Here is a 144179-nt window from a genome sequence, read left to right on the forward strand (position 1 = left end):
TAACTCGATTCATTACAGAATCTCTTTTATGTACCTGACCGCAAGAAGAACCTAGTGTCCATTTCGGCAATGGAAGTCAAAGGTTACATGGTGGCACTCATCGATGGAAAGGTACGTGTTTGAAAATAGAATTTTCACAGATGTTTTTGAGTTCAGGGTTGTATCAAGTTGCAGGAAGTCCATTGGGGACCATGTCCATTGACACATAGCACCGGAGGTCTGTAAGTCAGATGGTGACAAGGATGCCTGAATTCAAAAAGAGCATGAAAGTACATGTCTGAGATGTACCGAAGGAAAATCTTACAAGGGGACCATTCCCCTCATGTAGCAGGTCCACAGGTTTGGAACAACCCGAGGGGTTTGAGATTCATGATCAGGAATATCACATATGCAGGTGGAAGAAAGCCCTCTATGACTTGAAGCAAAATTCCCCGGGCGTAGCATGAGAGGATTGATAGATGTCAGATGAAGCTGAGATTCACTAAGAGTGAAGCTGATCCAAACCATTGTTTGAAGGTTGTGGATGTAGACCTCTCATATTAGCACCTTCTGAGGACGACCTGTTTCAAACAGGTGCAGACCCTCTCACTTGCAGAAGTAAGAGGGAGTTGGATTCCGGATGTGGAATGGTAAATTGCAAGCCCGTGACTACCTCGAGGATCTTAACTTTCAAAAATTATATGGTGATGATGCCGGACCAGATTTGGGAAATGCCTCTGAGTTTCATAAACTCATTTGCATTGATATTCTTGGTGAACTTCCGTCCGGACATATGTTTTGTTGTTAGCATGGTGAGCTCATATTTGGTTGAGCCTCACTGGATTGGTGCCAAGAATATTCTGAGATATCTTTGGGGCACAATCTCTCATGGATTGAAATACACTGCCAGAAATATGAAGCTGCATGATTATTTGAATGCTGACTGGGCAGGCAGTGTGGAGGATCACTAGAGCACTTCTCAACGCTAGTTCTCTTTGGGTTCTACTTCGATATCATGGATGAGCAGGAAGCAGAAGTCGGTTGCTATAAGCACCGCCGAGACCGAATACATAACTACGAGCATGATCTCATATGAAGCTGCCTAGTTGTGGAAGCTCTTCAGTGAGTTGTTTGTACACCTGATGAATACCATTGTGATTCTCTGTGACAACTAGAGGGGGGATTCGATTATTGAGGAATCTCGTATTCGATGATTGCTCCAGCAGATAGACATCAGATACTGCCTTATCTGGGATATGGTAAGTCGATAAGCAAGGAGGCTCCATCGCATTGAGACTGATGTACAGGTCGTAGACATTTTGTCAAAACCTCAGGGAAGGTCAAATCTGTGACTTTCCCGAACGACTTGGAGTCATTGAGAGACCTTCTTATAAAGGTCCTACATGTTGCATGCATTGAGCTCTGGGAGCTCTAGGGAGCTTGGGGTACTTACTGGAGCAACACACGACCATAGGGCGACTCACCCTCCCCTAGTGGTGCGCTATGTACAAGATGATAGGTTCAACCTTCCCCTGTGATATCCTGTGGCGACTGTGGAACAGAATGATTAGTTCTCCTGTGGGCCAAGATGATTAGTTCTCCCGTGGCAACTGTGAAACAGGATGGTTAGTTATCCTGTGGGCCGGGATGATTAGTTCTCCAGTGGCAACTGTGAAACAGAATGATTAGTTCTCCTGTGGGCCGAGATGATTAGTTCTCCCATGGAAATTGTGAAACAGGATGATTAGTTCTCCTGTGGGCCGAGATGATTAGTTCTCCCGTGGCGATTGTGGGGCAGGATGATTCGTTCTCCTGTGGACAGGATGATTAGTTCTCCTGTCGAGGCATCCTACCCATGTAGTCTGGGACTCATGGAAAGTACCTCTCATCTGATCAATGAGCAAGGAAATGGGGTTAGGGACCATAGTAGTACTATCGATGGACGCATCATTGTATCTATCGTACTCCCTATGCTATGATGACCTCCATTGATCTGGGATCAATGAAACTGATTTGGGATCAGTATGAGTGGTTTGAGACACTCTCTTGTGATATTGATCTTGGATCAATAAAACTGACTTCGGGCCAGTAAGAGTGATGTGATACACTCTCTTCAGACGAAATTGACTTCAGGTCAGTAAAGAATGGTATGAGACATTCTCGATCAATTCTTCTTCTTCATGGTTCAGCAGAGCAAAGTAGTGCAGGGCACTGATGGCAGAGATAGTACAGTCAGACATATGGATCAGCGGATGGAGTTCTCCCTAGTTGAGAGGGTGTGTTAAAATTGGCAACTAGGGACAAACTCCATGTGGGTCATCTTATTAATGGAAGTTGATATTTTTCTTGGATCCCTCTCATCGAGAGGTGTAGGATTGATCTAAAGATCATCCGATTCTGATAAGTATTCATGGAGATATGAATTTATTTGTGTTATGGGACAATTCGTCAAGGTCGGCCAGCAACCAAATAAACCCCACTTGTGCTCAATGTTTTAGTATAAATAGAGGTGGCCTTCAAGTCATTTCAACACACTTGGGATCTCTTCCTCTCTACTTGTCTTTGGGTTTTAGTAGAAAGAGAGATCCTAAGCAATAACGTTGCCCTGATCTTAAGGGCAGAAGCCGGAACAGCCAGAACTACGGGAACTACCGGAACTGTCGGAACTGTTGGGAACTGCGGGAACAGCCGGAACTGCCGGGAATAGCCGAAACTGCTGGAACTACCGGGAATAGCTGAAACTGCCAGGAATAGCCAAAATTGTCGGAACTACCGAGAATAGCCGGAATTGCCAAAACCGCCGAAACTGTCGGGAAAAGCCGGAACTGTCGGAACTACCGAAACTGCCGCGAATAGCCGGAATTGCTAGAACTGTCGGAACTGTCGGGAACTGCCAGAACTGGCGGGAATAGCCGAAATTGTTGGAACTGTTGGAACTGTCGGGAATAGTCAGAACTGCCGGGAACAGCCAGAACAACCAGGAAAGCTGACACAGAGGGCAAAAGCCGGAACTGCCGGGAACTGCTGGGAAAAGTCGAAACTGCCAGAACGGCCGGGAATAGCCAGAATTTCCGAAACTGTCGGGAACAACCGAAATTGCCGAAATTGCCGGAACAGCCAGAGCATCTGTCTCCAAAGAAGAGAACCATGCAAGGGACAACTAACTAACATTGGGACAGTTGTATGGTACTTAGCAACAAATACACCAAGCATGCAATGTTACAGCGAGCATGCAAGGGACAGCTAGCATGCAACAGCAAGCATGCAAAGGACAACAAGCATGCTAGGGACAACAAGCATGCTAGGGACAACAAGCATGCTAGGGACAACAAGCAAGCTAGATGCAGCCAGCACATAGGTCAGTATGGCAACATGGTGCAGCAACGGTGCATAATGCAGTACAGTGATGGGTACAGTCATGATTAATGAAGCATGACGAGATGCAGCGTGGTGCAGCACGATGAGGTACAGCATGATGACGAAATGCAGCACAACGATAGGTGAAGGAGTCACCTTGGAGAATTAGTTGAAGCAGCATGTCTTCAACTAATCTCATGTATCATCTTCTTAGATATGATCTATGCTCTTATCTAGATAAGTCAAAGTGTTGACTTCTGTTGTAAACGTACTATCTCTCTCTCTGTTGAACTATTGAAGAACATATAAGAAGAATTGATCAAGGGTTTCCCCACATTGGGGTTCGTCGCTAGCTAGCACCACATCTTGTGTCCTCTTGTCTTGGCTTGTCTTCTGAAATTTATGTTTATGTTCTATCTGCAGTTTACTTTAATGCTGATGTGATTGCTAATCTGGAAAAGATATTGAGCTAACTGTGAAAATTGAAATAAATTGCTCTAAGCATAGAACATACCTAAAATTAACAATATTAAAGGTGGAGGAGTGGAGTTGCAAGGGTACATATATTTTGATTGGGAAAGGAGTGTAGTGGACATAAAATCCATGTCTGGATGTATTTTTAGCTTGGGATTAGCCATGATCTCATGGTACAACAAAAAGAAGTAGTCCATGGCACTTATTTCAATCTAAGTCACATGATTCAGATTTGAGTTTGGGTTCAATAATGATTAGGTTCGGTTCGAGTTTGAATTTTCTAATGAGGTTCAGATGAGGTTCGCCATTAGGTTCGTCTATATAAATTTTCTATATATACATATATTAACTTTAAAATGAAATATAGGATGAAATAGTAAGATATCAACATCAATATACATAAAAAAATGTTATCACGAACATGGAAATTGCAAGGATAGATTACAAGCTTGAGTTGTGACATAAGGTTATGATTTTTGATCTATGGACTTGGTTAATGACTATGAGGTAACCTCAAAATTTTTAAGGTTCACCAAAATTCGAACCTTTAGGTTGAAGTTTGACAAACCTTGTGACATAGGTTTCAATAGAGGCAGAGTACATGGCAACGAATATGGCAAGTTCTGGGGCAATGTGGCTTCGTAAGATGCTTGCAGGACTATTTGATCTGCAAATGGGGCCAATAGTGATTCGCTATGATAAGCATAGTTGCATTAAACTCTTTGATAATATCGTGTTTCCTTATCAGTCCAAGCACATTGAGATCAAATATAACTTCATCAGAGACATGGTCCAAAGAGGTGTTGTGATATTATAGTACATTTCTACTGAGGAGAAAGTTGAATATATTTCCACTAAGCCTTTAGTAAAAGGAAAGCGTCTAAAGTATTGATATATGTTGGGGGTGATGGAGAATCCCTTTCTTTCTAGGAGGGAGTGTTGATGGTTGTGATAGCTTCGAACGGTCTTCTACATAGGATTGGTATCTTAGCATGTGCAAGATGATTTATTGCCTCTTTAATAAGTGATTTATGTCTTCATTCCTAAGTATAACATAGGAAAAGTACAATATTTAAAGTCAACTAACTAAGTCATTTTCTAAAGACAAATAATTTAATTATTTAAGTGAGTTAGCAATAATCTCAACATTGTTCTCCAAAATCTACTAGAAGGGAGATTAGGGTTAGGGATTTGGGCTTTATGAATATTATAAAAGAAACCTAGTGAAGAGGTGAAGACTAGTGAGCAAACACAAGAAGGGAGAGCGATTTTCACTAGTGCAAGTTGCTCAAGGTACTAAAGCGTAGAGGAAGAGAAGTATAGGGAAATTTGAGGGTGAATCCAAGAGGTCGAGTTGTGAAGATTGCAAGTTCGATTTGCTAAAGTGAGGCGCAGTTTCTAGGGAGACCGAATAGCTAGAATTAAGTTGTTGGGACGAGTTGTTGAAGTGAGGCACAACTGTTGGGGAGGCTGAATAGCTAAGGCCAAGTTGTTGGGCATACAGGCCGATTTTTTAGATGAGCATTAACGCCAATTTCTGTCAGGTTGAATTACTTCTAAGGTCGATGTTGTCGCACAGATTGTCTGGGCAGCGCGACAATGCTCGGACCGGGGGCTGTCACCCTGATCCCCGATCTCTCTGTTTAAGCCGTCTCCCGAGGCTAAGGGGGGTAGACCCTATGGGATGAAGGAAGACCAACTGTGGACCAGTTGGGTTGGGAGACACAGCAAGGCGATACCAGTACTTGATTGATTTTAGGAATTAATGTACCAGTGCCTTATGGAGTTAATGATTAAATGATTATTTATTAAATGTTGCAGAAATATAAACCATATAAAACAATCATTTATCATCAAATAACCCAAGCGATGCAAGATATTCAATAAATTCACAATGTTTTAACGATGATCCAGCAATTAAACTTCAAGAAAAATTAAATGCTTAAAATGATCGTAAAATTTAAATGTTTAACCAGTTACCACTTTCACATAGCTAACTTCAAATAAACATTTAAGTGCATTTAACTATAGAAAAGTGGAACATCGATACCACAAAAGACGCCGAAAAATGAATTTTCAAGCTTTTTCAATTTTTTTTTAAATATATATATATATATATATATATATATATATATATAAAACAAAATTAAACTAAACTAAACTAAATTAAAATTAAATCCTAAAATCAAATAAATCTAACAAATTAAAACAAAATATGAACCCATTAAAATCTAAAACTTTTTATGATTTTTTATTTTTTTTATTTTTTATGATTTTAAAATTTTTAATTTAAAATGAAACAAAACTTAAAATCTAAATAAAATCTAATTTAAAACAAATGAAATTTGATTTTTATATTTTATATATTTTTTATTTTTTTATATTTTTTTTTATATAAAGTTCCAAACTTTAAAACTAAAAACAAAACAAAAAGAATCTAAAACTAAACGATCTTTAACAAAATTTCTGAAGTTCTAAACTACAACGAAAATAAAATCGATTCTAATAGGGAGAAATTATTTCTAAAGTAAAAATAAAATAAAATAAAACTTAATTAAAAAATCGAAAATTAAAAAAAATGCATCTAAAACCCTAACTCCTAACCATACTACATAAATAAAGAAAATAAAACAACGAATTTTTTTATTTTATTTTTTTAATACACAACATAAAAATTAAAATTAAAATCTAAACAAAGCTATCTAAACTAAAAACTAAAACCACCTAGCTAAACTCATACGACTTACCAAAACTCGATTTTTTTGTTTTTTTACTGCTTGATATGTTCGTAGGTGCGACGGGAGAAAGAGGAGGCTGCGAAAATGGACAGTGATTTGCAGCGAATGAGGGTGCCGGAGCTGAGGGAAGAACGCAAGTGAGGAAGGATAGCAGAAATACGTTGAAGCTGACAGCGTGAGGAGAGGAGAGAAATGGCAGAGAAAATGTCTGCGTGAGGGCTTGGCAAGGCAGCGGAAACGACTGAAAGTTGCTACTGCGTGGGAAGGGTTTGGCTTATGGCTTGAAATAGCAGCGTGGAGCTTGAAGATTTTTGACAATTTCGCTTGCAGGGAGACAGTACGTGCAAATCGATGGAGATTTTCGATGAAGACGCAGGGATGATGTGCATAAAGGATAATAAACGCAAGTCGAAATTTGAAGCTTGCTACGTGGAGAGAACAGCTGAAGCAGCAATGGAGAACTGAGAAGAATCAATGAAATGAAGATTGCGTAGGAGCCAAGGGAGCTGCGTGGGGATTCTTTGCGTGGGAAGAAAGACTGTGAATGAGGACTTCGGAGATACGACAACGGCGAATAGCTGAGAAGAAAAAAGCAGAGGGACAAAAAGCTGCCAGTGGGAGAAAACTGCTTGGAGGTGAAGCAGCAATCCCACAACCTGTTCTTTTTTTTAATTTCGAAAATTTTCTATGAAATGAAAACCCCGGACAGCAGTGAAAAATGAAAACGCAGGTAACAGACTCGTAGTCCAGAAACTTGATTGAAATTTTAAACCCTTCCTACTTCAGATTGCCTGATGGAAACCCCTGAAATTTTTTCAAAATTTGTACATGCAACCTACAATGGCAAAAAACAGAACACCCAAAAATAATATGTGCAAGAAACAAAACTGAAAACCCTAAATCAGCTAAACAATTACAGTATTTACAGATTAACGACTCTAAGCAGCCAGATTTATCAATAATCCACAGAAATATTTTTAGAATTTTAAATTTAACGTGAGATGCTTCGGAAAACCCTTCATGCATTCATAAAAAAAAATTCAAATGATAAGCCTGGGATTACAACTGGTTGGGCTCTTTCAGAAAATGCAATTCGGGAGTTGGCTGGTTCAGCCGAAAACTTCCCCTAACGCCCGGTAAACTCAAAACTAAGATTCCTTGCACAGCTTAAATCAGCCATTAACATAGAGGGAGAAAACAATAGTGAAAGCCAGATCAAATGGAGATACCTGCCATTATATTTCAAAATCTAAACTATCATTCAAACCCCAGAGATCAGACAAGATACATGTGCCTAGATCAATCTTCATTAAACTATCATCAATGGCTGAAAATAAATTATGCAGAAAAATAAAATAATCTTACAGCGTTTCTAGGAGAGTAACACCAGCAAGATTTCAACCCCAAAGTCTTTCTTTATTGCACAAGAAAAAAGTTTACAAGAGAGCTTTCTTCAGCACAAGACTCACAAATCCAATCTGATCTCAAATGACCTCTAACACCCTATTTAAAGGAAAAATTCCCAACGGCTAGTTCGAGCGATCCATGTCAAACTAATCTCGACCGTCGATGAGGATCAAAATCCCTTTTAATCTCATCCATCGAAATTTTAAATGCATTTTAATCTAAGTCACCTAACACAGGGATTTGGGACACGTAGGATTCGAGATTCGTGGTGTTGGATTCGGACACGCTGACCCCCCGGAACAGGACACGTTAGGATTCGTTATATATTATTTTATTAAAATATATATATATATATATATATTTTAAAAAAAATATATATATATATATATATTAAAAATTAGATAATTCCTATTAGTTCCATCAAAAGAATGACAGATTTCATCATGAATAATCATTACGTTTATGGATCGTTTCTGTAACTTATATTTGTGATTTGTTGGCCTTAATACACTGATGTTGCTGATCTGTTCCATGAAAAGATTTTGAAAAATTTAGTGAAATAACTTTTGAATTGGCTGCCAGTTCCAAACATTCTTAATTTCTTTATGTATATTTGATGGTTGGGACCTGGGTTCCCCATTATCACTCATTGTCGCAGAATACTCCCACATTTGGCAAAACTGGTTACTTCATATATTTTCTGTTGGCTGTGCTTTAATTTGGTTTATTACTTATTACTATTAGTATTCACTGTTCAGAGTCCAAGCATTGGTTATGAAGAGGCAAGCCAAAAGTTAAAACTTATTGCCTAATTTAAATTCAAGGCTCTTATTATCATACAAATCCATAGCTTCAACTTTGCTCTTCCCTTTTTTTTTCAATTTCTTTTCCTCATGAATGATTTCAGATTTGTCTTTTGAATACACATAATTAAATAGATTCCACTGTCCAAATATAAAGTTATTTGAATTTCATTACAAATCGACCCCATTCATAACAACCGCAGGGTCCATACTATTATAAATTGGTATCTATTCAGGTTCAGAACAGTCTGGCATGTTTCATGCAGGTCAACTTTCAAAAGCATGGCACCGGATTAACCTTTCACTTTCAAAATTCAGGCATAGCCGCATAGGTTAGTTATCTGAAGTCTGGTATCAAACATAATGAGCGTACTTCTTGGCAATGTGTACTTTGAATGGATATGAACACCGGGTTTTAAACTTTTACCAAGTCAAGTAATTGTTCAGTGATTGATACAAACACTAAACAATGAGATCAGAAATGCTGCAAATGCACTTACCTGGTGGACCGGTGGTCGATTCTCCTTGCTGAACGCTATACTCCCTGTTGCAACAGCACAAATCACTTGCCAACAGCACAAATCACTTGCCAAATGAAAATATTAATGAGCAAACACGCCCTTTTCATACCCGCGCTGAGCTTAGCGAGTCCTGGAAACAGGACACTATTCCCAAAATCGCGACACGCTTTTGAAAATCGTGACACGACCTCGGATTCGACATGTCATATGATTTGGACACGAATCTGGACCGGATCGTGTCTGATTCGCTGGATTCGGGATTCGTAAGGGGTTTAGGACGAATCTGGTTACTTAGATTTTAATATATTAAAAAATTAAAACTTTGCATTTATTTTCTCAAAACTTTGACTTATTATTTTATTATTTTATTTTATTTTTCAATTTTTATTTATTTTTTAATTTATTTATTTATTTATTTATTTATTTTTATTTTTTTATTTTTTTAATTATTTTTTAATTTTTTATTGTTTTTTAATTAATTTATTTATTTTTTATTTTTGGATCCTCGAACTTAGCCTTTGGAAAAATCACCTAGGACTTAGGCCCTATGAGGGGATAAAACACTTTCTAACCCTCAAGACACTTTACATCATAACTTTTACAATTTTACATCTCAAGGGGGAAAACCCATTTGACATAGACTCTCATAGACCACCCAATTCCGCGACACAACTATAATCTAGTAGATCATTCACATAGACTCGACCAAGTACACTAAGATTCCCCTAAGATTCTAATGACAAAATCCATTCCGGCTTTGGGGTTAGGCTGAAGGAAAACTCTGCCGATCATGGATCGGTGAGACAAAAAACCTTCCGGAACGTAGATTATCACTAGAAAATTAGGTTTGCCTAGGCAATTTACATACACGACTCAAATCTGCTAAGATTATTGACAATTTACACATGCAGATTGGGTTTACGGCATAACATGATCAGGTCGATGATGATTGTTGAATGGCACGGACATATCGATTAAGCGTTGTCCCTTTTGCGAAAAAGGGAGTGTACTGCTATGGGTAGTTGACACGTAGTGGTCAACATCTGGCTCTACTTGGGGACACGTTGCTGCATTGTAGGAATGTGAGAATCTAGAATCTGCATCCACGCAACACACAACATAAGTAGCGTCCATCCAAAAATCATCATATAATATTAAGCACAGGAAAGATATAAGCTCTTCATTTATTAACTATCTAGTAACACGAAAAGTAAATCTAATCCTAAAACAGAAATGAAAATGCTGAAAAAACAAGGAGTAGGGTTAGAAATACAATACAAAGGATGCCCCATGGCATCAGATGTGTTCAATATAGTGAATATTGAGCATTTGCCTGCTTTCAGGCAAATTTGTCGGCTGCTTGTCGGATGTGCCATGTCCAATTCTGCATATGGTAGGACTTTTTCCTATCCGAAAATCAAGCTGCTTGCGGTCATCTGATGCATCAAATCTTCTTCTTGTTTTCTTTCTCTTGCGCCTTTTCTTTGTGGCAAGCTGTATCACTGTTGACGTGGGACTTTCTGCTTCAAAGCTCTCAGATGAAGTATGTAAGATATGCGTGACATGTCTTTCTTCATTCTGCATCTGCCCTGTCAAGGATGATGGATCAATCTCACAAGTGCCATGAGTTATAACTTGACCTTCTATGACTGGTGGATTAACCGTGTGAGCATCAACCTGATTATTAATTTCCCTTTTATCCAGGTCATTTTCAATGGAACAAAGGACCTCATAACAAGATGGAGCTTGCTGTAACAGATAAGGAGGCTCCTGATCTATTGACGTTCCCTGGTTTCTTTCATCTTCCGACTGCTGTTGAAATTTCTGAAACTGTATTTTAATGGCATCCATCTGACTAGAGTGCTCAACCTTTATAGCACTGATTTCCCTGGCATGGTCTTCTTCCATGGTCAGTAACTTATTCTGAAGACATATCTGATTAGCTTCCATATCTTTTATTACTTTATCGTCCTTTTCCTTTATAGTCATCAAGCAATGTTGCATAGAGTTTATCTCTTTCTTATGATTTGCTTGCATGGTCGTCACATTTTCCTCTACGCCTGATAACTTGCTTTGCATAAAACTAATCTCTGTGTCTTGATTAGTTTTCATGGCCTCAATTTCCTTAGCATGTTGATTTTGCATGTCAATCATGTAATCAGAGTGTTTAATTTTCATGAGCTCCATCTCCTTATTACGTTTTTCCAGGTAGGTGCATAAAGTTTTCACATCATTGGCGTAATTAGTTTGATTGATCTCCATATTTTTTACCAACCGCATTAGTTCTTGTATAATTTGCTTCTAATCTTCCTTTTCATTGTCAACATTGTTTTTACAATTTGTCCCTGCTTTTCCAGTATCATGGATTTGATCTGCAATGGTACAAGTGGATGGCACATTCTGATATCAAGAATTGTCTTGAAATCTTTCATCGACAGCTGGACCTTTTATAAGATTACTTTCATTCCGTTGCACAATTTTAGGGGCATAAGGCGAGCTATCTGGATCACCATATCTATATTTAAAAGCATCGACAATGTCTTGTAAAGAAGTGAAAGAATCTTCAGGACAATTATTAAACCAATTCAAAGCATCACCCTCTAAAGAACAAACAAATAGACGCATTTTGACATCTTCATGATTATATTGAGGAAGTCTACAATATATGATCATTACACAAGTAAACTTGTTTAAATGCTTTCTAACAGCGACTGAATCACCATCTGAGAACAAAAGTAATTTAGAAATGGCCTCTTCCGGAAAATCATGGAGATCATCAGTAAAATGACATGGTTTAAACGAATAATCCATGATGAATAACGAGGGACCAAATGGATGATAGAACGAGATCTCTGCTCAAGAAAATCAATAGATGAAAGAAGTGGAGTCGCCACTAGAACAATGAATCTAATTCTAGGATCCAAAAGGCAACAAACAAGGTTATATGAGAGAGGCTTATTGTCTGGGAAAAAATAAATGAAAAGAAATGGAGTCGCCACCCAAACAAGAAACGAACTGAAGAGTAGTTGCTGATATGACGAAAGATAAGGCAACGAAAAGATCCAACTGATGCCAAAAAAAAATGTTGAATCTGCCAGCTTAAATGAGAGATGAGAAAAATGAAAGAATGATGAGAAATGAGAAGATTAATGTCGAATAAACCAAAGACAGAAAAAACTTTATCCCCGGCAACGGCGCCAAAAAATGTTGGCGTTGCCAAACCAGATGAAAAGATAAGAAATGAGAAGGATGATTGTCGTTGAAACGCCGAGAATAAAATGTCCCCAGCAACAGTGCCAAAAAATGTTGTCGCACAGATTGTCTGGGCAGCGCGACAACGCTCAGACCGGGGGCTGTCACCCTCATCCCCGATCTCTCCGTTTAAGCCGTCTCCCGAGGCTAAGGGGGGTAGACCCTATGGGATGAAGGAATACCAACTGTGGACCAATTGGGTTGGGAGACACAGCAAAGCGATACCAGTACTTGATTGATTATAGGAATTAATGTACCAGTGCCTTATGGAGTTAATGATTAAATGATTATTTATTAAATGTTGCAGAAATATAAACCATATAAAACAATTATTTATCATCAAATAACCCAAGCGATGCAAGATATTCAATAAATTCACAATGCTTTAACGATGATCCAACAATTAAACTTCAAGAAAAATTAAATGCTTAAAATGATCATAAAATTTAAATGTTTGACCAGTTACCACTTTCACATAGCTAACTTCAAATAAACGTTTAAGTGCATTTAACTATAGAAAAGTGGAACATCGATACCATGAAAGACGCCGAAAAATGAATTTTCAAGCTTTTTCAAAAAAAAAATTAAATATATATATATATATATAGACAAAATTAAACTAATCTAAACTAAATTAAAATTAAATCCTAAAATCAGATAAATCTAACAAATTAAAACAAAATATGAACCCAATAAAATCTAAAACTTTTTATGATTTTTTTATTTTATTTTATTTTTTATGATTTTAAAATTTTTAATTTAAAATGAAACAAAACTTAAAATCTAAATAAAACCTAATTTCAAACAAATGAAAATCGATTTTTTATATTTATATATATATATATATATATATATATATATATATTTTGATATAAAGTTCCAAACTTTAAAACTAAAAACAAAACAAAAGAATCTAAAACTAAACGGATCTTTAACAAAATTTCTGAAGTTCTAAACTACAACGAAAATAAAATCGATTCTAATAGGGAGAAATTATTTTTTAAGTAGCAAAAAAAAAAACCTTAATTAAAAAATCGAAAATTAAAAAAAAATGCATCTAAAACCCTAACTCCTAACTATACTACATAAATAAAGAAAATAAAACAACGAATTTTTATTTTTATTTTTTGTTAAACACACAACATAAAGATTTAAATTAAAATCTAAACAAAACTATCTAAACTAAAAACTAAAACCACCTACGCTAAACTCATACGACTTACCAAAACTCAATTTTTTTGTTTTTTTACTGCTTGATATGTTTGCAAGTGCAATGGGAGAAAGAGGAGGCCACAAAAATGGATAGCGATTTGCAGCGGTTGAGGGTGCCGGAGCTGAGGGAAGAACACAGGTGAGGAAGGATAGCAGAAATACGTTGAAGCTGACAGCGTGAGGAGAGGAGAGAAATGACAGAGAAAATGTCTGCGTGAGGGCTTGGCAAGGCAGCGGAAACGACTGAAAGTTGCTGCTGCGTGGGAAGGGTTTGGCTTATGGCTTGAAATAGCAACGTGAAGCTTGAAATTTTTTTACAATTTCGCTTGCAGGGAGACAGTACGTGCAGATCGATGGAGATTTTCGATGAAGACGCAGGGATGATGTGCATAAAGGATGATAAACGCAGGTCGAAATTTGAAGTTTGCTGTGTGGAGAGAACCGCTGAAGCAGCAATGGAGAACTGAGTAGAATCGATGAAATGAAGACTGCGTAGGAGCCAAGGGAGCTGTGTGGGGACTCTTTGCGTGGAATGAGGACTTCAACGGCAGCAAAGAAAGACTGCAGATGAGGACTTCAGAGATACAACAGCGACGGATAGCTAAGAAGAAGAAAGCAGAGGGACAAAATGCTGCCAGTGGAAGAAAATTGCTTGGAGGTGAAGCAGCAATCCCACAACCTATTTTTTTTTTTTAAATTTCGAAAATTTTCTATGAAATGAAAACCCCAGGCAGCAGTGAAAAATGAAAACGCAGGTAGCAGACCCGTAGTCCAGAAACTTGATTGAAATTTTAAACCCTTCATGCTTCAGATTGCCTAATGGAAAGTTGGAAAACCCTGAAAAATTTTCAAAATTTGTACATGCAACCTGCAATGGCAAAAAACAGAACACCCAAAAATAATATGTGCAAGAAACAAAATTGAAAACCTTAAATCAGCTAAATAATTACAGTATTTACAGATTAACGACTCTAAGCAGCCAGATTTATCAATAATCCACAGAAATATTTTCAGAATTTTAAATTTAATGTGAGATGCTTCGGAAAACCCTTCATGCATTCATAAAAAAATTTCAAATGATAAGCCCAGGATTAAAACTCGCTGGGCTCTTTCAGAAAACGCAATCTGGGAGATGGTTGGTTCAGCCGAGAACTTCCCCTAACGCCCAGTAAACTCAAAACTAAGATTTCCTGCACAGCTTAAAATCAACCATTAACATAGAGAGAGAAAACAATAGTGAAAGCCAGATCAAATGGAGATACTTGCCATTATATTTCAGAATCTAAACTATTATTCAAACCCCAAAGATCAGACAAGATACCTGTGCCTAGATCAATCTTCATTAAGCTATCATCAATGGCTGAAAATAAAGTTATGCAGAAAAATAAAGCAATCTTACAGCATTTCCAGGAGAGTGACACCAGCGAGATTTCAACCCAAGTCTTTCTTTATTGCACAAGAAAAAGTTTACAAGAGAACTTTCTTCAGCACAAGACTCACAAATCCAATCTGATTTCAAATGACCCGTAACACCTTATTTAAAGGAAAAATTCCCAACGGCTAGTTCGAGTGATCCATGTCAAACTAATCTCGACCGTCGATGAGGATCAAAATCCCTTTTAATCTCATCCGTCGAAATTTTAAATGCATTTTAATATATTAAAAAATTAAAACTTTGCATTTATTTTCTCAAAACTTTGACTTATTATTTTATTTTTCAATTTTTATTTATTTTTTAATTTATTTATTTTTTTATTTTTATTTTTTATTTTTTTAATATTTTTTTATTTTTTTATTTTTTATTGTTTTTTTATTTATTTTTTATTTTTCATTTTTGGATTCTCGAACTTAACCTTTGGAAAAATCACCTAGGACTTAGGACCTATGAGGGGATAAAACACTTTCTAACCCTCAAGACACTTTACATCATGACTTTTACAATTTTACATCTCAAGGGGGAAAACCCATTTGACATAGACCCTCATAGACCACCCAGTTCTGCGACACAACTATAATCTAGCAGACCATTTACATAGACTCGACCAAGTATACTAGGATTCCCCTAAGATTTTAATGACAAAATCCATTCCGACTTTGGGGTTAAACTGAAGGAAAACTCTGCCGATCACAGATCGGCGAGACAAAAAACCTTCCGAAACGTAGATTATCACTAGAAAATTAGGTTTGCCTAGGCAATTTACATACATGACTCAAATCTGCTAAGATTATTTACAATTTACACATGCAAACTAGGTTTACAGCATAACATGATCAGGTCGATGATGACTGTTGAATGGCACGGACATGTCGACTAAGCGTTGTCCCTTTTGCGAAAAAGGGAGTGTACTGCTATGGGTAGTTGACACGTAGTGGTCAACAGTCGATTTTCAAGAAGTCGAATTCCTTGGGCCAATTTCATCTAGTATGCCGTCAAGTTACAAGTACCAGTTATTGTATTTTTCTTGTAATACTTTATGGGTCAAAAAACAAGATTTTCCAGATGAATAAATGACATAGAATTATTGTAGGTAAATTATTTATTTGTTGCAGCGTGTGAATGATCTCTCTGAATTTTTATTTTCACTACATATATTTCTATGTGTTAAAATACTAGTGATTTTATTTTTCGGTATTTCAAAATTTATTTGGCTAAATAAATAAAACGTTGGGAATCAATAATTATCGTGAGAAAATAAATCAGGTTGGCATTACGACATTTAACATGGTAGTATTTTGTTGCTGCAAGGTAGAATGGTAGTCCAAATGGGGCTTGAAGCAAAGGTAATGGTCTTAAATCTTTTTTATTGTTGCATAAAGTTAGCATACATAGTTTATACTATTATTATAATGGCCAGCCTTCATGCCAACTTTGGGTAAGGACACTGGATAAGCATATGATGAAACCCAAAATTCTATTGTCGAATGTTATGAAAGCAGCTCACAAAAAGATAGAAAAAAGATAGAACAACGACTTAGAAATTAGCCTCTATGTGGGGGCAACCTCCTTTACATTACACAAATGAACAATTTTTGGATGATACAAATGACAAAACCTCCTTTTTATAAATAGAAGTCTAAGGGTTCATAATATAACCAAATCCGACCTAACAATAATAATATAAGGGCACAAAAATAACAATAGTTGGCTTCTATGGGACACAATAATAACAATATGGGGACAATAAGAGCACAACAATAACAAGGGATACAATGACAATAGTAATGGGGGAATCACTAGTATTATAGGGACCTAACATGCCCCTCTCCTTCAAAAAAGTGTTGTCCTCAACGCTTGAGTAGTTATGGATGCTTTTGTATAAAATTCTCATCCTCCCATGTGGAATCTTCAATGGGTAAGTTCTTCCACTTGATGAGATACTCTGAAATTGATCGATTTCGTAGCTGTCGAATTCTTGTTTCTTTGACTGCTTCAGGTTCCAATATGATTTTTCCTTCCTCATCATGTTCTGGTAATATTGTTTGAACTGGGAGCTTGTCACCTATAACCTTCTTTAAGCATGACACATGGAAAACTGAGTGCACTCGAGAAGCTACAGGAAGCTCCAATTTGTATGCCATAGTACCTATCTTTTGCAACACCTTGTATAAACCATAATAATTTGGTGATAATTTATTATCCTTCTTAGCTTGCTTGAGGGACATTTTTTTATATGGTTGTAGCCGTAAGAATACTCAATCACCTACAACAAAACTTCTTTCGTTGCGATGTTGATCTGCCTGCTATTTTATTCTATTCTGCGCCAAGGTGAGGTTATCCTTTAAGAGTTGGAGAACTTGTTGTTGATGCTCGATGTGATCTTCCACTGCTTGAACCTTAGAATTTTCTCTTAAATATGATGTGATGGATGGTGGATGATATCCATAAAGTGCCATAAATGGGGTCATTTTTGTTGCAGTGTGGAAGGAAGTGTTATACCACCATTCAGCCAGAGGCAACCATTTGACCCATTGTGTCTGTTTATCAGATACAAAGCAACGAAGATATCCTTCCAAACATTTGTTTACTATCTCAGTTTGCCCATTAGATTGAGGATGATAAGATGAGCTATGAGCTAACTGAGTACCAAGATAATAAAATAATTTTATCCAAAAATTTCCAGTGAAAATGGGATCTTTGTCGCTTACAATATTCTTTGGATTTCCATGTAGCTTTTAAATTGTTTCCATAAATGCAGTAGAAACTGTACTCGCTTTAAATGGATGAGATAATGCACAAAAGTGTGCATACTTGGTAAGTCTGTCAACTACCACCATGATAACACTCTTTCCTTCGGATTTGGGTAAACCTGTGATAAAATCCATTGAAACCTCCTCCCAAGGTTGGCTTGGAATGGATAAAGGTTGTAATAGACCTGGGGTCTTAATTGTTTCAACTTTATTTTGTTGGCAAACCAAACATTCCGCCACAAACTTTTGAATATCCGATTTAAGGCCATCCCAAAAAAATTCCTTCTTAACCCTGTGGTAAGCTTTTAGAAATCCTGAGTGCCCTCCTAAGCGAGAGGTGTGCAATTCTCTAAGAATCTTTTGTTTGAGTTGGGAATTCTTACATAAGTATAACCGATCTTTGTACCATAACAAATCATTTTTCCAACTAAATGTATCAGATGTATTGGGATCTTGTTGTATCTTTTGAATGAGTGCCCACACTTCTTCGTCGTTCTTCCATTCATCCCTTGCTTCGTTTATCCAAGCTAGTTGGATAATAGAAATGACGCAAAGAAATGCTTCCACATCATCATCCTTTCTTGAGAGTGCATCTGCCACAACATTTTGCTTCCCTTTTTTGTAGATGATTTCAAAGTCATAACCCAACATCTTTGTGACCCATTTTTGTTGCTCTTCTGAAGATAATCTTTGTTCTAAAAGGTATTTAAGACTATCATGATCTGTTTTTACCTTGAAGTGTCTTCCCATTAGGTAGGGTCGCCATTTCTTAAGTGCATGTAGTATTGCCAACATTTCCTTCTCATAAATAACTTTGTGTAAATACTTTCCTTTGATTGGACGACTTTCAAAAGCAATGGGTCGTTCTTCTTGCATTAAAACAGCACCAATTCCAATTCTTGAGGCATCACATTCCACAATAAAGGTTTTTGTGAAGTCTGATGTAGCTAAGACCGGTGCTTGGCACATTGCCTCTTTAAGATGTTCAAAGGCCTTCATTGCTCATGGAGTCCATGAAAATGCATCTTTCTTCAATAATGTTGTTAAAGGTGCTGCTATTCTCCCATAATTCTTAAAAAACTTGCGATAATACCCTGTCAACCCGAGAAATCCTCGTAGATGCTTTATGGATGTGGGGATTTTCCATTCCTTAATGGTTTTAATTTTGCTAGGGTCTACCTTAACACCTTCATGAGATACAATAGGACCCAGATATTCTACCTCTTGTACTCCAAAGAAACATTTGGAGCTTTTTGCATATAATTGTTTCTCCTCCAATAGTTTGACCACCCTGTCAACATGTTGAACATGATCCTTCCAAGCCTTGTTGTAGATTACTATATCATCAAAAAATACTAACACAAATTTTCTAAGGGTTTGAAAATGGAATTCATCAAACCTTGAAATGTAAAAGGTGCATTGGTAAGGCCAAAAGGAGTGACCAAAAATTCATAATGACCCTCATGAGTTCTAAATGTTGTTTTTGGAATGTCTTCAGTCTTCATTCTGATTTGATGATACCCTGAACGAAGATCCAACTTGAAGTAAATTGATCCATGCAATTCATCCAATAATTCATCAATGACAGGAATGGGAGATTTATCTTTAATAGTGAGTTTGTTGAGCTCCCCATAATCTGGACACATGCGCCATGATCCATCCTTCTTGTGAACCAATACTACTGGAGCAGAGAAAGAACTTTGACTAGGTTGAATTATACCAGCCTCTAGCATTATTGCAACCATACGTTCAATTTCACTCTTTTGGGCATAGGGATATATGTAAGGCCTGATGTTTGGAGGAACACTTCCCGAATCAAATGAATAGCATGATCATGATCACGAATAGGTGGGAGGCCTTTGGGAGTCTCAAATAACTTGGAATGATTGTCCAAGACTTTTTGGAGATCTGGAGAAATAGATGATTTCGATGTGGGAACCTCCAGTGAACATAATTGTGCAATTATGCCTCGTTGTTCTTTCTTTAGAAGCTTTATCATTCCGTTACAGCTGATTATCTATCCCAGTTTCCCTGCGATACCCCTTAATTCAATTTCCTTTCCTTCTGAAGAAAATTTCATGAAAAGTTCTTGAAAATTAAAAGCTATTGTACCCAAGGATTGTAGCCATTAGGACTCCTAGTACAACATCAGCACCACCCATTGGAATGGAAAGCATTGGGCTATTCAATACATATTCTCTCATGGATAGCTTGATATTATGGCACTTTCCTAAGCAATTTATGGTTCCTCAACTTGCAACCATCACTTGACACTCTGGTGCTGGATATAGGAAGCAATTCAATTCCTTGGCTATCTTACAATGAATAAAATTATGGGTACTGCCCGAATCAATCAACATTATTACCTTTTTCTTCTTGATATGTCCTTCTATCTTGATAATTTGAGGAGTGGTAATTCCAGCGAATGCATTACAAGATATGGTCGGATTCATTTCTTCTTTCTCTAGGGTTTGTTCCTGGTGTATCTCCTCTTCTTTTGACATTTCTTGTTCATTTTCTTCCTCCTCTTCACAATCTATGTAAAATAATTTCTTCACATTATGGAGATCAAAAAATTACTCCATTTATAGTATCCATGTTGCGGGATCCTTGCCATCAAACTTCCTCATATCGATCTTTGGAACATGGTGGTTCTTCGATCCAACGTTAAAGTCTATGAAATCATGATTAATATTTATTTTGTTCTCATCATGAGTTTCCTTTACTACTCTTTCGCCATTAGTAAGCATTTCTTGTAGAAATTTTGTCAAATCTGTCTTCAAATCTTCCATCTTAGCTTCCACGCCTTTCTTTAAATCATCCATCTTAGCTTCCACGCCATCCATCTTAGCTTCCACGTCATTCATATTAGCTTCTACGCCTTTCTTTAAACCATCCATCTTAGCTTCCACGCCATACATCTTAGCTTCTACGTCTTTCTTTAAACCATCCATCTTAGCTTCTATTACTTTTTGTGCGAGTGAAATTTGTTGCACTTGGTCTCGTAATTTTGATATATCATGTTGCATTTCTTCCTCTTCTTCATGAGTCATGCTAGAGCTTTCAGGTTGCTTACTAGGTGTTTCCATTTTCTTTCTTCGGGGCATCAATTACTGATAATAATGCTTCACTATGCCCTTTGAATTCCTTCAAACTAATTTTTCAAACCAAACTTATGCAAAATTTAAAAAACTACACACATTTTTTCACTTTGTAGGAGCTCGATATTGAAACGACTGTAACTCTGTAATTTTGGATCTCCAAGGTCTGAAATTGCAACCTGCAGTATCCCTCTGTGCCCTCTTTCCAATGCCACCAGTCTAATCGAAATTGGATTCTCCAAGAAAGAGTTATGCCCCACCTCCCAAGATGACCTGCTTATATACTTTTTCAGTAGAGAGAACTTGTACGAAGTGCCACGTGTTACTGTTTCGACCTTCGGACCTAAAAACAATACACAGAAAAGTACAGTCCGTCCTCTTTCTGTAGCTTCTTACGAAATTTCAATCTGATGCTCAGAGAGAAAGTTATGACGATTTTCCCCAGGTCACATGTTTGGGATGTAATTCGGGAGCCTACAAAAACCCTAAATGTCTTGGACTGTATCCCTGAAATATAGCGAAACAAGATCTAAAATTGGGGCCCGAGATTCACCACAAATTCGGCTCAAATGGGTTTTAATTTCAGAGTCTGAACCTTCGTAAAAAACAAATTATAGCGAAAATTCCATGATGACCTGTTTGAGATGGAATTCTGGAGCTTGCAAAAACCCTAATTGCCTCAGATCATATCTCCGAAAATATAGCGAGATAAAATTTGAAATTCGGGCTCGAGGTTCAGAACGCTTTCCGCTCAAATGGGTTTTTTTTGTAGCTTCTAAAACTTCGCAGAAAAAAGTTATATCGAACATTCCATGATGGCCTATTTGGAGCAGCGAAACCCTAGAATCCAAAGCTCTGATACCAAATGTTATGAAACCAGCGCACGAAAAGATAGAAAAGATAGATCAACAACTTAGAAATCAGCCTCTTCGAGGAGGCAACCTCCTTTACATTACACAAATGAACAATTCTTGGATGATACAAATGATGAAACCTCCTTTCTATATATAGGAGTCTAAGGGTTCACAATATAACCAAAGTCGACCTAATAATAATAATATAAGGGCAAAAAACTAACAATAGTGGGCTTCTATGGGGCACAATAATAACAATATGGGGACAAGAAGGGCACAACAAAACAAGAAAGGATACAATAACAATAGTAATGGGGGAATCACTAGTAATATAGGGACCTAACATCGAATTGCCACAGGTGGTGCATCCATATATGGTAGCCTTGTGAAACAGTTTCCTTTTAATTCAAAAATGGCTTTTGCAAGTCAAGGTTTGTTCAAAGGAGGAAAATGATGTGGATAATGCAATCAGGTGTGTTGAAATTGGAGTGTCATTATTGGAGATAGATTTTTAAGAGAATCTTCCTTGAATAGGAACACGAATCAACTCATAAGTTATGTCTTTGTAGTTAGTAAAATGCACCGGAAATCCTCTATGTTGGAAAACGGGAGTCACCATTGTGTTTCACTGACTGTTAAAATTGGCAACTAGGGCCAAACTCCATGTGGGTCATCTTATTAATGGCAATTGATATTTTTCTTGGATCCCTCTCATCGAGAGGTGCAGGATTAATCTAAAGATCATTCGATTTCGATAAGTATTCATGGACATATGAATTTATTAGTGTTATGGGACAATTCGTCAAGGTCAGCCAGCAACCAAATAAACCCCACTTGTGCTCAACATTTTAGTATAAGTAGGAGAGGTCTTCAAGTCATTTAAGACTCATCTCTTGTGATCTCACTCACCACTTGTTTGGGTTTTTGGTGGAAGGGGAGGTCTAGAGGAGATGCTTTCTACGCAGCCCTTAAGGAGAAGTCTTGAACGTGCCCTAGCCGCAGTCAAGAAGGGCGGTGAAGTGTAAGCCCTCAACACAGCCAAGGAAAGGCTCTCTAGTCTAAGGGAGCTTCAATGCAAATCTAAGGAATCCTAGAGGGAGCCCTAGCCGCAGTAAAAGAGGCCTTCACACAGCTGAAGGTAAAGCCCTCATATGCTGTCCCAAATGCCCTAGCCGCAGGTCATGAAGGGACCCTAATTTGCTGTCTCAAGAGACCCTCAAACGCAGCAAGAAGAGAACCTTGATCTGGTGTCTATGGAGCTCCTAATCCGCAATCCTTAAAGGTTCTAATATGCTGTCATAATGGAGACTCTAGGAGAAGAGTCCTATATGCTGGAAGTGCAGTGAGGAGATCTGGCTGCAGGCAAAAGGGAGATGAATTATGTTGTCATAATGAAGCCCTCAAACAGTTAGGAAGAAATCTAAATGTAGGGCTAAAGGGAGATGCCCTAACTGTTGTTTCAAAGCACAGTCATAAGCCCTAAACGTTGTCAAGAAGAGGTGACCTTAATACGCAGTGAAGGGTGACAAAGAAGCCCTTGTTCGCTGTAATAAGGTGTCTTAAATACGCTATCATTAAAGGCCTCAATCCGCAATTGAGGATGACTATTCTAGGAAGCCCTTACTTGTTGTTTCACAGCTAGAGGATGATCCGCAACTTTAGGAGGATGGTCATAGGCAATACTAACAATTGGTTGTTGTCCAGAAAGAAGCCTTACACAGTCACCTAGCTGCTATTGCTGAAGGTGACAGCAGGGCCATGTTTGGGTATGATATGCTGGGCAAAAGTATCCAATGAGGAGGAACTATGAGGCTGTTGCTTGAAGGCTGATTGGATCACTGTATGAAGGGACAAGGTTACAGTCAACTGCTGGGCTAGGCCGCAGGCCATAGCCAGCAGTTGGAGGCCTCCTTAAGTGCTGCGTTCAGACCCTATAAGGCAGGGTATCGTTGGAGTAAATATGTGCAGGCAAGCTGCAATCAATAGATGGACAGTGGGGTTGAGTTAGAATGTTGTAGCTCACAGTGTTTGTGCTCTATTTAGTGTCCAGGTCTGCTATGAAATGCTTCAATCCTTTCAGTTTACACAAGTTGCCAGATGGGCAGACTTGACATGATCAGTGAAGAAGCAAAGGAGGAAGAGCGTTATAGAAGGAAAGCTTTAGTATTCTGAGCATTTGGTTGAGCTGCTCTAGGCCTATCATCTGTTGCATTGTGTTATCTTCATGGTGAAGATCTTTGATGTCTGATCTCTTATCTTGTCAAGTCAAAGTGTTGACTTCTGATGTATATGTACTATCTCTCTCTGCTGAACTATTGGAGAACATATAAGAAGAATTGATCAAGGGTTTCCCCACATTGGGGGTCCCTGGCTAGTGCCACATCTTTTGTCCTCTTGTCTTGGCTTGTCTTCTGCAATTTATGTTTATGTTCTATCTGCAGTTTACTTTAATGATGATGTGATTGCTAATCTCGAAAAGATATTGAGCTAACTGTGAAAATTGAAATAAATTGATCTAAGCATAGAACATACCTAAAATTAAAATGGTATCAGAGGTGAGGTGAAGACAAAGCCCAAGCAAGAGTGAAAGAGAAATCACCGAAGGCAGTTGGGAAAGGACAAAAGGATCAATGGATTCCTCATCCCTCTTCTAATTCACCAAGGGTGAAGTCGAAGCAGAGAATATTATCAGAATGGCGCAGCGGAAGTTTCTAATGGCCTACCTGAAGATCACTTCTATGGGAAGTCCGGATCTAAGGGAGGAAGAAAAGGCAGATGCCTTGGTTGAAATAAGTTCGGCCATTATGCGAAGGAGTGTGTAATATTCCTAATTAGCCATGGCTAATTGAAATATTCAATTTTGCTCAATTTTGCCTTCTATAGTTATTTATAAATAAAAAGGTGAGGAAAGGGGGACATAACTCACTTTATGAATAAAGTCGCTCCCTAGTAGCACAACGTTGTAACTTAAAAGGGGAGCCAAGGGGGCCCAAGGACCATGTAGATAAGGGGCCCACGTAGACACTTGGAGGGACTGCGCAGATGGAGAAGGAACACGTGGCAAAAGAGAGGCTACGTTGGAGGAGGTGGGCCTTAGGGTTTTGAGAGAGGCCAACGCTATAAAGGAGAGAGGAGCCTCCTCATTTTGATCATTCGATTATGTTGCATTTGAGCTAGTCACTTCGACTTAGAGCACGCTCGCTGTTTAACCTGTCTGCAGCACTGTTTAGTGCATTGAGTGTCTCCGTTCGGAGATCTCGCCCTTAGCCCTGGGGGACTTCGAGTGCCTGCTCGGGCAAGGTAGTTTCATCAGTATTTTGCAGGAGGAGCGATTTCTGGAGTTGAGGAGGAGCTGAGTATTTTGATGATTGCGCAGTCTTGAGAGGGGAGGACGCAGTTCTTTTGGTAGGAGCTCCGGATTGGGTTTTTGTGGAGGATTTGAGCTGGGAGATTGAGCAAGGGATCAGCCCTTGCATATTGGAGGATTTTGGCAGAGTTTCGGGTAGAGTTTTGGAGGATTCTCTTCAAGTGCAGCGCAGAACCTTGAGGGATAGCATAGATCCTCAAGGGGGTGATTTTCGGGGGTCAGCAATTTTAGAAAAGCTTTCTGGGCTTTTCTAGGTTTATTGAGCAGAGGCTGATTCCAGAGTTTCAGCGTTTTCTGAGGAGGGGAACAGCCCCAAATCCTCATTTGATTCCAGCAGTAGCAGCAGCACAGTAGTGCTCCGGCAGTTTGGACGCAATTCAGAGAGAGGCCATTTCCTTACCATTCTGAGTGTATTTCTTCACTTTCCTTGTGCAAGCGAGGTGCTATCTTTCTGATCACCTCTTGTACTCTTTCCATTAATCAATATAATAAAATGGCTTAGCATTTCTCTCTACATTTCTCGAGTTTCTGCTTATATTCCATGTATACATTATTGTATGTTGCATTACTGTTATTTCTCTGGTTGGAGTTTGCTTGTGTTTGAGGGATATCTCTGATAAGGGATATTACAATGGTATCAGAGCATAGATCTGGCTCAACCTGTGGAGCTAGCAGTCTAAGACATCGAGGGAGAAGCCCTACATCTGTTACAGAGGTAGGAAATACAGAGATATTGAGCGTAGGTTGGAGAACACCTACGCAGAGGGAGACTGTGTTCGGGTGGTAGACACAGAACAGGAGGACCCTGTAGTGAACACAAAACAGGAGGAGCCTGTGGTGGACGCAGAGTAGGAGGATCCGATGGCAGATGATTACGGGAAGAGATTTGCGGACATGCTCCTCAAATCAGTGCAGGATTTGTCGAGGCAAATCAAGGTGATGGGGCAGAGATTCACAGCGGTGGAGGCTAGACAGCGTGAGAACCCACGAGTTTTCCAGGTTGGTGAGGGATCGGGAACATCCCACCATTTGCCAGAGCAGGGTGCCACTCAGCGTGATACTTCCCAGCAGATGGCCTCACATGCCCCTACACGCTCTACCATGCCCACTTTCCTAGGAGCAGACACGGGGGTCGGGGCACAGCAGGAGGCAGAGCCCGATCATATGGGCGATTATTTTGCGGAGTGCCGGCCTATGGGCAGGAGTTCAGGGATGCTCTCTCATTCAGAGACTTTGTTCAGCTCCAGCGAGATAGTAGACCCCGCAACCATCACAGAGGATACCGACATTATCATGATGGAGACACCCACCGCACAACTAGTAGATTTCACTTGCCTACATTTGATGGCTCATCAAACAGTTCGGCAAAGTCTTGGGTGGAGAAGCTGGACATCTATTTCCAGCTTAACCAGATGTCGAAGACAGAGGCCATCAAGGTGGCGACATTACATTTGGATGGTGAGGCCCAGGACTGGTGGTTCCATGGGTTGGTTACACTCGGACACTCCACAGTGACGACATATGCCGAGTTCACCAGGAGACTGATAGAGAGATTTGACCAGAGGGATCCGGAACAGCACTTTGTTGAGTTGACGAGGCTCAAACAAACCGGGAACCCAGAGACCTACATTGCAGACTTCTTGAGGGTTTCAGTGATGGTGCCAGATCTATCCGCGGCACGGAGGATCTACATGTTTGTTGAGGGGTTAGCAGAGCCACTCCGGGGTCTAGTCAGATCCGCTAGACCAGCCACACTCTAGGATGCTATTAGCAGGCCCCGGGACTTACAGGATGCCTTACCCAGGACCCGGACACCTTTACCCCCAGAGACGGGCTTTCCAGCCTAAGGGGAAGGATGTGAGGATTCTGCCTCCAAAGGGGAATCCAGGACGAGCACAAATTGATGATGATGCCAGTAGGGAGCTGAAGAAGCGGTTGCGCTTTACCTGTTAGGTGCCGTGGACACCGAGACATAGATGTGCTGCTGGCAAAGCACATTTTATTGAGGCCTTCTCCAAGAGCAGCAGGGAAGAGGATGAGGAGGATGATGTGGAGGTAGGAGATAGTCATGCCGTGCAGGATCCTTTGCCACCTCCACCACCAGCAGCAGGTGGTGCAGCTTTTGCACCTACCAGAGGGGCCCTTGCAGCATTGCGAGGAGTTCCCAAGTATTTGATGCTGCGCGTACGAGGGACAGTACGTGGCCAGCGAGTATCAGTTTTGGTTGACAGTGGGGCAACCCACAACTTCATCGATGCACAGATGGTTGAGCGGAGAGGTATACAGACAGAGAGCTTCGATGGCTTTTCAATTTTGGTCCTAGGAGATCAGACCATGATGTGTGCTCGTTATGTTCCAGAGTTATCAGTGACGATGGGCACCTACACACTGACTGACCACTTTTTCGTGGTCGATATTCCGGACACCAACATGATACTGGGTGTTCAGTGGCTTATTACTCTAGGGAAGGTCACGACAGATTAGAAGGCCCTAGAGATGGAGTGGGATGATGAGAAGACAGGGAGGCATGAGAAGATACGGGGACAGCACACATATCCGCCTCAGATTGTTTCAGCTCATCGGATGGAGGCAGTCTTCCGGAAGGGAGACGTAGAGTGGGCAGTGGAGCTGCGTGCATCAGAGGCAGGGACTACAGGGCAGACGGTGCACCCAGAGATACAGTCCATCCTTGACCAGTATGCCACAGTGTTTGGGGAGATTCCGCCGGGACAGCCACCGGACTGGGGGTTTGAGCACACCATTGAGCTTGAGCAGGGCATACAGGCAGTGATCACTACCCCCTATAGGCATCCCAAGGCCTATCGGGATGAGATTGAGTAGGCCATTCAAGAGTTGCTGGCTCTTGGGCACATTCGGTCAAGCACAAGTCCTTTTGCTTCTTCTGTGGTGCTGGTGAAGAAGAAGGACGGCACATTGAGGATGTGCATTGACTACAGGGCCCTGAACAAGAAGACTCTGAAGAACGGGTACCCCATACCCAGGATCGATAAGTTGACGGATGAGTTGAGAGGAGCACGATTCTTCTCAAAGATTGATTTGAGATCTGGGTACCATCAGATTCGCGTGAGGGAGCAAGACATTCCGAAGACCGCCTTCAGGTGTCACTATGGGCACTTTGAGTTTTTGGTGATGCCCTTCAGGCTAACCAACGCCCCAGCTACATTCTAGTCCTGCATGAATCACATCTTCCGCAGCCACTTAAGGAAGTTTGTGTTGGTGTTCTTTGATGACACTCTCATTTACAGCAGGTCTTGGGAGGAGCATCTCCAGCACATTGAGACAGTGTTGCGCATCTTGGAGAAGCAGCAGTTCTATGCCAAGCTCTCCAAGTGTGAGTTTGGGTTGACGAAGATGTTGTACTTGGGACACATCATAGGGGTGGATGGAGTGAGAGTCCACGAGGAGAAGATCAGGGCCATCAGAGATTGGCCGGAACCGAGAAACGTGACAGAACTTTGGGGATTCATTGGCATTTGTACTTACTAGCATTTGCACCAGATGTTGCAAAAGAAACGCCGTAAGGCATAAATGTAAATGGTCATTGAAAATAAGAATCAATAAAGAAAATTGCATGCAAAAGTGGACGATAAAGCATAGATTGGACACTTGCATCTATATTCCATGAGTTAAATGTGATATTCATTTGCAATTATGCTTTCTATACATGGCCGCAACATTCACAGAAGACCAAATTATTCATGCCAACCATGTGATTCCATTATGGGTGGGAGAAGGGTTGTTGGCACGAAAATATCACCATCAACTTAGCTACAACCCATTCGTAGTGGGAGGGGTTTATCTCAACTTTTTGGCAGATCATTGTTTGATTGAACCCATTGTGAGAAGCATTGGCGGGTGCAGTCTTCTTCAGGATACACAACTTCCTGCGTGATTTGGGAATCTGTGTTGCAGAGGCCGAAGAAACTTTCTTTTGCCATGTGGGTCAGGATTTGAGCACGTTGAATGAAAATGAATGTTCCAGATGCAGTCAGATTTTGTTCAGTAATAACGAACTGTGTTCGGTCCCTGAGTCAACGAGAGTTCCGAAACTATGTTCATTGTTAATAGATGGTAACAAATGTCTAACAAAAATTCCAAAAAGGGTTATTGGGAGAATGGTCTCTCTTAAGGTTCTGGATTTGAGTGGGACGTCAGTGCAGTCATTACCGGAGAGTGTGGGGTGTTTGAAACAGCTAAGATGCCTCTTTTTATCAGGTATGCCCATCAACTTTCTACCTACATCTCTTACAAATCTTGGAAACCTGGAGATCCTTGATCTAAGCCGCTCTAGAATCACGGAATTACCGTCTGCCCTTCATAATTTGAAATCTTTAAGGCATCTAGCCATGGATAAATGTGGTCATTTGCAGTATCTACCTTGCAGCATCTCAAGGCTCACCTCTTTGCAGGGTTTGACAATGTATGGATGCACCAATCTATGGGAAAAAGGTGAGCCCAAGAAATGGAAAAAAGTGGCAAGCATTAGCGTCTGGCCAACTTAAAGCAACTCACCAGGCTCCATTTAACAAACAATGGGGGCGTTATTAGGGAAGGCACATTAGGGAATATGATTGAAATGAACACCCTCGTGTTAGAGCTCACAAAGGTGAGATCTCTGCCGAGTGACATGAATAATATGTCAAAGTTGAGAAAACTGTATATGAGAAAACTGTACATGGAGTGTCTTGACTTGGTTAGAATGGAAAATAGTTTTTGTGCTTTTCAGAATATGACTAGTCTTATATTATACAAGTGTAATATGTTGGAAGAACTTCCACATTTGCATAAGCTCAACAATCTGCAGCAATTGGAAATAATTGAATGCTCTAGATTAAAGAGGTTTCCTCAAGAATTCGGTGACAAGGAGGCATTTTCTTTATTGAAGATATTTTGAATTGTTGGGTTACATGAATTATAAGAGTTGCCAATCGTAAAGTAAGGAGCAATGCCAGTACTTGAAATGTTCATCATTGTAGAATGCTCAGCATTGAAGGTATTTCCAAAGAGTTATTTCAATTTGAAAACACTTCAAATAATAAAAATCTATGGTTGCAGTTCCCTGATAATGGAAGATTTAAGAGAACTTAGGGAATCCAATAAAATGATAGAGGTGAAGACTATGTCTATAGAAGACACCAGAGACTCAAGAAATAGGTACTCTCAATTGATGACGGAAATGAAAAGTTGGCTCTACGGAGAATTTTGGAGCAATAATGATGTGTTCCTTTTCTTAAGAAGTCTTTATACACTTCTGTATATGGTGACTTCTAGGAAGGGTAGTCCATTAAAATTGACTAATATAGACCAATCAATACTCAAAATACATAATAGTCATAAGCAAAACATATATTCCTCTATTATGTATATTTATTTACTATGTGGTTTTGAGTGCCGTTGTTGGAAAATATAATCATTAAATTAAAAGATATATTCATCTATTATGTATATTTATTTACTATGTGGTTATTATGTATATTTATTTACTATGTGGTTTTTTGAAAGACTCTCATGTCATTTTGTTACAATTGCCCTGTACACTTTAAAATCAACCTATCAATCAAGTACATGGTTGGTGTATATACTAGCAATTGTCCCAAAAGGTACAAAGAGAGGCCGATAAGATTATTAAATTGGAATTGTTGAATTGGAAAAGTTTTAATTTGATTAAAATAATAATTTTTGTATAAATTCCTACTTAATTAAAAGTTTTCTTTTTGGATACTCCCAATATTTTTATATGGGAAGTTTTCTAGAAGAGATAGAGATGAGCAATTTGAGCTGGTTAAAGTCTTTCTAATTGTTTTTTATTATGGTAAAATTATATTGATAATTCATTGGTTTTACTTTCAAAAACTTGAAAGAATTTGAAGAGCAAATATAAAATTACTTTATGGGATTTGATCCCAAAATCACTTATTTGTAAATACATACTCAATGAAATGTTATTTCGTTGAAACCCTGCACAAATGTTTGATATAAGAAGATAAGCCCAAAAAGTTGAAAGGCTACAACTAAAACTATAATCAACACCCACGTAATTCCTAATCATTGACAAAATCAAGAAAAAGGAAAAAAAAAACACATTCGTGATAGCAAAGTTACGAACCTTTCATAGTTTGTCATCAAGCATTGCAGAGTACATAATGAAATAGATCAGCTACTTAATTAACAAATAAGCCTCGTAGAATTTTGATAAAAAAAAAATTCTTTGGTTTTCAAAATTAAGCAAATAATAATGGATAAAAAATTTATATATGTCCAAGTCATGTAGAAGATTAATTATTGGTAGGGTTGCTTTGTTCCTATATACCGAAGTTTGAGGTTTATGGTATGTTTTGTTTGACAATATATATTATATACTATTAGGTTTGTTCCAATTAACTTTTAAGTTTCATGTTATATGTGTAGTTTCAATAAAAAATAATAGTATTTTTGAAGTGGAAAGATGCATTGCTGTTGGAGGACTGACTCTAGGGCTGTAATGGGTTAAAAAAACAGTTGCCAGAGGGAGAACTTATTCCACAGATTTGTATATAAAAATTGAGTTTTTTTATGCCACATGTACAATACTCTACACCAAATAGCCCCCAAAGAGAGGAATACCTCCATAAACATTGGAAACAAAGGGCTTCAATGCTTAACATCCATCTTCCAAAGGCGCTTCAAGGGTAAATACTTCTGCAAGAAACACTTTCAAATATGTGTGGGGCCCCAAAGTGGGTACTCCAACCTTCGTAGGCCATTCCAAATACTTGCATCTTCCTCCAAATGGTACATTCCCCCAGCAATTGAGCAAACAAGTAAACCAAGGGACTGACCTTTTCCAACCTATATTTAAAAGAACAAGCATCTTCCTTAAGAAGGCAATTGAGCAAACAAGTAAACCAAGGGACTGACCTTTTCCAGCCTATATTTAAAAGAACAAGCATCTTCCTTAAGAAGTAAACCAGTCAACTTATTATGGAATTTGTTTCATTGGAGTGCTCCACCTATTGATGTATCTCCATTTGAATAGGTTCCCTTGCACACATCTCCATGTTATTGGTTCAAGGCACCCACACATGGAGGGTATCTATTCAGATGATATAGTAACTATTGAACCCTTTTTTTTGGAATCGACCAATATGGCTGAAGCATCATTGCATCAATTGAAGGTACACAAGGATCTAACATTTTCAGGTTCTAATACTACTACATAACTTATACTTGGTTAAAAAGGTGTAGAAATATTCTACATGTGATGGCCTAGAGATAACAATACAGAGAGAAGATGACCTTCCTTTTACTCTCTTCCACCAACATGTACAATCTCCAAAGCAAACATTCAATTCAAGAATGCTCAGAACTTTCTTAAAAAACAAGGTAGATGCAATGGATGTTCAGAATTTCCCTTTGTTGTTATGTTATCAGATAAAGTTTACAACATGGGGATGATCTTGCAACTCTAGCGGCCCCTGTTATATTGGTGGCAACATGTGTGAATGCTACCTACCCCCAGGAGAACTACAAATGATTCTGCCATGAGAAACTGAAAAGTATATACCTAGGATGAAGCTAACAATAGTAAGCATATCTGATCATGATGCATAAAATGCATAAGGAAAAAATCCCCATATGTAGAACATAATAAAAAGTACAAAAGAATAGATGACAATGCCCAAAAGAAATCTGTGATACATTGCATGGAATGCCATCTGAAAAGCCGTACTATATTTTTCGTTACTTTTCCAATGTCATTTCATTTTTGCTGCAATAATTTCCATGCACTCATTTTAGAAGAAAATCATGAAGCTAAAGTTAATCGTAAGCCTAAAGTGCCCTGTCAACAGGAGCTGAAGCCTTTATTTCAAAGGCAAACAACGTTTAAAAAAAATATATATTTTAAACATGCTATGAATAACTAATAATTCTCGCATTATGCGTGGAGAATATCAGAAAGCAATTGTATTGCTAGTTCCTACTAATGCCTTTGCAAGGGGGCTTAAGATATCATTACTATAAAATGACTCTATATGACTCTCGAGTTCCAGATAGATGCTCATTGGCTCAATTTGAAGCACCAACAACAAAATAATTATGTTGCATCTTCAAAAGTACTTACAAAAATAAACTACTCTATGCACAACATGCCTCTTTTGAATTGGAGTCAAGATAGCATATTGACCACTCTGAGAGTATGAAATGTACTTTTCCTTTTCATTATTCTCCTTTTGCTGCTTGCCAAGAGCGGTGATCTTGAAGTGCTCTGAAAATGATTGACCAGGGAACAGAGGCATCCATTTAAGATAATTCGTGAAAGCAGTTCCCTATCAAAGTGATAGATATAAAATATAGACATCTTAGATTTCACACTGTGAAGTTGTCTCTTTCTGAATTGAAGACACTCTGATTATTCTCCAAATGCACCAAGGCTATTGATAAAACAGAGACCCCACCTCTAAAATAGAGTTTCATCCTTAGACAGATGGGAAAAACTTGGTCAGGTTGAAAGGGAGAGCATAAAATTCTTCACTTCTAGGATCGGTTTTGAATGAACAGAACTTATCCCACCAATGATGGCCTCTGTCTTTCCTTGTTGAACTCTTCCCCATATGTAGAGTTTTATCCAAAAACAATGCTACGCTGCCAGAAACTAAAGGTGGTGACGAGAAAATCACATTGATAATGTCATTGAACTGTTAAAAAAGCCATTCAAAAATGTTTAAAGTTAAAAACATTGAAATTTGAAGAATGAAGGGAATGTTGCCACAACGAACTGCTAGCCAAAAAATTTCAATTTAGTCCCTGAAAGAAGTTGTAAGAACCCTACCCATCGTCCATGAGTGTGGACTGGACCATGACCAGAAGAAACTGTAAATTCATTGAAGTACTGTGGTACTGATAATCCCAAAAACAGAGAGAAGCCCAAGATGAACTTCGTCCTGAAACTATTTAGATTGAAAAATTGAAGGAAACTGAGACCCCCACTAGTTGCTCATAAAGAATACAAAAAATTTCAGACATGAGGCAAAACCCAAAGAACTGATGTTCTACCCTACAATTTTAAAGCTGCATCGTACAAACTGTCTGCCAATATAGGTACCCAATGAATTGTTGTTTTACCCTAATATGTTAAAATTGCATTCTACAAACTAAGTGTCTGCCAAAATGAGTTAACCTTAAGGTTTTATGCATACGTCCATTATACATTATAGCAACAGCTAAGATACTACTAGTTGACTGAATTCGCAGCTCAGCACATAGGATCTGTGTACACCGTATACATACCAACATAACCAAAGAGGAGACAATACACGGCAGCGACAATGGGTGCTGGAATAGAAGCAAAGATTGCTCCAAATTTGCCTGGAACACATTAACATGAAATTAGCAATGCAAAATCCTAGACTAGGGAATAAACCCCAAAATGAGAACAATATCCCAACTTGAGTTGATTATCACCAAGAACAGAGAAGAATATCATAAATCCTGCTGATATCTGGAGCACCCTGCAACTCCCAACTCATGTCAACCCCAAAAGACCAGCATTCTCACTGCAAATTCCCAAGATAAGACAAATTTCAGAGCTAGTATTGCCAGAAATGGGTCAAGTTGCCTAGTTCTTACACTGATACTGTGGACCCATTTCCAGTTCCAAACATCCCATCCAATAAAATTCCAATTCCTTGTAGAGAGGACCATTACATTCCATCAACGATAATGATACAATCTTCCAATTACCTGAAGCCATAAGGGTGAAAGCAACCAATCCATTTCCTTCCTGCCAGCCTATACCACGGTTGATGATAGATTGAGGGGGAGGTGTGGCACTTGCAAACCTTGAAACAGCATAGAATGCACCAGTAGACTGCAAATTTATGAAAGAAAAAAAAAAATAGTAGTCAATACCCAATTTTGTTTTTAAATAGAAAGCCATAGATAACTATCAGAAAAGTCAACGAGATAAAGAAAATAAAAGACAAGAAAGTATATCTGATATATGGCAAGCAGGCAGACCTCAGCAAGAGACACAAATGCTGCAGCCATCATTGCAAAAGACTGTCCATCAAAAACAGGTCCTCCCCATTGAAATGGATATGGAACACTTATCCTGCAGAATAATAAAGACCATGCTGAGGCTTTGCATGAGAACGTACTGTATGAAGTGACATGACAATTAGTATGCATGCTTCTTGTAAGAATGCATACCATTTGGCACCACTAACTAGTCTAGAACGGTCTGTTCGGCAATGGGCTTGGGTCCTTTGAGGGGTATCCTTGTATGCTCCACCTACAGTGAGTATATGGGCATATGCCCACACAATAGCAACTGCAATTATGATGGCAAAACGCTCAAATAAAGGCTTCTTACGAGTCTTGATATGTCGACCATAATGAAAGGGAGGAAAAAAGAGTTTAATCAGTTAGTTTCATTCTGCAACAAATTAGTGCCGCAATCTTTCCAATTACAAATCATTTAATACAACAGATTTAAAAAAGCATGGAAAGACTAGGAACAGGATATATGATATATATCTAGAGAGATACACTCAAGAAGTTTACACATAATGGTAATTGGTTAATTCCTTACCTGTGAAAAGAAGACCAGTACAATAAGTTGTGGAAGCCCTATTTCAACGCATTTCCCCACCTGTAAATAACATCAGAGTACAACACTTCATTTGACATTTTTTCAAAAAAAAGAGGATATATTTTCAAACAAAACAGAAATTCAAATAGAATAGATATTACAAAATATACATCCCTTTGTTGTTATGTTATCAGATAAAGTTTACAACATGGGGATGATCTTGCAACTCTAGCGGCCCCTGTTATATTGGTGGCAACATGTGTGAATGCTGCCTACCCCCAGGAGAACTACAAATGATTCTGCCATGAGAAACTGAAAAGTATATACCTAGGATGAAGCTAACAATAGTAAGCATATCTAATCATGATGCATAAAATGCATAAGAAAAAAATCCCCCATATGTAGAACATAATAAAATGTACAAAAGAATAGATGACAATGCCCAAAAGAAACCTGTGATACATTGCATGGAATGCCATCTGAAAAGCCGTACTATATTTTTCGTTACTTTTCCAATGTCATTTCATTTTTGCTGCAATAATTTCCATGCACTCATTTTAGAAGAAAATCATGAAGCTAAAGTTAATGGTAAGCCTAAAGTGCCTGTCAACAAGCTGCCCTGTCAACAAAGTTTACCAAAAAAATTATATTTTAAACATGCTATGAATAACTAATAATTCTCACATTATGCGTGGAGAATATCAGAAAGCAATTGTACTGCTAGTTCCTACTAATGCCTTTGCAAGGGGGCTTAAGATATCATTACTATAAAATGACTCTATATGAATCTCGAGTTCCAGATAAATGCTCATTGGCTCAATTTGAAGCACCAACAACAACAAAAATTCTGTTGCATCTTCAAAAGTACTTACAAAAACAATGCTACGCTGCCAGAAACTAAAGGTGGTGACGAGAAAATCACATTGATAATGTCATTGAACTGTTAAAAAAGCCATTCAAAAATGTTTAAAGTTAAAAACATTGAAATTTGAAGAATGAAGGGAATGTTGCCACAACGAACTGCTAGCCAAAAAATTTCAATTTAGTCCCTGAAAGAAGTTGTAAGAACCCTACCCATCGTCCATGAGTGTGGACTGGACCATGACCATAAGAAACTGTAAATTCATTGAAGTACTGTGGTACTGATAATCCCAAAAACAGAGAGAAGCCCAAGATGAACTTCGTCCTGAAACTATTTAGATTGAAAAATTGAAGGAAACTGAGACCCCCACTAGTTGCTCATCAAGAATACAAAAAATTTCAGACATGAGGCAAAACCCAAAGAACTGATGTTCTACCCTACAATTTTAAAGCTGCATCGTACAAACTGTCTGCCAATATAGGTACCCAATGAATTGTTGTTTTACCCTAATATGTTGAAATTGCATTCTACAAACTAAGTGTCTGCCAAAATGAGTTAACCTTAAGGTTTTATGCATACGTCCATTATACATTATGGCAACAGCTAAGATACTACTAGTTGACTGAATTTGCAGCTCAGCACATAGGATCTGTGTAAACCGTATACATACCAACATAACCAAAGAGGAGACAATACATGGCAGCGACAATGGGTGCTGGAATAGAAGCAAAGATTGCTCCAAATTTGCCTGGAACACATTAACATGAAATTAGCAATGCAAAATCCTAGACTATGGAATAAACCCCAAAATGAGAACAATATCCCAACTTGAGTTGATTATCACCAAGAACAGAGAAGAATACCATAAATCCTGCTGATATCTGGAGCACCCTGCGACTCCCACCTCAGGTCAACCCCAAAAGACCAGCATTCTCACTGCAAATTCCCAAGATAAGACAAATTTTAGAGCTAGTATTGCCAGAAATGGGTCAAGTTGCAGCTAAAGTTGCCAGAAATGGGTCAAGTTGCCTGGTTCTTACACTGATACTGTGGACCCATTTCCAGTTCCAAACATCCCATCCAATAAAATTCCAACTCCCTGTAGAGAGGACCATTACATTCCATCAACGATAATGATACAATCTTCCAATTACCTGAAGCCATAAGGGTGAAAGCAACGAATCCATTTCCTTACCTGCCAGCCTATACCACGGCTGATGATAGATTGAGGGGGAGGTGTGGCACTTGCAAACCTTGAAACAACATAGAATGCACCAGTAGACTGCAAATTTATGAAAGAAAAAAAAAATAGTAGTCAATACCCAATTTTGCTTTTAAATAGAAACCCATAGATAACTATCAGAAATGTCAACGGGATAAAGAAAATAAAAGAGAAGAAAGTATATCTGATATATGGCAAGCAGGCAGACCTCAACAAGAGACACAAATGCTGCAGCCATCATTGCAAAAGACTGTCCATCAAAAACAGGTCCTCCCCATTGAAATGGATATGGAACACTTATCCTGCAGAATAATAAAGAGTCAAGACCATGCTGAGGCTTTGCATGAGAACGTACTGTATGAAGTGACATGACAATTAGTATGCATGCTTCTTGTAAGAATGCATACCATTTGGCACCACTAACTAGTCTAGAACACTCTGTTCGGCAATGGGCTTGGGTCCTTTGAGGGGTATCCTTGTATGCTCCACCTACAGTGAGTATATGGGCATATGCCCACACAATAGCAACTGCAATTATGATGGAAAAACGCTCAAATAAAGGCTTCTTATGAGTCTTGATATGTCGACCATAATGAAAGGGAGGAAAAAATAGTTTAATCAGTTAGTTTCATTCTGCAACAAATTAGTGCCGCAATCTTTCCAATTACAAATCATTTAATACAACAGATTTAAAAAAGCATGGAAAGACTAGGAACAGGATATATGATATATATCTAGAGAGATACACTCAAGAAGCTTACACATAATGGTAATTGGTTAATTCCTTACTTGTGAAAAGAAGACCAGTGCAATAAGTTGTGGAAGCCCTATTTCAACGCATTTCCCCACTTGTAAATAACATCAGAGTACAACACTTCATTTGACTTTTTTTCAAAAAAAAGAGGATATATTTTCAAACAAAACAGAAATTCAAATAGAATAGATATTACAAAATATACATCCCTTTGATGTTATGTTATCAGATAAAGTTTACAACATGGGGATGATCTTGCAACTCTAGCGGCCCCTGTTATATTGGTGGCAACATGTGTGAATGCTACCTACCCCCAGGAGAACTACAAATGATTTTGCCATGAGAAACTGAAAAGTATATACCTAGGATGAAGCTAACAATAGTAAGCATATCTAATCATGATGCATAAAATGCATAAGAAAAAAATCCCCCATATGTAGAACATAATAAAAAGTACAAAAGAATAGATGACAATTCCCAAAAGAAATCTGTGATACATTGCATGGAATGCCATCTGAAAAGCCGTACTATATTTTTCGTTACTTTTCCAATGTCATTTCATTTTTGCTGCAATAATTTCCATGCACTCATTTTAGAAGAAAATCATGAAGCTAAAGTTAATGGTAAGCCTAAAGTGCCCTGTCAACAGGAGCTGAAGCCTTTATTTCAAAGGCAAACAACGTTTACCAAAAAAATTATATTTTAAACATGCTATGAATAACTAATAATTCTCGCATTATGCGTGGAGAATATCAGAAAGCAATTGTACTGCTAGTTCCTACTAATGCCTTTGCAAGGGAGCTTAAGATATCATTACTATAAAATGACTCTATATGACTCTCGAGTTCCAGATAAATGCTCATTGGCTCAATTTGAAGCACCAACAACAACAAAAATTCTGTTGCATCTTCAAAAGTACTTACAAAAATAAACTACTCTATGCACAACATGCCTCTTTTGAATTGGAGCCAAGATAGCATATTGACCACTCTGAGAGTCTGAAATGTACTTTTCCTTTTCATTATTCTCCTTTTGCTACTTGCCAAGAGCGGTGATCTTGAAGTGCTCTGAAAATGATTGACCAGGGAACAGAGGCATCCATTTAAGATAATTCGTGAAAGCAGTTCCCTATCAAAGTGATAGATATAAAATATAGACATCTTAGATTTCACACTGTGAAGTTGTCTCTTTCTGAATTGAAGACACTCTAATTATTCTCCAAATGCACCAAGGCTATTGATAAAACAGAGACCCCACCTCTAAAATAGAGTTTCATCCTCAGATAGATGGGTTGGTCAGGTTGAAAGGGAGAGCATAAAACTCTTCACTTTTAGGATCGATTTTGAATGAACAGAACTTATCCCACCAATGATGGCCTCTGTCTTTCCTTGTTGAACTCTTCCCCATATGTAGAGTGTTATCCAAAAACAATGCTACGCTGCCAGCAACTAAAGGTGGTGACGAGAAAATCACATTGATAATGTCATTGAACTGTTAAAAAAGTCATTCAAAAATGTTTAAAGTTAAAAACATTGAAATTTGAAGAATGAAGGGAATGTTGCCACAACGAACTGCTAGCCAAAAAATTTCAATTTAGTCCCTGAAAGAAGTTGTAAGAACCCTACCCATTGTCCATGAGTGTGGACTGGACCATGACCATAAGAAACTGTAAATTCATTGAAGTACTGTGGTACTGATAATGCCGAAAACAGAGAGAAGTCCGAGATGAACTTCATCCTGAAACTATTTAGATTGCAAAATTGAAGGAAACTGAGACCCCCACCAGCTGCTCATCAAGAATACAAAAAATTTCAGACATGAGGCAAAACCCAAAGAATTTCTGTTCTACCCTACAATTTTAAAGCTGCATCGTACAAACTGCCTGCCAATATAGGTACCCAATGAATTGTTGTTTTACCCTAATATGTTGAAATTGCATTGTACAAACTAAGTGTCTGCCAATATGAGTTAACCTTAAGGTTTTATGCATACATCCATTATACATTATGGCAACAGCTAAGATACTACTAGTTGACTGACTTTGCAGCTCAGCACATAGGATTTGTGTACACCGTATACATACCAACATAACCAAAGAGGAGACAGTACACGGCAGCGACAATGGGTGCTGGAATAGAAGCAAAGATTGCTCCAAATTTGCCTGGAACACATTAACATGAAATTAGCAATGCAAAATCCTAGACTAGGGAATAAACCCCAAAATGAGAACAATATCCCAACTTGAGTTGATTATCACCAAGAACAGAGAAGAATATCATAAATCCTGCTGATATCTAGAGCACCCTGCGACTCCCAACTCATGTCAACCCCAAAAGACCAGCATTCTCACTGCAAATTCCCAAGATAAGACAAATTTCAGAGCTAGTATTGCCAGAAATGGGTCAAGTTGTAGCTAAAGTTGCCAGAAATGGGTCAAGTTTCCTGGTTCTTACACTGATACTGTGGACCCATTTCTAGTTCCAAACATCCCATCCAATAAATTCCAATTCCCTGTAGAGAGGACCATTACATTCCATCAACGACAATGATACAATCTTCCAATTACCTGAAGCCATAAGGGTGAAAGCAACGAATCCATTTCCTTACCCGCCAGCCTATACCACGGCTGATGATAGATTGAGGGGGAGGTGTGGCACTTGCAAACCTTGAAACAGCATAGAATGCACCAGTAGACTGCAAATTTATGAAAGAAAAAAAAAAATAGTAGTCAATACCCAATTTTGCTTTTAAATAGAAACCCATAGATAACTATCAGAAATGTCAACGGGATAAAGAAAATAAAAGAGAAGAAAGTATATCTGATATATGGCAAGTAGGCAGACCTCAACAAGGGACACAAATGCTGCAGCCATCATTGCAAAAGACTGTCCATCAAAAACAGGTCCTCCCCATTGAAATGGATATGGAACACTTATCCTGCAGAATAATAAAAAGAAAATAAAAGAGAAGAAAGTATATCTGATATATGGCAGGCAGGCAGACCTCAACAAGAGACACAAATGCTGCAGCCATCATTGCAAAAGACTGTCCATCAAAAACAGGTCCTCCCCATTGAAATGGATATGGAACACTTATCCTGCAGAATAATAAAGACCATGCTGAGGCTTTGCATGAGAACGTACTGAATGAAGTGACATGACAATTAGCATGCATGCTTCTTGTAAGAATGCATACCATTTGGCACCACTAACTAGTCTAGAACGGTCTGTTCGGCAATGGGCTTGGGTCCTTTGAGGGGTATGCTTGTATGCTCCACCTACAGTGAGAATATGGGCATATGCCCACACAATAGCAACTGCAATTATGATGGCAAAACGCTCAAATAAAGGCTTCTTACGAGTCTTGATATGTCGACCATACTGAAAGGGAGGACAAAAGAGTTTAATCAGTTAGTTTCATTCTGCAACAAATTAGTGCCACAATCTTTCCAATTACAAATCATTTAATACAACAGATTTAAAAAAGCATGGAAAGACTAGGAACAGGATATATGATATATATCTAGAGAGATACACTCTAGAAGTTTACACATAATGGTAATTGGTTAATTCCTTACCTGTGAAAAGAAGACCAGTGCAATAAGTTGTGGAAGCCCTATTTCAACGCATTTCCCCACCTGTAAATAACATCAGAGTACAACACTTCATTTGACTTTAAAAAAAAAAAAGAGGATATATTTTCAAACAAAATGGAAATTCAAATAGAATATATATTACAAAATATACATCCAAACATAAATTTGAAGGCAGGTAATATGGATATCCAAACGTATGGGTGTTTGGTGAACAGAAGAAATTCCAAGTTTGACGCGAAAAACCTATCAATCTATTGAAAATTGCAAAACTGGTTTCGATAGGACCCAAAACTTATTATTGTAAATGCAAGTTTAACTGGTTGAAAGTTAAAATAAAAACTAAGAGTTGGGCTATTAACTAATAGCTGAATAAACTGACATGATTTGGTTGAAGACATATCAGGTCAATTTTAGTGAGTTAAAGTTCATTAAATTGACAACACTTGAGTCAGGTCATTCTTATGCTAGTCACTAATACTTTTACTGCATGCAAATATTTCTGAAATACATTTGAACCAAATGAAAGGACTTCATCTATGCTAGCTACTCAAGCTAGAAAGTGTATCAGCGCAAGTAAAATCGAATCCACTGGATTCAAAAAGATTCAGTAGCTATGTCATTTAGTCATTATAGCTTAAATTTTCACAAGAGAAGTTTCAAAACAAACTGGAAATAATTCTTTTCAGAACTTACCATGATCCATTTGTGAAACAGTCCAACTCTGAACACTGCTTATTACTAATGTGATTAATATTAATAAAGATCGTACATAATATGCTATTGTGTTAAAAGTTTAAACCTTAAATATATATTAGACGATATAATTAGGAGTAAATCAGGACTAATCTAAGTCAAACATTTCTGAAACATTTTTTATTCATAATACATTTCCCAAAAACATTTTCTGTTTCATCTAGTTTATGCAATATATTTCATCCTGAGTATCTGTGTAAAAGCAGGTGTTAAGTTCCAACCAAACTATCTGTCTAGAAATCACCTACGATGCAGAAAAGCACACACTGCCTCCATTCAAAAGAAGAGTCTGCAGATATCAAATCAAAATATCTATTGCTTCAAGATAAATGAAAGTCCAACAGATGGACCTTGTTTAATAGAAATCGTCATCAAGCCCGTAATTATCCAAGCAATATGGGTGCTAGTCAAGTTAGCTAGCATACTTGAGCAGGTCCTTCTGTTCCAAACCAGTTGTAATCACACTGTAATTTTGAGTACCCTGCAGCTTTCCATATTAACTAACAAAAATGCTGGACTAGGGCACTCAAGCTTAGGAATTCTATACCCATATAACTCAAATGCAATTATGGCATTCATTGAAACTTGAAGCATATGAATTCTATTCAAGCAAATAGAAAATTTGTTTAATACCAAGTGAGTGCAATAGAGATCAGCTTCTGAAATAGAATTTGTTTAAGCCAAGTGAACATAACAGAAATGGTGCTCAGTGTCCACTTACCCCCGGGAACCCAAGTTCATGGAGCCCAAGAGAAACAAGAGTTACTAGCGGAACCGCTGAAAGAGGACTCAGATACCTGACACGCACAATGCCATCAAGACAACAAAATCAGGATCTACAGACTGTAAATCCTTAGTACATGTAGAAAATTTGAACGAAATTACTTGAGAAAATGCATAGAGATCAAACCAACCTTAAAACAACAGCCCATAGACCACTGAATCCCAGGATGATTTGCAGTGTTTCGACTTCTTGAACCAAGATTGGATCTACTTAAATTTGATCGACTTCTACTTTTGTTATCATATATATAAATACTTCTATCATAAAACTGAGTGTTTGCAAGAGGTTGCATAGATTTCAGGGGGCCCATCTACTAAAATAAGAGTAGAATGGGTACGCAGTAAAGAGATAATTTTGATAAACATGTGCCATACAAGTAGGACAACCCATAGTGAGATTGGAATGGAAACTCATACCATACGGGTCGGGCAGATCATAAAGAGACCCAAATTAAAACTAATGCCATAGAGGTGGAGAAAACAGTAAACTACAGTGGGATTGGAATCGAAACTCATGCCATAAAGGTGAAGCTGACCACAGAGAAACTCAAATTGAAAATTATGCTATAAGAATGGGGCAAACAAAAGAGAAACTCTTAATTATAAAAATGTTCCTTACATAACTCTTAACACATTTGTGTAGCTACAGTGGCCAGCCAGTTTGTGAACAGCCTTATAGAATTGAAGAGAATATACTTAAAGGCACCCAGAATGTAATGTATGTTGTGATAAACCATTCATCTGTCCTTCAGAAAATATTCACACTAATTGGAGAAATCTTTTTAGCATTGTAAAACAACCAACAAATAAATAGCAATCACAACAAAAAATGGTATTATAACAGTTGAAAAAGATACTGGGTAGCTCTACAATCAATCCATGTTGAAGTCACAGCACAACCTTCATAATCTTTACAGATCGCGACCCCCAATTATTCCAACAATGTATAGGAGAAAGAAAACAACATAAAACCCTAATGTTGAAAGAATACACCAACATCTACCAAAAAAAACCTAAAACTTCTTTGGGGTGAAGGAATTTTTTTTAAATCAAGAAAATTGGTAAACTTGCTACTTGTCATGGAAAAGATTTGATTCAAGTCAATAGGACTGCCCTTATAGTCCTGAAACTAGAGCAATTGCCCACAAACCTACCTAAACAAATAACTTAAACCTAGGTGAGACCCTATATTGTTCAGAAACAATCTTGAATTTTATTACCTAAACAAATAACTTAAACCTAGGTGAGACCCTATATTGGTCAGAAACAACCTTGAATTTTATTCCGTTAAAGGTTATTATTCAAAATCCACACAATGGTAAAGACTCTATATGTGAAAGTTATCCAAGAGAGTGTAAAGCAACCAATCCTTTTCATCAGAGGCCTTAAATTTTTGACATCATTCTAATTGGTGTTGAATGTCATAAATTGGTTTTTTATAATATAAATAATTATTCACAATCTACTTAAAAAGAAACTAAACAACACCCAAACCAAAATCCAACCATTAAAAACTAAAAATGAGGCACCATTTCTTCGGAAGTGTACCCTTACCTCTTCTGTCATTGACTTCCACTTATCAGCTCCTTGTCGATTGACCTGCATGAAACAGTTCATATTTCAGTTCCTACAGATTCACTTCACACATGCAAAACATATCTAATGGCCGAAAAGACCAGGTTTACCATAGCTTCTCTGTATATAAATAAGATATCACGCAACAAATAAGATAACTTACAAATATGGGTTTTGAATCTAGCATACCCCTTTGGCATCAGCATTATCCTCTTTGTATTTTTTTCTGAACTCCTCCCTGTCATGACAGATTTTGCAAGCAAGCAAACATGGCTTTTATTTAAAGAGTCCAAAATAATACAACTCATTAAGAGATCTAGGTATTCATGCTTCTATGTATGCGCACACACATAATGCCTTCACGTTGCAGGAGCATAATGCCCAAAAGAGGTATGCTAAGTTCAGAATCAAGGACCTCAACACTGCAACTACGTGTAAACTTCATTATATATTTTGACAGTTGGTAAAGCCTTCAAGATATCTTACATAAAAACAAAGAAAACTGTCTGTGGCTTTTTGGGTTGATTTGGATCCTTTGGCTTCTTGGCACATTTTGGAGCCTTTTGAATCTCCACCCCTTCTGTTCTCTGATGCTTTCTACTTCTGCTGCAAAAGAACAGAAGTACCAAAGTTTTTAACAGCACTGAACTCAAAATGTCTATTGACACATATCATGATGGTACCCATTTTAGGTCGAAGGGGAGCTAAAATAAATAAGGGGGATAGTCAAAGATAGTAGAATATACAATTGTGGATGCCCCCTCACAGCAGAATCAATTGTACGGTGACACTGTTCTGTAGGTAATGGGTACGTGGAGTGTGAAGAAACCCTGGCTGAACAGGTACTATGGCAGAGTTAGGAGTTTGGCTTCATAGTTTAGGAGTTTTAAATTGCAGTATACACATCGTAAATATAATCTTACCGCGCGTGTCTTAGCCGAGCAAGGGTTTGACAGATCTGTTATAGTCTGGAGTAATAGTGCAAAGATGAGATGTTGCGAAGGTGCAGCGATCCAGAAAATGCCAAGAATTATGTGATGGAGCAGAGCTGCGATGGTTACGACAAGATCAAAGACAGGTGGGTGGCGTGTGTTACGGGATAATAGAATTAGGGCTTATTTGTTAGCTATATACTAGGGTTTCTTTATCCGGCTAATGGGTTTTAGGTTCCTCTTTTGGAGGGTAGCATTTCATGCTTTCATAGCAATAGTTTTCTGAATGTTAGGGAGCTAATTTGGTTAGACTGGTGTATTATTCATGCCGTGTTGATTTTTAATGATTTTATTCATGCTGATAACTACTGGAAATTGTCAATTGGTGTTGATGGGCCTTTAGTTTTTTCCTCTGGCTGGTAACAGTTTATGCTAATGTTCAATATGAGCACTGATGTTTTTTTATTAATGTTTGCAGAGTGTCACCGTACAATTGATTCTGCTGTGAGGGGGCATCCACAATTGTATATTCTACTATCTTTGACTATCCCCCTTATTTATTTTAGCTCCCCTTCGACCTAAAATGGGTACCATCATGATATGGGTCAATAGACATTTTGAGTTCAATGCTGTTAAAAACTTTGGTACTTCTGTTCTTTTGCAGCAGAAGTAGAAAGCATCAGAGAACAGAAGGGGTGGAGATTCAAAAGGCTCCAAAATGTGCCAAGAAGCCAAAGGATCCAAATCAACCCAAAAAGCCACAGACAGTTTTCTTTGTTTTTATGTAAGATATCTTGAAGGCTTTACCAACTGTCAAAATATATAATGAAGTTTACACGTAGTTGCAGTGTTGAGGTCCTTGATTCTGAACTTAGCATACCTCTTTTGGGCATTATGTTCCTGCAACGTGAAGGCATTATGTGTGTGCGCATACATAGAAGCATGAATACCTAGATCTCTTAATGAGTTGTATTATTTTGGACTCTTTAAATAAAAGCCATGTTTGCTTGCTTGCAAAATCTGTCATGACAGGGAGGAGTTCAGAAAAAAAATACAAAGAGGATAATGCTGATGCCAAAGGGGTATGCTAGATTCAAAACCCATATTTGTAAGCTATCTTATTTGTTGCGTGATATCTTATTTATATACAGAGAAGCTATGGTAAACCTGGTCTTTTCGGCCATTAGATATGTTTTGCATGTGTGAAGTGAATCTGTAGGAACTGAAATATGAACTGTTTCATGCAGGTCAATCGACAAGGAGCTGATAAGTGGAAGTCAATGACATAAGAGGTAAGGGTACACTTCCGAAGAAATGGTGCCTCATTTTTAGTTTTTAATGGTTGGATTTTGGTTTGGGTGTTGTTTAGTTTCTTTTTAAGTAGATTGTGAATAATTATTTATATTATAAAAAACCAATTTATGACATTCAACACCAATTAGAATGATGTCAAAAATTTAAGGCCTCTGATGAAAAGGATTGGTTGCTTTACACTCTCTTGGATAACTTTCACATATAGAGTCTTTACCATTGTGTGGATTTTGAATAATAACCTTTAGCGGAATAAAATTCAAGGTTGTTTCTGACCAATATAGGGTCTCACCTAGGTTTAAGTTATTTGTTTAGGTAATAAAATTCAAGGTTGTTTCTGAACAATATAGGGTCTCACCTAGGTTTAAGTTATTTGTTTAGGTAGGTTTGTGGGCAATTTCTCTAGGCTCAGGACTATAAGGGCAGTCCTATTGACTTGAATCAAATCTTTTCCATGACAGGTAGCAGGTTTACCAATTTTCTTGATTTAAAAAAAATTCCTTCACCCCAAAGAAGTTTTAGGTTTTTTTTGGTAGATGTTGGTGTATTCTTTCAACATTAGGGTTTTATGTTGTTTTCTTTCTCCTATACATTGTTGGAATAATTGGGGGTCTCGATCTGTAAAGATTATGAAGGTTGTGCTGTGACTTCAACATGGATTGATTGTAGAGCTACCCAGTATCTTTTTCAACTGTTATAATACCATTTTTTGTTGTGATTGCTATTTATTTGTTGGTTGTTTTACAATGCTAAAAAGATTTCTCCAATTAGTGTGAATATTTTCTGAAGGACAGATGAATGGTTTATCACAACATACATTACATTCTGGGTGCCTTTAAGTATATTCTCTTCAATTCTATAAGGCTGTTCACAAACTGGCTGGCCACTGTAGCTACACAAATGTGTTAAGAGTTATGTAAGGAACATTTTTATAATTAAGAGTTTCTCTTTTGTTTGCCCCATTCTTATAGCATAATTTTCAATTTGAGTTTCTCTGTGGTCAGCTTCACCTTTATGGCATGAGTTTCGATTCCAATCCCACCATGAACAATATTCTTTCAAAGCTAGGTGTAAATCCTAGGCAAATTTCAAATCGGAATCTTTAATCATCATCACTCTCGAAGGATTAAAATTATGCAAACCAACAATTCTTCTCTATCTATTTATTCCATAAATTGAAGAAATTTATTTAAAATAGTTGGATATTTAACAGAAAATATAAATGATTATAACTAATTTTAATTTCTTTATTAATCATCACTCCCAAACTATTAAAATTTTGCAAACCAGCAATTCTTCTCCAAGCCTTTGGGAGTTCTCTTTGTTTGCCTTGGTGAGTACCGTCCATCCAATGATTCAACGAGTTCGTTCGGTATCGGTCATTGTTCGCGATGATGCTTCCATGCAGTATTCATCTGCAATATAAAAACGTTGTGCATACCCTGACATAAATATTTGCGGTATTGATTGTTTTCTGCTCTGCTATTTTCAGTGGATTTTGTTCTGCGATTCTCAGAATTTGTCAGCATGTCGATGGGAATGCCACATCAAATTGGCTCCTCGTGTGGAAGTATTTTAACAGCTGAAAAACTTTCATATTCGGAGACCTGTTCTGATTGTTGTTTAGATGAGGCGGGAAGAATTGTATCAGCTCAATGGAGTCCTGCTTCAGGTCTGAAATGTACAACCCGGAGACCTAAAGTAGATTTTGTTATACATCGACTGCAAGTTTCTTGTAGATTAAAGGCTCAAGCTTAATTCTGCTCGCTGTTCCTCCGCTTATTAGTTTCTCGTGGATCGAACTTAATTCTGTGCTTGTTTGCCTTCCACAATCTCTCTGTTTTTCTTAGTTGCTCAAGCCTCAAAATTAACTCGATGCTCCTTAGTTTTCCATGAACCCACTTGTGTTTTTGATATCTGTATCAGACTTGGTCAAGAACTCAAATATCTCTATCTTTGACCAAAATGAAAGATCCCTACGTCTGACAAGTCCCAGATAGGATATCTATTCTGCCAAATTTGCCTAGGATTTACACCTAGCTTTGAAAGAATATTGTTCATGGTGGGATTGGAATCAAAACTCATGCCATAAAGGTGAAGCTGACCACAGAGAAACTCAAATTGAAAATTATGCTATAAGAATGGGGCAAACAAAAGAGAAACTCTTAATTATAAAAATGTTCCTTACATAACTCTTAACACATTTGTGTAGCTACAGTGGCCAGCCAGTTTGTGAACAGCCTTATAGAATTGAAGAGAATATACTTAAAGGCACCCAGAATGTAATGTATGTTGTGATAAACCATTCATCTGTCCTTCAGAAAATATTCACACTAATTGGAGAAATCTTTTTAGCATTGTAAAACAACCAACAAATAAATAGCAATCACAACAAAAAATGGTATTATAACAGTTGAAAAAGATATTGGGTAGCTCTACAATCAATCCATGTTGAAGTCACAGCACAACCTTCATAATCTTTACAGATCGGGACCCCCAATTATTCCAACAATGTATAGGAGAAAGAAAACAACATAAAACCCTAATGTTGAAAGAATACACCAACATCTACCAAAAAAAACCTAAAACTTCTTTGGGGTGAAGGAATTTTTTTTAAATCAAGAAAATTGGTAAACCTGCTACTTGTCATGGAAAAGATTTGATTCAAGTCAATAGGACTGCCCTTATAGTCCTGAGCCTAGAGCAATTGCCCACAAACCTACCTAAACAAATAACTTAAACCTAGGTGAGACCCTATATTGTTCAGAAACAACCTTGAATTTTATTACCTAAACAAATAACTTAAACCTAGGTGAGACCCTATATTGGTCAGAAACAACCTTGAATTTTATTCCGTTAAAGGTTATTATTCAAAACCCACACAATGGTAAAGACTCTATATGTGAAAGTTATCCAAGAGAGTGTAAAGCAACCAATCCTTTTCATCAGAGGCCTTAAATTTTTGACATCATTCTAATTGGTGTTGAATGTCATAAATTGGTTTTTTATAATATAAATAATTATTCACAATCTACTTAAAAAGAAACTAAACAACACCCAAACCAAAATCCAACCATTAAAAACTAAAAATGAGGCACCATTTCTTCGGAAGTGTACCCTTACCTCTTCTGTCATTGACTTCCACTTATCAGCTCCTTGTCGATTGACCTGCATGAAACAGTTCATATTTCAGTTCCTACAGATTCACTTCACACATGCAAAACATATCTAATGGCCGAAAAGACCAGGTTTACCATAGCTTCTCTGTATATAAATAAGATATCACACAACAAATAAGATAACTTACAAATATGGGTTTTGAATCTAGCATACCCCTTTGGCATCAGCATTATCCTCTTTGTATTTTTTTCTGAACTCCTCCCTGTCATGACAGATTTTGCAAGCAAGCAAACATGGCTTTTATTTAAAGAGTCCAAAATAATACAACTCATTAAGAGATCTAGGTATTCATGCTTCTATGTATGCGCACACACATAATGCCTTCACGTTGCAGGAACATAATGCCCAAAAGAGGAATGCTAAGTTCAGAATCAAGGACCTCAACACTGCAACTACGTGTAAACTTCATTATATATTTTGACAGTTGGTAAAGCCTTCAAGATATCTTACATAAAAACAAAGAAAACTGTCTGTGGCTTTTTGGGTTGATTTGGATCCTTTGGCTTCTTGGCACATTTTGGAGCCTTTTGAATCTCCACCCCTTCTGTTCTCTGATGCTTTCTACTTCTGCTGCAAAAGAACAGAAGTACCAAAGTTTTTAACAACACTGAACTCAAAATGTCTATTGACCCATATCATGATGGTACCCATTTTAGGTCGAAGGGGAGCTAAAATAAATAAGGGGGATAGTCAAAGATAGTAGAATATACAATTGTGGATGCCCCCTCACAGCAGAATCAATTGTACGGTGACACTCTGCAAACATTAATAAAAAAACATCAGTGCTCATATTGAACATTAGCATAAACTGTTACCAGCCAGAGGAAAAAACTAAAGGCCCATCAACACCAATTGACAATTTCCAGTAGTTATCAGCATGAATAAAATCATTAAAAATCAACACGGCATGAATAATACACCAGTCTAACCAAATTAGCTCCCTAACATTCAGAAAACTATTGCTATGAAAGCATGAAATGCTACCCTCCAAAAGAGGAACCTAAAACCCATTAGCCGGATAAAGAAACCCTAGTATATAGCTAACAAATAAGCCCTAATTCTATTATCCCGTAACACACGCCACCCACCTGTCTTTGATCTTGTCGTAACCATCGCAGCTCTGCTCCATCACATAATTCTTGGCATTTTCTGGATTGCTGCACCTTCGCAACATCTCATTCTTTGCACTATTACTCCAGACTATAACAGATCTGTCAAACCCTTGCTCGGCTAAGACACGCGCGGTAAGATTATATTTACGATGTGTATACTGCAATTTAAAACTCCTAAACTATGAAGCCAAACTCCTAACTCTGCCATAGTACTTGTTCAGCCAGGGTTTCTTCACACTCCACGTACCCATTACCTACAGAACATACAATGATTGCCATGAAGTGAAACAATTGTATCTTGAAATCAACGCTAATATATGAATTCTAACGGCAAAGAGAGGACAAGGCTTGTTACCTGATTGACAACGACATCACAATTTCCAATGGCGGTGATGTGGGTGATTCCAAGCCGCAGAGCATGTTGGAGGCCAGCAATTAAGGCTTTGTAATGAGCAGAATTGCTGCATATTCTAAAGCGATCATTGACATACGCGCTGAACCTCTCCAAAGTAGCTCCATCAAGGTCGCTATAGATAAGGAAGCCAATGCTGCCATGACCAGGGTTTGGTCTGCATGATCCAGCAAAGTGAAGGGCACCATGGAACTCAGATGGAGGATAACTTTTGTGTCCATTGATCGTCTCGTCTGTGAAGTAGAGTGCCCTTGCTGACCGCCATTGCCATGAGCGAGATTTTACGCTGAACGGCCAGGATGAAAATTTATGAACCGTCTCAGTTTCATGAACCGTTTCAGTTTTGGATCAACGATCAGATTTTGTTCAATCGTCTAACACCACAAATCCACGGTGAACAATACGACACGGCGACGGCTAAGGCAATTCATTTCAAAGGGAAACGCCTTACGACGTAACTACCGAAGTTCGTCAAGAGTTTCTCACAGCTTGTTGCACCCCTGACAGATTTGACGAGGAAGGGGGCATTCAGTTGGTCGGATATAGCGCAGCAAGCCTTTGACAGGCTCAAGGAGGTTATGAGTCACTGCCCAGTGCTTGTATTGCCGGATTTTTCGCAGCCATTTGTTTTGGAGTGTGATGCGTCGGGAGAGGGGATCAGCGCAGTGTTGATGCAAGGAGGTCACCCTATAGCCTTTGAGAGCCGGAAGCTCCTTCCGCATGAGAGGTTGTATTCTATATACGACAAGGAGATGCTGGCCATTATGCATGCATTGGCCAAATTCCGGCAGTATTTAGTGGGTAACAGGTTCAGGGTGAGGACTGATCACAACAGCCTCAGGTTCTTTTTGGAGCAGAAACAGCTACAAGAGAGGCAGCAGAAGTGGATCAGTAAGATCCAAGCGTATGACTTTGACATTGAGTATGTCAAGGGTAAGAACAACGTGGTAGCAGATGCCCTTTCACGTAGACCAGCCACGTTGTCTCTTATGAGCTTGGACACAGACTAGAGGGCTCGACTCTTAGTAGAGTACTCCAAGGACAGATTTGCATTTGAGGTTTTGGATGGGCAGGTGACAGATGAAAGTACAGGGTAATCGATGAGATCATCTACTATAGGGACCGGATCTTCTTGACTAAGGGATCTCAACTCAAGAAGTATATACTTCAGGCATCACATGATTCACCATTGGCCGGCCATCAGAGGTTTACCAAAACCTACAGGGCCATTAGAGAGAGGTTCTCATGGAAGGGCCTCAAGGAGGACGTACTCCAGCATATCCGGGAGTGCGATATTTGCCAGAGGAACAAGGGGGAGATGAGCCATCCCGCAGGATTATTGCAGCCTCTTCCCATTCCGGAGGGGAAATGGGAGAGTATTTCTATGGACTTCATCACAGGGTTGCCCATGGTGCAGGGCAAGGATTGTATCTTTGTCATAATTGATCAACTGACAAAGTACGCACACTTTTTCGCCATATGCGCACACTACACAGCAGCGCAGGTGGCTGAGCTGTTCTTCGGAGAGGTTTTCAGGCTACATGGTCTTCCTAAGACCATCATCACTGACAGGGATAGCCGTTTCATGGGCGGTTTTTGGCAGGAGCTTTTCCGGTTGGTGGGGACGGAGTTGACACCGAGTACCAATTATCACCCACAGACGGACGGGCAGACAGAGATAGTTAACAAGTGGCTGGAGGGCTACTTGCATAACTATGTCAGTGGGCAGCAGCGAGCATGGCTGAAGTGGCTGCATCTGGGGGAGTACTGCTACAACACTACACATCACATGTCCATTGGTATGTCACCATTCTATGCTTTGTATGGATATCATCCTTTATCTTTTGCTGACGTGATGTTTGGTGCTAGCAAGGCTCCGAGAGCCAAGATTTGGATCCAAGAGAGTCAGGATATCCTCTGAGCTCTCAAGGATAATATGGCTATAGCGCAGAACCAGCAGAAGCTGTATGCTGACAGGGGTCGGGTGGAGAGACAGTTTGAGGTAGGGGACTTGGTCTACCTACGATTACAGCCATATCGACAGTCGTCACTGAAGCAAAAGGAAGCTGATAAGCTCAAGCCCCGCTTTTATGGGCCATACAGGGTGATACGCAGGATTGGACAGATTGCGTATGAATTGGAGCTGCCCCAAGGCAGCAAGATTCATAACGTTTTTCATGTATCATGCCTGAAGAAGGCATTGGGGCAGCAGGTGACAGTGACATATGAGCTACCACCCACGAATGATGAGGGGCATTTGGTGTTGCAGCCAGAGGCTATTATTGATATCAGGTAGAGGCAGCTACGGAGCAAGACGGTCCGGGATTTCTTGGTGAGGTGAAAGAATTTACCGGATGAGGATGCCACTTGGGAGAGTGAGAAAATTTTGCAGCATCCATCACTTCAGTTGCTTGAGGATAAGCAACATTTTGCCGGGGGAGACTGTAATATTCCTAATTAGCCATGGCTAATTGGAATATTCGATTTTGCTCAATTTTGCCTTCTATAGTTATTTATAAATAAAAAGGTGAGGAAAGGGGGACATAACTCACTTTATGAATAAAGTCGCTCCCTAGTAGCACAACGTTGTAACTTAAAAGGGGAGCCAAGGGGGCCCAAGGACCATGTAGAGAAGGGGCCCAGGTAGACACTTGGAGGGACTATGCAGATGGAGAAGAAACACGTGGCAAGAGAGAGGCTACGTTGGAGGAGGTGGGCCTTAGGGTTTTGAGAGAGGCCAATGCTATAAAGGAGAGAGGAGCCTCCTCATTTGATCATTCGATTATGTTGCATTTGAGCTAGTCACTTCGACTTAGAGCACACTGGCTGTTTAACCTGTCTGCAGCACTGTTTAGTGCATTGAGTGTCTCCATTCGGAGATCTCGCCCTTAGCCCTGGGGGACTTCGAGTGCCTGCTCGAGCAAGGTAATTTCATCAGTATTTTGCAGGAGGAGCGATTTCTGGAGTTGAGGAGGAGCCGAGTATTTTGATGACTGCGCAGTCTTGAGAGGGGAGGACGCAGTTCTTTTGGTAGGAGCTCCGAATTGGGTTTTTGTGGAGGATTTGAGCTGGGAGATTGAGCAAGGGATCAGCCCTTGCATATTGGAGGATTTTGGCAGAGTTTCAGGTAGAGTTTTGGAGGATTCTCTTCAGGAGCAGCGCAGAGCCTTGAGGGATAGCATAGATCCTCAAGGGGGTGAATTTCGGGGGTCAACTATTTTAGAAAATCTTTCTGGGCTTTTCTGGGTTTATTAAGCAGAGGCTGATTCCAGAGTTTCAGCATTTTCTGAGGAGGGGAACAGCACCAAATCCTCATTTGATTCCAGCAGCACAGCAGTTCTCCAGCAGTTTGGACGCAGTTCAGAAAGAGGCCATTTCCTTACCATTTTGAGTGTATTTCTTCACTTACATTGTGCAAGCCGAGGTGCTATCTTTCTGATCACCTCTTGTACTCTTTCCATTACTCAGTGTAATAAAATGGCGTAACATTTCTCTCTACATTTCTCAAGTTTCTGCTAATATTCCATGTATACATTATTGTATGTTGCATTACTGTTATTTCTCTAGTTGGAGTTTGCTTGTGTTTGAGGGATATCTCTGATAAGGGATATTACAGAGTGTCCGAATGGCAGGGACACATCACTTGATGATGATAACAATCATTCCTGGGACATCTTCAATGATCAGAGGAATGACAGTGCAGGTCATCAAGGAAACAGCCGACTCTTCAGAGAAAGCAAGGAACCCCAGGTATGAAGAATCCAATGTTGTTTCTAATAAGATAAAGAAGTGTTATCTTGTATTGGCCCTCTCCTTCAGATTCTTTGGGAATCTAGCTTATTGATTGTAGTGCTTCAAGGCACTCCATCGGATAGAAGGGTGTTCTCTCTCTAATTTGGTAGAGATGGAAACATTCGTGGGATCATACTTGGAGTCGATGCCACCTATCCTGGAAAGGGTGTTACCCCTCAATTGAATGAGGGTAATTTGATTCATTTACACAATCTCTTTTATGTACCTGATCGCAAGAAGAACTTGGTGTCAATTTCGGCAATGGAAGTCGAAGGTTTCAGGGTGGCATTCATCGATGGAAAGGTACGTGTTTGAAAATAGAATTTTCAAAGATGCTTTTACTCGTGGGTTCAGGGTTGGCAATTTGTATCAAATTGCAAAAAGTCCATTAGGGACCATGTCAGTTGACACATAGCACTGAAGGTCTGTGAGTCAGATGATAACAGAGATGCCTGAATTCAAAAGGAGCATGAAGGTACATGTCTGAGATGTACCAAAGGAAAATCTTACAAGGGGACCATTCCCCTCATATAGCAGGTCCACAGGTTTGGAACAACCCGAGGAGGTTTGAGATTCATGATCGAGAATCTCATGTGTGTAGGTGGAAGAAAGCCCTCTATGGCTTGAAGCAAATCACCCTGGGTTTGTTACGAGAGGATTGATAGCTGTCAAATGATGCTGAGATTCACTAAGAGTGAAGCCGATCCAAACCATTGTTTGAAGGTTGTGGATGATAGACCTCTCATACCCGCACCTTCTAAGAACGACCTATTTCTAACAGGCGTAGACCCTCTCACTTGCAGAAGTAAGAGGGAGTTGGATTCAGGATATGGAATGGTAAACTACAAGCCCGTGACTACCTCGAGGATCTTAACTTTCAGAAGTTATATGATGGTGATGCCAGACCAGATTTGGGAAATGCCTCTGAGTTTCATAAACTCATTTGCATTGATGTTCTTGGTGAACTTTCGTCCGGATATATGTTTTGCAGCTAGCATTGTGAGCTCAGATGTGGTTGAGCCTCACTGAATTGATGCCAAGAATCTTCTGAGATATCTTCGGGGCACAATCTCTCATGAATTGAAATACACTACCGGAAATATGAAGCTGCATGATTATTTGAATGTTGGCTGGGCTGGCAGTATGGAGGATCATTAGAGCACTTCTCAGTGCTAGTTCTTTTGGGTTTTGCTTCGATATCATGGATGAGCAAGAAACAGAAGTCGGTTGCTAGAAGCACCACCGAGACCGAATACATAGGCACGAGTATGATCTCGTATGAAGCTACCTGGTTGTGGAAGCTCTTCAGTGAGTTGTGTGTACACATGATGAATACCACCGTGATCCTCTGTGACAACCGGGGGGGATTCGATTGTTCCCGTATTCGATGATTGCTCTAGCAGATAGTCATCAGATACTACCTTATCTGGGATATGGTAAGTCAATGAGCGAGGAGGCTCCATCGCATTGAGACTGATGTACAAGTCGTAGACATTTTGTCAAAGCCCCAGGGAAAGATCAAATCTGTGACTTTCCTGAACGACTTGGAGTCGTTGAGAGACCTTCGTATAAGGGTCCTGCATGTTGCATGCATTGAGCTCTGGGAGCTCTGGGGGGCTGGGGTACTTACTGGAGCAACACACGACTATAGGGTGACTCACCCTCCCCCTAATGGTATGTTGTGTACAGGGTGAATAGCTCAGTCTTCCCCTATGATACCCCAAGGCGACTTTGGGACAGGATAATTCGTTCTCCTGTGAGCCAAGATGATTAGTTCTCCTATAGGACAAGATGATTAGTTCTCCTGTCAAGGCATCCTACCCATGCAGTCTGGGACTCATGGGAAGTACCTCATCTGATCAATGAGTAGGGCAATGGGGTTAGGAAAGATTAGTAGTACTATCAATGGACGCATCGTTGTATCTACCGTACTCCCTATGCTAGGATGAGCTCCATTGATCTGGGATCAATGAAACTGATCTGGGATCAGTATGAGTGGTTTGAGACACTCTCTTGTGATATTGATTTGGGATCAATGGAACTGACTTTGGGTCAATAAGAGTGGTATGACACACTCTCCTCATATGAAACTGACTTCAGGTTAGTAGAGAATGGTGTGAGACATTCTCGATCAATTCTTCTTTTTCATGGTTCAGCAGAGCAGAGCAGTGCAAGGCAATGATAGCAGAGATAGTACAATCGGACATATGGATCAGCGGATGGAGTTCTCCCTAGTTGAGAGGGAGTGTTAAAATTGGCAACTAGGGCCAAATTCCATGTGGGTCATCTTATTAATGGCAGCTGATATTTTTCTTGGATCCTTCTCATCGAGAGGTGTAGGATAGATCTAAAGATCATCCGATTCTGATAAGTATTCATGGAGATATGAATTTATTAGTGTTATGGGACAATTCATCAAGGTCGGCCAGCAACCAAATAAACCCCACTTGTGCTCAACGTTTTAGTATAAATAGGAGAGGTTTTCAAGTCATTTAAGACTCATCTCTTGTGATGTCACTCACCACTTGTTTGGGTTTTTGGTGGAAGGGGAGGTCTAGAGGAGATGCCTTCTACGCAGCCCTAAAGGATAAGTCTTGAATGTGCCCTAGCCACAGTCAAGAAGGGCAGTGAAGTGTAAGCCCTTAACGCAGCCAAGGAAAGGCTTTCTAGTCTAAGGGAGCTTCAACGCAAATCTAAGGAATCCTAGAGGGAGCCCTAGCCGCAGTAAAAGAGGCCTTCACACAGCTGAAGGTAAAGCCCTCATATGCTGTTCCAAATGCCCTAGCCGCAGGTCATGAAGGGACCCTAATTCGTTGTCTCAAGAGACCCTCAAACGCAGCAAGAAGAGAACCTTGATCTGGTGCCTATGGAGCTCCTAATCCACAATCCTTAAAGGTTCTAATACGCTGTCATAATGGAGACTCTAGGAGAAGAGTCCTATACGCTAGAAGTGCAGTGAGGAGATCTGGCCGCAGGCAAAAGGGAGATGAATTACGCTGTCATAATGAAGCCCTCAAACAGTTAGGAAGAAATCTAAACGTAGGGCTAAAGGGAGATGCCCTAACTGTTGTTTCATAGCACAGTTGCAAGCCCTAAACGTTGTCAAGAAGAGGTGACCTTAATATGCAATGAAGGGTGACAAAGAAGCCCTTGTTCACTGTAATAAGGTGTCTTAAATACGCTATCATTAAAGGCCTCAATCCGCAATTGAGGATGACTATTCTAGGAAGCCCTTACTTGTTGTTTCACAGCTAGAGGATGATCTGCAGCTTTAGGAGGATGGTCATAGGCAATACTAACAGTTGGTTGTTATCCAGAAAAAAGCCTTACACAGTCACCTAGCTGCAGTTGCTGAAGGTGACAGCAAGGCCATGTTTGGGTATGATATGCTGGGCAAAAGTATCCAATAAGGAAGAACTATGAGGTTGTTGCTTGAAGGCTAATTGGATCACTGTATGAAGGGACAAGGTTACAATCAACTGCTGGGCTAGGCCGCAGGCCATAGCCAACAGTTGGAGGCCTCCTTAAGTGCTGCGTTCAAACCCTATAAGGAAGGGTATCGTTGGAGTAAATATGTGCAGGCAAGCTGCAGCCAATAGATGGACTGTGGGGTTGAGTTAGAATGTTGTAGCTCACAGTGTTTGTGCTCTATTCAGTGTCCAGGTCTGCTATGAAATGCTTCAGTCCTTTTAGCTTACACAAGTTGCCAGATGTGCAAACTTGACATGATTAGTGAAGCAGCAAAGGAGGAAGAGCATTATAGAAGGAAGCTTCAGCATTCTGGGCAATTGGTTGAGCTGCTCTAAGCCTATCATCTGCTGCATTGTGTTATCTTCATGGTGAAGATCTCTGATGTCTGATCTCTTATCTTGTCAAGTCAAAGTGTTGACTTCTGATGTATATGTACTATCTCTCTTTGTTGAACTATTGAAGAACATATAAGAATAATTGATCAAGGGTTTCCCCACATTGGGGTTTGTCCCTGGCTAGCGCCACATCTTGTGTCCTCTTGTCTTGGCTTGTCTTCTGCGATTTATGTTTATGTTCTATCTGCAGTTTACTTTAATGGTGATGTGATTTCCAATCTCGAAAAGATATTGAGCTAACTGTGAAAATTGAAATAAATTGCTCTAAGCATAGAACATACCTAAAATTAACACTGACAAATCATATGGGAAAGCATGGTTTGTTCTCAGCGATATTGACTTTCAAGATATGGTGTTTTATCCTGGTATAGGTATAGATCTACTCAACGTTGGAGTCATATATACTTTGTTGTAACAGCATCGGGTTAAAAATCCATGTAATAAAATTAATAAAGGAAAAAATAAGACCAAGGTCATGGGACACGTATTCCAAGCCGAATGTTGGGCAAAAAAATAGTGACGGGGATCACTTGTGATTAATTAATGGCTATGGAAATTGGCAAAGGAAATGGCAAAGGCTTTGGAAAGGCAAAGAGGCATTAATTGGAATTTATTTATGAAAATAATGGAAATTAGGAGAAAAGGAAAGTGAAAGGTCACAAGTTGCATGTGAGGAGGAAATTGAAGGAAAAATAGAAAAATTGAAGAAAATAGAAGCCTCAATGATAAAAAGGCTTATGAGTATCAGTTCATAGCTTTGTGTTAGTCTTAGCTTGGAGCTCTCTCTCTCTATTCTCTCTCTCATACTTTTGCACACTTAGAGTTTTCTTGGATAACTCTTGGAGCATCGTGGCATACTTTGAATTTGGAGCAAGAAAGCAAAGGAAGAGCAGGAAAGTGTAAGGGAACATCAGGATCAGCTGCTACAGCAGGTTTTGCTTGCAGATACAGAGTTGCATGTATGATTTCCTTGCTAGTTTTAACATGCGTGGCATATGCATGTGGTTATTTGGTTATGATTTTCCATTGGAATGGAGGATTGCCTGGATTGACAATGGTTTTGCCTAGCCTTTCCATTTCCTGGATAGCCATGGTGTTGTGGGTTTCACCTTTTGTTTTCTTATTGGTGCTCATGTTCCTTATGGTTGTGGGTTAAGTTATTAGTTCCTGGAGCCTTGGTTGGACAAACACTCTAGAAGCCCTGTAGCAGCTTGGGTTGAGTTACTAGCCCTGGAGACTTTGGTTGGACAAATGCTCTTGATCCCTTGTTGGGTTGAGTTACTAGTCCTAGAAGCCTTGGTTGGAAAAACACACTGAAGCCCGACAGAAGTTGTGGGTTGAGTTACTAGTCCAGGAATTCAGGTTGGAATAAACACTCTAAAGACCTAGACAGCTTGGATAGAGACCGATCTCGTGATGGTTAGTGATGTTTGACCGTAAGATGGACTCGTTGGTTGAGGGTTGAGGTGGTTTGGCCTCTAAAATCCCTGGTTTGGTTTTCTTGGTTTATTCCATGAGAACCCACATTCATGCATGGAATATTGCACGGGGGTGATTAGCTGGAAGAGAGATTTTGGTTCAACCCAATTTATGGTCAGGTGGTATGTGGAAGTTCCTGACTTGGTTGGATTTGCACATGTTAATAATAGCTCTTTTCCTCGTGTTCTTTGTACATGTACTTTTTATTATGTAGCTATGATGGTTGTTCTATTACCATTGTTTATCTGGTTATATACTGATTACAAGCATGGTTAATGACAAATTTGAGTTATGGCTCTCATCATGTTTTGGTTAGTAGATGAAATTTTAATCAATGTATGACCTAATAGATGATACTGAAGTTATTATGAGAAGGCATTAGACCTTATTAACGATTCTCAAGTAAGTATGACACCCCTAGGGTCATATATGTATTTATGACTTATACATTACATGTTCATGACGTGTTTGATGAAATGTCTATCATAGATAGCCTGGTTAGGTCAAGTTCTTATCTAAGTTTTGTGTGAAAGGCTTTGTCCTAGTGTCATTCATTGTTCTGGAAAGTTTTATGAAGTTTTGGGCAGTGGTCTGGAGACTAGCCTGAAAAAGTGGCTTAAATCTCGCAGTCGTTGGCACAGAACTGGGTGAAAAAGTTTGTAGTCGCATGGAGGCCTTGTTGTGGGAGTAACTAGAGGGTTACATTCGCATGGAGGGCTTGTCATGGGAGTGATTGGGGGTTTAGTTCAATTAAAAAGCAAGTTAACTCAGGGGTTAGGCACCTGAAGTGGTTGGTTAGCCCCTGGGGATCCTGTAGCTCTTGAGGAAGGTCAGTTTGGTTTTGGTTTGTCAATTCCACTTCCTTAACTGTACTTGGGAAGTTGAATCATATCATAGTAACTCTTCATCACATGTTTAACCCGGTAGGCCGGTTAGCTTGGGTAAATGTGGTAGGATGGGCTTACAGAGTGGTATCAGAGCATGATTCAACCCTTGGACTGGATGGGCAGAATGTGTTGTCATGCATACATGTCGGTTGCATATGTGTTCATTATGCTTGTAGTCTATGTATTTGTTGTGTATGCATGCCATTGGTCATTATTGTAGTTGTGTTGTCATATAGAAGTTGATGATGTTGTTTTTGAGATGTGATGTCATGAATACATGTTGGTTGTATATATATTGTTTATGCATGCATGTTGTCTATATCATTGTCATGCATGCATTGTACCTAGTCGGTATTATAGTTGTGACATCATGCATGGTAACTGGGATAATGATTGAGATGATGTTGATTTATTGATGTGATTTATATATATATATATATAACGTGCTAATCTGGTTGATCTTGCAAACAAGATATCTTCCCATGTACTATACTGAAGTATGTTGATTATGTTTATATTTTAGTTTAGCTGACATGATATACTTGCGGGAAGAAGATCAAAGATGATTAGGAAAATGGTAGACTACAGTTCACGAGATTGTCCCTATAGATCAGATGAGTAGCATGGTGATGGGTACTCTCTTGGCATAGCAAACACTTTGATAAGTTTGAAGGAAGAAATAAGAAGTTGTAAAGAAGATAATGACCGAATCATTCAGTCACAAGAGAGACTTTTTAGGGCGCAAGAGAAACAAGCAAAGGTTAATGTAGTCATCCTTCAGATCCTATCAGACTTGCAGAGACAGGGACCACTTAGGATCAATCATGGATAGGAGGACAGGCCTAATGGAGCTTATGGTAGCAGGTCTCATGGTGGGCACAGGTCGAATAGAGATGGCACAATCAGAGATGGAAGATTCCTAGTTACCCTGATAGACAAGGCAGTAGACATGGGCTTAATTCTAGTTCTGGTTCAGACAGGTACCATGGTCATCATCGCTATCATCCTTACAGGAGGAGTGATAGGGGATATTTACCGAATGAGTTCAAGAAAGCAAAGCCACCTATATTTGATGGAGAAATGAAGGAGTCACAAGATGTAGAAGTGTGGTTGCTTGGGATAAATAAGTTCTTAAGATTACATGATTACACAGAGAACATGAAGGCCAGAATAGCTACGTTCAGTCTTAAAGTTAAAGCAAACATTTGGTGGGAACATGTAAAGAACGTTAGGGGCATTTGCGATGAGGAGTTGAATTGGAGTGAGTTCGAGATACTTTCAGGAAGAAGTATCTATCGGAGAAATACTATGATGACAAGGAAAAATAATTCCATGAACTAAAGATGGGATCCATGACCAATGAGTACACTAGCAGATTATTGGAGTTATTGAGATATGTGCTTTATCTTAAGGACGGGAAAGCAAAGCTTCATATATTCATTAGTGGGTTGTTGGTAACATTCAAAGATAGAATCGAGTTTGATGAGCCTAGATTGTTGGAGGAGGCCATTAGAAAGTTGAAGCATCGTTATGAGCAATCAAAGCGCAGATTTGAGACTAAGAAGGATTGGAAAGGTAATGAGAAGAATAAAGGAAAATGGGATAAGAAGTGAACAAGGCCTCAGGAAACGAGTAACAAAGAGAATGTAGCACTGCCTAAGAAGTTCAATGCATCTAACAGAGGATAGGGATTTTTGTCTGAGGAGCAAAACAAGGGTGATGGTGGGAAGCCCTTGTAGTGTTTGACTCTTGGAGGGAAGCATCGCAGATTATCCACAACATCAGGGTGGTAAACCGCAATTTACAGTGCTCAAGAGGCACAAACAGTAGGGGATGTCTCACAGAGTATTCCACGGATCTATGCAGCATTGGATAATAGGCAAGCTGATCACTAAGCATCCATTATCGAGATGGACGGCAAGCTTTGTGATCAAGTTGTTTCTATTTTGATTGAACCTCAATATGATTATAGTTATGTAAATCCTGACTTGGTGGATAAGTGTGGTTTTAATAAAGAAGTACATGGAAAATCTTGGTTGGTGCAATTGGCTACAGATACAAAGAAAAGAGGTCATCATTGGGTAAGATCTTATGCATTTGAGTTGAATGGTATGCCTACATCAGCGCACCTAAATGTGCTTTCGTTGGGATCATACAGTATTTAATTGGGTATGGACTAGTTGTATCTTCACAAGACCAAGGTGGATTATTATTAAAAAGCCATTGATTGCTTGGATGACAATGGAAAACAGACAATCCTACAGGGTAAGAAAAAGGAAACATCAGTCAAAATGGTTACAGCTATGCAGACAAAGCGTAGTCGTAGAAAAGGATGTGTATTATTTGAAGTACATATTTTTAGTGAAAAAGGTAAGGAAGTTGAAGATGCAGATGTCTTGAAGAATTATCTGGTTTTGCAACAGTTCCAAGATGTATTTCCAACGGAGATTTCAAAATTGTTGCCTCACAGGGAAGTGTTAATTTTTGGTATGTTCTATGCTTAAGAGCAATTTACTTCAAATTTCTTATTAGCCCAATATCAATTTCAATATTAGCAATCACATCAGCGTGATAGTAAAATGCAGATAGAACATAAACATAAATAGTAGAAGACAAGCCAAGACAAGAGGACAAAAGATGTGGCAGCAGCCAGGGACAAACCCCAATGTGGGGAAACCCTTGATCAATTCTTCTATAATCTTCAATAATTCAACAGAGAGAGAGATAGTACAAATATACAATTCTGTAATTTTATTACAACAACAGCAAAACCCTAACCAGCAAAGTCAAAGCTGGTCAAACAAGTCAGAATTGACCTCCAATCAGCTTGGTCAATATCCCAGTCAACTCGGCCTCCAACAACAAGAAGAGGCAGCCCAAAAACAGTCCGAAAACTCAGTCAAACAAAGGTCAACAGAAGTCAACCTGCAGCCAACAATTAGGGCAGTCAACGCTAGTCAAACCTGAGGTTAGATTGCCTCGATTTGTGTGCCAAAATCTACAGCCTGCCTAGGAGAAACAGCCACACCAAATCCGCAGTCCAAGAAAAGTCCACGTTGGTCAACGCTGGTCAAAGTGTCTTTCTGCAACCCTGGTCAAACTCGGTCAACGCAGCCCTAGCCAGAGATTACTTCATCCTTCCACACGTGTGAGAGAGATGTTGCTCATAGATGTGTACCCAATCAAATAAGCAGAGAGAAGAATGTGTGATGAGATGAGATGATTGAATAATGCCACAAGGTGTCTTCTATTTATATGAATCGTTGAGGATGTGTGCCACACATTTTGTTGTTGGCCGACTTTGACAAATTGTTAGGTAAATACAAATAAATTCATATCTCCATAAATCAGTGGAAAAAGTCCCGAAAAATCGGGATTTATTCCTAAAAATGCGATTTTTTCAGCGAAACGAATAAATCAGCCGATTTTTTCATAAACGAAAAAATCGCGATTTTTTCGAAATACTCCCGATTAAATCGCGAGTCGATCGAAAAAATCGGCATGAAAATTTTTTCGCTGATAAAATGCCGCAAATGGTTATTAACTCGGTTTAGTTTTTGCGATTTGGTTTGTGCGGTTTTCATTGCGTTTGGAGAACCGAGAGAACGAGGGTTTGCATCGTGCAAGCGTGGAGAGGAGCCGGATTGAATCATTGATAGCGTTGCTGCATTTGCCAAGGTTGACCGTTGAAGTTTGAACAATCTGCCGTTGGATAACTGTTCCAACTTCCAACTTCCAGTTCAACATTGCCGGTAGCGTAGATCCAATGTTAAATAATAAATCTTTCCTATTTAATATTTAATATTTATTGCTTTTGATTTCTCAATTTTGTGGGTTTGGAACTTTGAAAATTTTCGTTGGAAACTTACGTATTTCTGAAAGAGCCTGTGGTCTCACAGTTCACCATAAAATTTACCTCATACATTTCCTTGCATGATCAACCCACCAATCTGTCGTCTTCTGCTCACGGTGCACCTGTGCAAATACCCTAAGGTTACCAAGTCTACCACAAAGATTTATGTCTCCACTTGTAGGGTCTCGGCTCTCTCTTTTGCGTAAGTATAGACCACTAAACCAAGTCTCAGGAGCAGATCTTTTAGGCTGATTCTATGAGCTGGAAACAACCCTAACTAGGGCATCAATGCTCTGTCCAAATAATTTGGACAGCCCACCATCTCTGCAAGACTTTTCTCACTGCTTTGGCTATCCATCAACTTTACCAGCCATGTCACAAGTTACAACTTTAATTACTAATTAGTTGATGCTCGTCATGAGTAACATGTTACTCTTAGTCTTAATTTGTTGACATCAGATTCATAATTAACTTATTAAGTATCAAATGATTAGCTAATAGCCTAATTCACAATTTCACACCATACATAAGTAGTCAATTACAAAAATTTACTTTCTAATTTTCTACAGACCTAGGTTGGCTCATAATAGTAGTGTTTATCTGTTTAATTAGACAGAACTGATCATGGCAGTTAAATAACCAGTTTTGAACCCACAACTAATTGAAAAAGTACTAGAAGCCTGAAATGGAAGTATTTAAAAAAAAAGTTAAAACACAGTTGGAGTATTGTCAATGGGTTCATAGTTCAGTGGTGAAGATAGTGGCATGTCAAAGTTAATAACCTCAAAAAAAAATTAAAAATTGCAAAAAGTTTAAAAAACATTACACTTAAAAGTTAAAACCCTTGAAAGAAAATTCAATTAGGAGCAGAGAGTAGCCTTAGAAGGCTTGTGGCTTCGTAGAGAGACTAGGAAAGGTCTGCAGCCCTCAAAAATTCCCAAAAAAAATTGATAACTTAGGCCACAAAGGAGGAGGAGGGCTTGCCCTTTAAAAAATTAATTTGTTTCTCTTCTTATGAGGCCATATCCACCTGTAAAAACTTGTTTAAGAGATCTACGCCCTACCCTTCAAATCTGCAAGCAAACAGTGAAGTAAAATCCCAAATATATATTCACAAAATAAATAAAAAATATATACACAAGGGCTGAAAATTGAAATCACAGTGACAGTACCACTTTCATGCATTCTTTCCATTCAAAGAAAATGTGAAAACAGTGAAGTAAAATCCCAAATATATATTCACAAAATAAATAAAAAATATATACACAAGGGCTGAAAATTGAAATCACAGTGACAATACCACTTTCTTTGCATTCTTTTCATTGCTAATTTGCTACTATTTTAATTTTTTATGGATCATTGCTAATTGAAGTTGTTTCAATTTTTTTTGTGCCCAGGTTTAAACTTTAAATTCCAGCTCAAAGTTTAAAACAAAATGCCGAGGATTTTGGATTCTATGTGGGAGTTTGGTGAGCCTGATGCTACACCCGAAACTGGGGGGGTCAATAGAATGTATTTGACTTGCAAGTTGTGTGGCAAGCATATGTCAGGAGGCATCAACAGATTAAAATTCCATTTGGGACAAATTCCGGGGCAAAATATTGAACTTTGCAAAAACACAACTCCAGAAATCATCCGACGGGCCATTCAATCATTGATGGATAAAGAGGAGGGAAAAGACACCAGGGCGGCAATAACAAAACAACTTGTAGGGGGCTCAAGAGTAGGGGGAATTGAGAGTGGCAATGCTTCTACAGCAGCATCACCTTCCTCACCCATGGGTACTCATCCTTCTATCTCATCTTTTTTTGTTCCTAGAACAACAACTGGTTCACAACCTGGGATCAGATCATCAATGAAAAAAAAAGGAAAAGGCAGAAGCTGACAAGTTGGTCAGTAGGTGTCTTCTATGGAGTGATGTTCCTTTTAACATTGCCAAGACAAACCCATTCTACCAGCCTATGTTTGATGCTGTTGCTGTCGTTGGCCCGGGTTACAAAGCCCCCACCTTTGCAGAATTGAGAGGCCCTCTTCTTCAAGATGAAAAGACTGAGTGCACTGCTAGATTGGCAGAGTTTAGGGCATCATGGGAGCACACTGGATGCACAGTCATGTCAGATGGTTGGACTGACCAGAAGGGTAGGACCCTTCTTAACTTCTTGGCTAGTTGTCCCAAGGGGACAATGTTTATGAACTCTGTTGATGCATCTGCACAAATTAAAGATGCACGTTTATTATGTGAGTTGTTGGACCTCTTCATTCAGGAAGTAGGCCCAAGCAATGTTGTCCAAGTCATAACGAACAACGCTGCAAATTATGTTGCAGCTGGCAAGATGCTTATGGAGAGGTATCCTAACTTGTTTTGGACACCTTGTGCTGCTCATTGCATTGACTTGATGTTGGAGGATATAGGTAAAATTCCTACTGTGAGGGATATTGTTGAATCATCCAAGAGCATAACAAAATTTATTTATAATCATTCATCTGTGCTTAGCTTGATGAGAAAATTCACCAACAACAAAGAGTTGGTGCGGCCTGCCATTACACGATTTGCCACTACTTTCATATCTCTTCAGTCTCTGTTGAATTCTATGTGGGAGGTGAAGAGCATGTTTCTCTCAGCGGATTGGCATTCTTTATCTATTGGCCGCAAACCGAAGGGAGAGGGCATATGCAGACTAGTTTCATATGATCAGAGCTTTTGGGCAGGAGTAGAGGAGGTGTGTGCCATTTTAGAACCTTTGGTAAAGGTTCTTCGGTTGGTTGATGGAGAGAAGCCCGCAATGGGCTACTTGTATGAGGCCATGGATAGGGCCAAAGAAGTCATCCGTGCTTATTATGCAGATAAGGGAGACGAGGGGTTAGAGAAACAACAGGTCATATGGAGAGTGATTGATCAGCGATGGAACAATACCCTCCATCGCCCCATTCATGTTGCAGGTGTCTACCTCAACCCTGCATTTTCTTATGCTTGTGGTTTTAGATTTGATGCCGAGGTGATGGATGGATTCTTCACTTTTGTCGAGAGGATGGTGTCATCTGAGCAAGAACATGAGGAGATTTCTAAAGAAATGGAGGTCTATAGGATGGGAGGTGGCACATTTGGTTTTAACATGGCTATTAAGAATAGGACGACCAAAATGCCAGGTAAACTTCAGTTTGTTTCAAACTTTCAAGTTTAGAATTTCAATGTTTTTTTTTTATGTTTCTCATTTTTCTTTTAACTTGTAGATGCTTGGTGGACAAGCTATGGTGCCAGAGTACACCATCTCCAAAAGCTTGCCATTCGAGTGCTCAGCCAAACATGCAGTTCCTCTGGGTGTGAGCGCAACTGGAGTGTGTTTGACAAAATACACTCCAAAAAGCGCAACAGGTAAAAACTAAAAAGATTTCAAATTAAATTTTTTGAATTCGTTTGATTAATTTTAATATTTAAATTTTCTAAGTACTAATTTACAATCTATGACCCTAATACAGATTGGAATCCCAACGCCTCAATGACATGGTCTATGTCTACTACAATCTTCGATTGTGGGTGAGACAGCTTCAGAAACCTACTGATGTGGAAGCCATCTCATTGGACAATATTGATACCACCGCTACATGGAGAGTCGAGACTGAGAGGCCAATCTTGGACACAATCCCGGATTGGTTAGGTGTGGATCTAGAGGATGTAGTAGTTGCAGAGGAGGGAGAGCCAGAGATAGAGGAGGAGGAGGCGGAGCAACATCAGGGTCAGGAGGCAGTAGCAGAGCTGGATGAGGATGCTGAGGAGGAGGTGACACCATCTAGGGTGGGCAGCAGCAGCGGCAGCATAGCACAGAGGCCACCTCTTCCATCAGCTTCTAGAGGACGATTGAGTCCATTTCATTTTGTATGCCCAGGGGCAGGGTCTTCTTCCTCTAGAGGAAAAGGCCAAGCCATTCCCTATTCCCGTAAAAGGGGAAGAGGATCTCAGTGACTGATTAGTGATTACTTGATGACTTTTAGATGACTCATGATGTACATTTATTATATTTTTTGTTGATATTTTGACTCTTGAGAGTTGAGACTCAGACAGGACTCAAAATTCAGGAGTTGATTCACTATTTTGATATGTGATGTAGCACTAGACTTCATATACATATTATATATTAGCTTTCTTTACATGTTTATGTGGAAATGCATTTATTTGATGTTGTGGATACTCTAGATGTTAAAAAAAAATTTAAAAAAAATGAATAATTTTGTGTTTTTTTAATTTTGCCGACTTTTTCGAAAAACTCCCGACTTTGCCGAGTTTTTCAACTTTTGGACCCTTGCCGAATTAATCCCGACTTCGACTTTTTCCACACTGCCATAAATACATGTCAAAATCGAATGATCGTTAGATCAATCTTACACCTCTCGACGAGAGGAATCCAAGAAAAATATTAGCTGCCGTAAATAAGATGACACACATGGAGTTTGGCCCTAGTTGCCAATTTTAACACTCCCTCTCAACTAGGGAAAACTCCATCTGATAATCCATCTTACTGTCCGTACTATCTCTGCCATCAAATGCACTGCCCTGCACTGCTCGGCTCTGCTCTACTCTACTCTGCTCTGCTGAACTAAGAAGAAGAAGAAATGATCGAGGATGTATCATACTATCCTCTACTAACCCAAAGTCAGTCCCAGATAAAAGAGAGTGCTCAATAGCGCTCTTACTGACCCGAAGTCAGTCCCAGATAAAAGAGAGTGCTCAATAGCGCTCTTACTGACCCGAAGTCAATTCCAAGAGTGTGTCATACCACTCTTACTAATCCTAGATCAGCGCCAAAAGAGAGTGAGATATATCACTCTTACTGACCTGAAGTCAGTTCCAATTGATCCCAGATCAATGTCAGTCATCCTAGCATAGGGAGTACGGTAGATACACGATGCATCCATCAGTACTACTATGGTCCCTAACCCCTTTTCCCTACTCATTAGCCAAATGAGAGGTACTTCCCATGAGTCCCAGATTGCATGGGTAGGATGCCTCGACTGGAGAACCACTCACTAGTCCATAAGTCGCCACAGGGTATCACAGGGGAAGGTTGAACCATTCACCCTGTACACAGCGCACCATTAGGGGAGGGTGAGTCGCCCTATGGTCGCTTGTCGCTCCAAGAAGTACCCCAAGCCCCCCGGAGCTCCCAGAGCTCAATGCATGCATCATACAGGACCCTCATAAGAGGGTCTCTCAATGACTCCAAGTCATTCTCAGAAAGTCAAGAATTTGACCTTTCCCAGGGGCTTCGTCAGAATGTTGGCGACCTGCTTATCTGTACCGATATGATGGAACCTTATTGCTCCTTGTTGTGCCATATCCCGAATAAAGTGGTACCTGATATCGATATGTTTGGAGCGATCATGAAATACAGGATTCTCTGATAAATGAATCTCACTCTGGTTGTCACAAAGGATCACAGTAGTATCCAATGTATATCCAAACAACTCACTGAAGAGCTTCCGCAACCAGACAGCCTCACAAGAGGCCATACTCACAGCAATGTACTCTGCCTCAGCGGTGCTCAAAGCCACCAACTTCTACTTCCTGCTCATCCAAGATATCGAGGCAGATCCCAAAGACAAACAAAACCCGGAAGTGCTCTTTCAGTCCACCACACTGCCTGCCCAATCAGCATCGGTATATCCATGTAGCCTCACATCTCCGGCAGTGTATCTCAACCCATGAGTGATTGTGCCTCGAAGATATATCAGAAGGTTCTTGGCACCAATCCAATGTGAGTGGTGAGGCTCAACCATATGTTGACTCAACGTGTTGACTGTAAAACATATATCCGGACGAGAGTTCACTAAGAACATCAACGCTCCTATGAGTTGACGATACTTGGTAGCATTTCCCAAAGCAGGTCCAGCAGCACTACCGCTTAACTTCTTGAAGTCAAGCTCCATTGGGGTAGTCACGGGCTTGCAGTCCACCATACCGAATCTCTCCAATATCTTCACCACATATTTTCCTTGAGATAGGAAAATCTCCCCTAGCTTCTGCCAGACTTCCAGCCCTAGGAAATAATGCATCAGTCCTAGGTCCTTAATCTCAAACTCGAAAGCCAACTCCCTCTTACATTTGTGAATGAGAGGGTCTGCACCTGTTAGAAAGAGGTCTTCAACGTACAGCACCAATATGAGAGGCTTATCATCTTCAACATTAAAGTAAAGGTTTGGATCGACTTCACTCCTAGTGAATCTCAGCTTCATCAAGTAGCTATTGATCCTCTCATACCAAGCTCAGGGTGCTTGCTTCAGCCCCATAGAGGGCTTTCTTTAACCTGCACACGTGAGATTCCCAATCATGAATCTCAAATCCCTCTGGTTGTTCCACATAGACTTCCTCTTTGATCAAACCATGCAAGAACGTGATCTTGACATCCATCTGATGTAGGTTCCATCCTTGCGAAGTAGCCAGGGCTATGATCGAGCGGATGGTGGTGTATCGGGCAATAGGTGCAAATATTTTGTCATAATCTATACCTTCCTTTTGAGAGAAGCCACGAGAGACAAAACAAGCCTTATACTTTTCAGCGCTTCCATCAACTCCATGCTTTATTTTGTAAAGCCATTTCGAAGTGACAATTGTTTTGTCCTGGGGTCTGGGGACCACATCTCAGACATCGTTCTTCATGATGGACTTGTATTCCTCAGTCATAGCATCCTTCCATACTTGATGCTTCACGGCTTCTGCGAACAATGAAGGCTCATTTTGAATGATTGTGTTCATAATGGTCAAGTATCCCTGATACTTGGTCGGCTTCTTACTTTCACGGAAAGTCCCTCTGGGTGCAATGTGTCCTTCGGCATCATCAAGTGTCCCCCTAAGCCATGAGGGCCTCTTCCTAGAAGAGGAAGGCTCTTGCGGAGGGGGATCAATAGGATCCATGGGTTCTTCCACTTCGAGCATCGTCTCATCTTCCTTTTCTTTCGGTTTCCTCGTGTCAACTTCTTTAGTTTTCCTTAGTATAGGAAGATGTCAACGTTGCTAAGAGTCATATCTTCGTCGAAGGTGACACATGACTAATCTCGACTTCCCTTTGACCAACCACATAGATTCTATAGCCCTTAGAATTTTCGCTATAGCCCACGAAGATTCCCTTCTTTCCAGATGCACCCAATTTATTCATTTTCTCTTTCGGCACATGAAAATATATAAGACTTCCGAAAATTCTAAAATGAGAGACAACAGGTTTCTTACCAGTGAACATCTCTTCGGGAGTCTTGGAACCCAATGCTTGATGACGGCATCGGTTTTGAACATATACAGTGGTATTCACAGCTTCGGCCCATAGAAACTTTGAAAGCCTTTGATCATGGAGCATAGAACGAAGAGCTTCCACAATCGTACGATTCTTCCTTTCCACCACACCATTCTGCTCAAGAGTGTATGGTGTTGTGGTCTCCCTCTTAATGCCAGCCTCTTTGCAAAAGTCATGGAACTCATTGGATTCATACTTAGTCCCATTATCAGTCCTTAAGATCTTGATCTTCTTTTCAGTTTGATTCTCGATCAAGGCTTTGAAGTGATGGAACCAGGAGAACACTTCATCTTTCTTTTTCAGGAAGTATATCGAAGTCTTGCGAGAACAATCATCTGTAAAAGTGAGGTAATATAAATATCCTCCCAAAGAGTTCACAAGCATCATACCAGATATGTCGGAGTGAACCAACTGCAATATATCAGAGGTCCTGCTATGGCTTGAGGGGAATGGTCCCATTTTGAGCTTTCCTTCGGCACATCCTGGACATACACCTTCTTTCTCTATTTTGAACTTGGGCATCCCTGTCACCATTTATCTCACATCAGGTAGAGCCTTATAATGAAGGTGGGCAAACCTCCGGTGCCATAGTTCAGACTAAAGAGATGTGTCACAAGACATGACCCCATGGACAAGGGTGTGCGAGGGCACCGGGCTGAACGACTGAATGGGCAAGGGCGTGCGAGGGCGTCCGCCTGAACGAGTTGAGGGCGTTCGGCTGAACGAGCTGCAGGGTGAACGACGTGCTAAACGGTGCGACGGTGAACGAGGTGCGACAGGCGGAAGTATCCTTGGGCACTCTGAACGGTGGCTCGAGTAGTGTGAACAGTGTCGGCCGACTTGCACGATTTGGCAGATATTGTACCAAGGAAACTTGGGGTTTCCTGCAAAGACTATAAAACTGAATATTTTATGAAGTATTGATATTATCGGGCAGAGTCATATTCCAGGGAGTTGCCCCTCCCGGTTTATTATTTGTTGTGCATATATGTGTAAAAGATAATAATGATGAATGATGTAAGAAAGTCTTCGTTGTGCTAATGAAAGTATACTTAGGAAAGTTGAAAAATAAACTTTGTGCTAATGAAAGTATACTTAGGAAAGTTGAAAAATAAACTAAGTATAGAAAGTAGGCGTAGTCCACGATCGCAAGTATTGTTAAAAAGAAAGTGGTCGGTGGTGCCGCACCTCCTATAGTGCGGTTGGAAGAGTACCGCCAATGTAGGGGCGTGACAGTTGGTATCAGAGCCCTGATTTAGAGAATTGGATTTGCAGAAAAGCTGATCCCACTACACTTCGTGGCAAGTGGTATCAGGGAAGTGTAATACTTCATGACAGGTTTAGCAGTGGTGAAGCATCGTGCTTGGGCCAAGCTGAACAACGAGACATGGCAGGTTTGGAAGAATGCGAAGGGAAGCTCTTGCTGACCTTATACAAGTTGAAGCTGATGAAAGAGGAGAACCCACGGATTCGAGGTGAACTTGAAGTTTTGGAAAGGAATGTTGAAGACGAACTTCTTCGACTTGGTTGTGCAATGGCGCAGGTTGCAGCTGCAGATTGCGATGACAAAGAAGAGGAAGCCGTGATATTTGAGGATGTTACAAATATGACAACGATGGAGGGTGAACTTGAAATTGTTCAAGTTGAACTAGGATCGTGCAGTTTGCAGACATTGGTGGATGAGGATACTCACATGGAAGAGCCTCATGATGAAGTAAGTACTGATACTTGTGTTTCATTTGAGCTTTTGGTAGATGGGCCATATGCAGGGAAGTGCAAAATCAGTTTGCCAATGCGATGGAGGATCATACGATGGATGTCTACGATGAGACCTTGTATGGAGAAGCAAGGACCATTGACTATTGCAAAGTTTGTTGGGGTTGTTTGTGACCTTATGGTAGAAGGTGCAAATGCCCGTGACAAGGGAGGAACGTGATAATCATTGCGGAGGACTGGGTCATGCTTTAGCCATATGGAGAAATTGGCTAAGTGCCCAGCATGACTCATGGACAAATTGGAGAAGGGCACACACTTGAGTTTGATGATACTTGGGTGGACTTCTCATGGCCGAGACCAAGAGGAAGTCTTGGTGGAACCTTTAGTGGGGGAGCCATGGTGGAAGAGACTCATGTGATGATGATATGGTTTGGGTGACCGAGTTCACTAGACCGGATTGCAGACTTGGATGAGGATGACCGATTGTTGTGATGGGTCTACTTAGTTGGACAACATGGGCAACTTGAGTCATGGACATCGAGTTGGAGACATGGAGCATGGCAGTCTTATGCAGGGACATTATGCAGGAGCACTTGTAGAGGTGTCACTTATGGGCATCCAATGAGGAGTGCCAAGGCAGGGATGTTGTGCAGGTGGATTTGTTGATGTGACATGGAGATGTTTTACTTATGAGCCGATGGGGATGTTGTGCACTCTTGTACAACAAGGCCATGGACTTGGTTGGATTTGTGAGCAAACTATGGAGCATTCCTACTACATGGAGAGTTGAGGCATCTTGCAGAGACCTTTGGGCCGAGACATGTATGCTTGCTAGGGTGTTGGTTGGAGATGACTCATGGAGCTCATGATGACATGAGGTTGTGACTTTTAGGGACTTCATATTATGGTGGACTTGGAGGATCTGATGCATTGAGGAGCCAAGGTCAGGGACTTTGATGCGGGATCGGGTACATACTTTTGAGTACATGTATGGGTGTGCTTAAAAGAGTGACTTGATGAGGAGGATCGATATGAGACACTTTGGAGTGATAGAGTTACAACGATGATGATGCCTTGGTGGCAACACTTGGGCATGGGTTGAGCCGAGACTTAACCACTTTTGATACATGGGAGATGAGACAAGTGTATACTTGTTTCTTTGGCAGACTTGAGGGATGGCACATTGCAGATATGATGGAGGTTGCTTCATGGACCTAGATGTGGCACATCGAGAGTCGGGTTTGATAAGAGGATCTCTTCATTTTGAGGAGATGGATTTTACACATATGGACGATGATGTTGGGATAGATGCGGCTAATTTCATGCAGCACATTAACACCAAACATCATGGGCAACATGTTGTAGACGAGATGAAGTTTACTTCATGGACCTGGGCATGGCTTACTTAGATGGAGATGGATTCTTGATCAAGTTGACGTTGTAACAAGAGTCTGAGAAACGACTGATGATGGCATGAGGATGTTCATTCTCATGGTTTGAGCGTGACAGTTGGACCAGCTACCCGACTAGTTCAAATCATGGGACCCAGAAGTGTACAGAAATGTGTTAGCATTGTGTTGGAGTATCATGGCAGCAGTTCACACGATGGTGATACATGATGGAGTCGACACGATATGTTGCAGTGAGCATGTAGCTTGAGTTGGAGGGACCAGCCTTCCACAGTGGGAGCAGCATGTGGGGATTGCGACGGATGTGGTTGATGATCATGGATTGAGAAGACTTTTCCGGTTTATGGAGACATGAGCCTTTATGGTTTGTGGAATGGCAAAGCAGAGGCAGGCAGCATGGGCATCTTTGGATGTTGGAGCTAGCGACACTTTGCGATGTCGTATGATGGTGTTGTCGAGGACAACAACCGTTTAGAGTGGGGGAGTATGTCAAGCCCACGAGTCGCGCTGAAAGACTGGCCGAGGGCATCCGAGGGCATTGTCCGAACGACCGAACGAAGGAAACGTGCGATGCGAAGTCATCTTGTGAAAATGACTAAGTGTTGGAAGGCGGAAAGTTTATATGTGGGGGCGGTCCCGCACATGGGCGCCCACACCATGGGCTGACGCGAAGTTGGGGTGAGTTGGACGAAATGGTGGGTCGGCTGGGTGAGTCAACGCCCCAAACGATGGACCAACCGCCATATAAGTAAAGCGTTGGAACGGTGGCAAAAGCATTCAAGGAAGTTTCCAAGTGTTCATGTGAGCTGGAGGGCGAGCTAACTTGGAGAGGACTGAAATTTGGCAAAGTGTAGACGGACTCTTGGGCCGAAACATTGAGCCGAGACGAACGCAGAAAACAGAGTCGTAGGTCGTGCGAAGGCGTGCGAGAGCGTCGGGTCGAACGACCATGCGAGCACGTCGGGCCGAACGACCGTGCGATGGCATGCGAGGGCGTCAAGCCGAATGACCGTGTGAAGCCGTGCGAGTGCGTCGGACCAAACGACCGTGCGAGGGCATCGGGCTGAACGACCATGCGAGGGCGTCGGGCTGAACGACCAGGCGAGGGCGTCTGAGGGCGTTTGTCTAAACGACCGGGTGAGGTCGTGCGAAGGCGTTCAGGCGAGGGCGTGCGAGGGCGCCGAGCCGAACAACCGAACGGGTTAATGTTCGGTCAAAGTTGTTCGAGGGTGTTCGGGCAAAGTCGTTCAAAGGCGTTCGGGCGATGGCGTGCGAGGGCGCTAGGCCGAACGAGCAAACGGGTGAGGGCATGCAAGGGCGTCGGGTCGAACGAGCGAACGGGCGAGGACGTGCAAGGGCGCCAGGCTGAACGAGTGAATGGGAGAGGGCGTTGAGGGCATCGAGCTGAACCACTGAACGGGCGAGAGCGTCCGCCTGAACGAGTTGAGGGCGTTTGGCTGAACGAGCTGCAGGGTGAACGACGTGCTGAACAGTGCGACGGTGAACGAGGTGCGATGGGCGGAAGTATCCTTGGGCACTCCGAACGGTGGTTCGGGTAGTGCGAACGGTGCAGGCCGACTTGCACGATTTGGCAGATATTGTACCAAGGAAACTTGGGGTTTCCTGCAAAGACTGTAAAACTGAATATTTTATGAAGTATTGATATTATCGGGCAGACTCATATTTCAGGGAGTTGCCCCTCCCGGTTTATTATCTGTTGTGCATATATGTGTAAAAGATAATAATGATGAATGATGTAAGAAAGTTTCCGCTGTGCTAATGAAAGTATACTTAGGAAAGTTGAAAAATAAACTAAGTATAGAAAGTAGGCATAGTCCACGATCGCAAGTATTGTTAAAAAGAAAGTGGTCAGTGGTGCTGCACCTCCTATAGTGCGGTTGGAAGAGTACCGCCAGTGTAGGGGCGTGACATTTCGTTCGATTGAACAAGCCGAGGATGAACGATGTGTTGAACAGTGCGACAGTGAACAAGGTGCAATGGGCGGAAGTATCCTTGGGCACTCCGAACAGTGGTTCGGGCAGTGCGAACAGTGCAGGCTGACTTGCACGATTTGACAAATATTGTACCAAGGAAACTTGGGGTTTCCTGCAAAGACTGTAAAACTGAATATTTGTGAAGTATTGATATTATCAGGCAGACTCATATTTTAGGGAGTTGCCCCTCCCGGTTTATTATCCACTATGCATTTATGTGTGAAAGATAATAATGATGAATGATGTATGAATGTTTCCGCTGTGTTAATGAAAGTATACTTAGGAAAGTTGAAAAATAAACTAAGTATAGAAAGTAGGCATAGTCCACAATCACAAGTATTGTTAAAAAGAAAGTGGTCGGTGGTGTCACACCTCCTATAGTGCGACACCACCGACCACTTTTTTTTAACAAAGTGGCAGTACTCTTCCAACTGCACTATAGGAGGTGCGGCGAGGGCGTCGGGCTTAACGATAATAAACCGTGGGCGAGGGCGTGCAACAGTGAACGAGGTGCAACGGGGGGAAGTATCCTTGGGCACTCCAAACGATGGTTTGGGCAATGCAAACGGTGCAGGTCGACTTGCACAATTTGACAGATACTGTACCAAGGAAACTTGGGGTTTCCTGCAAAGACTGTAAAACTGAATATTTGTGAAGTATTGATATTATCGGGCAGACTCATATTTCAGGGAGTTGCCCCTCCTGGTTTATTATCGTTGTGCATTTATGTGTAAAAGATAATAATGATGAATGATGTAAAAAAGTTTCCGCTGTGCTAATGAAAGTATACTTAGGAAAGTTGAAAAATAAACTAAGTATAGAAAGTAGGCGTAGTCCACGATCGCAAGTATTGTTAAAAAGAAAGTGGTCGGTGGTGCCGCACCTCCTATAGTGCAGTTGGAAGAGTACCGCCAGTGTAGGGGCATGACAGTTGGTATCAAAGGCCTGATTCAGAGAATCGGATTTGCAGAAAAGCTAATCCCACTGCACTTCGTGACAGTTGGTATCAGAGCCCTGATTCAGAGAATCGGATTTGCAGAGAAGCTGATCCCACTGCACTTCGTGACAGGTGTTATCAGAGGTCCGGATTTCGCAGGCTTTGGTGATTCAGAATTGCAGATTGAAGTGCTACACTTCGTGACAAGTTTAGCAAGGGTGAAGCATCATGCTTGGGCCAAGCTGAACGACAAGACATGGCAGGTTTGGAAGAATGCGAAGGGAAGCTCTTGCTGACCTTATACAGGTTGAAGCGGATGAAAGAGGAGAACCCACGGATTCGAGACGAACTTGAAGTCTTGGAAAGGAATGTTGAAGACGAACTTCTTCAACTTGGTTGTGCAATGGAGCAGGTTGCAGCTGCAAATTGCAATGACAAAGAAGAGGAAGCCGTGATGTTTGAGGATGTTGCAGATACGACAGGGATGGAGGATGAACTTGAAATTTTTCAAGTTGGACCAGGATCGTGCAATTTGCAGATATTGGGGGATGAGGATACTCACATGGAGAAGCCTCATGATAAAGTAAGTACTACTAATACTTGTGTTTCATCTGAGCTTTCGGTAGATGGACCATATGCAGGGAAGTGCAAAATCAGTTTGCCAATGCAATGGAGGATCGTACCATGGATTTCTACGGTAAGACCTTGTATGGAGAAGCAAGGACCATTAACTATTGCAGGACTTGTTGGGATTGTTTGTGACCTTATGGTAGAAGATGCAAATGCCCGTGACAAGGGAGGAACATGATGATCGTTGCGGAGGAATGGGTCATGCTTTAGACATATGGAGAAATTGGCTAAGTGCCTGGCATGACTCATGGACAGATTGGAGAAGGGCACACACTTGAGTATGATGATACTTGGGTGGACTTCTCATGGCCGAGACCAAGAGGAAGTCTTGGTGGAACCTTTAATGGGGGAGCCATGATGGGAGAGACTCATGTGATAATGATATGGTTGGAATTGTGAGCAGACTATGGAACATTCCTACTACCTGGAGAGCTGAGGCATCTTGCAGGGACCTCTGGGCCGAGACATATATGCTTGTTGGGATGTTGGTTGGAGATGACTCATGGAGCTCATGATGACATGAGGTTGTGACTTTTGGGGACTTCATATTATGGTGGACTTGGAGGATCTGATGCATTGAGGAGCTGAGGTCAAGGACTTTGATGCAGTATGGGATGCATACTTTTGAGTACATGTATGGGTGTGCTTGAGAGAGTGACTTGATGTGGACGATCGATATGAGACACTTTGAAGTTTGGAGTGATGGAATTGCAGCGATGGTGATGCCTTGGTGGCAACACTTGGGCATGGGTTGAGCCGAGACTTAACCACTTTTGATACATGGGAGCTGATTGGTCTATGATCATGGGCAGCACATGGGAGATGAGACAGGTGTATACTTGTTTCTTTGGCAGACTTGAGGGATGGCACATTACAGATATGATGGAGGTTGCTTCATGGACCTAGATGTGGCACATCGAGAGTCGGGTTTGATGAGAGGATCTCTTCATTTTGAGGAGATGGATTTTACACATATGGATGATGATGTTGGGATAGATGTGGCTGATTTCATGCAGCACATTGACACCAAACATCATGGACAGCATGTTGCAGACGAGATGGAGTTTACTTCATGGACCTGGGCATGGCTTATTTTGATGGAGATGGATTCTTGATCGAGTTGATGTTGTGACAGGAGTCTGAGAAACAACTGATGATGGCATGAGGATGTTCATTCTTATGGTTTGAGCGTGACAGTTGGACTAGCTACCCGACTAGTTCAAATCATGGGGTCCGGAAGTGTACAGAAATGTGTTAGCATTGTGTTGGAGAGTCATGGCAGCAGTTCACACGATGACGATATATGATGGGGTCGACACGATATGTTGCAGAGAGCATGTAGCTTGAGTTGGAGGGACCAGCCTTCCACAATGGGAGCAGCATGTGGGAAATGTGACGGATGTGATTGATGATCATGGATTGAGGAGACTTTCCGATTTATGGAGACATGAGCCTTTATGGTTTGTGCGATGGCGGATCAAAGGCAGGCAGCATGGGCATCTTTGGATGTTGGAGCTAGAGACACTTTGCGATGTCGTATGATGGTATTATCGAGGACGACAACCGTTTAGAGTAGGGGAGTATGTCAAGCCCACGAGTCGGGCTTGCCGGGCATGCGCGTTTAACCGACGAGTCGGCGGGAGTTGGCACGAGCGCACGACGGGGCGAGCGACGAGCTGAGTGGTTGAACGGCGAGTTGAGGGCATGTGCGAACAGTGCGACGAGACGACCGAATGAAGGAAACATGCAATGCGAAGTCATCTTGTGAAAATGACTAAGTGTTGGGCGGTGGAAAGTTTATATGTGGGGGATGTCCCGCACATGGGCGCCCACACCATGGGCCGACGCGAAGTTGGGGCGAGTTGGACGAAATGGTGGGTTAGCTAGGTGAGTCAACGCCCCGAACGATGGACCAACCACCATATAAGTAAAGCGTTGGAATGGTGGCAAAAATCATTCAAGCAAGTTTCCAAGTGTTCATGTGAGCTAGAGGGTGAGCTAACTTGGAGAGGATTGAAATTTGGCAAAGTGTAGGCGGACTCTTGGGCCGAAACACTGAGCCGGGACAAACGCAGAAAACGGAGCCACAGGTCATGCGAAGGCGTGCGAGGGCGTCGGGCCGAACGACCGGGCAATGGCATCCGAGGTTGTTTGTCTGAACGACCGAGCGAGGTCGTGCGAAGGCATTCGGGCGAGGGCGTGCAAGGGTGTCGGGCCGAACGACCGTGCAAGGGCGTCGGGCCGAACGACGGGCGAGGGCGTCGGGCCGAATGACCGGGCGAGGGCGTCGGGCCGAACGACTGGGCGAGGGCGTCCGAGGGCGTTTGTCTGAACGACCGGGCAAGGTCGTGCAAAGGGGTTTGGGCGAGGGCGAGGGCCGAACGACCGAACGAGTGAACGTTCGGGGGAAGTAGTTCGAGGACGTTCGAGCGATGTCGTTCGAAGGCATTCGGGCAAGGGCGTTGGGATGAATGAGCGAACGGGCGAGGGCGTGCGAAGGCGTCGGCCCGAACGAGCGAAACAGCAAGGGCGTGCGAGGGCGCCGAGCCAAACGAGTGAACGGGCGAGTGTGTGCGAGGGCGCCAGGCTGAACGACCGAACAGGCGAGGGCGTTGGGATGAATGAGCGAACGGGCGAGGGCGTGCGAGGGCGTCGGCCCGAACAAGCGAAACAGCAAGGGCGTGCGAGGGCGCCGAGCCAAACGAGTGAACGGGCGAGTGTGTGCGAGGGCGCCAGGCTGAACGACCGAACAGGCGAGGGCGTGCGAGGGCGTCTGCCTAAGAGAGTTGTGGGCGTTCGGCTGAACGAGCCGAGGGTGAACGACGTGCTGAACAGTGTAACAGTGAACGAGGTGCGACGGGTGGAAGTATCCTTGGGCACTCCAAACGGTGGTTCGGGCAGTGCGAACGGTGCAGGCCGACTTGCATGATTTGACAGATATTGTACCAAGGAAACTTGGGGTTTCCTGCAAATACTGTAAAACTGAATAATTTATGAAGTATTGATATTATCGGGCAGACTCATATTTCAGGGAGTTGCTCCTCTCGGTTTATTATCTGTTGTGCATTTATGTAAAAGATAATAATGATGAATGATGTATGAATGTTTCCGCTATGCTAATGAAAGTATACTTAGGAAAGTTGAAAAATAAACTAAGTACAAAAAGTAGGCATAGTCCACGATCGCAAGTATTGTTAAAAAGAAAGTGGTATGTGGTGCCGCACCTCCTATAGTGCGGTTGGAAGAGTACCGCCAGTGTAGGGGCAACTCGAAACGGAGCCGCAGGTCGTGCAAAGGCATGCGAGAGCATCGGGCCGAACGCCCGTGCGAGGCTGAGCGAGGGCGTCGACCCGAACCACTGTGCGAGGGCGTCGACACGAACGACCGGGCGAGGGCGTCCGAGGAAATTTGTCTGAACGACCGGGCGAGGTCATGCAAAGGCGTTCGAGCGAAGGCATGCGAGGGCGTCGAGCTGAATGACCGAACGGGTGAACGTTCGGGCGAAGTCGTTCGAGGACGTTCGGGCGAAGTCGTTCGAGGGCTTTCGGGCGAGGGCGCCGAGCCGAACAAGCGAATGGGCGAGGGCATGCGAGGGCGCCGGTCCGAACGAGCGAACGGGCGAGGGTGTGCGAGGGCGTCGAGCTCAATGACTGAACGGGCGAGGGCGTACGAGGGCATCCGCCTGAATGAGTTGAGGGCGTCGGCTAAACGAGCTGGAAGTGAACGACGTGCTAAAGAGTGCGACGATGAACAAGGTGCAACGGGCGGAAGTATCCTTGGGCACTCCGAACGATGGTTCGGGTGGTGCGAACGGTGCAGATCGACTTGCACGATTTGACAAATTTTGTACCAAGGAAACTTGGGGTTTCCTACAAAGACTGTAAAACTGAATATTTGTGAAGTATTGATATTATCGGGCAGAGTCATATTTCAGGGAGTTGCCCCTCCCGGTTTATTATTTACTGTGCATATATGTGTAAAAGATAATAATGATGAATGATGTAAGAAAGTTTCCACTGTGTTAATGAAAGTGTACTTAGTTTAAGTTGAAAAATAAACTAAGTATAGAAAGTAGGCGTAGTCCATGATCGCAAGTATTGTTAAAAAGAAAGTGGTCAATGGTGCCACACCTCCTATAGTGTGGTTGGAAGAAAGCTGAATAGGAGGTGCGGCACCACCGACCACTTTCTTTTTAACAATACTTGCACTCGTGGACTACGCCTACTTTCTATACTCAGATTATTTTTCAACTTTCCTAAGTACACTTTCATTAACACGGCAGAAACTTTCTTACATCATTCATCATTATTATCTTTTACACATATATGCACAACAGATAATAAACCGGGAGGGGCAACTCCTTGGAATATGAGTCTGCCCGATAACATCAATACTTCACAAATATTCAATTTTACAGTCTTTGCAGGAAACCCCAAGTTTCCTTGGTACAATATCTGTCAAATCATGCAAGTCAGCCTGTACCGTTCGCATTGCCCGAACCACCGTTCGGAATGCCCAAGGATACTTCCGCCCGTCGCACCTCGTTCACCATCACACTGTTCAGCACGTCGTTTAGCCGAACGCCTTCAACTCGTTCAGGCGGACGCCCTCACCCATTCGCTCGTTCAGCCCGGCGCCCTTGCACGCCCTCTCTCGTTCACTTGTTCGGCCTGGCACCCTCGCCCGTTCGCTCGTTCGGCCCGGCGCCCTCGCTTGTTTGCTCGTTCGCCCCGACGCCCTCGCCCGAACGCCTTCGAACGACTTCACCCAAACGTCCTCTAACGACTTCGCTCGAACGTTCACCCGTTTGGTCATTCGGCCCGGCGCCCTCACACACCCTCACTCGAACGCCTTCGCATGACCTCGCCCGGTCGTTTAGACAAACACCTTCGGACGCCCTCGACTGATTGTTCAGACAAACGCCCTCAGACACCCTCGCCCGGTCGTTCAGCCCAACGCCCTCGCACGATCGTTCGGCCCGACGCCCTCGCACGATCGTTCGGCCCGACGCCCTCGCACGCCTTTGCACAACCTACGGCTCCATTTTCTGTGTTTGCCCCGGCTCAGTGTTTCGGCCCAAGAGTCCGCCTACACCTTGCCAAATTTCAGTCCTCTCCAAGTTAGCTCGCCCTCCAGCTCACATGAACACTTGGAAACTTCCTTGAATGATTTTTGCCACCATTCCAACGCTTTACTTATATGGCAGTTGGCCCATCGTTCGGGGCATCGACTCACCCAGCCGACCCACCGTTTCGTCCAACTCGCCCCAACTTCGCGTCAGCCCATGGTGTGGGCGCCCATGTGCGGGACCGCCCCCACATATAAACTTTCCATCACCCAACACTTAGTCATTTTCACAAGATGACTTTGCGTCGCATGTTTCCTTCGTTCAGTCGTCTTGTCGCACCGTTGGCACGCACCCTCAACACGCCGTTCCACCACCCAGCTCTTCGCTCGCCCGTCGTGCGCCCGTGCCAACTCTCGCCGACCCATCAGTTAACGCGCCCGCCCGGCACGCCCGACTCGTGGGCTTGACATACTCCCCCACTCTAAACGGTTGTCGTCCTCGACAACACCATCATACGACATCGCAAAGTGTCGCTAGCTCCAACATCCAAAGATGCCCATGTTGCCTGCCTCTGCTCTGCCATCGCACAAACCATAAAGGCTTATGTCTCCATAAATCAGAAAGTCTTCTCAATCCATGATCATCAACCACATCCGTCGCAATCCCCACATGTTGCTCTCACTGTGGAAGGTTGGTCCCTCCAACTCAAGCTACATGCTTACTACAACATATCGTGTCGACCTCATCATGTATCACCATCGTGTGAACTGCTGCCATGATACTCCAACACAATGCTAACACATTTCTGTACACTTCCGGACCCCATGATTTGAACTAGTCCAACTGTCACGCTCAAACCATGAGAATGAACATCCTCATGCCATCATCAGTCGTTTCTCAGACTCCTGTCACAACATCAACTCGATCGAAAATCCACCTCCCTCTAAGTAAGCCATGCCCAGGTCCATGAAGTAAACTCCATCTCGTCTGCAACATGCTGTCCATGATGTTTGGTGTCAATGTGCTGCATGAAATCAGCCACATCTATCCCAACATCATCATCCATATGTGTAAAATCCATCTCCTCAAAATGAAGAGATCCTCTCATCAAACCTGACTCTTGATGTGCCACATCCAGGTCCATGAAGCAACCTCCATTATATCTGCAATGTGCCATCCCTCAAGTCTGCCAGGGAAACAAGTATACACTTGTCTCATCTCGCATGTGCTGCCCATGATCATAGACCAATCAGCTCCCATGTATCAAATGTGGTTAAGTCTCGGCTCAACCCATGCCCAAGTGTCTCATATCGATCCTCCACATCAAGTCACTCTGTCAAGCACACCCATACATGTACTCAAAAGTATGCATCCCATACTGCATCAAAGTCCCTGACCTCAGCTCCTCAATGCATCAGATCCTCCAAGTCCACCATAATATGAAGTCCCCAAAAGTCACAACCTCATGTCATCATGAGCTCCATGAGTCATCTCCAACCAACATCCCAGCAAGCATACATGTCTCGGCCCAAAGGTCCCTGCAAGATGCCTCAGCTCTCCATGTAGTAGGAATGCTCCATAGTCTGCTCACAATTCCAACCAAGTCCATGGCCTTGTTGTACAAGAGTGCACAACATCCCCATCGGCTCATAAATAAAACATCTCCATGTCACATCAGCAAATCCACCTGCACAACATCCTTGCCTTGGCACTCCTCATTGGATGCCCATAAGTGACACCTCTACATGTGCTCCTGCTTAATGTCCCTGCATAAGACTGCCATGCTCCATGTCTCCAACTCGATGTCTGTGACTCAAGTTGCCCATGTTGTCCAACTAAGTAGACCGATCACAACAATCGGTCATCCTCATCCAAGGCTGCAATCCAATCTAGTGAACTCGGTCCCCCAAACCATATCATCATCACATGAGTCTCTTCCACCATGGCTCCCCCACTGAAGGTTCCACCAAGACTTCCTCTTGGTCTCGTCCATGAGAAGTCCACCCAAGTATCATCATACTCAAGTGTGTGCCCTTCTCCAATCTCTCCATGAGTCATGCTGGGCACTTAGCGAATTTCTCCATATGGCTAAAGCATGACCCATTCCTCCACAACGATCATCATGTTCCTCCCTTGTCACGGGCATTTGCACCTTCTACCATAAGGTCACAAACAACCCCAACAAGCTCTGCAACAGTCAATGGTCCTTGCCTCTCCATACAAGGTCTCATCGTAGACATCCATGGTAAGATCCTCCATCGCATTGGCAAACTGATTTTGCCCTTCCCTACATATGGCCCATCTACCAAAAGTTCAAATGAAACACAAGTATCAGTAGTACTTACTTCATCATGAGGCTCCTCCATGTGAGTATCCTCATCCACCAATGTCTGCAAACTGCACGATCCTGGTCCAACTTGATCAATTTCAAGTTCATCCTCCATCGTTGTCATATCTGCAACATCCTCAAACATCACGGCTTCCTCTTCCTTTTCAACACAATCTGCAGCTGCAACCTACTCCATTGCCCAACCAAGTCGAAGAAGTTTGTCTTCAACATTCCTTTCCAAGACTTCAAGTTCATCTCGAATCTGTGGGTTCTCTTCTTTCATTTGCTTCAACCTGTATAAGGTCAGCAAGAGCCTCCCTTCGCATTCTTCAAAACCTGCCATGTCTTGTCGTTCAGCTTGGCCTAAGCACGAAGCTTCACCCCTGCTAAACCTGTCACAAAGTATTACACTTCCCTTGCAAATCTGAATCACCTGTCACGAATGTCAAGTATTCAGCTTTCCTCGTATTGAAGAGTCAACTCAAAACCCAAGAGTGAAAGCATCTTTAAAATTCTTTTTCCATACACGTACCTTGCCATCGATGAAGGCCACCTTGTAGCCTTTGTCTTCCATTGTCGAAATGGACACCAGGTTCTTCTTGAGATCAGGTACATATAGGACTTCTTGCAAATGAATTGTGTTACCCTGATTTAATTGAAGAGTAACATTTCCTACACCCTTCACAGGATAGGTGGAGTTGTCTCCAAGAATAATCTCCACGTTGGTCTCCTTCTCTATCATATTAGAGAGAGCTTCCTTGTAACCAGTGAAGTGCCTTGAGGCACCACTTTCAATAAGACAATTGCCCAACGAGTCCGAAGGAGAAGTAGTAGAGAGGGACGATATCAAATAATATTCATCTTGCTTATTGTTAACAACATTAGGTCCATACCTGGAGTTTCTTGCCCTTTTGGAGGGTTGACCACTTCCTTGATTTCCGACATTCCTCTTTCCTCTGCCATTGAACCTGCCATTCCTTTGATTGTGGTTGGAATTGCCCCGAGAGTGATTTTGATCATCGTCATGAGATGTGTCCTTTCTATTAGGACACTACCTCGCATAGTGGCCAGATTTATTGCAAACGAAACACCTTCCCTTCCTTCCACCTTTCGATCCGGCCTTTCCTTTAGATTTAGACTCGGAATTATTTCTCCTTTTAGCATGAGAGGAGAAAGCAGTGGGGTTGCCTTTAAATGCAGGCATTTCCTGCTCTTCCATCCTAGTCTCTTCTTGAATGCATCTCGCCATCAATTCCTCAAATCCCGGAATTACATTATTGTTGAGAAGAGTGGTTCTAAATACATACCATTCGGATGGGAGCCCTCCAAGAGTTGTGATAGTCAGTTCCCTGTCAGGAATGACTTCCCCAATCGATAGGAGATCATTCTTGATCTCGGTGATCCTTAAGAAGTAGGATTGCATATTCTCATCTTTGCCTTTCTTGATTTCCTTCAACTTATTTTTGACGAACAAAACTTGATTTGCATCACTAACTTTAAACAAGCTTACCAGTCTATCGTAGATCTCCTTGGAGGTGTTCAGTGCCAAAACATAGGCCACCAGGCGCTTATCAATAGAGTCCCGGATGATCTTCTTTGCTTTGACTTCACCCTTTGTCCACTTTCCCTTGCAGCAATTGGTGCATTTGATGGAGGCTCGGTAATTCTGCCTCTCACATAGTCCAACACTTCCTGCTCTTCCAATGTTAGATCAAGAGACATCTTCCATCCGTGATAGTCAAACTTCTCACGGAGCTTGTCTTTGGTGGGGAAGTGTGATGAGGAACCCATGAAGTCTTGAGACTTTTTCCAACAGTCTTCGGTGATTGCTCTTGCTCTTGCTCTTGCTTGGTGTTGAAGTTTCTAATTTTACTTAGTTAGAAACCCTCCATGCACTTTATCTGATTTATTCCTACCCACTTGTTATTTTACTTAACAAATTATTTACAATGTAAATACTGAAAATAAGCACCAGTGCATGCTCAACATATTACAGATCAGCAACTAAAATAAACAAGAACAAACACACCACATGACACCATTATTTTTGGACCAAAGTCCCCAAAAAAACCCAGTGCAGGGAAACCGATGCAACTATCTTAGGGTTTTCTTATTAAGCAATATCAGAGTACAATCTGGGTGTCGAAACTGGCCTACCCAACAAAGAATTTCCTTAGCAGTTATACCTCACAGTTTGAGAGAAATCTCTTGGCTGAAACCCCGGAAAATCCTTCCGGCAGCTCCTCAGCACAAAATTGCTCTGCAACCCCAGCATCTGCCCAAACTGGACTACGTCAGCCCCTCTCTGTCTCACGCTGGCCCTGCGTCAGCCTTTCTAGGCTTGCGTTAGCCCCAGGAGGCCCTGCGTCAGCTCTAGGAGCCTCTGCGTCAGCTGCGCTGGCCCCTCTAGTGCTCTGCGCAGCACTTGGCTGCCTCTGCGTGGCCCTGCGTGAGCCCTTGCTGGCTCTGCGTCACCCTCCTTGGCTGTTGCGCTGCTCTCCCAGCACAATCTCTGCCTTCTCTGTTTCTTTGTACTCAATGCCCCTCAGCTGCTCTCCCGATCACTGATTCTATCTCTCTTAGCAAACCCCGCTCTAGAGAATAGAATGACTGATCACTCTGGTGTGCTCTCCAAGTGACCCTCAAGCCCCCTCTTATACTTTTCCTGTTGACATCTCAACGGTCGAGATTAAGTCCCTAATCAATAGCTAAGATTAGATCTGGCTTGATCCATGTCTTTTGGACCATTCTAACACAGATTCATATTAATACCATTAATATTTTATTTTCCCTAAGTTTAGACTTAAGGACCCCATTAAAAATATTAATTATTTTAATATCTCCTGATCTGTTTAGAATCTACTCAAACCCTTTTTGGGTATTGGAGATCTCATGTGCCCCAACCTCTCCACCAAATTTCGTGGCTAGAGCACATCCGATACTACCCCAAATCAACAATTGGGCTTTGTCTTCACCTCAGCTGTGATACCATGTTAAGTTATGGTATGTTCTATGCTTAAGAGCAATTTACTTCAAATTTCTTATTAGCCCATCAATTTCCAAATTAGCAGTCCCATCAGCGTGATAGTAAAATGCAGATAGAACATAAACATAGATTGTAGAAGACAAGCCAAGACAAGAGAACACAAGATGTGGCACTAGCCAGGGACAAACCCAAATGTGGGGAAACCCTTTGATCAATTCTTCTATAATCTTCAATAATTCAGCAGAGAGAGAGAGATAGTACAAATATACAATTCTGTAATTTTATTACAGCAGCAGCAAAACCCTAACCAGCAAAGTCAAAGTTGGTCAAACAAGTCAGAATTGACCTCCAATCAGCTTGGTCAATATCCCAGTCAACTCGGCCTCCAACAGCAAGAAGAGGCAGCCCAAAAACAGTCTGAAAACTCAGTCAAACGAAGGTCAACAGAAGTCAACTTGCAACCAGCAATTAGGGCAGTCAACGTTGGTCAAACCTGAGGTCAGATTGCCTTGGTTTGTGTGCCAAAATCTGTGGCCTGCCTAGGAGAAGCAGCCACACCAAATCTACAGTCCAAGAAAAGTCCACGCTGGTCAATGTTGGTCAAAGTGTCTTTCTGCGGCCCTAGTCAAACTCGGTCAACGCAACCCTAGCCAGAAATCACTTCGTCCTTCCAAACGTGTGAGAGAGATGTTGCTCATAGATGTGTACCCAATCAAACAAGGAGAGAGAAGAATGTGTGATGAGATGAGATGATTGAATAATGCCACAAGGTGTCTTCTATTTATATGAATCATTGAGGATGTGTACCACACATTTTGTTGTTGGCCGACCTTGACAAATTGTCAAGTAAATACATATAAATTCATATCTCCATAAATACATGTCGGAATCGAATGATCGTTAAATCAATCCTACACCTCTCGACAAGAGAATCCAAGAAAAATATCAGCTGCCATAAATAAGATGACCCACATGGAGTTTGGCTCTAGTTGCCAATTTTAACAGAAGTGGACTTTACTATTGAGTTGGTACCTGGGGCAGTACCAACATCAAAGGCACCTTACAGGATGAGCACACCAGAATTACTGGAACTAAAGTTGCAATTGAAGGAAATGATTGAGAAGGGATACATTACGCCAAGTGTGTCGCCTTGGGGTGTACCAGTGTTGTTTGTGAAGAATGATGGTACTCTCAAGTTATGCATTGATTACAGGAAGCTGAACAAAGTAACCGTTCAAGAATGGGTATTTGTTGCCAAGGATTTATGACATGTTTGATCAGTTGAAGGGAGCAGCAGTATTCACGAATATTGATTTGAGATCAGGATATCATCAAGTATGCATTAAAGAGGACATCTACAAGACGCCTTTCCATACCATGTATGGGCATTATGAGTTTGTTGTAGTTCCTTTTGGTTTGACTAATTCTCCAACTAATTTTTTGTGCTTGATGAATACTGTATTATGTCCTTATTTGGACAAGTTTGTGATAGTATTCATTGATGACATATTGATATATTCTAAGAATGAGGAAGAGGTTGCAGAACATTTAGACGCAGTATTCAGACTGCTAAGAGAGCATCAATTATATGTCAGGCTTAGTAAGTGCAGTTTCTTTCAGATAGAGGTACATTACTTGGAGCATGTAGTTTCCAAGGAAGGTATTGTAGTGGATCCGGAGAAAATAAGAGCTAGCATGGAGTGGGCAATTCCTAAGAATGTGGATGAGGTAAGGTCATTTATGGGGTTACCAAGTTACTATTGGAGATTCATAAAGAAATTCTCACAGATTCTTATCCTATTACATCCTTGCAGTGAAAAGGTAGGAAATTTGAATGGATAGAAGCATGTGCAGCTAGTTTTGAGCAGTTGAAGAAGTTGCTTACAAGTGCTCAAGTTCTAAAGATCGCAGATCCGGAAAAAGAGTTTAGGGTGTGTACAAATGCTTGCAAGAGAGGACTTGGTGGAGTCCTGATACAGGAACAACAGGTAGTGTGCTATGAATCAAGGAAACTGAATAAGAATGAGCATAATTATGTGACACGTGATATTGAGTTAGCAGCGATCATTCATGCATTGAATATGTGGAGGCACTATCTTCTTGTGAGGAGGTTTGTATTAATGAGTGATCACAGTGGATTGAGATACTTGTTTGACCAACCAAATCTGAATGCCAGGAAAGCTAGATGGTTAGCCACGATCAGTGCGTTTTACTTTGAGATCAGGTACATTAAATGGAAAGAGAACAAGGTTGCATATGCTCTTAGCAGAAGAGTACAAGTAAATCATATTGCAGTTATGAGTTCATACGAGACATATCTACAAGATCGTATCTTGCAGGCAGGACAGCAGGATGACAAGTATAGGGATATTACACATAGGTTACAGCAGGATATAGGTGATCAGGATGTGATCTATTGTCTCACAACTGATGGTTTGGTCAGATTTAGGGACAGGATCTATGTGTCAGACAACAGTGAGCTCAACAAGCCTATCTTGAGGGAATGTCATGCTAAGTCATATTCAAGTCACCCAGGATATCAGAAGACATATACAACGATGAAGAAGTTCTATTATTGGTTGAATTTGAAGAAGGAAGTGGCAGAGTTTGTGGCTAAATGTTTGGATTGTCAACATGTAAAGACAGAGTGGTGGCATCCAGGTGGTTTACTACAGTAGATTCCAATTCCATAGTGGAAATGGGAGGTCATTTCCATGGATTTCATTACAGATTTACCAAGGACATCTAGACAACGTGATTCTATTATGGTTGTGATTGATAGGTTGACTAAGGTAGCACACTTCATTCCAATGAAGTATACTTATTCAGCTAATGATGTAGAACATGTCTTCATCAGGTAGATAGTGAGGTTGCATGGTGTTCTGAAGAATATTGTGTCAGACACGGATGCCAAGTTCACCTCCAAATTTTGGAAAGAGTTATTTGCAACTTTGGGTATAGAGTTGGCCTTCAGTACAACTTACCATCTACAGACAAATGGGCAGACAAAAAAGGTCAACAGGATTATGGAGTACATATTGAGAATGTATGTTATGCATCAGCAATGAAAGTGCAAAGCTTATATTCCACTAATTGAGTTTACTTACAAAAATGGTTATCAGAAGTCATTGATGATGAGTTTGTTTGAGGCACTCTATGGGAAGAGTTCTAATACTCCTATCAGTGGGAGTGATCCAATGAATAGGGTATTGATAGGACTGGACATGTTGGCAGAAATGGAACAGGAAATGCAGGTTATCAAGAAAAATCTAAAGGCAGCACAGGACAGGTAGACAATTTGTGCAGATTAGCACTGGTTGTTTGAGTTTCAGGTTGGGGAACATGTGTATTTTCGCATCAATCCCAAGAAGAGCTCCTTGAGGATTGGGTCACATGCGAATCTAGCACCTCGATATTGCAGGCCTTTCGAGATCCTTGAAAGGATTGGACCAATGGCCTACAGAATTGCACTACCTCCGATAGTTAAAGTCCATGATGGTTTCCATGTGTCATTACTTAAGAAGTATGTTAAAGATGTTGATCATGTGATTGACTTATCTGTATCGCAGGTGGAACCAGAAGGAGAATTTCAGTCGGAGCCTTAGTTCATTTTGCATAGAAATATGCTCATGCTCCAGAACCGAGCAATTGAGCAGGTTAAAGTGCAGTGGAAGCACTTTGAGCCTGATAAAGCTACAGGGGAGATGGCTAATCAGATCAATGTTTTACAACTCGGACTCGGATTCGGACTCGGCCGAGGATCGACTCGGACTCGGATTCGGACTCGGTAATGACTCGGCCGGCTCGATTTCAATGACTCGGTCGTTGTAAAAAATACATTAAATATTTATTTTTTTATAAAAAAACATAATTTTAAATATTTTAAACATAATTTTAAAGATTTTCATTCAAGTTTCCAAACACACAACATTATAATATACATGGAAGACAACATATGATCAAAGTAGGCTCATGAACCAATCCATTATATCAAAATGGTACGGTGGTACCCAATGGCAATAGTAAATACATAGTCAACTGTAGTCTGTCATACATGATCAAAGACTCAAGAGTCAAAACAAAATACAAATAACCAAGGAGGCTAGTAGCTACTGCCAGAGGAGCCAAGATCATCTCGACCAATCTCTAGATCATCATCATCAGAGTCAGACAAGGGGCCCCATGGCTCCTCCTCATCATCATCGTCTCCAACTGCAACTGTAGAAGTGGTGCCAGTACCACTAGGCTGTGCAGCAGATGCAAGCTGAGATAGAGTACAAATGCGGCTGCGCTTCTGTCGTGGCTGAGCAGAGGAAGCACCTACAACTGGAGTCATACTAGCTGGCTGTGAGACTGAGGCTGGTGGATTGGGATCTGCATTCAACTGAACACGCTGCAGTGGATCTCCAACATCAATTTCATCAAGATCCTCATCAGGATCAAACTCTGGTAGACGACTCTCCACTACCCAATCTGATGTTGGATCAATGTCTTCCAACACAATGGGATCTGAATCAGGTCTTTTGTTCAGCAATTGGTTCCGTCTGAGCCGAAGGTTGTATTGGACAAAAACTAGATCATTCAACCGTTTTTGCTCCAAACGGTTTCTCTTCTTTGTGTGAATCCTCTCAAAGACAGACCAATTGCGCTCACACCCAGATGCACTGCAAGTTTGACTCAAAATACGAATTGCAAACCTTTGCAATTCAGGGCACTGGCCACCAAAGGCCTCCCACCATTGTGCTGCAAAAAACATAGGAGTGTAATGAATTATGAGTTAGATGAAGGCTGAAGCTCAACAAAATTACAAATTATATCTAACTTTCAAATTATAAATGATTTAACAAACTTTAATAAAAAAAGTAAAACCATTAAGAAATTGAAAATTGAAATTTTTGTTTACCTGGCTCATCTGCTTCTCTTGCAATCTTTGCTAGGTTCTTCCCAAAGGTACCTGTTGCATTGCTGAAGGATGTGACCTGCTGATGTATCAGCAGCTGATCAGACTCCGATGGGACCATGCGCTCAATGCAATCAACCAGTCCATCTCTGACCTCCCCCCTCAAAGCTCCTGACTCCTTAGCTTTATAATAATACCGTGGGTTCAAAAAATACCCAGCTGCATGTATAGGGCGATGGAGTTGATTGTTCCATCTTTCATCAATGATTGCCCAAATGGGCCCATACTTTGCCACTCTATCCTTGTATGCTGTCTTTATTTGCTCCTTTGCTTGATCCATAGCCTCATAAATGAAGCCCATAGCCAACCTTTCCCCATCCACCAACCGCAACACCTTAACTAGTGGCTCAGCAACCTTCACAATCTCTGCTGCCTTTCTCCAAAAAGTTTCCTCATGGACTTTCCTTTTCAATTCTCTGCCTTCTGGTTTGTTAGACCAACTGCTTTGATTCCAATCATCACTGGAAAACATTTTTTGCAAGTTTCTATGTTGGGAAAGCATAGATTGCAATGTCAAAAAATGTGTAGCAAATCTAGTGATGGCAGGCCTAATAATATCCTTGCCTCCAGTGTGTTTCCTCATGAGACTCAAAACCAGTGTATGATTGTAGATAAATTTTGTTATGCTTTTGGCATTATCTACAGTGTTTCTGACCCAATCTAATTTTCCAATATCCTCAAGCATGAGGTCTATGCAATGTGCAGCGCATGGGGTCCAAAAGATGGTCTTGTGTTTTTCCTCTAACAGTCTACCAGCAAGAACATAGTTAGAGGCATTGTCTGTGATGATTTGAACAACATTAGCCACCCCCACATCCTGAATAACCTCATCCAATAGCTGAAACAACAAGTGGCCATCTTTTACCATATCAGATGCATCAACTGATTTTAAAAACATGGTTCCCTGTGGGCAGAAGACAAGAAAGTTTATGATGGTACGGTTTCTTTGATCAGTCCATCCATCTGACATGATGGTACACCCTGTTCTTGCCCATGATTCCTTGAAATCTTGCAAATACTCATTAATTGATGTAATTTCTTTCTGCAAACGAAACCCCCTTAGCTCTTGCATAGTAGGGCCTTTGAAGCCTTTTCCAGCAGCATGTATGGCCTCAAACATAGGCTCATAATATGGTGAACGAGCAGCATTAAAGGGGATATCAGCATCATACCACCATCTAGCTATGTAGTCACAAGCAGTCTCCCTCAATTCTTTCTTCCAATGGTCATCTAAAGTGGGCTGAGCAAGACCTTTACTAACTTCAGGACCATGTGCATCTGATGGAGAGGAGCCTGAGTGAGTGAAAAAACTTTTGATAGTCCCATCACCCTTCATTCTACCCTTTCCCTTATCTTGAACAGAAGCAAAAGAGGGAGGAACATAACGGAAAGGGTTTGATGCATCAGTTTGAGGGATAGAGGAAGAACCCTCAAACTCATAGTGGGGGTTGGCAGCCATCATTCTTTGTATCTCCCTCTTCCTCCCAATTTCAGCCTGTATCTCTTTTTGCCTAGTCTTTTCTGCATTAAATTTTTCAAAGCTTTCCAACAAATTCTTTCTAATCTCCCCAATTTCATTAGATTTACATGCAGTAATATTGCCTTTAATCCCTGCCAAGTGTTGTTTCAGCCTATTAATCCCCCCAGGACCTGACTTAATTTTCCTATGGCAAAACTTGCAACACATCTCATCATCAACCATTTCAACATATGCCCAAGCAGGATCTTTTGCTCTAGGTGCCATTTTTTGACTAGGAAAACAATCTGAAAATGAAAAAAAAAAAAAAAATTGATTCAATGTTCATTTATTTGACTAAAAACACTCTCTAAGCTATCTTGATATGCACCTAAAATTTACTAAGTAAAAACAGATTTATAGAGGTGGAAAAAAATACCTCCAGGCACAAACTGCCTCCTCAAGCTTGCTCCAAAAATCAGCTCCTCAATGCTGCTCCAAATGGCTGCCCAAGAAGCTCCTCACTCCAGCTACAATGCTCCTCCAAGACTCCTCACTGCTGCTCCAAAACAAGCTCAAGAACTGCTCACTAACTCTCAAAGAAGACTCTCACTCAAATGCATAAGACTGCTGTGAGTGAAATGAGAGCATTTGGCTGTCTTAAATAGAGTTTGGGAGGGGGAAATGGACCCCAAAAGCATTAAACAAATCACAATAAACCTTTCAGCTCCACAAACCCTAACTAACTTTATAAAAAATCAGCAAAAAATCGATTTTTTTTTGGTAATACGCTGCCCCAGCCGGTTATGAGTGAAACGGCCGTTTCCGTTTCGGTTCGGCCGTTTCGTAAAACTATGAATCAGATGTGGGCTATGTATCCTTCATTATTTGTTGGTGGAGGAAAATGATTTTTGGTATATTTACATGTTTATACGTCGTTGTCCTTGTAAATACCACAACGAGTTATGTTATAAAGCTCCAATAAGTAATATGGTTATCATTTTGCTATGTTTGTCATGTAGGTTTTCTTTTCAACAGGTTTTTCATTGTAAATACTGCAACGAGATAAGTTATAAATCTCCATGGGCATTATGTTTGGTTTTCAGGAGCCTTTCTTGTTGTAGGTGTCATTGAACACTGAGGATAGTGTTCCCCTAAGGGGGAGGAGTTTGTAACAACCTCGGGTTAAAAATCCATGAATAAAGTTAATAAATGCAAAAATAAGACCAAAGTCATGGGACACGTATTCCAAGCTGAATATTGGGAAAAAAACATAGTGACGATGATCACTTGTGATTAATTAATGGCTATGGAAATTGGCAAAGGCAATGGAAAAGGCTTTAGAAAGGAAAAGAGGCATTAATTGGCATTTATTTATGAAAATAATAGAAATTAAGAGAAAATGAAGGTGAAAGGTCACAGGTTGCATGTGAGGAGGAAATTGAAGGAAAAATAAAGAAATTGAAGAAAATAGAGGCCTTAATGATAAAAAGGTTTCTAAAGATCAGTTCATAGCTTTTTTCAATCTTAACTTGGAACTCTCTCCCTTTATTCTCTCTCTCATACTTTTGCACACATAGTTTTCTTGGAGCACTCTTGGAGCATTGTGGCATACTTTGAATTTGGAGCAAGAAGGCAAAGGAAGAACAGGAAATCGCAAGGGAACATCAGGATCAGCAACTACAACGGGTTTTTCTTGCAAGTACTAAGTTGCATTTATGATTTCCTTGCTAGTTTTGACATTCATGGCATATACATGTGGTTATTTGGTTATGATCTACTATTGGCATGGAGGATTGCCTTGATTAATAGTGGTTTTTCCTAACTTTTCCATTTCCTAAATAGCCATGGCGTTGTGGGTTTTACCCTTTGTTTTCTAATTGGTGCTCGTGTTCCTTATGGATGTGGGTTGAGTTATTAGTTCCTGGAGCCTTGGTTAAACAAACGCTTTAGAAGCCCTGTAACAGCTTGGGTTGAGTTACTAGCCCCGGAAGCCTTGGTTAGACAAACACTCTGGAGCCCTTGGTGGGTTGAGTTACTAGTCCTGGAAGCCTTGGTTGGACAAACACTCTGGATCCTGGCAACAACTGTGGGTTGAGTTATTAATCCTGGAAGTCGGGTTAGAACAAACACTCTAGAGCCTTAGACAACATAAATAGAGACCAATCTGGTGATCGTTAGTGATGTCCGATCGTGAGGTGGAATCACTGGTTAAGGGTTGAGGTGGTTTGGCCTCTGGAAGCCCTGGTTTGGTTTTCTTGGTTTATTCCATGAAATCCCACATTCATGCTTGGAATATGGCATGGGGGTGATTGGCTGGAAGATAGATTTTGGATCAGCCCAATCGATGGTCGGGTGATACGTGGAAATCCCTAACTTGGTTGGATTTTCACATGTTACTAAGAGTTCTTTTCCTCTTGTGTTCTATGTGTAAATGTACTTGTTACTATATGGCTATGATGGTTGTTCGATTATTATTGTTTATTTGGTTATATATTTGTTACAGGCATGGTTAATAACAGATTTGAGTTATGGCTCTCATCATGTTTTGGTTAGTAGATGAAATGTTAATGAATGTATGACCTAATAGATGATACTACAGCTACTGTGAGAAGGCATCAAACCTTATTGACAATTCTCAAATAAGTATGATACCCCTATGATCATATATGTAATTATGACCTATAGATTACATGTTCATGATGTGTTTGATGAAATGTTTGTCATGGATAGGCTTGGTTAGGTCAATTTCTTGTATAAGTTTTGTGTGAAAGGCTTTGTCCTAGTTTCATTCATTATTCTAGAAAGTTTTATGAAGTTTTGGGTAGTGGTTTGGAGACTAACCTGAAAAGGTGGCTTAAATCTCGTAGTTGGCACAGAACTAGGCGAAAAAGTCCGCATTCACATGGAGACCTTGTTGTGGGAGCGACTTGAGGGTTACAGTCGCATGGAGGGCTTGTCATTGGAGCAACTAGGAGTTTACTTTGGTTAAACAACACTTTAACTCAAGGGTTGGGCACTTGGAGTGGTTGGTTAGACCCTGTAGGTCCTGTAGCTCCTGAGGAAGGTCAGTTTGGTTTTGGTTTTTCGATTCCACTTCCTTAACTATACTTGGAAAATTGAATCATATCATAGTAACTCTTCGTCACATTTTTACCCTGGTATGTTGGTTAGCTTAGGTAAATGTGGGAGGAGGGGGTTACATTTGTTTCGAAGGTATTTATCTTTTCTAGATTGTGGATGAAATAAATGGATGAAATACAGAAATGGTTTGCAGTGTTTTCTTTATTTTGCAATGCTTCCTTTTATAGATGATCATTTTGTGCTATACAGGGTGCCTTGTGAATATCAAAGGATGAATATTTCCTCCATGTTAATGCGGGCTCAAGTGGTTACTAGCTAGAATTCCTTGTTGAATACGTAAATGGAGATGGTGACCTAGGAGAAGTCGATCCAAAGCAGGTGGTTTCTTTACAAAACTAAATTGCCCGTTGTATAGGTTGTATTGATTAATGCAGTTACACTATGTATGGGTTACAAGTTTATATAATGAGTTTGTGTTTCACTTCTCTTCGGGGAAACTCCAAGACATGGAAACCAATGCAACAAACATGGGATGCAAATTGGGCTTTGAAAAGTGGCCCTTTACATGCTCTATTCTCCATTCGCCTTACAACCCTCTCACCAGGGAAAATGTTCATTATAGATACCGCTATTCCAGAGAATTGGAAGTGAAATTCTACATAAAATACCAATGCCAACTTTCATTGAATGCAAGGCATGTAATCTAGATGTAGAAATTTTAAGGATCCTTAGGATATATACAATCATAATGCGACCTCTCTTGCTCTGAGTGTTGCACTATTTCAAAAATTCTCATGATGATAGCTGGATAAAAATCGCTGGATAAAAATCTAAAGAACAGTGTGTATGTATCTACTTGTCATGATCGTTGCAGTAATGTGAATAAATAAAAATGTTGATTTTACTTCAACAAATAGAGGGATGAATTTTAAACCAAAAAAAACATCACAACAACAACAATCTCTCTATATCATGTGCGTATAGAAAACTATGAAAAAAAGTCAATTTGAAAAGTGGGGCAACAAATTTCATCCACGCAAAAACAAATGAAAATAAACAAATATCGAATTCAAAAAGTTATGCAACCCCATATTGAATCCTAACAAATGTGGATGGTTGTCGAAATTTTTCTTACCTGTAGAAACCGTCGCTTGGCGAGGACTTCCGAGATGAGGTCGCTGCCCCTGCCTCCCATTATTAAAAATCCGTTGTCTCATTTTGGACCTATGGTAGGGGATGCGCACCCCATATTTGAGGACCTCTGCCCCATGGAACAATTGTTGGGTCCATGAAATCCCAAGGAAAAATGAATCTACGCATCGTGATTATTTTTACTGAGATGTGTATTGTTACTACTAACACCCTACTGTGGCTACCCTCTTCCTGTCATAGCACATCGCATCACTGGATACGTCGAACTAGACAGGGCCTCGAGTTTCTCTGCTGGGAACTGTGACTTATTACTAAACCCAATAATGTGTTGGTCTCCGCATACCTCTCCAGCTTTTAAAGCTTGGTAAAACCTCGGTATTGAAAGAAAATATACCTTGTAATAACTCTATCGCCCAGGGTTTAAGGACGAAATTTTGGCCAAATCCTGCAAAATGAAGTTCGACGGATGTCGGAAAAGGAGGCGAACTCAAAGTTTTGGATGGATCCGAATGGCTTGAATGAAATTCCATAGTTGTGAAGAAAATGAATTTCCATAGTAGTGAAGCTATGAAGTCCTCGACTGAGAAAAAGCCGAGTAGCTATGCTCAAAAGCCTTTGACTTTGTTTTGTTGGTTTGTTTAAAATTTTGTAGTTTTGGGTGATTAAACAATTTTAGGCGTTTGCCGGGCAGACTCAATAAATGCTCTGGTTCAAAGTTATTGTGAGCAACCAATGCAACTAATTTAACTTCTTTAAAGATATTTTAATATAATTGAAAATCTACCCTTTAAAGTGATGTTAATATAAATGAATATCTCCACCTTTCACGTGTTTGATGACGATGGTAAAGATTCAATTCTCTTAACGTCTTCTGAAATTCAAAACGGTATTGTTGTGAGGGCATTTTTTCATTAATTATCTGGATATGTTTTTATTGATTAGATAATCTAAAGATTTAATGGTTTAAGGATATATTTAAAAAATTGAAATATTTTAAGAATATTGAGGAGTGCTTTGCATCATGTGCATGTTGTTCTCGAAAGGTTTCATAATACTTTTTATATGTTTTTATTTATTTTAAATATAAATGAAGTGAGGGATAAAAGTTTATTTGGTTAATTTCAATATGAGTGACATAAAAAATAGTATAGTATATTAAGCAATATAAGTATATATTGTAATTATTTATAGTAAGATAGACAAATGCAGTAAGGAATAAATTTTAATATATTTAAAGTATATTGTTTTGCATTATTTTATTTTTTTTATTTTTTTTGTATGTTTTATTATAGAAGTAGATATGTCTCTCAAACGTTGATCAAGTGTCTACTGAAAGAGGATCCAAAGATGATCTTAATTCATGGAACAAGGTAGTAATCAACCATATACACAATGGCTAAGTTCAATTGTCAGGCCCCAAGTAACTATGTGAAACTCCATGTAGGCATGAGCAGAATGTTGGGTGAAGCTTGCTTTTGAATGTTGTAGTTCTCTTTTTGTGTGAAAGGTTATGCGATAGATCTAGTTTTTAGTCCACTCAAGGATTAGTCGCGGGCAATTTGTAGTGTGGTCGGCTCCTAGTTCATTATTTTCTCGCCTGGTAACACATGAGAAGTATGTTGGGTCAAGCTTCCCTTTGAATGTTGTGGCTCTCTTTTTATGTGAAAGGTGATGTGATATTCAATCTAGTTGTCAGGTCCACTCGAAGATTGCCCAAGGGCCATTTGTAGTGTGGTCAACTCTCAGTTCATCACTGTCTCACCTAGTAATGCATGAGCAATATGTTGGGTCAAGCATGCCTTGGTAGAAGGCACTTCTTTAAATGAAATCCCATTTAGGGGATCCATGTGGCTCCCTTAGATGTGTTTTTGGCTCTATGTGGTTTTGAGGATTTTCGCTTGAGTTTGTTGTTGGATCGATTTTGTTGGTTGTTCATATACCCATAAATGTTGTGAAGAGTTAGATCGGGGCCTTTTTGAGGTGATGGGAATTGTTCTTGCATGTGAAGGGTGAAATGTGATAAAAGGAATTGGAAGTTGGGTCCACCTCAAACTTGGTCATGGGTTAGTTATAAGGTGGTCGATTGTTAGTTTTGTTGTTGTCTCACTGGAAACACATGAGCGGTATGTTGGGTCATCACTTTGTTGGGAGTCACTTTGAATGGGAAACCCATTTTAGGGGATCGTTGTGGCTTCCTCACAAGGGATTCCTCTCTATGTAGTTTCAAGGATTTCTCACCTGAGTTTCTTGTTGGTTCGGTCTTGTTTTTGCATGCAAAGGGTGTGACTTTATGAAATGAGCTAGCAGTTGGGTCCACCTCAAAATTGGTCGTGGTTCATTTCTAGGGAAATCGTTATTAGTTTTGTTGGTAGTCTCACCTAGTAACACATGAGTAGTATCTTGGATCAAGAACACCTTGGTGGGAGGAACTTTGAACAGAAAATTGTTTGGGGAATCGATGCAGCTCCCTCATAGGGGCTTTGGCTCTGTGTGGTTTTGAAGATGTTGGAACCATTATGGATGGGTGGAATTTTTAGTTCATGTGAAGGGTAATGTGATATAATATTTTTTTGTAGGTCCATTTGAAGATTGACTGGGGGCCATTTGTAGAGTGGTCGAATCTCAGTTTTTTTCGACCAAGTCCAAGCCCCTTTAAAGGGGGCACTCGAGAGGGTGATAGCTCTATTAGTTCACCACTATGACGCATCATAAGGCATTGTCAGCAAGTCGGGTTGTTTGAGAATTAAACCCTAATTGGGTGGTAAATTCTAGCTAAGATTAAAAAAGGATGAGATACTAATAACAAACAAGTACTACAAGGGAAAGATGAAAAGTACTTTGAAAAGAGAGTTAAAGAGTGCTTGAAATTGTCGAGAGGGAAGTGAAAGGAGGCTGACAATGCATCTCGGTCAGATGAAGGTTGACATAGTTACTTAGCTTATCTTGTCTGAGGTGATTCCTAAAAATTGACCTTAAGCATTGTGCTTAATGTTGATTGCTACCTTGTTCCATGAATCAGGATAAACCTTGGGTCCTCTTTTAGTAGACACTTAATCAACTTTGGGGGGACATATCTACTTCTATAGCGAACGTGTAGAGGAATCTTTAATCCAAAATAATATACTCTTAATGCATTATGATTTATTACTTAATGCATTTATCTATGCTCAATATCATAATTTTATTCGTCGAGGTACTTACAAATTTTAGCCCAAGAACTATCATGAAGTTAGGGGATATCGACCTAACCATATATAGGGGATATTGGCCCATAAAGTGACTAGCGTAATAGGAAGACACCAAGAGATTGAGTCTATCTTGAATAATAGTCTTAGCTTATGGCCATTATTAACTTAGTGAGAATAAATTAGATGATGTGGCATATGTGTGGGTTAATCCAATGAATTGTGGGCACTAATAAGTCTTGATTGTTGGCATGATGATTTGTGATCATGGTCAAGTAGAGATATATACTTAAACACAATTGTGGAGCTCAACGTTAGTGTATGAATTATGGTGCATGTACTAAAATAGCTTAGGGTAGAGAGATATAAAGAGGGAGTGGGAGGGAGAGGGATATGTATAGATGGAAGGAGGGAGAAAAAGATAGAGAGAGAGAGGGAGTAGGAAATAATAGGAGATAGAGAGAAAAGTGGACCAAGAGATGGAGAGGGAGGGACGGAAAAGGAGAGAAAGGGAGGGAAGGAGAGAGAGAGGGAGAGAGTAGGAGAGCTAGAGAGAGGGAGAGCGATAAGGATAGGGTTCTCAAATATATTTGAGGTCATTAGGTCATATCATATCTATCATATTCTTTAGGCCACCCACATAAGTGTACCTTGCATCTTTTTCTAGACACTATCCATGTTTCTTTCTTTTCATCTTTGCCTTTTTTAGCAGTCCTTGTTGAGATTTTTATTTTGTAGTATGTCTTATTCATTCAATTTTATTTTTTACTAATGTAAATTTATTATCGAAAGACATTTTTTTTCATAAACCAATACTTTTGTTGCTTTATTTTGCAATTAAATTATATTTTGCAGGCAAACCCTAGAAACTGTGCACATTATTTGTCTAGATTTATTAAAACATATGTCTGAGATTTTTATCTATGGCAAAGAGAAAGGAAGCCCTAGTTTTGGGGGATGAAATAGTTATGGTAAAAAGGAATCTTTTGAATGAAACATTGCTTTTTCATGTTATAAAATTCCACCCATGTAACCAAACAACAAATAATGTTCAAACCAACTTGTAAAAATATAGAATCTCTCTTCGATGTAAAATCACTTTTTTTTAGAATTGTAAAGGCTAATAATGAAACTCAATCTATATATTGTGTTAAGTCATTTCTTTGTAGCTTAAGGATTTGTTTCACATAGTTACTTAGGGTACCTTGTCCAAAGTGATTCTTAACAATTGACGTTAAGCATTATGCTTAAGGTTGATTACTACCTCATTCCATGAGCGAGGATCAACTTTGGGTCCTCTTTCAATAGAAACTCGATCAACTTTCGAGGGACATATCTACTTATGAAGTGAAACGTGAAGAGTAATATTTAATGCAAAACAATACACTCTGAATTCTCTAGGATTTATTGCTTAATGCATTTGTCTATGCTCATTATCATATTTCTACTCGTTGTGGTACTTACAACTTTGATCCCATGAACTAGCATGAGGTTGGGGGATAGCGACGAAACCATATAATAGGGGATATTGGCCGATACGCATAGGAGGAAGACTGATGAGCCCCGAATTGGGTAACTTATTGGGCTCATTTTGCCTAATTGTCCTTGTTCAATCCTCCATTTTTCATAAATTATGCATGTTTTTCTAGTATGTTTATGTTATTTGAACGAATAAGGGTGGTCACTCTACCAAGGAGGCTAATACGTGGTCATTTCAGGTTTTTTGGACAAATTTTGGAGCAAAACCAAGCAATTATGGCCCAGGTGACAGCCAAGCTTGAGGTGAGGATTCGTAGGGAGGTTGTCTGTGGCATTAAATGGCCCTTCCTCGAAATCTCCACCCTCAACTCTGAGCTCAACAGGCCACCAAAACGAGTTCTAAAGGCAGCTAAGCAGCTTTAGGAGGAGTGACTATTTACTAGCAGTTGGAACAGCCGAGTCCCTTGAATCTAGGAGGGCTGCTAACCCCCTCGTATTGTATAAATAGGAAGGCCTCAGCCTTTGTAGTTTACTTTTTGAACTGTTGGTATTTGCACTATAGTGTTGTCCTTTCTTCAGCTCATTTTTCTTAGCTATTGTTGTACAACTTACTTGTGATGATTATTTTTGAGTAATGAGAAGCAGCTTTACTTGGCATCATATCTGAGTTCTTTATAGGAGCCTGCAGCTCTTGGGGTTGGGCCCAACCCGAGTGCTAAGGCCTCCTTTATGTATTGTTATTTGTCCTTTATGTATTTGCAAAATCATTTCTGTTAAGTAGATTACATCTTGCTGATTAACTAGGTCACTGTTAATGGTTAGAAAGACTTTTGATGCTCAGATTTAGTTGATAGGTTGTTAACAGGGAAAAGCTTCAAAAAAGGGCCATCAAACATCTCTGGTTTCACCTCTCCCTCAGTGGGATCAGGAGCTAGGATCAAGGTGACCTTGCTGCCCACAAAAACACTGATTTTGCTTTGCCATGCAATCACTAGTGTTTGATTTTCATTTGTAGAAGTTGGTTACAAGTTCAGACTTTTGCTTGCTTAGTTGCATGAGTTAGTATACATGGTTCCATTGCAGTTCAAACTTCTATTCATTCTCTTTACTGACAGCTAGATCAGATTAGGTCAACGTGACTAGGTCTTTGATTTTACAAGTCTTCGTCGGTTCAGTTGGAAAAACGACTTGTAGAGCACCTGTACCACTTCTCTACCTACCCATACTCCATCAAACCCATCTGCTCCATCCCTCAGCTCAGCTTCTAGCTTTACGTTTGCCATTTGCTCACATAACCCTAGTTTTTGTGCATCATTGCCTCAGTCCTCCTTGAACAAATCCAACCCTCTACATCTGTCCTCAACTCCATCCACCAAGTCCTGGACCACCTCCAGCCCTTATCCTACCTCCATACCCACTCCTTCATCTTTCTTCATCCATCCATCCTCTGAAATCCCATTTATGAACATCCTGTAGAAAAATTACAGACATCCTGTAGAAAATCACAGACATTCTGTAGAACCCCTGCAGACTTCCTATAGAAGCTCACGAATGAGGTTTCTTGATAGCCAAACTCTGTGAAACTCTCTGGAAGGGTGTTAGGGACCCCTTAGGCCCTCTCTGAACCTTCTCGACCTCCTCCAAGCATTTCCTCTTGCCAATCCACCTCTGCACAGTAAGAAACAGTTAAATCGCATGCATGATAATTCTGACAACTCATTCAAAAGTACAAAAAGTTTTTTTTTTTTTTTTTTTTTTTTTTTTTTTTTTTTTTTTTTTTTTTTTTCAGATGTTACTGTAGAAGTAGCTTAGATACATGTATTTACCTTCCTAGAAGTCAATGGCATTTCTTTCAGTAGCTTGCATCCTCTTTCTTGCATCGGTGGGGATTGCTGGTAAAATTAGGGTTTGTTAGGGTTTACGTTTCCTTTCAGCATTCCAGTTTCTTTCTGCAAGTAGATCAGTCTTCTTTAGGTTAGCTTTCGTCCATCAGTTAAAAAGCTTCTTCTCAGAGCTCATAGAAGTTGGCTTAAGCTCCTAACGGACTTGTGCCAGCTGACCAAGCGACAGCTGCGGCAAGAGCTAGTACTTGTGCATACAACACCGTCGCTTCCAAGTTTGTTACGAACTACCGGGTTGATAAAAGTAAAGAAGGGAGTCCCAGGAGTTGCAGCATTATTGCTGCAATACTGGAGCTCACCACTCTTTTTGGCGTCGTTATCGGGGAAGCATCAGAGTATTTGTGATTGTTGCTTTTCTTCTATTTTCCTACTCTAAACCTTCTTCTAAGTAGTTTATTTCAGTTCCATTCTGCAATTTCATTTCTACAAAAGTAAATTAGACATTTCCTGCTTTCATAGATTAGCCTTTCAATTCCGCAATTTCAATTCTGCAAGCGTAGAATAGAATTTCAATTCTGCAAGCGTAGTCTAGCATTTCATTCTCGCAATTTGATTTCAGCAAAATAGATTAGTCCTTTCCTGCTTTCATTTCAATTCCGCATTTTCATTTCTGCAAGATAGATTTTAGTTAGTTGCAATTCCATCTGTTTCAGTTTTGCAGGTACAAGCAGAGAAAAAGCAAAAGCAACCAAAATCATTTCATGCCTCGTAGGAACAGAGATAATACCGGAAAATTCCTACCCAACACCCCCACCACGTCACTGAGTCACCCTTCTCTCTTCTTTGGTGGCAGTGACCCAGAAGAACCTATAGGTGAACTTCCTGAGATATAAGAAGATCCTGTAACAAAAGAAGAGCAAGAAAACATTCCTTTTGAGACCATGGCTGACAACAGAAATGGTAGAGACGATGACGAGAGAATAGAAGGTACCTTCCCCATCCGAGAGACCAACGGGGACATGAAAATGAAGAACATAAGTCCCTCAGCCTTACCTCATTTCCATGGATTGACCACTGAAGACCCTGATACCTTCCTGTTTGAGTTTGTTATCCTTTGTCGAACTTATGACTATATAGAAGATGAGCAAAAGTTGAAACTCTTTCCCTCTACCCTCAAGGATGCAGCATTACGCTGGTTCATGGGGTTACCTGGAAACAGTATCACTACTTGGGCTTAGATGCAGCAAGCCTTTAACAACAAATACCGGGATTACTGTAGGTCAAAGGAAACCAAAGGAGAAATCTTTCGGATGACCACGGGAAATGATGAGTCTTTAGAAGACTACGAGGAAAGGTTCCAACTTAGCTATAAACGGGCCAGGTGCACACTTGACCCTGAATCTCTAAAGCTGGTTCTGCTCTGAGGAGTCCCTGAAGACCTTCTAGATACCCTTCACATGCTAGCTAGAGGAGACATTTACCAACTACCTTATGAGGACATAAAGACTGTGTTTAGAAACCACTCTAGGGCAGCCCGGAAAAGAGGTAGGGGGAATCCACTTTCAGCTAGTACTACCTTCTCCAAGCATGAGTTTGCTAATCAGATGGAAGACCTCAAAAGTGAGATGAGACAGACCATTGCCATGCAACTTGATACTTTCTGAATCCAACAAAAGAAAGAGGAAGCTGAGAGGGCTTTGGCCATTTTCTGTCCCAGATGTACGAGGAAGCACCCTAAGAACGAGTGTCCATTGCACTCAGTAGAGGTATGTTTCGTTTGTGAGGAGAACCACCCCATAAACCAATGTCCAACCTTGCCCGGATTCAAAGCCATGTACCAAGGGACTGAGGCACCCACTGAACCTCTCTACTTCCTCAACCAAAGGAGGTCGCATGGACCCAGACCTTACCAGCAGGGGATGCAAGGGACATCCCAAGCTTATTATAGTCCCAACCAATCTGCTCACATGCCTTCTTGGGGTCCCCCTGCTCATCCTTCCTGGTCTCCACCTCCTCCGTGGTCTTATCCACCTCAATACCATACTCAACCCACTGCTCATTCATTTCACTCACATGTCCAGCCACAGCCTTAGTGGAATGCACCTCAACCGGGGTGGAGGCCCCAATACAAATCTCCTCCCGCCATTCTGCCTCCACCACCGACTCAGCCACAACCATTACCTCCTGCTCCTCCAAGACAACCCCAGATGCCTACTCAACCGAACCCAAACCCCAACAACTGACAGGCCCAACAAGTATACACTGGGGAGACGACATGTCCTACCTATGCTGTGGAGATCCAGGAGATCAACCTGTGATCCGGGAAGACCCTTCCAAATCGCCAACCTCCTCCCCCAGAGGATGAGGAAGAGAAACAGGAAAGTGAACCCAAAGCCATTCCACCCTTTCCTGAGCGACTAACAGTAACCACGCAACCAAACCCAGAGGAGACTGAACTTCTGGGAGAACTGAAACAGTTGTGTGTGAAAATACCACTTCTCCAGGCCATCAAAGATGTACCGATATACAACAAATTGATTAAGGAGAAGTGTTTCAGGCACCCAGGCAGGCGAAAGAGAGATGCCTCGACTATCAATGTCATCAGACAACTGTCCGATCTAATGTTGGGGCAAGTAATCTGTCCAAAGTATTTGGACCCTGGGAGTCCTGTAGTTGATGTCCACATCAATGGCACCATAATCCCCCATACCTTGATTGATCTAGGGGCTGCCATTAATGTGATGACCAGGGACACCATGCTTAAACTCAACCTTCAGAGTTCCTTAAGGAAGACCTCGACAGTCCTGCAGTTGGCAGATCGCTCCACCATGACTCCCGAAGGGATTGTGGAAGATGTCTTGGTCTCTGTTGACTCTTGGGAGTACCCGGCAAACTTCTTGGTCCTTCAGCCATAGGCAAAGCTCACTAGATACCCCCTCATTTTGGGAAGGCCTTGGTTAGCCACTGTGGATGCTTACATCAGTTGCCGAGCTGGAAGCATGACCATCAAGAATGGGCCTATGTCCAAGCAGCTAGTCCTATATCCTCCTGCCCAACCTCTGCTAGAACATGACTTACCACTCTGGTTGGAAGAAGGAGATGAGGATGAGGTCTACTCTGCACCATTGTGCACAATAGAAACCACTAGGGGAGGCCCGCAAATCGAGGATGATTTGATTGAGACTTTGATTCAAAATCCACCTCCCAGTGCACTGTCCTTAGTGGAATTGGTGGAAGATACCCAAGCCAACACCTTAGTGGACCTCTGTGTGACTGATCCAACCTCTCCCAAAGTTAAGAATGTGGAGTTTGGTCCCGAAAGAACTTTAAAGATCAGCTCCTCCCTATCTCCTTCCCAGGAGAAGGAGTTGTGTAGCTTACTGAGCAATCATTTAGATGCTTTTGCTTGGAGCTATAAAGAGATGAAAGGAGTCCATCCTTCGGTCTATACCCATCACATCTACATTAAAGAAGATTGTAAACCGGTCAGCCAGCCTCAGAGAAGAATGAATCCAGCTCTTAAAGACATTGTCAAAGAAGAATTGCAAAAATTATTGGATGCAGGATTCATCTACCCTATCTTCGATAGTGAGTGGGTCTCGCCTCTAGTGCTGGTGCCCAAAAAGAACGGGAAGTGGAGAATCTGTGTAGATTACCGAGAACTTAACAAAGCCACCAAGAAAGACCATTTCCCTTTGCCTTTCATAGATCAGGTGTTGGATGGACTGGCAGGAAAGAAGTTCTTCTCTTTCCTAGATGGGTTCAGCGGGTATAACCAGATCCAAATCAGCTTGGAAGACCAAGATAAAACCACCTTCACCTGTCCTTGGGGTACCTTTGCCTACCGAGTCCTTCCCTTTGGGCTATGCAATGCTCCTGCCACTTTCCAGAGAGCAGTATTGAGCATCTTTTCTGAATTGGTCCATGAATCGATAGAAATCTATATGGATGACTTTACTCCTTATGGGTCCAACTTCCAAGAAGCATTGACTAATCTGGGAAAAGTTCTAACCAAGTGCATTGAGATGAACCTGTCCCTTAGTCCCGAAAAATGTGAATTCCTGATGACTGAAGGGACCGTGCTAGGTCATACCATTTCTTGGCAAGGATTACAGGTGGACCCTAATAAGATTGCTATCATCCAAAAGGTCCCACCTCCTCAAAAGGTAAGAGATGTTCGGAGTTTCCTAGGCTTAGCAGGATATTATCGTAGATTCATTAAAGACTTCAGCAAGCTAGCCTCACCATTGTTTGGCCTCTTAGGGAAAGATGTTGAGTTTAAATGGACTGACAACTATCAAGGGGCACTGGATGAGTTGAAAGATAAGCTGGTGTCCGCCCCGATCTTGAGAGGTCCAAACTGGGCCCTACCTTTCCACATCCACACTGATGCCTCGAACAAAGCCATAGGGGCAGCCTTAGGACAAGTTGAGGAGAAACTCCCATATGCCATATACTTCGTCAGCAAAAACCTGTCCAAGGCAGAAATGAACTATACTGTAACCGAGAAAGAGTTCCTAGCTGTAGTCCATTCCCTAAACAAGTTCAAACACTACATCACTCGTTATCAAACATTTGTACACATTGATCATGCTGCGATTAGATATTTAATGAATAAGCCTGATGTCAATGCTTGTATCATTAGATGGTTACTTTTGTTGTAGCAATTTGATTTGACTATTGTCGACAAGCTAGGTAAGGAAGATGTTGTTGCTGACTTCTTGTCTAGATTGGACTTGCCCGCAGGTGAAGAAGGAACAGTGGATGACCAGATGCCAGATGAACATCTGTTTGCTATCTCAGTGCTCTCTCCATGGTTTGCTGATATAGCAAATTATTTGGTCTCAGCACAGTTCCCTCCGCATCTATCCTCAAAGGAGAAGAGCAGAATTGTAAGGAAGAGTGCCCCGTTCACTTGGATCGGGGGCAACTTGTTTAAACTTGGCCCAGATCAGATCTTGAGACGCTATGTTAGGGAGGTGGAAGTTTTTGACATCCTCCTAACCTGTCATGACGGACCTTGTGGAGGCCACTTTGCAGCCAAAAGGACTGCCTTAAAAATTCTACAGGCAGGCTACTATTGGCCTACTCTTCATCAAGATGTCAGAAGATACATCAGCCAGTATGACCGATGTCAAAGGATGGGAAAACCGACTCCAAGGGATGAAATGCCTCTCCAACCTCAAGTGACCTTCGAGCCATTTGAGAAGTGGGGCATGGATTTTATGGGTCCTATCAACCCTCCTTCAAAGCAACGGTCTTACATCATTGTGTGCACCGACTATTTGACCAAGTGGGCAGAAACAAAGGCAATCAAAGCAGCAATGAAAGAAAAGGTGGTTGAGTTTCTGAGGGAAAATATCTTCTACAAGTATGGCTAGCCAAGAGAGTTAGTCACAGATCAAGGAAGCCAGGTCACCTCCAACTTGATTGAAGACTTGCTCGCGCATCACAAGATCAAGCACAAGACTTCCACCCCCTATCATCCTCAAGCAAATGGGTAGGTGGAAGTCACTAATAGAGCATTGGAAGGGATTTTGACTAAGGTTGTGAGCAGCAGCAGAAAGAATTGGGCAGATCGCCTGGTTGAGGCCACCTGGGCCTACAACACCACTTGGAAGATTACAACCAGTTTCACACCTTATGAGCTGGTCTACGAGAAGAAAGATTTGCTATCCATAGAGTTCGAGTACAATACATTAAGGGTGGCAGCTCAGCTGGACCTAGATCTCAGCCATGCTCAACGTGAAAGATTATTGCAACTAAATGGATTAGATGAACAGAGAATGCAGGCCCTCCTCCACTCAGAAGTAGTACAACTCCAGAGGAAGATATGGCATGACCGACACCTTAATGAAAAGCAATTCCAGCCGAGAGATTGGGCGCTGTTGTATGACTCAAGATACAAGGATTTCAAAGGAAAGTTGAGGACAAGATGGTTAGGGCCATATACAGTGGAGAAATGAATTGACAATGGTTCAGTCCTTATCAGGATCATTGATGAAGAAGCCATCGCCATGCTTGTCAATGGGCATCGATTGAAAATCTACAAGAAACCCCTTTCAAGGCAGGAGTTCATTGAAACTGTGGAAAAATCAGTGCTGGTAGTAGAGCAGGGTTTTGCCTCTATTCTGGCCACACCTTGATCATCAAACAAAAAAAAAGGGAATAAAAAGATCCCTGGGTGAAAACCTCGCTAAGGCGCCCAGGGCAGACAGTGAGGGTGAAAACCTCATGGAGGCGCCCCAACGGTCTCTCAGAAAACAAAGAAATGGAATAAAAAAGATCCTTGGGCGAAAACCTCTTTGAGGTGCCCAGGGTAGATAGTGGGGGTGAAAACCTCATGGAGGCGCCCCTGCTGTCTCTCAAAAAGAAAAAAGAAAAAAAAAAGAAAAAGAAAAAGAAACAGGTCTAATCTCTGGAATTGTTGCAGGTTGCAGGAAATATAGTGCAGATAAAGAAGGTCGCGCAAAACGAGGACAGGGGTCCGTACCAAGCTATCAGACATCCTCACAGACACCCCCTCCATGGCCACTCACTTTTTCCAGGATTTGAACACATTCGGGTCGAGATTCAACCTCCTACAGGAAGTTCTGGGCTTTCTACAGGAAGTTTTGGGGCTTTCTACAGGAAGTTTCGCATTTCTACAGGAAACATCATGTAGAGCCTTCGGGCAGGCCAAAGTCGATTCTGGAAAGGGATTTAAAGCTTGAAGTCTATTGATGAGACCTGCAGCCACTCCTCTTTTCCATCCATCACCAGTTTCATCTCTTTCCACTGTCATTACAACAATCTGGTCCTGTATTCCTGCACAGTCATGCAAAGAGTCCTGTTTTCCTCATATTGCAATTTTTTTCAAGGGACAAATCAAGTACATGAAGGCCCGCACACTCTACCTATTAAAGCTCCATCAGGACCCTTCAATCGTGAATGCAACCCTGCTCGTTTCAGCATGCAGCCCAGGAGGAGAAGCAGCTACAGGATGTCCTACAGGAATCCTATAACAGTTGATCTGCCTGGAATACACACTATGGAGTCAATAGCAGTTGAAATCAATGTAGGAGGCATGCAACCAGCTCTGATTGAACGTAAACACCTCCTTGACAGCTGAGAAAAGACAGAGTAGTGCATGCAACACTCACCACTAGTGGATCGGGTCCCGAAGCCTTGCATGCAGCATCAGCCAATGAACGAAGGAATTCCAGCGCCTGTGCATGAAGCAGCAGCGAGAAAAGCCATCGTTCCACATCCGGAAACCTGCAGAGCACGTCCATGGCCACATAGGTAAGTGCCTAACCTTATTTCGTGAAATTGCATAGACTATACTATGAAAATTGCACGTCTGTGAATGGTGCGGATTGAACAAATTTGGTGGCCAGTCAACTGGACACCCACAGTTAGTCGAATGGCCTCGTGGGATCTGAACGAGCTTGATTACGCTCGAATCTGCCAAAGGGACGTGGAGCCGACACGTGGGAAGTGTCCAGTTGAGGAAAATCGGCAGATTTGCAGTGAAATCGGTGGATGGGCAGTGATGACGGCGGGTAATGGAAGAGATAGAAAAATGGCGGTCAGGGACACGCTGGAGAATGATGGACGTGACGTTGGCCAACGGATCGGCCTGGACACCTCACCCCCGCGCCATGAATTGCGTCGTAATTCAAAATCCTTCGACCATAACACTCACATTAACCACTGTCATTTACTCTTGCAACCGGTTTTCAGCAACGTACACGTCCTCCTCCTCTGCAGTTCGTTAGCCCGAGCTTCTTGGCCCATTTCAAACTCCTCCCGCATCCTAGGCTTGCTCAGAAGCACCGTGATGTCCTCCAGAAGCCGGCAAAGCTCTCTACAGGAAGGAGCTCTACAGGAAGCACAACATAGCCTCCCGGAGCAGAGAAATCTGGATCTTCTGCGTCGAAATTGGAGTTTTGAAGAGAGGTAGGCTCGAAAAACGCCATACCCATGCATGATATTTCGAAAGGTGGTAAATTAAATTGTTTGGAGTAGGGAAAGTTAAAACAAGTCTGCCTGTGGGTCAAGAATGGTGGTTTGCCTGTATGATACACGGAATTTCTTTCAAATGATGCTATGTCACATTCTCCTCCACAGTTCTTGTTAACAAATTCCTCCTTTAGAAACGATAAACCTCTATAAGGGCTGATCTGTGCATAAAAAAATGTGACTTGTATGTGATTGGTGTGAAATTAAGCTCTGCACTCTGTCTGTGAGAGCCTAATTTCCTTTTGACAGTCGAGTTTTGGGGCAGCAGTAGCATTATAACCAGGGAATTGGTGAAAAGGGAGATACAAACATCTGAGAAACCCTGTCCTGAGAATCAAAGGAGGAAACCATACACAAAATTCCCCTTCTGGTCTAAACACAAGCCAAAACAGAGCATTTTCACCATGCCAGGAGGGTTTATCAGAAAGGAACCCTCGGATTCTAGGAAATTGTGAGAAAACCCCGAGGTGGTAGACCTATTTACCCGTGCCAATTGGATGACCTTCTGTGACAGAATTCAAGGTCATGATGATGAGGTAACAGAAGAGTTCTTAATGTCTCTGCAGCCCAAATCCAAGATACTGGCCACTGTAAATTTCAGAGGATTGACCTTAAAACTCACCCCACAACTCATTAGTAGAGTCACTGATTTGCCATTGGGGGTACCCTGGAGTAAAGAGGAGAGGGCATTGGGCCAAAAAGCCAAAAAGGCATTCTTCCTACCAGAAGAACAGTTTTCAGAGGATAAAAATGGGGTCCGGAGAGCCAGCCTACATCCATTTTGGAGCGAGGTCAGCCTTCAGATCATGAAATACATTACCTGTGAGGGGCGGTTCAGTATTGTATATGGTTATCACTTCCGGTTGTTAACTGAACTCAGGCATAAGATGGATTTACCCACAGAACAAAAATTAAGCCTCCCATATTTCCTCCTACAATCATTGATGGAGTGTGGCACAAAAATGAAGGAAGGGACACTGGACCAGATGGCTCATCATGGGCTTATCAAGCTTCTAGTAGAAGATGCCCTCCATACCTATACTGTCCCTCTATCCTGGGAGATTTTCTGCAATATGTCCAAGAATGATGATATCCGGATTCTGGCCGAGGAACTCACTTCATCCAACAGTGAGGAAAGGGAGCACATTGAGGCAGAAGAGAAAGCCAAGGGTAAGGAACCCCAGGACAGACCACCACAGAAAAAGCAAAAAGAGAAACAAGAGAAGGGCCAAGCTGCTGAGCCCAAAACTGTAGGTGGAATAAAGGCACAAACGCCAAGGGAGAAACAGTTGCAAATCAGGGCATAAAGGACTGAAAAAGTCCAAGCAAGTGAGGGCACATCCAAGGAAACCACAACAAAATTGAAGGAGAAGGCACCCCCAGCCAAGCAGGCCAAAATAGTGAAAACTGTTTCTACAGGAAGCCCGAAAAATGCTTCTACAGGAAGACAAAAAACACTCAGCACAAGACTATCTACAGGAAGTCTGAAGACAGAGAAACAGAGGGCAAAATCACCGGAAATTTTAGCTAGGGAGGCAGCAGTTGTGCTGGCCACTCTAAGCACATCTCCCAAGTAGAAGGGGAAGCGAAAGAGGGAGCCTCCCATGTATTTTAAGGCAAGAAGGAGTGTGAGGATTAACACTGGCAGACCCCAGCCACTGTCAAAAGAACCAATCACAATTGTAGACACCCCTACCACACAAAAGGAGAGGTACCCCTCCAAGGCATCCATCACTTATGAACGGGGAAGCCCGAAGACATCCACCTGGAGGGAGAGAATGAAAATGTTGGACACAAAGGCCTCTCTACAGGATGCTGAGACTATTCTACAAGAAACACTGGCTAGGTTGAAGGAGACCGAAGCAATGGAAGGTGAGGCAGCTAAATCACCACAGGAGGAAGAAAAGGTGGAGAACATTGTGGAACCTAGCCCCCAGCCCAGCTTGGGCTCCTATTATAACTTCTTAGTGGCCGGAAAGATCATTCCTTAAAAGTGATGAGTGCCACTTTTCCTTGCACTAGAAGAAGAGAGAGTGAGGACCCACACTTGGATGAAAATCGCTAAGTCCAAGGGTGTGGCGGATATAGGTCCTCTGGAGGAACAACTCAAGGAGGCAAGAAGGGAATTGGCTCTGGTACGGCATGTGGAGAGCAGCCAGCGGGTCAAGCTACAGGAAGAAAATGAGCTGCTTAGACAGCAGCTACAATTACAGGGACAGAGGAAGGAAGACAGGCCTCATATCTTGGGAGAACAACAACAACAAGAGGAGCCCACAACAGCCAAAGATACCCCTGATGAACAACAGAGAAAGGAAGGGATGCAGACTGAAATTGAGACACTGAATCGACAGCTACAGGAAAAGGAATTGGAGACACAGTCTCTGAAACAGCAGGTACAAGAAAAGGAGGCCCAACTGGCCTGCATGGCCAGCTGGGCAATGGAAGCTCTGCAGTGTAGGCAACCTGCCAAATCCTATGCCTTATACCTCAAGGATCAGTGGTTACAGTTTCAGATCAATACCTTGGCTCAAAGGGGCATCACCCCATTCCAAAATTATCATCAGTTTGTAGCTCTATGTGGCAGTAGTTCATCTGAGGATAGGGCCAAATTATCGAAGTTCTACTTGCACAACTTCGCCCTTCTGAACATGAACGCATGGGATCCCAACACGGTGATAGGAGATGTCCAGCTTATGGCCATGGCCTCTTGGATGAGCCATGAGGAGAAGAGAGCAGCAGAGGTTCGCAGTATCATAGGCAGAGAGCTCAGTGAGCCACTCATGATTAGAGCAGAGCCGGATGACCCCTCAGCAGTGATAAGCGCCCACCAGCACTTGGCCAACAGTCCTCAGGAGCTACTGGAGTACATTGAGCAACAGGCTCAAGCCATTGCCCACTTTGAGGACATGGAGAGACTGTTGGGAGGAAACTCCATGCATGCCTGCACAAGGTGATGGAACACACTACCTCACAGCCTGAAGATAAAAGAATACCACTCTCCCACCAGGATGAGGGAAGCCTTGGCAAGGGTACCTCTCTACAAACAGTTGATGCAGAATTTGCAGGCCAATTGGATTGGCTTGAAATTCAGTCCTCCTTTACTTTTGGGATTGCTAGAAGGAGTGAAGGAAGAGGAGGAAGGTAGACAATGGGAGGAAGTGGAAAGGAAGGCAGGATTCCACGACCGGGAAGAGGATATCACAGCAGAGGCCTGGGACATGAGGGAGGCGATCAAAGCCATAAAGGATGATGAGCTGGACTAGTTTCTCAGAGGATGAGCAACCCATTTAGCAGGGGGTGATGATGAGCCCCGAATTGGGTAACTTATTGGGCTCATTTTGCCTAATTGTCCTTGTTCAATCCTCCATTTTTCATAGATTATGCATGTTTTTCTAGTATGTTTATGTTATTTGAACGAATAAGGGTGGTCACTCTACCAAGGAGGCTAATACGTGGTCATTTCAGGTTTTTTGGACAAATTTTGGAGCAAAACCAAGCAATTATGGCCCAGGTGATAGCCAAGCTTGAGGTGAGGATTCGTAGGGAGGTTGTCTGTGGCATTAAATGGCCCTTCCTCGAAATCTCCACCCTCAACTCCGAGCTCAACAGGCCACCAAAACGAGTTCTAAAGGCAGCCAAGCAGCTTTGGGAGGAGTGGTTGTTTACTAGCAGTTGGAACAACCGAGTCCCTTGAATCTAGGAGGGCTGCTAACTCCCTCGTATTGTATAAATAGGAAGGCCTCAGCCTTTGTAGTTTACGTTTTGAACTGTTGGTATTTGCACTATAGTGCTGTCCTTTCTTCAGCTCGTTTTTCTTAGCTACTGTTGTACAACTTTCTTGTGATGATTATTTTTGAGTAATGAGAAGCAGCTTTACTTGGCATCAGATCTGAGTTCTTTATAGGAGCCTGCAGCTCTTGGGGTTGGGCCCAACCTAAGTGCTAAGGCCTCCTTTATGTATTGTTATTTGTCGTTTATGTATTTGCAAAATCATTTCTGTTAAGTAGATTACATCTTGCTGATTAACTAGGTCACTGTTAATGGTTAGAAAGACTTTTGATGCTCAGATTTAGTTGATAGGTTGTTAACAGCGAAAAGCTTCAAAAAAGGGCCATCAAACATCTCTGGTTTCATCTCTTCCTCAGTGGGATCAGGAGTTGGGATCAGGGTGACCTTGCTGCCCACAAAAACATTGATTTTGCTTTGCCATGCAATCACTAGTGTTTGATTTTCATTTGTAGAAGTTGGTTACAAGTTCAGACTTTTGCTTTCTTAGTTGCATGAGTTAGTATACATGGTTTCATTGCAGTTCAAACTTCTGTTCATTCTCTTTACTGACAGCTAGATCAGATTAGGTCAAAGTGACTAGGTCTTTGATTTTACAAGTCTTCGTCGGTTCAGTTGGAAAAACGACTTGTAGAGCACCTGTACCACTTCTCTACCTGCCCATACTCCATCAAACCCATCTGCTCCATCCCTCAGCTCAGCTTCTAGCCTTACATTTTCCATTTGCTCACATAACCCTAGTTTTTGTGCATCATTGCTTCAGTCCTCCTTGAACAAATCCAACCCTCTACATCTGTCCTCAACTCCATCCACCAAGTCCTGGACCACCTCCAGCCCTTATCCTACCTCCATACCCACTCCTTCATCTTTCTTCATCCATCCATCCTCCAAAATCCCATTTCTGAACATCCTGTAGAAAAGTTACAGACATCCTGTAGAAAATCACAGACATCCTGTAGAAAAATTACAAACATCCTGTAGAAAATCACAGACATCCTGTAGAACCCCTGCAGACTTCCTAAAGAAGCTCACGAATGAGGTTTCTTGATAGCCAAACTCTGTGAAACTCTCTTGAAGGGTGTTAGGGACCCCTTAGGCCCTCTCTGAACCTTCCCAACCTCCTCCAAGCATTTACTCTCGCCAATCCACCTCTGCACAGTCAAAAACAGTTAAATCGCATGCATGATAATTCTGACAACTTATTCAAAAATACAAAAAGATGGTTTTTTTTTTTTTTTTTTTTTTTTTTTTTTTTTTTTTTTCAGATGTTACTGTAGAAGTAGCTTAGATACATGTATTTACCTTCCTAGAAGTCAATGGCATTTCTTTCAGTAGCTTGCATCCTCTTTCTTGCATCGATGGGGATAGCTGGTAAAATTAGGGTTTGCTAGGGTTTACGTTTCCTTTCAGCTTTCCAGTTTCTTTCTACAAGTAGATCAGCCTTCTTTAGGTTAGCTTTTGTCCATCAGTTAAAAAGCTTCTTCTCAAAGCTCATAGAAGTTGGCTTAAGCTCCTAGCGGACTTGTGCCAGCTGACCAAGTGACAGCTGCAGCAAGAGCTAGTACTTGTGCATACAGCACCGTCGCTTCCAAGTTTGTTACGAACTACCGGGTTGATAAAAGTAAAGAAGGGAGTCCCAGGAGTTGCAGCATTATTGCTATAATACTGGAGCTCACCAAAGACACTTAGAAATCAAGTCGCTTTTGAATAATGATTTTGGATTAGGACCATTATTAACTTAGTGAGAATAAATTAGATGATGTGGCATATCCAATGCATTGTGGGAACTAATAAGTTTTGATTGTTGGCATGACGATTTGTCATCGTGGTTAAGTAGAGATCTATTTTTAAACACAAGTTTGGAACTCAATTGTAGTGTATGAATTATGGTGCATGTACTAAAGCAACTAAAGTGTTAATACAAATAATTTTTTTATCTTTTGTTATTATAGTTGTTTCTTTAATTATTATTATAGATAAAATTTACACATATTTAATCGTTGTAGCTCATCATGGATGCAAAGAGTTTCCATATATGGTGATGTACAAATTTCTTAGCTTGAGTGAAAACAAATTTATGCTTAGGTGTTGATTAGGCAACATCATATTATACACACACACACACACATATCAAAAAAATGAGCTCTATTGATAAACAATAATACAAATTTTTATAACTATTTAGCAACTTTAATAAAGATTTGAGTGTCAAAAAGAAAGTGTCATATCAACACACACAATGAGTAGTAGAATCATACAGTCAAACAATTATGTAATAACATGGATCAAAACAAATGCAAGTGGTAGATCTTCTTTATCATTTTTTGGTGGCCCACTCCACCTCTCATTCTATAGCTCCATGTTCAGTGTGACAACTTTCCAACCACCATTCTCTAATTGCTTCTCTTCTTTTGAAATGTCAAGTTGAAGAACCAATAACTTATTAGGATTGCACGTCCCATTGTGGTGAACTTGCTTTGCTCTCCCATAATCCCTTTCTCAAAAAAAAAATATCTAAACAAGACATATATACCACAAACATGTATACACAATTATAATATATACATATAATATAAAGAGAAAATACAATATCAAACTTTTCAATACAATGTACTATTTCTTACCATGCTCATATTAAAATTGATTCATTACATTTACTATCTCCCATTTCATTTATATTTAAGATAATTGAGAACGTATAAAAAAATACTATGAAATCTTATAAAATCAACGTGCACATGGTGCAAGACACCTGATCAGGTGATCAATATTTAGCTCAAAAATCAAAGTGCTCAGAATCACTCAAACACTGAATGATCACGTCCGTCTCAGCAATAAGATCCCAACGCAACTCGTTTCACACAAAACGGAGCTTGTATGAGAAAGATATCGCGTTCTGTCCGCTTTGCCAAATAGAGGAATTTTGAAAAAAAAACATACAATCACTACACAGTCAGTAATCTGTACTACTGACGTGGTAGGTGACTATGCAGTTCAAGAGTTTGGTCAATGGCCAGTGAGGTCACACCAAGTGGCGCATTTCGATTGGTCTACAGTTTGATGAGTTGGATTTTTTTTATCAGATAGGGGAGGACCAATGAGAAGAGGCCATGTGGCAAGCTCAAAGGCCACCATGTGTCCCTCCCCAACGACCTATCAACATCGGCGCACATTGCAAAATTTTATGGGCAAGTTGGTAGAGTCGAACCCGCGACCTCGCCCACACAAATCCAAAGTCTTACCACTATGTCGCACCATTGGTTCTTAATAATAAATGGTTACAGTTTGTATTTGATATGATATACATGGCAAGTTGGGGGAGGAGAGGGCCAGCCCCCTCCACACGTGACCACCATCACAAAACGGGAGGCCAGCGTTAAATGCTAACTGTGCGATTAAAGTGCTAACTGAAGATTAAGATTAATTAAACCATGTTTATCTTTAATTAAAGCACAACTTAACTTGGCGGATCCTTTGGCGGGTCCGATAAATTTGGCATTTCTCCAAATTTGGCGGGATTAACTGGAGTTCCTCCAGTTTTGTGGATTTTTCCTAGGGAAAACTGAAGAGGCCATAAATTTTGAAATCATCGACCAATTTAGGCTCAAAAAAAGTCATTCCTATATGATTTTGATGTTCTGAGCACATTGAAGCAGGTTTCGGGAGAAGTAGAGCATTGTAAACAACACTTTTTTTCATTTTGAGTTAATAAAGAGGCCCAAGCCATGGAAGCTGGACCAAGGAGATGTAGCCAAGGAGGGGTGAACTCCTTCATCAAAACATTGTGTTAAGTGTTCATTTTTATGGTTTGTTGTATATTTATTTGTTGTTGTTCAACACTTTATTTACATGCTATTTTGCTCATGAATTTGACATAAAACTTGACAAATTTACCTGTTACATTCACAAACACCATAAGGAAACCTATGCACATGAAGCAAATGATGAGCAAATTTTTTATTTATTTTTATTTTGAAGTTGAAATTAGCACAACAAAACTAACATTTAACAACAGATCAAGTTGGTATCAGAGCAAAGGTTATTTTCTTGATTGCTTGAGTTTTGTGCTAGTAGGGTTTCAATGGTTGCAAATTTGTGATGCTTACAACGTTAAAGTTGCAGAGAGGAGAAGGGAAACTATCCGTTGCAAATCCTGAGGTAATGCCCAGAAGAAGGAGAGCCACAAGGCCACATTCTCCGCCCAAAGTTTCAATCCCAACTGCACTTGAAGCACCTCAAGTTTAAACTTCAGTTGAGATTGAGTAGGTACAAGTAGTACCAGAAGCTGAGCTTGAATCCAAAGACATCATGTCTGGAACAAGAGATATTGAAGGTCTTTCAGAAGAGGAAGCATTCAAGGAAGATTTCTATGATTTAACTGACATGGTTAGAGTCCTCTATGTAGAGAGGAATACTAGAATGGCTAGAGAGAGTTCTAAGTCCCCCCAAGGAGAGGGAAGTTCAGAAAATAAAAAAGATGAAAATAAGGATTCAAAGGGTAATGGAGGAAATCCTCCTCCATCTCCACCATATTCATCATCTTCCTCATCATCTTCATCATCCTCATCATCACAAACAAAATTATCTTCCATTTCCACCACAAAAACTGCTCATACTCGTTCACAAACCCCAAAAGGAAAAACTCCCTTTCTCAAATTGGACATTAAGTTTGAACTTCCCATGTACAATGGTGAGGTAAATGCAGAGAAGTTAGACAATTGGATTCAACAATTGGAGGTTTATTGCAGAATTCAGAACCTTCAATAAGATGACATAAAGATCCAGTTGGCTTCATTGAGGCTAGAAGGAGCAACAATAGTTTGGTGGGAAGCAAAGACTCAAGAGGAAATGCGAATATATGGTAAGATATCCATTTCTTGGGTTGAATTTGTTTCTTCAATTAAAAGACAGTTTTATCCTTTAGCCTACATGCAAAATCCATTATGAGTTGACAAAATTTTAGCCAACTCAAGGGCCAAAGGGTTCAAGACTATACCCAGGAGTTTAGGAAAAGGGATTTGTTGTTAGGAGTAAATTTGATTTCCCAAGATACATTATTGAAATACATTAGGGGTTTAGATTCCTACTTAAAACAAATTATCCTTGTGTTCAATCCAAGTAATTTAGATGAGGTATGTGTGCAAGCCACACACCTTGAAGCAAAAGGAAAGAGCATTCATGAAGAGGGTAGTAAGAAGAATACATTCAAGGGTAGGGAGAAAGAGAAGGGTGGAAAATGGAAAGGAAAGAAGAATGCAAGTGTAAAGAAATAAGGGGAGAAAATTGCATGCAAACATTGTTCGAAAGAGGGGCATGATGGAGCCCACTGTTGAAAATTACATGCTGAACTAAGGCCTAAGAAACCAAACAATAAGGGGAAACAAAAGACAACCGTTACCACACAACATGATCTTGGATCTGATTCTGGTGATGAGACCAAGATTTCAGCCATGGTCACAAAGGGAAAAGAAGCTATAGCAAGCACTAGTTCCTCACATATTCACAACAACACTCCAAATGAAGAATCAAGGATAGAGTTGTTCCATGTAAGGGTAATCTCAAACCATACAAACATTGATGCATTATTTGATAGTGGGTCATAATCAATCTTAATTTCAGAAGACTTGGTCAAAAAGCTTAACCTTGAAACTGTACCTCATCATAAGCCATATCCTTTGTGTTGGATAGTCAATAATGCAAATTTACAGGTTACAAGAAAATGCTTATTCAGATTTGCCATTACTAAAAAATTCATTGATGAAGTTCAGTTAGATGTAGTTCCATTTGACATCTCAGGAATTATTTTGGGAAGCCCATATTTGTATGATAGGAAAGCTGTATTTTATTTCCATGAGAATAAATATAAATTGCTCAAGAATGGAGCGGCATATATTGTGAGAGTCCATCACAAAAAGTTAAACATTTCTTTGGTTAATGCAGGGTAGATGAAGAGACTAGTAAATGCAAGTAAAAATTTTGTGCTTCTCATGATCAAGAAAAAGAATGATATAGATTATGAATCTTTTGAAGGTTGTGATGATAAGTTAAAATCTGATTTGTTTGATGTGGTAAGCAAGCATGGCGAGATGTTTCAGGAACCAAAGGGGTTACCTCCCAAGAGGGGAATTCAACATGAGATACAACTGTAGCAGGATGTTCCACTTCCAAACATTGGCATGTATCGCATGTCGATCATGGAGAGCATGAAAATCAAGAAGAAAATTAAAGAATTGATGAACAAAGGTATCATACACCCATCTACTTCGCCATGTGGTTCATCAATTGTTTTGGTGCCAAATAAGGATGGGACTTGGTGCATGTGTGTGGATTTTTGTGCATTGAATAAGATAACGATAAAGAATCGTTATCCACTCCCAAGAATTGATGATTTGCTTGATCAATTGAGGTATGTGAAATATTTCACTAAGTTAGACTTATGAAGTGGTTATCACTAAGTTAGAATAGTTGAAGAGGACATTTTGAAAACTGCATTTAAAACTAAACAAGGATTGCTTGAGTGGCTTGTTATGCCTTTCGGTCTTACAAATGCTCCAACTACTTTCATGAGAGTTATGAATGATGTATTGAGAACGTTTCTAGATGATTTTGTCATTGTTTACTTAGATGATATTCTCATATTTAGCAAATCCAGAGATGAACATGTCATGCATGTGAACAAAGTAGTTAATGTCTTGAGAAAATAATCATTATTTTTAAAGATGTCAAAGTGTGAGTTTGGCAAGACTTCTTTAGTGTATTTGGGACACATTGTTGGAGGAGGTGATATGAACATAGACCCCTCTAAGGTTGAGGTCATTGTCAATTGGCCCAAGCCCAATACAGTTACAGAGGTAAGAAGCTTTCTAGGGGCAGCACAATATTGGAGGAAATTTATTGCTAATTTTTCTTCCATTGCAACTCCACTACATGCATTGACTAGTGTCAAGAAAGTCTTCCATCAGGGAGGTGTACAACAAAAATCATTTAATGCTTTAAAACAAATGATCAGTTCAAAATCCGTATTGGCTCTTCCGGATCTTAGACAACCATTTGAGATTCAAACAGATGCTAGTGATTATGCCATGGGAGTAGTTCTCATGTAGCATGGTAAGCCCATTTCATTTCATTCTGAAATTTTTAATGGTGTTGTGACTAACTATCCCACTTATGACAAATAACTTTATGCATTGGTACAAAGTGTTAAAAATTGGAAACACTACTTGATGGGGAAGGAGACCATTATCGATATCGACCATCAACCATTGCAGTACTTACAGTCACAGTCAAAGTTGCAGCAATCATGACACTTCAGATGGATGGGTTTCCTACAACAATTTTATTTGGTTATCAAGTACAAAAAGGGAATCTACAATAAGGTAGATCATATGCTTTCTAGGCTTATTGTAAATTCATCTATTATACTCAAGCACAATTATGTTTTACTGCAAGCTTGAGGCAAGGAAACCAAATTCAAGAGTTAGATTACCATGTACATAACAATTTTTTGTATCACTTGGGAAAGTTATGTATTCCACAGGGAGAAAGAAACAGTATCATAAGGGAGGCGCACACTTCATTGATTGTTGTACATTTTGGTGTAGGCAAGACAATAGCGAATCTCCAAAGGTATTGTTATTGGCCACACATGTTTGATAATGTATCTTGTTTCATTAGAGGATGTTCTTTGTGTGCAATAAGTAATCCTAGCAACAGGAAACTATGATTGTACACTCCACTTCTGGTACCTTCACATCCATGGAAGAGTATCTCAATGGATTTTGTAGGAGGTCTTCCATTTTCAAGTAAAGGTCATGATTACTTGTATGTAGTTATAGATAGGTTCATCAAGATGTGTATTTTAACGCCATGTAAAAATCAAATTACATTTGAAAAAATAACTCATATTTTCTTTCAAAATGTTTGGGTTCATTTTGGTCTTCCTACTTCCATTGTAAGTGATCGAGATTCTCGATTTGTTGGGAATTTTTAGTCAAATTTGTGAGACATGATGGACACTAAGTTGAAAAAGAGTACAACCTTTCATCTGCAAACACATGGACAAACCGAGGTGGTCAATAGGACAATCATTCATCTTCTTAGAGGATATTGCAACAAACATCCCAAGTTGTGGGATGAATAGTTTCATTACATACAACATGCATATAACAGGGCAAAGCATTCTTCCACAAACACATCACCATTTAAGGCATGTTTTGGGTACTTGCCAATATTGTCAATGGACTTCACCTTTGAGAAAGATGCCGCTATTGATGGTCATAGCGACATTGATAAGGCAAGGAAGTTCATTGAGAAAATTCAGTTGATACATCACACAGTGCAAGAACAACTTGAAAAGAGTCAAAGTAGCTACAAGGCAAGGCATGACAAACACCGTGTCGATCATAAATTTCAAGTTGGAGATGAAGTTTGGTTATATATTAGCAAAGAGAGACTTCAAGGGGAAGGTAAAAAGTTGAAGCAAATCTATTATGGTCCTTTTAAAATTTTGGAAAAGATTGGTAACAATGCATTTAAGCTAGATTTTCCTCCTTATATGCAAATATACTATGTTGTTAATGTTGAGAATTTGAGATTGTTTGAGCCTCCTTTGATTGATGATTAAGGAGAGAATGTTCAATTGCCATCAATGGACGATTTCTTGCCAGAATATCTTGATGAAATTCAGCAAGATCTCATACTTTATAGAAGAACCAGAACTTCAAAGAGAGGGAATGCTGAATACCTTTGAGTGGGACTCAAGGGACAAAATCCTTCTAAGGCCAAATGTATGCAGATTGAGAAGGTGAGGGATTTGTACTCTCACCTGCTAAACAATTGATATTATCTTTTGGGATTCAAAAGGCTTCCAGTGGGGAGGAATGATCAGGTGATGAGTGTTTAGCTCAAAAATCAAAGTGCTCAAAATTGCTCAAACACTAAACGACTGCGTTTGTCTCGACAATATGATCCCAATGCAACTCGTTTCACTCAAAAGGGAGCTCGTATGAGAAAGATATCGCATTTTGTCTGCTTTGCCAAATAGAGGAATTTTGAAAAAAAAAGTACTATCACTGCACAGTCAACAGTCCGTACTACTGACGTGGCAGGTGACTGTGCAAGTCAAAGGTTTGGTCAACAACCAATGAGGTCATGCCAAGTGGCGCATTTTGATTGGTCTACAGTTTGATGAGTTGGATTTTTTTATTGGACTCCGGAGGACCAATGAGAAGAGGACATGTGGCACTCATGGACGCCACCACGTGTCCCTCTCCAACGGCCCATCAACATCGGCACGCATTGCAAAATTTTATGGGCAAGTCGGCGGAGTCGAACCCATGACCTCGCGCACACAAATCCAAAGTCTTACCACTATGTCACACCATTGGTTCTTAATAATCAATTGTTACAATTTGTATTTGATGTGATATACGTGGCGGGTTGGGGGAGGAGAGGGCGAGCCCCTTTGCATGTGACCACCACCACAAAACCGAAGGCCAACAATATATGCTAACCACATGATTAAAGTGCTAACTGTAGATTAAGATTAATTAAACCATGTTTATATTTAGTTAAAGAGCAGTTTAACTTGGTGGATCTTTTGGTGGGTCTGATAAATTCGAAATTTCTCCAAATTTGGCGGGATTAACTGTAGTTCCTCCAGTTTTGGTGGAATTTTCCTAGGGAAAGCTAAAGAGGCCATAACTTTTGCAATTTTCGACCAATTTGGGCTCAGAAAAAGTCATTCCTGTATGATTTTGATGTTCTAAGCACATTGAAGTAAGTTTCAGGAGAAGTAGAGCATTGTAAACAACATTTTTAGCCATTTTTAGCTAATAAAGAGATCCAAGCCATGGAAGCTGGACCAACGAGATGTAGCCCAGGAGGGTTAACTCCTTCATCAAAACACTGTGTTAAGTGTTCATTTTGATGGTTTGTTGTATATTTATTTGTTGTTGTTCAACGCTTTATTTACATGCTATTTTTCTCATGAATTTGACATAAAACTTGACAAATTTACTTGTTACATTCACAAACACCATAAGGAAACCTATGCACATGAAGAAAATGATGAGCGATTGTTTTTAATTTTGAAGTTGAAATTAGCACAACAAAACTAACATTCAACAACAGATCAAGTTGGTATCTGAGCAAAGGTTATTTGCTTGATTGCCTTAGTTTTGTGCAAGTTGGGTTTCAATGGTTGCAAATTTGTGATGCTTACAATGTTAAAGTTGTAGAGAGGAGAAGGGAAACTATCGGTTTGAAATCTCGAGGTAATGCCCATAAGAAGGAGAGCCACAAAGCCACATTCTCCACCCAAATTTTCAATCCCAACTGCACTTGAAGCACCTCAAGTTTTACCTTCAGTTGAGATTGAGGAGGTACAAGCAGTACCAGAAGCTAAGCTTGAATCCAAAGACATCATGTCTGTAACAAGAGAGACTAAAGGTCTTTCAGAAGAGGAAGCATTCAAGAAATCTTTCTATGATTTAATTGACATGGTTAGAGTCCTCTATGAAGAGAGGAATACTAGAATGGCTAGAGAGAGTTCTAAGTCCCCACATGGAGAGGGAAGCTCAGAAGATAAAAAAGATGAAAAGAAGGATTCAAAGGGTAATGGAGGAAAGCCTCCTCCATCTCCACCATCTTCATCATCTTCCTCATCATATTCATCATCCTCATCATCACAAACAACATTATCTTCCACTTCCACCACAAAAACTGTTCATACTCATTCACAAACCCCAAAAGGAAAAACTCCCTTACTCAAATTGGACATTAAGTTTGAACTTCCCATGTACAATGGTGAGGTAAATGCAGAGAAGTTAGAAAATTGGATTCAACAATTGGAGGTTTATTGCAGAATTCAGAACCTTCAAGAAGATGACATAAATATCCAGTTGGCTTCATTGAGGCTAGAAGGAGCAGCACTAGTTTGGTGGGAAGAAAAGACTCAAGAGGAAATGTGAATTCATGATAAGATATCCATTTCTTGGGTTGAATTTGTTTCTTCAATTAAAAGACAATTTAATCCTTTATCCTACATGCAAAAAGCCATTATGAGTTGACAAAGTTTTAGGCAACTCAAGGGCCAAACAGTTCAAGACTATACCCAAGATTTTAGGAAAACGGCTTTGCTGTTAGGAGTAAACTTGAATTCCCAAGATACACTATTGAAATACATTAGGGTTTTACATTCCTACTTAAAACAAATTATCCTTATGTTCAATCCAAGCAATTTAGATGAGGTATATGTGCAAGACACACACCTTGAATCAAGAGGAAAGAGCATTGAGGAAGACGGTAATAAGAAGAAGCCATTCAAGGGTAAGGAGAAAGAGAAGGGTGGAAAATGGAAAGGAAATAAGAATGCAAGTGTAAAGAAATAAGGGGAGAAAATTACATGCAAACATTGTTCTAAAGAGGGGTATGATGAAGCCCACTGTTGAAAATTACATCCCGAAGTAAGGCCTAAGAAACGAAACAATAAGGGGAAACAAAATATGACCGCTACCACACAACATGATCTTGGATCCGATTCTGGTGATGAGACCAACATTTCATCCACGGTCACAAAGGGAAAGGAATCTATAGCAAGCACTTGTTCCTCACATAGTCACAACAACACTCCAAATGAAGAATCAAGGATAGAGTTATTCCATGTAAGGGTAATCTCAAACCATACAAATATTGATGCATTATTTGATAGTGGGTCACAATCAAAATTAAGACTTGGTCAAAAATCTTAACCTTGAAACTGTACCTCATTATAAGCCATATCCTTTGCGTTGGATAGTCAATAATGCAAATTTACAGGTTACAAGGAAATGCTTACTCAGTTTTTCCATTACTGAAAAATTCATTGATGAAGTTGAGTCAGATGTAGTTCCACTTGACATCTGAGGAATTATTTTGGGAAGCCCATATTTGTATGATAGGAAAGTGGTATTTTATCGCCATGAGAATAAATATCAATTGCTCAAGAATGGAGTGGAGTATATTGTGAGAGCCCATCGCAAAAAGTTAAACATTTCTTTGGTTAACGCAGGGCAGATGAAGATACTACTAAATGAAAGTAAAAATGTTGTGCTTCCCATGATCAAGGAAAAGAATGATATAGATTATGAATCTTTTGAAGGTTGTGATGATAAGTTAAAATCTGATTTGTTTGATGTGGTAAGCAAGCATGGCGAGATGTTTCAGAAACCAAAGGTGTTACCTCCTAAGAGGGGAATTCAGCATGAGATGCAACTGCAACAGGATGTTCCACTTCCAAACATTGGCATGTATCAGATGTCTATCATGGAGAGAATGGAAATCAAGAAGTAAATTCAAGAATTGATGAACAAAGGTATCATACGCCCATCTACTTCGCCATGTGGTTCACCAATTATTTTGGTGCCAAAGAAGGACGACACTTGGCGCATGTGTGTGGATTTTTGTGCATTGATTAAGATAACGGTAAAGAATCGTTATCCACTCCCAAGAATTGATGATTTGATTGATCAATTGAGTTATGAAAAATATTTCACTAAGTTAGACTTACGAAGTGGTTATCAGCAAGTTAGAATAGTTGAAGAGGACATTTGGAAAACTGCATTTAAAACTAAAAAAGGATTGTTTGAGTGGCTTGTTATGCCTTTCGGTCTTACAAATGCTCCAAATACTTTCATGAGAGTTATGAATGATGTATTGATACCATTTCTAGATGATTTTTTCATTGTTTACTTAGATGATATTCTCATATTTAGCAAATCCAGAGATGAACATGTCATGCATGTGAACAAAGTAGTTGATATCTTAAGAAAAGAACAATTATTTTTAAAGATGTCAAAGTGTGAGTTTGGCAAGACTTCTTTAGTGTATTTGGGAAACATTGTTGGAGGAGGTGAGCTGAAGATAGACCCCTCTAAGGTTGAGGTCATTGTGAATTGGCCCAAGCCCAATATAGTTACAGAGGTAAGAAGCTTTCTAGAGGCAACACAATATTGGAGGAATTTTATTGCTAATTTTTCTTCCATTGCAGCTCCACTACATGCATTGAATAGTGTTAAGAAAGTCTTCCATTGGGGAGGTGTACAGCAAAAAGCATTTGACGCTTTAAAACAAATGGTCAGTTCAACACCGCTATTGGCTCTTCCGGATCTTAGACAACCATTTGATATTCAAACAGATGCTAGTGAGTACACCATGGGAGCAGTTCTCATGCAGCATGGTAAGCCCATTTCATTTCATTCTGAAATTTTTAATGGTGTTGTAACTAACTATCCCACGTATGAAAAATAACTTTATTCATTGGTACAAAGTGTTAAAAAATGGAAACACTACTTGATGGGGAAGGAGATCATTATCCATACCGACCATCAACCATTGCAGTACTTACAATCGCAGTCAAAGTTGCAACAATCACGACACTTCAGATGGATGGGTTGTCTACAACAATTTCATTTGGTTATCAATTACAAAAAGGGAATCTACAATAAGGTAGATGATATGCTTTCTAGGCATATTTTAAATTCATCTATTATACCCAAGCACAATTATGTTTTACATGAAATTTACATTGAGAAATATGCATATGATAATGACTTTCAAGATGTGTATGCAAGCTTGAGGCAAGGAAACCAAATTCAAGAGTTAGATTACCACGTACATAACAATTTGTTGTATCACTTGGGCAAGTTATGTATTCCACAGGGAGAAAGAAACAATATCAGAAGGGAGGCGCACACTTCATTGATTGCTAGACATTTTGGTGTAGGCAAGACAATAGCGAATCTCCAAAGGTATTGTTATTGCCACGCATGTTTGATAATGTATCTCGTTTCATTAGAGGATGCTCTTTGTGTGCATAAGTGAGCCTAGCAATAGAAAACTATGGTTATACACTCCACTTCCAGTACCTTCACGTCCATGGGAGAGTATCTCAATGGATTTTGTAGGAGGTCTTCCATTGTCAAGGAAATGTCATGATTACTTGTATGTAGTTATAGGCAGGTTTAGCAAGATGCGTATTCTAACGCCATGTAAAAATCAAATGACAGCTGAACAAACAACTCATCTTTTCTTTCAAAATGTTTGAGTTCATTTTGGTCTTCCTACTTCCATTGTAAGTGATTGAGATTCTCGATTTGTTGGGAATTTTTGGTCAAATTTGCGGGACATGATGGACACTAAGTTGAAAAAGAGTACAACCTTTCATGCACAAACAGATGGACAAACTGAAGTGGTCAATAGGATAATCATTCATCTTCTTAAAGGATATTGTAGCAAACATCCCAAGTTGTGGGATGAACAGTTTCATTACATACAACATGCATACAACAAGGAAAAGCATTATTCCAAAAACACATCGCCATTTAAGGCATGTTTTGGGTACTTGCCAAGATCGCCATTGGACTTCATCTTTGAGAAAGATGTCGCTATTGATGGTCATAGCGACATCGATAAGGCAAGGAAGTTCATTGAGCAAATTCAGTTGATACATCACATAGTGCAAGAACAACTTGAAAAGAGTCAAAGTAGCTACAAGGCAAGGCATGAAAAACACCGTGTCGATCATAAATTTCAAGTTGGAGATGAAGTTTGGTTATATATTAGCAAAGAGAGACTTCAAGGGGAAGGTAAAAAGCTGAAGCCAATCCATTATGGTCCTTTTAAAATTTTGGAAAAGATTGGTAACAATGCATTTAAGCTAGATTTGCCTCCTTATATGCAAATATACTCTGTTGTTAATGTTGAGAATTTGAGATTGTTTAAGTCTCCTTTGATTAATGATCAAGGAGAGCATGTTCAACTGCCATCAATAGATGATTTCTCGCCAGAATATCTTGATGAACTTCAGCAAGATCTCATACTTGATAGAATAACCAGAACTTCAAAGAGAGGGAATGTCGAATATCATCGAGTGGGACTCAAGGGACAAGATCCTTCTAAGGCAAAATGGATGCATATTGAGAAGGTGAGGGAGTTGTACTCTCACTTGTTAAATAATTGATAGTATCTTTTGGGGTCCAAAAAGCTTTCAGTGGGGAGGAATGATCAGGTGATGAGTGTTTATCTCAAAAATCAAAGTGCTCAGAATCACTCAAACATTGAATGATCGCTTCTGTCTTGGCAATACGATCCCAACTCAACTCGTTTCACTAAAAACGGAGCTCATATGAGAAAGATATCGCGTTTTTTCTGCTTTGCCAAATAGAGGAATTAAAAAAAAAAGTATAGTCAATACACAGTGAGCAGTCCGTACTACTGAAGTGGCAGGTGACTATGCAAGTCAAAGGTTTGGTCAACGACTAGTGAGGTCACGCCAAGTGGCGCATTTCGATTGGTCTACAGTTTGATGAGTTGGCTTTTTTTTTATTGGACTCGGGAGGACTGATGAGAAGAGCACGGGTGGCAAGCCTGGAGGCCACCTCATGTCCCTCCCCAACAGCCTATCAACATTGGCGCGCATTGCAAAATTTTATGGGCAAGTTGGCGGAGTCGAACCCACGGCCTCACCCACACAAATCCAAATTCTTACCACTATGTCGTGCTATTGGTTCTTAACAATCAATGGTTACAGTTTGTATTTGATGTGATATATGTGGTGGGTTTGGGGAGGAGAGCGCCATCCCCTCCGCATGTGACCACCACCACAAAACCGGAGGCCAATAGTAAATGCTAACTGTGTGATTAAAGTGCTCACTGAAGATTAAGATTAATTAAACCATGTTTATCTTTAGTTAAATAGCAGTTTAACTTGGCAGATCTTTTGGTGGGTCCGATAAATTCGACATTTCTCCAAATTTGGTGGTATTAACTAGAGTTCCTCGAGTTTTGGTGGAGTTTTCCTAGGGAAAATTGAAGAAGCCATAACTTTTGCAAATTTTGACCAATTTGGGCTCAGAAAAAGTAATTCCTATACGATTTTGATGTTCTGAGCACATTGAAGTAAGTTTCAGGAGAAGTAGAGCATTGTAAACAACACTTTTTTCCATTTTGAGCTAATAAAGAGGTCCAAGTCATGGAAGCTGGACCAGGGAGATGTAGCCCAGGAGGGGTAACTCCTTCATCAAAACATCGTGTTAAGCGTTCATTTTGATGGTTTGTTGTATATTTGTTTGCTGTTGTTCAACACTTTATTTACATGCTATTTTGCTCATGAATTTGACATAAAACTTGACAAATTTACCTGTTACATTCACAAACACCATAAGGAAACCTATGCACATGAAGCAAATGATGAGAAATTGTTTTTAATTCTGAAGTTGAAATTAGCACATCAAAACTAACATTCAACAACAAATCAACACCCCTCCTCCATATCTGTAAAATATTCCAAATTTTTAGTTGCTTCCTTTGATCTTTAATTTTCATATTGCTATATATATATATATATATATATATATATATATATATATATATATAATGACAAAAGAAAATGTGTCACCTCCTATAGATAACAATACCCTTTTCAAAAGACTTGAGGCATAATTGAACCTAGATAGAAATATTACCATAGTCATCCAACCCGTGAAGAGTATATTTTTAATAATATTAAACTATAAAAAGTTAAATTGATTGCTCACATGAGCTTTTTTTTTAGGAAAGAAAAAATGTTGGTTATCATATTAATATGAAGTTCTAGTACATATTATTCAAGATTCATCAAAATCAACTATATCATGAGCAATATATAAACATCACATAAGTCTAGCACCTCTGCATGTAGTAGTTGGAAGTCATCCCTATAATATCTAAAAATTGTGTATTTTCTTTCCCTAATACACAAAATATTTTCAAAACATCATACAATCTATTAAAGATATGTTCTAAGATCTATCAAAACTCAAATAGACAAAACTAATATTATGGAAGACCCCTTCCAAAAAAATGCCTGGAAATCAACACATTGGGAAAGAGACTTCACCCAACATCTTACCATTGCAAAGACAACTGAAGTGAAAAAACCTCAGAGCCGTAACAAGACCCATTTTTGATAGCTCATCTACTAGAACATTGAGTTGTCTGTAAACATGATCCAAAGAGATGTATAAAAATATTTCGCAATTTCTCTATGCGGTGCATCCAATTAACTAGATTGGGGGAGGAAAGGGCTGCTCATCCTTTGGACCAATCAATAATAGCCCTCGCATCATCGAGAATAGAAACTGTATCCACATTAAATCTCTTGGCATTGTTGCAAACCCCAAAGCACAAGTTCTTCATCTCTTGTGTTTTTAGCACCTACATCAAACCAATAGAAAAGAAACTAGACATTTGGACTCATCCAAATAACATCCCTGCATCCACAACATCCATGTTGGGAAGCATGATCAAAGTATCCATCTAGTAAAACAACAATTTGTGCCTCTACCAAATTCTTGGGTGATTTTATTTTGTGAGGATTTTGGCCATACTCACCAAATCGAGCAAAAATGCCATTACAGATCCATCCAATGTCAAAAGGGAAATCATCAAAGATCAATGCCTTTCTATCACACCAATTTCCCAAATGATAAAGAAAGGTAATGTCCAATGAGAATCACACCACCCAAAACACTCTTCCAAAGAAGGGAAAATCCCACCAAAATTTAACTAGCATCCCTGCAAAACTCGAATCTAAACCACTATAGAAAAAGGGAATTGGAGAAAATGGTGAAGGACATTCTTGTGATAGCCTCACCCATGGTTCCCTCAAAAAATTCATTTTAAATACTTTACAAAAGAAATAAAATTTGAAAAGAGGACTAAGTCTAAGTGACACGAGTTCCAGAGCTGAGGAGGAGGATTACTTGCTTAGAATGTGAGGTTTTCTTGTGCAGAAAATCTAAATGGTTTGGATAGCCATTAAAGGTTGGTTGGTGCATGTTCTGAATGAAATTTCTCCTGAAGTAAATGGGCTGAAAATAAAGGTACAAAGCCCATGTTGCTTGAAAAAATAGTAACAAGAAAAGAGGACAAGAGATCAAGCACAGACTGTACATTGCAGGAAGCAAGGACAAGGCAGTAAATGTGAGCTAGGGAAAGAAGTCAAGGTAGGTGCAGGAAAAGAAAAATGAGGAGGAAGGAAAGGGAATTTGAATCCATGTTAGGGGAAGGAGAGAATATTCCCATTTGAGCATCAAACGAGGGGGGGGGGCACTGGTTTTATCAGCAGGCTGGAGAAGACAAAAGGGAAGAGAAGAGAAGGGGATTTTGTCCTTAGATTCCTTGGAGGCTGTGGTTTGGGATACTAGCCTCTGGAGACCTGTAACAACTAGGTGTTCCTAGAGTCTATGGGTTGAGATAGGATCTCTAGAGACCTGTAATAGCTTGGGTCCCTGGAGTTTGTGGGTTGAGACAAGGTCTCTGGATCCCTGCAACAGCTTGGGTCCTTAGAGGTTGTGGGTTGGGATGAAATCCGTGAAGCCTTGTAATAGCTTGAGTCCCTTATAGGCTATGGGTTGAGATAAAATACTATAGATCCCTGGATTGCTTGGGAAGAGGCCAATCCTAGAGTAACATCAAAGGATGTCTTGAATGAATACCTCTATTTACTATAATATCATTACAATGGATTTTGGACTCCTTGCAAGGGAGTGAATCACTGTGTGTGCACTTGGGGTGAGGCAAAGAGCCTCTGGAATCCCTGTGTTTGAGGAAGAAGGAAGCAGACGACTAGTGAGATTGAGGAAGGAGGTCCTTTGGGTTCCCCGTTTCAGTTGGAAACTGATGTTCTAATCCCACAAGCAAGCTCCTCAAACTCTGGAATCTAGCTCGGGGGTGACAACAACAAGTGAGCTTGACTGCAGCTATCTAAGGTTGGGTGGAGATTCTTTGTCCCAGAATTAGTTTCCATGCAAAACCTATGATAAATACCCTTCTGTAATTATTACATGATGGTAAAGTTATGATTCCTTTCTGATTGAAATGGCTCTGGATTTCTGGACTGTGACAGTGTTTTTAATGTGATGAACATGTGGACACATCCTTATGTGGAAATGGAACTTATTGCTATGATGAATAAATATAAACCTATATGCATATGTCGTATCTTTGAATTGAGCGATGCTGGTAGACAGGTTAAGCAAGTGTGAGCTTCTGATCTAGAAACAAAGTGCTGGGTGAGATGCTTGTGGATGTCGTTGTCCATAACATATAATATGCAATAAAATGTGTGTTTTATATGATAAATTAATTGAGCTATAACCATGTACTAAAACATTAACCCATATTCCATGCTCATCTCTGTCATTAATAACATATATTTAAATGACACAAAGATACTATGAGATGCTACACTCAATAGATCCATAAGGGATTGGCCTAAGAATGCGAGAATGGTAGGCTTGTAATTCCCTTTTATTAGTCAGGAACTATTACATCTATGATAACTTGCCTAGCAGGGTCTGTAGCGGCATACACCAACTTGTTTACCTAATTATCAGTATCCTAAATGTCACAACAAGCGTTGTTTCAATGTTGAGGAGTCTGCTCCTCTTTGGATCCCATTCGAGCCATGTAGGTTTTACCTAAATGGCCTTTTAGCCACACAATATTAGTTTCCTAGATGCCTTCTTCTAGCCTCAAGTCATACCTAATTGGGTACAAGAAGGTTTTGCATAACACCATAGAGTTTCTTGTAGTCTAGTACTGAAGTCAATAACCCTTCACGTGCAGTAGTAGAGATGAAGCGTTTCAATAGTTTCTTTTGTAGGCCCACAACCCAGTGTGGTTGCAAGAGCCCCTACGTTGGCTCCCTAAAAATTCCCTTACTATGGAGCGGAGAATATCCGAGGGCGAGGAAATCATTGGAGAGTTTTTCACCCAAGCTCAGGAGTGGTAGCACCATATGGTGCGTTAGCAAGTTGTTTTCGTCATCTTCGTCGCTGAATGTCAATGCTTATCTAAATGTATATAAAAATCCTATGATAAATCCTTGGGAGGAGAAACTAGTAGGAAGCGATCAGTGGGGCACTGAGGCAAACTCTCTTCACACTTAGTAAGACCCGATTTGGGCCCATTGCAGGAGGTTGGGCGAGGTCCCTTCGATTGGTCCATGGCAGAGCTCAAAGGTAAACCTTGATGTAGTGCAAAGAGGAATTATCCCTGAACTTAAAGGGAAGATCGAGTAGCCTTATCCATTTAGCTAGCCAAAATCCTAGCCATTGAGGTTCCTCATTGGTGTGGTCGAATGTCCCCAATTGGACGAATAGGTAACGACGTGGCCTAGAGGAGAAACACGGAAGGTTTACCCCAAAATATTGTGCTATGTGGTGGAGGGATCAACTGGAATGATGTTAGCTAAATGAGCTAGTTGATACGCCAACCTAGCGGCCATGCCATTATCTAGGGGTGGATCCCTTGATAGGTCAACTTGTTGCGCACACTCGGAATATTTATGAGGGCCCACTAGTAAGGGAGTTAGGTGGGTTGTGTGGGATGACATGGCAGAGCCACCACAAGTTCTAATCAGAGTGAGGAGCCTACAGGGGAGAGATCCCACCCGGTTAATAAGGGAAGCACACATTGCATTGGGAGGTGTTGACAGGGTGACATGTGCCTGACAATGAAATTATTGGCCATAAGGATGGTCCACAAGCCAGATGGCTTGGAAGTCTGAGCCTAGAGGATAAGAAGTGTGCGCAAAGGGAACTACCAGAAGAGTCAAAGAAGGATGACGTCATCTGATGGCCCCTGAAAGCTTCACCTCGGAGGCATGCCGGGATAGAAAAGACAATTGCATTAGGAAAGGCCTTGCGGAATGACGTAAGTCACGACCGCTAGCAGAGCGTGAACCCGAGTTGGTGAAGAGGGGTCATGTCGGCCAGGTTAGCCCAACGTTATGATCCCAAAGGCATAGGCAGGGAAGGGATGAAGGCGTCTGGACGATGTGGCTAGTTCATGACTGTTGGATTCAATCAGAAGTATCGAAGGGCTCTGAGCGGGTAAACAAAAAAGGTTGACTCCGATTGGTGCAAGAGCCTTGCTGCCACGTAGGCCAACAAAAAACTGCAACATGGAAGCCTAATGACTTGGCAAGGCATGAAATTGAAAGGAAATACCCCACAATATAGGGTTTAGATTGAGGTAAAATTTATATCACCGGATTCGTTTCAGAGAGATGAATAAAATGGTTGTGGTTATTCTGAGTTTAGTTGAATTGGAGAAAAACTGAAAATTTTAAACCCCAATTTCATAACGATACCTTGAAGATTGAGTATTCATACTGATGACCTTATTATCTGGGTATTTCATAAGGGGTGATTTTACAATTCTCATTTACATCCCTGCAAAGGTAACACTAACTTGGACCATTGAATCCTCTCTTGCAGATGTTATCCCATGCGAAAATATAGTTCTTCCAAGCAAGCCATCCAAAGTTATAATCTTCATTGACATGTTCCAAATCGAAACCACCCTATACCAATATCAATCCATATTCCAATGAAGTGCAAGAGAAATGTAGTTGTATACCTCTGAGACCGCTATATTTCCTTCACGTAGATTTCCATTCCATCCTAAAACATCTTCGCATCCACCATTGATAATCACCACCATATGTAGATAAAAAATGTATTGATTCCATCTATTAGCATTGCATCAACAAGACCCACCGCCTCTGTTGATTTCCAGAATGGGCATGTGTTCAACATATCAAGACCATCACAAACCTGTGATAAGAAAAAAGATACCTTTTGTGTGAAAAGCATTAGGACCTCCTCAGGAAGATAATGTCTAATTTGCATACCTTGGATTGGACCAATACTAGCTAAAATCTTACCTCCATTTCCAAAAATCCACTATAATTTATCAAAAATTATGTTTCTAATTTTTAAGGATCCATTCCAAATATGTGACCCTCTCTGCATAGAACAATTTCCAAGTTTGTACCAGTCCAATAAAAACACATTTTTCAAGTATTTATGTTTAATTAATTCCTACCAAATACTACAACCATTTAAGGCACACCAAGAACTCTTATTCAATAAGGATTAGCCAAAAATTTCGAGGTCCATTAATCCCCAATCAACATACCCCTTTGCACACAAGATTGAATCCAAACAGATAAGATGAAATTGTTCCCCCCCTTTCCCCCAACCACAAGAAATTAGCGAATATGGCTTTTATTTTCTAGATGATCTTGCAAGGTAGCATGAATAAGTGCATCCAGTACATAGAGATGTGTTGTAGGACCAATTGTCTAAGAATATACCTTCCCCAATGATAACCATCTATGAAACCAAAGATATAGATGATTTGAGCCTTACTAATTCCATCAGGTAACACTTAAAATCTTTTCATCAAAGAAAATTACAAAATCTTAAATGAACCAATGAAAACAAACTCAAAGATTTAAAATACATAGTGTTCAAACCAATAAAATGAACACCATAAATATCTATTAAAATAATATATCCGAGAGACAAATGTAATTTAGTAGAATAGATGTTCTAACTTCTAACCCCCAAACACCAAGCCCCACGTTCCTTTGAATTGTTGTAGATTAGATACACCAAACAAATATTCAGACAATAATGTTCAAATTGCAAAATGATATTATAGAAACTTATATGAAGAATTCTTTTATCTCGAACCATAAGTTTATATTAGATTTCTTAAGCATGGAAATTTGTCTATTGCGGGGAGTGTAATCCAAGATTGACATTATTGCGGGGAGTGTAATCCAAGATTGACATGTGGTTAACGAGGTCATATTCCATAACCATGTCTAGGTAACTTAATGAAGCAAATACTACAAAGCTAAGTTGGATAATGATATGTATACCAATGGTATCCAATACAACCACTGCAATTCTTTTATAAAAGTTGTGATAACATGCAACATTTAGATAAAAACATATTAAATATGTCTATATATAATACTTTAATGTTGTATATTAAATTTAAAAAGAATTTAAATATATTTTACATATATATGTAAAAGATTATATACAAAGATTAAAAAAATAAATCAGTTATCATCCATAAAAATATTAATTCATAAAATATTATATATTAAATTATATTAAAAAACAGTAAAACTTATAATATTTTTACCTTTTAAGTTTTTGTAGAATAGAAAAGAGAAATTAGCTTAATATAGAGTTGTGTTTTCTTTTAAGCTTGGTAACTTTAATATTGAGTTGGTGTGTCCAAATTTCTATGGATCGTTACTCGGCCTTTTTTCAATCGAGGAATTCATAGATTCATTACTATGGAAATTCATTCAAAGTCGCTGGGATTCATCCACATCTTTGAGCTTGACTCCTTCTCTCCCATGATTTTCATTCTGCAGGATTTGGCCAAAATTTCACCTCTAAACCCTTGGCGTAAGGGATTTTTCTAATTATATTTTATTTTAATCCTGAGGTTCATCAGGCTTGTTAAGTTGGAGAGGGTATGTAGAGACCAACAAATTATTAGGTTTAGTAATAAGTCATTGTTCTCAACACAAAATTAGAGGCCTTGTCTAGTTCGAGGTATCCAGTAATGCTTTTTCCCATGGGAAGAGGAGGGCAGCTGCAACAAGGGGCTAGTAGCAATAATATTCATCACAATAATTGTAATCGTAATGTGCAGATGCATTATTCCTGGATATTTCATGGACTTGGCAATCGATCCATGGGGGAAGAGGTCCTCGAATATGGGGAATGCAGTGCCTAGGATAGGGCGAAAATGGGACAACCATTTTTTTGGAATGGGAGGCAGTGACAGTAGCCATAAGTTTCATCTCAAAAGCCCCTGCCAAGAACTAGTTTCTCTAAGTAAGAAAATTTAGATCCCCATCCACATTTTTAGGATCTAATATGGCATTGCATATCCTTTTGATTTCGATATATATTTATTTTAAGTTGTTGCTAAGCGAATGAAATTTGTTTCTGAGTTATTCATATTTTGTCATATTGAAAGTTATTTTGATTTCTATATCAACTAACATAAGATAACAATTTATACAAAGGGTATACCCGTCAAGCTCAAGATCTATGATTTAATTTTAACTTGGTATATCCATAAAGGTAAATATAATTTAATATTAACTTGGTAATTAGATGGATATCCAATTATATTTGATATGTCAAATCCAAATCCAATATATCTGTCAAATACTAATGCAACCATCCAATTCTCGAAATGTGTAGGAGATTTAACCAATCTGCCCTACATTTCCAGAGGTTTTGACGAGTGATATCAATGGGAGAACATGAACAGGTGCAAAAGTTTAGGAACAAATGAATAGAGATAGTAAAAAATTTGATACAAGACTTGATGATACATAAGCAAATCCACGAGGCTCGAAATAAACAATGTGTCTACAAATATGGAGGGCAGGGTAGAAACATCTCCCAGATTGAGAAAAAAACAAGTACAACTTGTTATCTAACTCAAACTGTCATCAAGCCTTTGGACCTTACCATGAATTCTCACAGAATAACAATTAGCATGACTAGGTAAATTCACTGCTAGTTATATAGAAAATCAAGAGTTCACGAACTAATGCGTGACTCTAAAAAAGAATTGAGCAAATTGTATAAATGCAACAAACCTAAAAAACTAGAGAATGAAAACCTACATTAGTTTTGTTCTAAAGTAAACCTCACCATGCTAACCAAGGTTAATTTCACTCATTTTGATTTTAGTTAATTATTGTTTCACACTAAATCTTGGTCCAATTTACCCCCACAAAGCATGAAGTCAGTTGA

The 144179-nt window shown here is 40.6% G+C and overlaps 2 protein-coding genes, 1 long non-coding RNA gene and 2 pseudogenes across 5 annotated transcripts; all 5 read right to left on the bottom strand.

The window, feature by feature from the left end:
• Positions 1-33324: 33324 nt before the first annotated feature.
• LOC149157577 (nucleobase-ascorbate transporter 7-like) lies at positions 33325-35668 on the bottom strand (annotated as a pseudogene). Its single transcript, XR_016261217.1, has 8 exons — positions 35463-35668; positions 35271-35364; positions 35038-35121; positions 34881-34942; positions 34716-34807; positions 34542-34619; positions 34084-34201; positions 33325-33949 (listed from the first exon to the last, which is right to left on the bottom strand). The product of XR_016261217.1 is annotated as a nucleobase-ascorbate transporter 7-like (transcript).
• On the bottom strand, positions 35559-37808 carry LOC149157578 (uncharacterized). Its single transcript, XR_016261618.1, has 6 exons — positions 37747-37808; positions 37570-37642; positions 37377-37454; positions 36717-36784; positions 35845-35904; positions 35559-35629 (listed from the first exon to the last, which is right to left on the bottom strand). It is a non-coding gene; the product is annotated as an uncharacterized LOC149157578 (long non-coding RNA).
• Positions 37809-38168: 360 nt separating this feature from the next.
• LOC149157579 (nucleobase-ascorbate transporter 7-like) lies at positions 38169-43962 on the bottom strand (annotated as a pseudogene). The gene is made up of 13 exons (XR_016261218.1): positions 43916-43962; positions 43752-43827; positions 42260-42319; positions 41878-42062; positions 41686-41779; positions 41290-41376; positions 41136-41193; positions 40940-41031; positions 40766-40843; positions 40308-40468; positions 38718-40130; positions 38336-38456; positions 38169-38230 (listed from the first exon to the last, which is right to left on the bottom strand). The product of XR_016261218.1 is annotated as a nucleobase-ascorbate transporter 7-like (transcript).
• Positions 43963-48614: 4652 nt separating this feature from the next.
• LOC149157580 (uncharacterized) lies at positions 48615-101884 on the bottom strand. Its single transcript, XM_089435877.1, has 5 exons — positions 101197-101884; positions 51522-51567; positions 51262-51381; positions 50965-51013; positions 48615-50799 (listed from the first exon to the last, which is right to left on the bottom strand). Exons 1-5 carry the CDS (start codon positions 101276-101278, stop codon positions 50656-50658), a joined length of 441 nt encoding a protein of 146 aa, XP_089292003.1. The 5' UTR covers positions 101279-101884; the 3' UTR covers positions 48615-50655.
• Positions 94397-95620, bottom strand: LOC149157581 (uncharacterized). Its single transcript, XM_089437644.1, has 2 exons — positions 95465-95620; positions 94397-95304 (listed from the first exon to the last, which is right to left on the bottom strand). The coding sequence occupies exons 1-2, from the start codon at positions 95580-95582 to the stop codon at positions 94664-94666; spliced, it is 759 nt and encodes a 252-aa protein (XP_089293770.1). The 5' UTR covers positions 95583-95620; the 3' UTR covers positions 94397-94663.
• Positions 101885-144179: the final 42295 nt, after the last annotated feature.

Source organism: Pinus tabuliformis, chromosome 5_2, assembly GCF_031772625.1.
Source record: "Pinus tabuliformis cultivar Carrire ecotype Pingquan chromosome 5_2, CPIR1, whole genome shotgun sequence".
Taxonomy (NCBI): Eukaryota; Viridiplantae; Streptophyta; class Pinopsida; order Pinales; family Pinaceae; genus Pinus; species Pinus tabuliformis.

Coding starts and splice junctions, on each gene's coding strand:
- LOC149157581 (XM_089437644.1), bottom strand. CDS start 95,582: ATGGTCCCATCGGAGTCTGATCAGCTGCTGATACATCAGCAGGTCACA. Junction 95,305..95,464: donor AAGAGAAGCAGATGAGCCAG/GTAAACAAAAAT, acceptor TGTTTTTTGCAG/CACAATGGTGGGAGGCCTTT.
- LOC149157580 (XM_089435877.1), bottom strand. CDS start 101,278: ATGAGACAACGGATTTTTAATAATGGGAGGCAGGGGCAGCGACCTCAT. Junction 51,014..51,261: donor ACAGTTTTCTTTGTTTTTAT/GTAAGATATCTT, acceptor CTGTCATGACAG/GGAGGAGTTCAGAAAAAAAT. Junction 50,800..50,964: donor ATAATGCTGATGCCAAAGGG/GTATGCTAGATT, acceptor TGTTTCATGCAG/GTCAATCGACAAGGAGCTGA.